The following is a 144,179-nucleotide window of genomic DNA, read 5'->3' on the forward strand; positions in this document are numbered from 1 at the left end:
ACACAGTGATAGTTGTATATCATATTATATCACTTCAAACAGAGGTGATCCAGTAACGCTGCACTAATGAATTAGACTAACTATTCACTTTAGCTAAAGTTATTAAGTTAGCTAAAGAGTTGGGATGCTGTGTAAGACATAAATAAAGCTCAAATACAAAGGTTTGGACAGCGTTTTGCATGTTTCCCTACTGTAGGGGTCTCTGCAAGCATACAGGGCTCTGACAGGGTACAAGATGACAACTTTGGAATTCTACTAGAAACAGTCGATCATATTTGTTTGTCAAAGCTGAATCCAGGGCAAACTAGGCTAAATTAGCGTTTTTAGCTAGCAGCTACAATAAGCATAAAGGTTACTGTACGGCTATCATTTGTTAACATGACGCTTGTTCTTATACATGTAATACATTTATTACCAACCTGAGAGTTTATCCGCTGGTCATTCGACGTGACGAATGACTTCTGAAGTCTTAATTCAGCTCAAGACGCTGTAGATTCCGTCAGTAACGCTATCAGTCTGTAGTTCTATTAATCTGCGCTTGAACCGGAACCGGATGTAAGTCCCAAAAAACTGAATTTTGGAACTGAAATTGAATTGTAGAACTGAAACTGAATGGTGAGAAGTGAATCTGAAATTATTCGAGAGCTGAATTTTTAAAGGATAAAATGCAGTTTCAAAGCAAATCAATTCATTTTCAAACCATAAATTCAATTTCAAATTAGACTAATTCAAATTCAGTTTTCAAAAGCTTTCATTCAAGTTAGAATTCAGATTCAATCCGAGTAATTCAAATTCAAATTTAACATATTGAAATTCAGTTTCTGATGGCACAGATTTCTGCCCATACTAAAGCTGCTGTTGCCCACTGTTTGCCGTTATTTCCTCCTCTCTCTAGCTCTTTCTCTCCCCTGTGTGTGTGTGTGTGTGTGTGTGAGAGAGAGAGAGAGAGAGGGAGAGAGAGAGAGAGAGAGAGAGAGAAGCTGTGCTCTCCAGGCGCCTCCTCCTCCTTCTCCAAACATGGCGCCGGCCCGCAGCTGTGCTGCCTCCCCGTCAGACGACGCAGAGAGGGAGAGAAAGAGAGGAAGAAGCGGGTAGAAACTCTCCCCAAACTTTAGGAAAAAAACCTTCATTTAAAACCAAGACTGCGTCGTGCTTTTTAAAGTACATCGGAGACTTTACGCGCCGCTTTTGGAGACGTTTACGCGTCAGGCTGTGCGCGTAACGGAGAGCCCACCTGTCCGACGAAGGTAGATTTCACTCCGTTTCTCGTAGGATGTGAATCTTCCTGATTTTTTTGAAATAACGGAGCAGAGCGAGCAGGCAGCCGGGGGACTCGGGGTCAGAGCTGGCTCTGGTTAAAACATGTGCAGCCCTGTGATCAACAGCAACACAGAGGCTGTAGAGGAGTGAGTCTTTCCAGGGGACGGGGACAAAACGCAAAACAACTTTTCCACTCTTCCACACTCAGAGGATGGATGGAGAACATTCTGCGCTGTCAGGAGTTGAGAGGGAGAGAGAGAGGCTTCCACCAATTTACAACAGCTCCCCTCCTGCTGTAAGAAACCCGCCTTTTGTCTTCATTTATTCCACAATAGAGCGATCCCCGTCATCCCTTTCTGTTTGTTGTACAGAAAACATGTTTCACGTGCTACTGGTTGCTCTGGTGATAATCAGGCATATTTAAAAAGTTATAAAAATAATAAGCAATGTTTGAAAATTACAGGTAGAAATGTTAGAAATCATTATCCCGTTTGAAAAAGACAATATATGAATTCAGGTTAAGGTTTTTCATGCATGTGCTTTAAAAAGACAAATCAATGACAGATTTTTAGGAAGAATTCATCTTTGCAACTGGTGCAGGTTAAGGAACAGCAGCTGGTGCTGTGTGTCCATACTGTTACATTCAGAACTGATTGTTTGAGTTTTACTGTGTAATAATAGATATCAGGCGTTTTTCTGCATTTATCATTGTGCATTTATTGTACAGGCAGCTTTGCATTCACACAGAATTTTGTAAGAAATAATAATAAAAAACGTTATGCAACACAAACCACCATAATTAGAGCATAGGATTTTACTGCAGGTCATCACTGCATGAGTCTCTCAGCATGCATCTTTTTTAATACAGATTCACGTTCCACTTGATCTAAAATCATTTTGTAATAAGACAAAAATCTTCTACTTCAGGAATCAGGTACATGGATTTGAACCTGTGTAAAGTCACCTAAACTTACTGAACAGAGAGAAAGGTGACATTTAACTAAAAAAAAGAAAGACTGCACTTTTGTTGCTTTTTGGAAAAAGTGATGCCCCTGCCTTACATAATGACGCCTGACTCCAGCTCTCCAGCAGTGATGTAATCATTCGAACACAGAGCAGCGAGCCGGGCGCTCGCCTCGCCTGTTGGGCTTTTCACCGGCGTTGTTTTCGGTTTGGTTCTCTGTGTCACTTTGGAGCAGACTGGCGGGCTCGCTGGCTGCTCGGTTGATGTCATCTACATTGTGTCAGGGAGCAGGAATGTGCAGATCAGAAGGTTTGGGGCTAATAAACAGTCTGTCACTGCTGAGACCCGCTCTGTCTGGAAATGCCATAAAGTGGCCGCATGCGCTTTTTCTCTCCGGGGCTTTGGCCGGACTGATTCTGATTCTTCTTCGGAAGTTTTCTGGCTGCTCAGGCTCAGTGCGAGCTGAAAAGATTCAGGCTTCAAGTTTGGAGAAAGAGCTCCTGGAGACAGTGGCTGCCATTGTTTTACCGACCAGTAAAAATAGACCAATTGAAGGCAGCTGGTGCTCCCTGTTTGTTTTACCTGATCTAGAATTCTTGTTTCTGAGAGTTGCCCGAGGATGAGAAAACATGTTATTATCTGGAAGACTTTTTCCAGACCTCCAAGAGTTTGATGAGCTGATGGTCTGGTTACTTAAGATTAAGTCAAATAAAACTTGACTCAGAAGATTCATGGCAAACATTTTTTTGGTTTCAAGTTTTGATTGTTGGGTTCTGCTGTTTTTCTCTGCTGTTCTAAATAGAAAGTATTTAAATTGTGGGTTATTGCATATAAAATCAGCCAAATCTGAAATAAAGCTGGTTTAAAGGTTTTAATTCCTTGACTAAATAGAAACTCGACCTTTACATGTGGCAAGTGTTAGGATATGACTGTGTCATAAAATAATTTTGACACAGAAGAAATCACACACAGCAGATGAGCCTTGTGTTAATTGTTATATTGAGATTGAAATAAAAATAGAGTCTAGCACTGTGAACTCACAGGTGGACGCTCCTGTTCTCCCGTGTAGGTTTGTCCTGGAGCTGGCTTAGTTCTCGGCTCAGGGAATTCTTAAACGCGTTGCTTCCAGGTTTAAAAAAAATCTTTGATAGACTTCTGTTTATATGGTTCCACTCCACCACAAACTTTCACAGTAGCATCTCAGTATCCCAGCATGTAGCCACATGGGTATATTTTAGCATTTTCATCATCCATGCTGGACAGTCCCCCTTTGTCTTAGTTTGACAGTTCAGTCGCCGGTAAGCAGCTAGCCCTGGCACTTTACACTTTCATGTTTTCCCTGTTGATCATTGCCATGGCAACATGTTTCAAGTACCTGCTGATTAGCCTATTGAGAAAAGCCTTGAAGCATAAATTAAGTGGCACAAGCTGAGCGCGATTTGATTTGGAGATTACTTTCTGAGAATGTCTTTGACAGACCTTGTTCTGTAATTGGCTCGCGTTCATCTAATCCATCCATGATAATCCATAACCAGTGAATTTAGTTTAAATGAATTATGTGCAGATTTGAAGATGAGATCCGCAGTTTCTCTGCAGGAGAAAATAACTCCAAATATCTGAATGTTTATCAGACAGAAATGCTTTTTTGTACAGATTGCCTGGGTGACATTCGTGTTTATCCACAGCAAACAGCCAGCGTGCTAACTGAATCTTAGCTGACAGCTCGCTAGAAATTGAAAGACAAGCAGTGCTTCAGTGAGTGTGTCTGTGTTTGTGTTCATCTCAGCTTCAGACTAAACTCAGAACTCCACAGAAACTCTTGGTCTTCCCCTAGTTTCCCTTTATTCCCCTGTCCAGGGTGACATCAGGGCTTTCCTTTGACTTTGAACACTACATGCCGGCTCTGAGATGAGCTTCTGATTACTGTGAAGTGCGTCTTAAAGAAAGAGCTCAACTTCATTTGCTTTACCACTGTGGACAGCACGTCCTCAGTATAAGCAGGACTGATCGTCAGAGCATGTGACACTGGTGCAACCTGCAGTGTTTTCACCTCACTTTTTGGTATAATCTCAGCTTGCTTCACATCCCCAGCAAGGTGGTACTAAATAATGAGGCTCCCGGGAGCTGTGCACAATTACTAAACCAAAAAAAGAGCCAGCTCAGTTGGCACTGGGCTACTCTGTCAGTGGTTTGGGGATTTTTTCTTCAGCCCCAGATATTGGCGCTTGGTGAAAAATACTAACGGGACTAATGCTTGCTTTATTTTGCCATGACCGGTCTCCAAACCGATGCCAGACTTGTGGTGATGATACTGATGATGATGCACCAGAATGAGCTCACTGATTCTGTGAGCCATCTCAGATAAATGTTGGCCGTATTGCTGCTCATTGGAGCTGATTTCAGCCTAAATCAACCCAAACCAGCTGACTTGAACACAAGTTTAAATCTGGGATCCAGAGTCAGACTCACATCTGGTCCTCTGCTTCCAAAACTCAGCCAGATCTGGTATCATTAAGCCGTACTTACTCAAACTTGATGAGGAATAATGTCTGTGTATTTGGAAACCATTTTTAACAGACTGTTGAGTCTTTCTGTTCAGGAAGCAGACTGTACATCAGCTGCAGGTCAATCTGCTGGAGGAGATCGTGAACTGAAGCATCTATAGCTGGTGTAAAGACAGTGCTTCATGTTTATATGCAGTACAGCAGATCTGATTAGAGATGAGCAGCTGACAGAGGAGAGGCTGAGCAGAGTGTGTGAGAGACAGTCAGATGCTGAGCTCTTCATGGCGTGGTTTCTCTCTGGATGACAGCATTTCCTCTCAGACTAAATGACTGAGCAGAGCCGGACACGACGGAAATCACAAAACTGCTGCTAAAGCCGTTTAATTATTGTCAGATGTGAAGCGGGATCTAGTTATCGAGAAAACTTGAGGAGGAATCATTTGTTGACAGCCTCATTTCCTTGATCGAGTTGTTTATGCTGCACGCTTTCCCGGACATCACCTGTCAATCAGCTGGCGCGGGCGGGTCTGTGGCGATGATGAAAGAGTGAGTGATGTGGCTTCACTGGAAGAGGACTGTAATTATACACACATCACTTCTAAGGGAGTGATGCAGGAAAGCAGCTCTGCATGAAGAGAACGAAGAAGTTTACAGCGGCGCTTCGGTCTCTGTGAGGTCTTCAACACCGTGGCAGCATGTTGATATTTAGCATCTTAGTTTGGCCTTTTAGTGCACTAATTAGCACCATTTATAAAGTACAGCAAACTGATGTCAGTGTCATTAATTTCATGAACATTTATCAACAAAAATGTTCGTAATGGAAACCAGCTGAGCTGATAAATGATAATAAATCCAAGTAAAAAATGTATAAAATATCTCAACAGTGTCGTTGTTCTACAGGTCACAGTTATGGGATGGTAATCCCATAACTGTTCCAAATCAAACATGTTAGTTCAGACATCAACGTCAAGCTCAGCCACAATCCCAGCTCCTGAGATTTACTGGGATTGTGGCTGATCTTGACAGTGCCAACCCACATCAGCTGATGGCTCAGCTGATACCGTTCTACATATCACAAACTGCATGTCGGCTGTGTTACTTAAGCTGCTTTAGCCTGCCCACAGTTCTTGCCCATCTGCCGGCTGCTTTGCAGCCCACCTCCACCCTTAGCTTACTTAAGATCGTTTTTGATTTTGGGCACAAAAGCAGTGATGAGCAGTCAGGCTTGCAGCATTATATCTGTTTCCACTGTGGCCACAACATTTTTCTCTCGAGTGCTCTTTTTGGCTCACCCCTGTTTTATTGGGGTTTGCTGCTAATTAAAGGGGAAAATAGGTCTAAATGAACCTTGCAAACGATTTAAGGAAATGCATATCAGTATCTGTTTTTAAAAACTTTTAAAACCAGATTGTCCTCTCAAGATAGATAAGATAGAGTCCTTACAATATTCTAGAGAGAACCCAACAATAAGAAGATCCCTTGGAGACGACGGGGAGGAAGAACTTCCTTTTAAGAGGAAGAAATCTCCAGGAGAGATCTGCTGTGATTATTTGGATGTTAAATACTGGTTTTGTTGTCAAATAGCTGTATGAGTCTGAATGTAAGTTTGCAAAAAAATGCAAAATAAAAACACTCAATACTGAGGAAACATGTATATCCTGACTTTTGTGGAAATGCCTTCAACAGCTGTAATTAAAACACCAAATGCCGGGTTCACAAAGTCTCAAGAAGAAAAGCCAATGTCTTGATGCATTCTCAATCATCCAGGAAAGTAAATCTCCAAAAGTCGATTCTGTTCATCTGGACGTAGTGTTTTTGTGGGAGAAACCAGCTGGTTTCAGTCATTATGCAAATGTACTGTTTATAAGATTGGGGAAACCTGCAGTCAGCTGAGACTTTACCATCGACATGCTAAAATCTCAAGAGGAGCGGATCCGACAGAGACTGACAATGCTTTTAGATGAGAATACTCTTAAAAAGGTGTTTGACTTTACTGAGAAGGCTCGTCTAGCACAGCACAAGAAGTCTAAGACCAGACAACAAAGGAAGTTTGACTTACTTGTTGTACGTCAGAAACCACCGCAAACTACGGAGAGTGTCCTCAGTGACCAGTAGAGAGAAGGATGCGACACCGAGGATGTGGACAAGTGGGTGTTCTTCCAAACAGAGAAAAACATCCTTGCTAAAGGGCTGAATTTTGCTGTCACACCGAGACAAATCCCTCTAGTGGAGCTGATCACAGCCACAGAAACAGCGATTCGTAACAACAATATTGCAGAAGTGGAAGCAGAGCAACTACGGACGAAAGTTTCGGCCTGTCTCAGCAATGCAAAGCCCCCAGCATCCAACATCACCATGGAGGAGAGGAAGGCACTCACATCACTTAGTGAAGACAACAACATTATCATCCTTCCGGCAGACAAGGGTAGGTGCACAGTATTGCTAAACCAGAAAGACTGTCATGAGAAAATTTTGTCACTACTCAGTGATGAAAATACTTATGAGCCCCTAAATTTCCCAGGAAACCCAGGAAGTGGTTACAGGAAGAGGGTGATAGACTGTCTGAAGCAGTTAGAACAAGACAAGGCTATCGACCGGACCTCATACCACAGGCTATACCCAGGGGAGTCTACACCAAGTCTGTATGGTTTACCGAAAATACATAAACAGGGTGCACCTTTAAGACCGAATGTCTGCATGATCAACTCGGTCACCTATAACATCTCCAAGTTTCTGGCTTCGATCCTCAACCCGCTGGTGGGCAGCTCTGAACACCACATCCAGAACACCCTGGATTTTGTTGAGAAGGTGAGAGATATCATTATAGAAGCAGATGAAACCATGGTCTCGTACGACGTTACATCTCTCTTCACTTGCATCCCAGTCACGGAAGCGTTGGAGGTAGTTCGTAAGAGTTTAGAGGATGACACCAACCTCAGCAACAGGACCACTCTCAGCATCGACCAAGTGTGTTTGCTTTTGGAACTGTGTCTTCATTCCACCTACTTCACATACAAGGGTCAGTTCTACAGGCAGAAACATGGGTGTGCCATGGGCTCCCCAGTTTCACCCATCGTGGCCAATTTGCACATGGAAGAAGTGAAAAAGAGGGATGTGGCGGGGCTTGGCCTGCGGTGCCATGCAGGGAAGGCGGACGCACCTGCACGGCATCCACAATCACGCCCCACCGACTTAAATATTGTACTGGGTCCTGTGGTTGGGGTTGTTGTGGTTGTTACGTTGAGCTAGCAGCGGGAGAGCTGCAGCTCTGTGTGTATTGTGGACAGCAACCCTCAAAGTATTAATAAAAATGATCAAAATGCCCCTGGGTCTGCTGTGTATGTTTACAAGGGCTTTGCTATCCTACCCTGGAACACCACCAAGTCATTGGTTCAGATATGTGGATGACACCTGGGTGAAAATCAAATCTCAGGAGGTACTACATTTCACGGACCACATTAACTCGGTGGACCAACACATCAAATTCACCAGGGAGGATATGAAAAGTGGCAGGTTAGCCTTCTTAGACTGTGAGATTTCCATCAGTAATGGGGGACATCTAAAAGCTGACGTGTACCGTAAACCTACGCATACGGATCAGTATCTAAGGTTTGACTCTCATCATCCACTGGAGCACAAACTGGGTGTCATCAGGACGCTACAACACAAAGCGAACACCATCCCCACTGACACAGCGGCCAGGGAGGCAGAAGAACAGCACATCAAGAAGGCCCTGAGTAAATGTGGTTATCCCAGCTGGACTTTTGTCAAAGCTGGAAAGGCGCCAAAAGAAAGCTCCAGCCGATCCAGGAGAGAAGGACAACCGCTGCCCAGGCGAAAACCTGTAGTGATCCCATATGTGTCAGGAGTATCGGAGCAGTTGAGACGCATTTTTTCTAAACACCGGGTCTCTGTGGCTTTTAAACCCCAAAACACGCTACGCCAAAAACTGGTCCACCCCAAGGATCGGGTCCCCCGACACAAACAGAGTAACATAGTGTACGCTGTTAAGTGCCAGGAGGATTGCCAGGATTTATACATCGGGGAAACCAAACAACCTCTAGCGAAGCGGATGGCACAACACAGAAGAGCTACCTCATCAGGCCAGGACTCTGCAGTCTATTTACATCTACAGGTCAGTGGACACTCTTTCAACGATGAGGCTGTACACATCCTGGACAGGGAAGAACGCTGGTTTGAGCGCGGAGTCAAGGAGGCCATTTATGTGAAAAGGGAAAGACCATCTCTGAATCGAGGAGGGGGCCTAAGGGTACATCTGTCACCATCTTACAATGCTGTGATTGCAGCCATTCCCCAACTCTCTGTGAATGGGACTCATGGCCATTGATCAGTGTTCTTTGATCAGTGGGTTTTGGTCAGTGATTGTTGATCAATGGTCATGGGAATTTGCATAATTAAGATTAAGGAACTGACCTCACAGCCCATTGTTCCTTCAGTGGGCTGGTTTCAGTCATTATGCAAATGTACTGTTTATAAGGTTTGGGGAAACCTGCAGTCAGCTGAGACTGAAGAAGTCATTTGGATGAGTGACGAAACGTTTCTCCCACAAAATGCTATGTCCAGATGAACAGAATCAACTTTTGGAGAAGAAAAGCCAACAAGTTAGAAAGCTGTCCATTAAACGCTTTCTGCTGAATTTCTCAACCTGCGGCGATTTAACAAACTCAGTTGGAGCAACTGCTTTACTGCCTGCACTGAGTGAAATTTAAATTCACTTTAATTTGAAGTAATGAGAATCTTCTTCGACATGTAATGTGATTTATTGAATGATTTCAGTGTCTGCTTTTGTATTCCTGCATTAATTCTGGGTTTTCAAAAACTGTTTGATCTGATTTGAATGAAAAACCTGTTGCATCTCATTAACACTGTGGAACGTCTGTGCTGAGAGATGAGATGAAAGGGCACGTGTGTGTGTGTGTGTGTGTGTGTGTGTGTTAGTGTATCTGTTGTACTAATTGTCCTCTATGTGACATGTCACACATAAGACTGCACATAAACAAATGAGCCACAACATTAAAAGCAATGCTGGGTGAATTACCTTGTTACAATGCAATCTCAATGAAGAAGACCTCCTAACTTTGAGCCTGTTCAAATAGTAAGTAAGTAAGTAAACTTTATTTATTAAGCGCTTTTCGCAGATAGACAATCACAAAGCGCTGTACATAAATATTAAAATAAACAATAAAATCGATAGACAATGTACACAATATAAAAGATCAAATGTAAATAATGTAAAAATATAAAATATGAAGAGATCAACAAAAGGCTTGTTTAAACAGAAAAGTTTTTAACTGTTTTTTAAAACAATCCACAGAGTCAAGCAAACAAATGGACTAGTTATAAAAATTTCAACCACTATCCAGTTGTGATGAAAGGGGAAACTATCCATAGAGACCATAGAGCATTTTTCTGTGTGTGTAAGACTGTAAACGTGTGTATTTCTACTGTAAAGTTGGGTATTTTGTACGTTGGGGTCTATTTGGACTGACTTTGGAAGCAGCCTCAAGTGGACGTTAGAGGAACTGCAGCTACTGGCACTCCCACTTTGGCTTCGTTTTTCAGCCTGGAGGTTTCTGCATGAACAAAAGCAAAACCCAATGCATTAAAGGCCTCACCCACAGCCCACAGGACTGAAAGCTGCCTCAGTAGCACAAGAGAGACATACACAAAATGAGACAGGTGGTTTTAATAATGTGGCTGATCGTCTATGCCATCATCATAATCCTTTTTTTTGAAAATGTAGCATGTAACTGACTGTTTTTCTGTTCTTTATAGTGCTTTAGAGAAAATAAGACAATAACATGGAAAAACAACTGTGTGTGTGTGTGTGTGTGTGTGTGTGTGTGTGGGCTGTCATCAGGGCTAAAATTCTGTTCACAACATCCCTCAAGGTCTCATTTCTTTTGAAACTGATTCATTTTGAATGGATGATTAACTGTCTTCCCGTTCCATCCCCTGAACACAACACTGCTGGTGCTGCTGTGTGTGTGTGTGTGTGTGTGTGTGTGTGTGTGTGTGTGTGTGTGTGTCCATTGAGAGAGAGCGTGGTGTGTTTGCGGCTGTCATGAGCGGCTGCTGTGCATCTGTTGAACTCCCCACCTCCTCTTCCTTCCACCTCTCAAGCCTCCTCTACGATCTGTTCTCTCCATCTGTTCTTTCATTTCCATTTCTTCACTGACTTCCTGTCTCATATCCTCCTTCATTTTCCCCCACTTTCTCCCATCTTTTCTGCATTACTTCACTTTCCCTCATTTATCCTTCTTTCCTGCTCTCTCTTTTCAACGTGCTTTCTCGTCCCTCTTCTCATCTTGTTACAGCATTCTTCTGATTGCACTTGTGGTTCGCAGACACCCAAAACTCATGAAATACCAAAGGATTAGAAGTGTGATTCATCACAGAGAAGACTGAGTGAATATTAAGTTCATTCATTCGGTTCAGGTCATGTTGTCATTGTCTGTTCATGCAGCTGAAAACCTGATTTCATTTAGAGGTTCTGACTCTAGAGAAAAGAAAGAGCTAGAACACCACTAAGTGGTGGTTCCTTGGTGTTATGGGTGAAATCTAGGCTTAAAATGTTCGCAATCGAGTTGAAGTCCTAACCTGGATCGTCTAGAAGAGAGAGAAAAAAGGAGAGAAGACGGAGGTTGTGTCTGGTTTCAAAAGCCTCTTTAGTTCTGTTTTAGTTTGTATGTGATTGGATCTCGGAAAATAAACAGAGCTGGTTTTCCATAAAGGTTTGGAGTAAAAGGTTTGTGTGTGTAGCTGAAGTCATGTCCGGTAGTCTCTCACTAAAGCTGGCATCTCAACTTTGATTCTCCACGTTTCTCTCACAGTAGACTGGTGACGTTGATGATGGAGTTACAGACTGAAGCGTTTGAGACTTGAGGACTTTGCAGTGGTTCAAAACAGATAAAACAAAGGAGGAGATAACTGGTCTGTTGTGTGTACATGCAAAAAAAAACCTCTCTCCACTCGTCTTCATGATCATGTTTTTGTGTGGTAGGGTTTTGGGAGAGGAGCGAAGCAGCCTTTTCCATCTCTGGGCACCTTCATCTCCACGCTCAGCCAGAGGAGGGACATGGCTGGACGTGGACTGGCTGGTGGCATCATGGGCAACTTGACCTGTAACCCCGGACTCAGACACGGTGAGTTCAGATAGGACTTATTATTATTTCAGCAAACAGAGTAGTTTTGCCTTTTTTCTGTCTTTCTTTGCACATCGGAAAAAGAAATTTAATCAAATTTCCCAAAATGCTGTGTCTGTCGTCCATTCTGTGTTCGTGCATTTAGTCCAAGACCAGATTAGAGCTTTGGCTTTCAGGAAATGACACCGGACTCGAGCTAGCATTCATAAAACATTATGAGTAAAAATAAAACATAATTTAAAAAACAGTTAAAAAAAACTCCATCCATCCATCTTCTTCCTCTTATCAGGGTCGGGTCGCGTGGCAGCAGCCTAAACAGAGAAGCCCAGACCTGCCTTATCATGGTAGAGAGGTTTGTGTGTCGCAGGGATCCCAGGGGCTTTGTTGTCTGGGGGCTTTTGCCACCTGGTAGGGTCTCCCATGGCAAATTGGTCCTGGGTGAGGGACCAGACAAAGAGCGAATCAGAAGACCCCTATGAGTAGAACACCAAGGGAACAGTTCACCCTGCCCGGGATAGGGTTACCGGGGCCCCGCCCTGGAGCCAGGCCCGGGAAGGGTGCCGAGCGCAAGCGTCTGGTGGCTGGGCCATAGTCCATAGGGCCCGGCCGGGCACAGCCCAAAAAGGGGACATGGGCCCATCAGCAGCCAGGAGCGAATTAAAAACTGTTTTGACAAAATCTGCCTGCTGAAAGAACCTAACTGGAGAAACACTGCTCTGTAAACCCAAATGCTAAAAGGATTTTAATAGAATTATTTGGAGTTACTTGTTGCATTCTCCCTTTTTTACATTGATTTTTTTTTTTTTACATTATTTTAAGCCAGACTTAAAAAAAACATGTAATGTGCATCTATGTTACTGCACTAATGCTGAAGCGTACCAGTGTTTGCTGCATTAGACTGTTGAGCTGTCATTGGGAAAAAGGCTGCGTACTTCCCAGACAGGACGTCAGTCCATCACACAGACACACAACCATTCACACTGCACCACTGACCCACTGACACTGTGAAAACTGATTCATATTAATGAAAAATATTTGAACTGACATAATAAGAACTTTACCATAGACATCATACAGAGATCAGGAGATATGAAACTCAAACCCAAACAATGAAGACGGTGTGATGTTGTGAAACTGTGTGTATGCACAGTATAATGCTGCTGCTGCTACAAATGGAATAAAGCTTTTAAAACCTGAGGTGCCAAACCTCTGAAGTATTGGCACTGAAATGAAAGGTTTGGCTTTCTGCTGGCATATTTAGATAGGATTAAGTTTTGAGACTTGCTTCCAGAAGCACTTTAAATATTTGATTACGTGCAATATGCACTACTTTACTACAAAAAACATTGAAACTCTTCAAGCTTTTGATGTTTAGGTTCTTCACCATAAAAGCAATTGTGAGGCTTCTCTGTGGTTTTAAATGTGTAGATGGAAACACTTTGCCTTTAGCATCTTTAGTCAAATTGAAATCGTGCCTTTTTCACTTCTACTTGTGCAACAAGCTTTGCTCCGACTTCCTGTCGTCTGAATCGGTACTGCTTCATTCCAAAGCAGTAAAGCTGCTCAGTGTTTTGTAATATTGTTCGCTGCCTCTTTGTTCTCTTGGAAGCACCGATCCCCATCCTCATCTGCGATGTAATGATGTGTTACTTCCTCTGTTTACAGTGTGCTTGATGTATGCACTCACACTCTGTTTATGCTGCCTGCAAATGATGACATCGCTACTCTGAAATGAAAAGCTTTGAAAAGGAAGAAGAAGAGAAAAAGCTGTTTGCGGCTGTGGATTTTAACATCCCGCAGTGTGAGAAGATCAGACGCCTTCACTAATAACGAGACAGTTGCAGACATTTTTAAGGGGTGATTCAGATCTCAGCTGACTCACAGTTGAAGCTCAAGTCACTTAGACTCAAGAGCTGGAAGCAAGTAATAATTACAAATGGTTTGTTCTCCTGCACGTGAAGCGTTTTTGGACAAGTGGCATAAAAATGTGTTTAGATAAGCTTTTTAGTTTCTCTTATTAAATTAGGACTGCAGTTATCAGATTGCGAGCTTTTATGCACTGCTTTAATTATTTATTCATCGTGAGTGTTTTGACGGTACAGGGGATGCTGCTTCCTGTTAAAGGCGAGGTTGTTTCTAAGTGCCGCGTGAGAACAGAGACCCGGCGGAGCACCCACCAGCCCGCTTTGTCACCACGGCTACTGATGCCAGAATAATTATACAAACCTCCGCCCCAAATGAAAACCATATGAAAGTGAAAACCATCAAGACACACACATGAGATATTGTTGCATTCCTCGGGCCCGTTACAGTCGGCCGGCCTGCTGGATAATCACCACAATTTGCTACTTCATCTGTAACGTGTTACGGGTTTTAGTAGAGAATCGTCAAAATAAAAGTGGAGTTTGGTCTCAGAAGGAACACTGTTGCACAGCAGCATGAAATGACTCAATGCAGTAAATATATAAAATGGCTAAATTGGTTGTACGAAGTGCAGAAGTCTTGAACCACCACTATTTTCTTGGTATGTACTTCCGGTGAGCTTTCTCGTCATTTTTTAAAGTGGTCTTGAGTAGCAGTTCTCGAGGCTTCTGCAGGTCTTTCAAAGTCCTTCTTTGGTCCTTCTTTGGCTTTTGCACACATTTTCAGTCCCGGCGTGGTACGTGATCATTTTCAGAGAAGTGTCTGTTGAACCAATTAGATATAAAATGGTAGCTAACTAAAGGGATGAACCAGTGTTGTGTCTACACTTAACAGACAATATAGCAAAAAAAACAAAAAAACACACAAATTTTAAATGGTAAATGGCCTGTATTTATATAGCGCTTTACTAGTCCCTTAGGACCCCAAAGCACTTTACATATCCAGTCATCCACCCATTCACACATTGGTGATGGCAAGCTACATTGTAGCCACAGCCACCCTGGGGCGCACTGACAGAGGCGAGGCTGCCGAACACTGGCGCCACCGGGCCTTCTGACCACCACCAGTAGGCAACGGGTGAAGTGTCTTGCCCAAGGACACAACGACCGAGACTGTCCAAGCCGGGGCTCGAACCGGCAACCTTCCGATTACAAGGCAAACTCCCAACTCTTGAACCACGATCGCCCCGGAACTGTTTTACTTGTAGCCTCTGGCAAAAATACATCATGTGTTCCTATTTCTTTTGCTGAAAATATGAAAAATGTCAAAGATATCACAGTGTGACTGAAACAACATTTTTGCACCAATGCGGTGATTTCCAAAGAACTTTAGCTGCCATGTCTCAGAATCCTTAAAAAGGTTGTGGAAACTATATACACGGAAGACCAATGAAGAAGTATACATATCCACTGGTGTTTGACTGCAGTAGTTTTTAGCGCTTGACTTCATTTTTTCAGCCCCAAAGGTTGCCACTTGATTTATGACCAAGTTAAACAGAATAAACAAAATGCATAATTATAATGAACAGTAGTCATGTAGCCATGTGCTCACATATAGAGCAGGTAACTAGCAATCATATTTTGCTGTGATGTGACTGAATAAGAAACTATCACTGTGCAACTTACCCCACAAACCAGGCTACATGTGCACACATCATCTCCAGTCTGATGCTTGCTATGTTCAGAAACCTCTACAGTGACGAAAGCAGGATTTAATGGAAAGCACTTGAAAACACTTTGGGAAGATCTCTCTCACCCATCATCAAGTGACATCAAAGTAAACTCTGGAGAAAGAAAGAGAAGGAGGAAAAAGATGAATGTGACTCTTATGATCAAAAGGTGTCATGACAACGGATGCTTGTTGTTGTCAGCCCTGCGCTCGGTGATATACGAGCTGACAAAGCAGTGATAATTAGGATGGTGTGAAGGAGGAAGGTGAGATTAAAGAATATTATCTTCTCCTTATTGCAGCTTTGTTTCCTCTTTGATTATGAATTTCTGTCTGATTTCATTAATGGACAGAGTTTCATGGTTCAGAATGTCTTGTTTTGTGTGCAATCAGATACACAAAGAGCAGCACAAGATGTTTGGACTCATGGAGAAAAGTAAAAGGTAAACCAGGTACTAAATCTTCAGCCAATACCGCACCAAACTGGGAGCCTGCTGACACAAGTGCACCATGCCCACTGAGCTCAGAGCTACTGGGTCTCCCCCTGAAGTCATTTGCTTGAATATATTAATTTACGAACTGCTTGTTGGAGACTTACCACAACATTAGCATCTAAAATAGCTTCCACATTACAGTGTGACTTAATAGCCATCTAGTGAATTGCCACCTTGTCGTGGTTGAGGGGTTTGTGCACCTGGGTGATCCCAGGAGATATGTTGTCAGGGAACTCAGTCCCTCGTAGGGGCTCCCAAGACAAACTGACCCCGGGTGAGGGGCTTGAAATTTCTATTTAAAATCTACTCCTACACATTTTTTTTCACTATTGGATTAATTACTTTTTCTAAAACAATGATTTCGTCATTGTAGCATCTTTCCTCATCCTCGGGACAAAATGCAGACATTTAGCTGTTCTGTTGGTGGATGAGAGGAGTTTTTCTGTGATATAACACCTGCCCATTTCTGTTCTTGTGTCCCTTTTATCTTCTGCTTGCACAATCCTTCCACTTCTGCAGAATGAGCATCCACAATGCACCTGGACACGGCTGCGCCTGCCTATTGTTAGTGTTGGGATTGAGGCTAATTATAAAGAGAATGGATGGATGGTCATCAGTGTGGGAGGATAGATGAATGCATGTGTGTTATGCAGTGCAGCCTGGCCTCTGTGATTGCACACTGATTGGGGTTAATAGCTGTTGTTGATTCATTTCTCTGTTTGTGGACCTCTTTTACTCCCAGCACATATTCCCTACACCTACATGTTCCGAGAAACATTCAAAACAGGTCCAGTGTCTGTTTTGCAGTTGTTGTTTTTATTCTCATTTTCACTCCATGTATCAGTTTAAACTCTGTCGAGCTGCAGATCTACAGCTGTGAGTAATTAGCAGTTTGATGTTTTTATTGAATCCACCCACCGACCCATCTTTACCCATCCATCCATCCATCCATCCATCCATCCATCCATCCATCCATCATCCATCCATCCATCCATCCATCATCCATTCATCCATCCATCCATCCATCCATCATCCATCCATCCATCTTTATCCATCCATCCATGCACATTTGTTTTCTTATCCAATTCAGGGCTGGAGTCTGTCCCAGCTGGCACTGGGTGAGAGGCAGGGCGCACCCTGAACAGGTTGGCAGTCTATTGCAGGGCTAATATTTTAATTAAAGACCAAATTTATTTGACAGATGACTTATTGATTTTATCTGTAAACAGATAAGTACATATGATCAGGCACAATCTGTTAGCAAGGGACCACATTCAGTTTGAATCTCAGAAGAAGAGAAGAGAGATGTTTTGTAAAAAAAAAGGAGGTCAAAAGGCAAGGCAGAATCCCCGAGAGTCTACATGCTGCTGGTGATGGAGCCAAGCAAGCAAATGGTTGATAGCAATTTTTGGATGAGGCACCGTTGAAAACCTTTGGATGAGGAGGAGGGTTGCACGACAGCCTTAAAGGCCAAATTCCAGAACACAATGAAGTCTGATTAGTTGGAGGACATGGACATGGGTTTTTATTGGAGGTGAATTCGGATGTAAAGTCTTGAATGAGGTTAATCTGACAGTGTGGAAAATCAGGTGGAAATGAAGGAAAGACAGCAGCAAGAATAATACAAATCACAAAAAGGAAGATATAACTTTTATTGAATCTACACAAAAGCTTCATTCTTAGTTCTACTTGTTAATTCATGAGAGTGCTGATAAACATATTAAACCAAAACAGAGATTGCATTGCATAATTAATAATAATCTGCACACAAAACGAGATGTCTTGAACCAGATATCTGCTTTACATTATGAACATTTAACGAGCAGACTTGATATTTTATTATGACTGTGATTAGGTCTTTGTGAGCGCTGCTATAGCTGAGAAAGCTTTCATTGTGTAGCTCACTAGGCTGGGAAGATGAGAGGATGTGGCTTCCTGTAAAATTCTACTTTGGCATCCAGATTGCTTTTAAAACTTCTTTTTCTTTAAAGAACTCCTTAAGTCATGTTTTCTGTGCAGAAGGTCAGTGTTACTGAGAGCGTGCTATAGTTGAACTGGTTCCTCTTCTTTATTTTCCTCTCCTGCAGGGAGAGAGCTGCCTCCGATATGCAGCGATGTTCGTCAAAAGCAGCGGCTCTCCATCGACACTCTTCCTCCAGAGGTCAAAGCTCCTTTCCCCTCTGACCCCATCATCCCCCTGCGCACCAAGACTACCAAGGAGTTTCAGTAAGTGTCAGTTCGCTGGAGCTTTAAACACACTTTAAGCATACAGGAAACATCCTTAAATCAAAGGTAAAGAGGTCGGTTTCCATGAAGTCTTTTGTGTGTTTTGGCTGCTAGGGAGGACATGGAGCGTGCCCTCCAATCAGGAGACTGGAGGGAGGTCCGGGGGTTTTACCTGACAACCTTTGACTCGTTCATAGAAATCAACGCTGCCTTCAAGGTATATCACACACAGAATCTGGTTCTCAGCGAATGGCCTGTTGTGAGAAAACACTTTTAAATGCTGATAAAATTTCACAGAACTGTTTTACGATGTGGTGCGATGGGAAAGCAGTTTTCACTAACTCTCTCCGTGTGTTACTCTCCCTTCGTTTTCCCCATCACTCCTTTCCCAGAGAGAGGCGAATGGATTGTTTAACACTATAGAGGACTCAGGAGTCAACACCAAGTTTGTCAACGCTGTTTACGACGCACTGCTCAACACAGTGAGACCACACCCTCAGACACGCTTACATAAGCTCAGAAATGAGGAGAAAATACTCTGAAATTCTTCTGTTGGCTGTTTGCAATCACGATAGTTTTCCTTTAATCACCTTTGAATGTAAAATATTTGACATTTGATGGGGCCTCATCACCCAACACCTTGTGTGCAACTGCTGGAGCAAATCCCAGCAGTTGATCAACTGCTGGGGTCAACTGAAGGCTTTTCTGGGAGCTTTTAGGAACTGACTATAGGGAATGACAATACTCCAGCATAGAAGTGAACTAGCTTTTAGCATCACTCTGAAGCAGGATGTTTCTAATTTAAACAGTATTGCACAGATTAAAAAGGCAGTCGTAGAGATGTTTTGGATATGTGCATTAAAAGATATATCCTGGTCAAAACTGACTCCAGGGTTCCTCGCAGTAGTACTGGAGTCGTCCCCACCTGGTGAGCGTTTTCTGAATTTAAAAGTAGAACAAGCGACCTTCCTGTTGTGGTAAAGGTTAGATAAATTTGCCGTTCAGTGTTTTTATTTCTCTTTGTAAGCCTCTGACATTCATGAATTTGCACACTGAGCTTGTTTCGGTTGTGTTTTTAGCCTCAGGACATCCAGAAGTCAGTGCTGAAAGGGATCATTAACAGCCTGCTGAGGGAGTGGAAAGGGTGAGACGAGCTCTCTGACAAATGCATCTTTGTGTACACTATTATCATGTTCCACTTATGAAGTTTACTATACATGCTTTTATGAAAGGAAATTATTAACATTTCATTGGTATTTTTCCCATTCTACTCACTGATGTTGGAATTCTTGTTCATTTATATTAAATTGTAGTAAAATGTATATGATTAGTGCAGCTCAGCTTAAAGTAATGCCTTGTACCTCTTTGCTGGTGCAGTTATTTGTTATATTGTGGGACTATTTGTTGAGAGTGTCTCACTGTGTTCTGGGTTTTGTCTGTTCTTTTTTCAGGCCTCGGACAAAAGATGATCTGCGAGCTTACTTCATTCTCGTTCAGGTACGATTGTGGGGAGTACCCAGAAGGCCCCTTACAGTGAACTAATCTTCGTCCCAAATCAGTGAGAAATCAAATAAATGAGAACATATAGTACGTCAGATACAGCATGAAAGGAGGAGCTAGAGTGTAGGTGGGTTGCAAAGTGGCTGACAGACTAAAACAGTGCGCCCTGTTGGCAACTTCACGCTTGAACATGCATCATGTCTTGATGCATGTTCAATCATCCAGGTAAGTAGATCCCAAAAGTTGATTCTGTTAATTTGGACGTAGAGTTTTCAGCGGGAGAAACATTTCATCACTCATCCAATTGACTTCTTCACTATCTGCTACATCCAAATCAACAGAATCTGCTTTTTGGGATTGTCTGCAAACACTTGCTAAGTAACCACTGAGTGACTATGAAACTGCGACAGTAAAAGGAGGTTGTTCAAATTACCTCAAAGACCTTCAAAGTAAAAGTTGTCCCTTTCCGCTGAAACCAAGATGTTTCAAAAGGCTTAACTTTTACTTTGACGGTGAATGGTCTCCGTTTCTGGTTTGTTCAGTCTCACGAGTGTTTGCAGACAAGTCGGGGTGTTCCATATAAGCTGTTGGTGCCTTCTAGCTACCGAAACAACAAGGTTTTCGGTGCAGCACTGTTTACCTCTGCCACCAGTTTTACGTAACAACAGTCAGCAAACAACCTCTCACCAAACAGTTAACGTTTACATCACTGGGACTTGAGAACATTGGTTAAATTTGGTAGTTTTTGCCCATATTTATCCTTATTTAACAAAGACATTTTTATCAAAATGTTTTGTTTTCTTTTTGAAATTTCCCTTTGCTATTCTTCTTAATCTTCCCTCTTGTTTTCATTCCAGTCTTCTGTCTTTTGCTCTTTTTGGGTAACTTTCTTTGATGCTATTTTTCATCTCAGTCTGTCTTTCGTTCTCCGTCCAGTCTGATTCCCATATATGGTTTTGGGGATCAGACTCAGATAAAGACAGCAGTCTACAGTAGTCCCACTGTGGTTCCACCCTCCATCACACACACACAGAGCCGAGCCAAACTTCTGATTTTGCCCCATTTGACTTTGAGGACTTGCCTCGTCTTTCAGCTCTCATCAGAACATAACCACGCACACACAAACACACAGACTGGGACTGGATGAGGTCATTTTGCAGTTGAGGACTGTTGGTTTCCTGCCTGATGATGACTCTCCTTCCTTTATGGGCTCTGGTTGCTACAAATTCATTTCTTTTTCCCTTCATCTGTGCATTATAACCGTTCTCAGACTGAATTGAGCTTTTGGGGATTATCTCACTCATTTTGTCATTTGTTATTACTTTTATTGCATCCAAACTTATGCGCGTGCGGTCAAAGTGAAAGTGGGTCACACTTGAGGAAAAAAGTAAAGTAATAACAAGCATTTAAATCCTACTTCAGTCAGCCTTTAGCCCTGCAGTTAGTTGAACGAATGACAGATTTTTATGGAATTGCTGTAAACCAGCCTTCTCTGGATCTTATAAATATGAACCGTATGTTGACCATGAAGCATTTTCAATGGAAAACTCAAACATTATGTTCAACCTGAACCATAATTTTGTTTCATTTCAACTTGTTTTTGTTTTCATAGTTCTGCCCATTATTTCTTTATGTTATAATGTTGTACTCTCCAAGTTAATTAATAAGAGCTGAGGACATGAGGCTGTAATGAAGTCCACCGGGGCAGTTAACTGTTGTTTTCATTCTCTCATCTAAACAAATTTGTCTAGAGGGTTGTTTAAGGGTTGTTTGGATGCTTGTGGGAGACCCAGCAGATTCCCTTTAACACATGTTCCTGTAATCCCAAATGAAAGGTTTAAGGTTGGTGAGTAAATGTTCTAAAAAGTGGAGGAAATCATTCACAAAACTATCAAAATAAGGGGTACTTTCCTCAAAAAAAGGTATTTTCTTAGTAATGCAAACTAATGAGATATTTATGGTCCCTTTATTTTATCTAAAAATGCACTCAACAGAAATAAGGAGATGAATAAGAAATAAAACAGGGAAAAAATATGTTTATGACAAGCATGCGGTAAAAGCCACTTGGTTATGGTTAGAACATGAATAAAAAATGAACTCCATCAGTCATATTTTTCCATTTCATGTTGTTCTTAAACTTATTTTATTTTATTCTATCAAGTAATAAAAGAATAAGAAACTCATGAAAACTAATGTTCCACAAACTAGACTCAGACTCTTGCTCAACATTTCATGTCTTATCCTGCTGATCTGAACAACACACTAAACAAGCAGCAGTCCACTGGAGAAGGTCTGGAGACAGAATTTGCATGTAAATGCTCATCCATAGTGTTCATAGTTAAAAAGCAGCCATCCAGTAATTGGCGTAGCTCAAGTGTGATGTTTTGCTTTTTATTTCTATTCTGTGTTTTTCATGGTTGACTGTTGTTGTCAATGAAAACAACACTGAAAAGTGTCCTCTTATGGTCTCGTCTTTGGCTTCATTATGTGATAAGTTTCTCTTTCTGTTAGAGTATAAAAGGTAGAAGTAGCCTTTAACTCTAAGATTCAGAAAGAAGGCTTATATGGGGCATGCTCATCGGCTAATCCATTGTGATCGACAGTTTGTGAACCAATGAGAATGCAGTTTAACAGTCACATCCGCCTCTGATGACTAAAATCCTCATGTTGATGCTTCACAATGGAGCTTTTGAAACCAGCGGGTGAAATTATTAACAAATGTACTGTTTTATTCCATATAGCTCAAAATGAGTAAATGAGCCCATAAAGGCATCAAAAAACTGTTTACTCAGATTAACCAGGACAGCTTTCACCAGACGAGCATGCTTTAATCAGTCAACTCAATTTAACCCTTTCACGCATAGTGGTCACTACAGTGGACAGCTATTCAAAGGTTGTGTTCTTGTATTTGTGTTGATGGTATACTTGCACATAAACCACTACATTGGACACTGATGTGTCACTCCATACCCTGCACCCAGTCAAAACATATGTTGTCCACCTAAGTGGACATGTAAAAAAACTCTTTGAAAAGTACATGTTTAAAAAAGTGAAGTTCAAAAATGGTTAGCATGGTTAACTACTACAAGTAAAATGAGCAGGTAGTTCATTACCTTAGCATGTTCCCAGCATAAATAACAGTTATTTGTAGTATATATTGACTCACATACTATTTAATACAAGACAGTACATGCCCTTATAAATGTTTAAGCAGAGGATAACTTGAATTGTGTACTTTACCATGGTTGCCATGTGTGTTCACATGCATTCAGGCACTAAGTTGCTGCTCTATCAATTTGTCCTGTTAAGGTCTCTGTTGGTAGCATCATGCAATACATTTGACATTTGTGTTACGATTTCCGTCTCAGTTCACATGTTGAATTCCGGCTTTTTAACTATGTGTTTCTGCTGTGTGTGTGTGTGTGTGTGTGTGTGTGGGTGTGTGTAGAACCCACAGTACTCAAGCACCAGCACCTATGTGATCTATGCTCACCTGCTCAGGCAGATCGCAGCTTTGTCTGAGGCTGACCATCACTTCCTGGTTCACTGGTTTAAAAAGTAAGTCCAAAACTCTGTGTGTGTGCATGTGTGTGTGAGTGTGCGCGTGCGTGGGTGTGTGCGTGCATGTGTATGCGTGCGTGCGTGTGTGTGTGTGTGTGTTAACCAGTTTGATATTGGTTCGCAGCCAGTAACAAATGGACCTCACCGCAGTTTAAGTAAACAATAAAAATGTCAGGTATCATATTGTGATTTAGGTCCTTTTACAGCATCTATAAAGCTACAGAATATTTTCTTTGTCTTTACATTTGAATTGCTTTGTCTTTCACTGATTTTTGTCATCCACACTGGATCTAAGGAGAGAGGATGTTGTATGTTAAAGAGATCGTACAGCCTCCTGTGGAAAATGTGGGATCTGAAGCTTTAAATAACTCGTGGATGTGTGGGCGGATTGGCTCTTGTCATCTTGTTTCTGCAGCAGGGTTAGCAGGTGATAAATTGTGAGATGAGAACATAAATTAGGCAACTACTCTGCTTAGTCTCACTTTCTTAATGCATATCACATACACAGTTTTGAGGTTTTATGAATCTCTGCTGTCGTTTGGTGCAAACCCTAAAATTTGACAAAATACAGCACTCGCATTCTTTTTACATCCAGCTTGGTTTTTGTCTTCTGCTTTGCTTTTCCCACTCTAATCAGCCCACACAGTGCGACCTGCGTGCCAACACTTTCCCGTCTGGAATAAAAAGTTCAAACGTGTATTTGTGATTAACTGTCAAGTATAATAGAATTGTTCTACTTAAAAGAGTATGCTTAACTACTTGACATCCACCAGGTCACCAATAATTTGTCCACGGCTTGAGTTTTGTTTTGGCAAAATGTTTCTGGCAAATCTTTCAAATAAAGAGTCATACATCAGCTGTTGCATCTTTTTTCTATGTGAGTGTTCCAAATGGGCAAAAATTATATTTAAAAAAGGGGTCAACATAAGCCAGACCCTATCCCTAACCATAGGTGGGCTGCTAGTGACTGGCTGAATGTTAAATAGTTAAAAAAAAACAAAACCTCATGGTGAGTTACAACATTGTGTGCTGCTGTTGTTACTGTACACATATTATCTGCTTTTGCTTGAATATGGAAAAACATCCTAGAAAAGTTTTCTCAGGTCATCTTTCATTATATATTGTTTTGCTAAGAACACGTTTGGTGAATCTGTCATGCATATGGTGATGGTGGTGGTGGTGGGGGTGTGTTTGTGAATTTTTGCATGCACAAATAAATATATTTTTAATCAAATGGTCTATACGAGCAAGTTTGGATGATATGGAAATCTCATTTCAGCTTTTTGTGGATGCTAACAAGGACATATTTGTTTTAATGTTTGAGAATCTGCTTGCAAAAACCCAACAAGCTGTGATCCAAAATTTTATGCAGAATGACAGTAAAAAAAGTCTTAGATCCAGTCTTTATGGTGCAAGAACCCTGGACGTGAAAGCAAAGACTGGAAGCTTGTTTGGGAGTTTTAGTATGAAAGAAATTTTTCACAATGTCAACACAGTAATCAACAGTAAGAGATTAATATTTATGGGGCTTATGAAATATTAAACTTCTCTCCGATAGAAAAAAAAAAACATGTTGGTTAATCTATAAATTTCCTTTATCTTATTTAATTACATTGTTACTCACTGTCCAAATATAAACTTTGTCCAGCTAGAAGACTTTAAACATCACACACAGACTGAAAGTACAAATGTAAACCAGCTTCTGTTCGTCTCCCTCTCGGCTTGAATGAGGAACATTTGAATTCATGCTGTTTGTGGTAATGATTTACTAGCAAGCTGCTTCAAATTAGAAGTTCTGTTTAGTTCTGCTCAGATCCAAAAACCAAACTTTTCCAAAGCTGCTATTATTTTTCCTCCTTGAAGTGTAAGCATCTATTTTTGTGCACATGTATATTTCAGGGTGCAATTTGACTCTGCCAAGCCACCAGTATTAACTCCATGTATCTGTGTGTGTGTGTGTGTGTCAGACTGTCTGCAAGGCGTTTCAGACAACTGGTAGAGCGCCTCCTGCAGTTCATCTCCACTCGCCTGTTTCCAGCAGAACCAGATGAACTTCCTCCTCTGTCCAAGTGCGCCTGGTGGATTCCCTCCGCAACCAAAGTGCTCAGCCTCTTCAGTGAGTCTCTTACATCCACAAACTAATAACATCTTGATGTCTGCTGCAGATGATTTCCATCACATTTGACTATTATTATTTTTTCCCTGTCCTCAGATGCAGCCAACAGTGTCTCCTCCGCTCCAATCATGTCCTTCACTGACTTTTACAACATTACTCTTGAACACATAGATTTTATGGAAGATTATAGGACCTGGCAGAACTATGGCAACTCAAATAGGTCAGTTATTTTTTCTGTATACATTAAACTTTATGAATTTTCCATCAGGTTTAATCCTGCTAAATCCTGTTCCAGATATGCTTTCATCATTAGTAAACCTAAAACACATATCTTGCAATTAGGTTTGTTTTCTTTCAGCCAATACTGGACAAATTACCTGTCAAGAAATTTAGCTGGACATGATTTTCAATTTAATCACAAAATTTATTGTTCACTTAGACCATTCTTTAGAGCACCAAAGGCGACAGGATACATTTTACTTCCAGGATGTCATTTGAGTCGTTTTACAATTTAAAAATAATCAACTTTTAGATGGACATGACCTTTTTGGTTAAAAGATTTACTTAAAAAAAAAAAAAACATTATATAGAAAGGGTATGATAGAGGGCTTGTCCTGGTGAAAATCCCGGACGAGCCCCCAAACATTTTCTTAGTCCATAAATTTATGATGTAGTGGAACTAATGGCATATAAGATGGCACCATATTGCTGTAATTCTATGAATGTTAAATGATATAAATATAATTATAAAACACGAACAGGAGTTCGAACGAGATTCAGGCTTCTTAACTAACTTCTTAACTAACAAACTTTTAAAACTGAATCCAAAAAGTACAACTGCTTTTATCTTCTAACTCAAGTAATGGCCTGTATTTGTATAGCGCTTTACTTAGTCCCTAAGGACCCCAAAGAGCTTTAAACTACATTCAGTCATTCACACACTGGTGATGGCAAGCTACATTGGACACACACAACGACCAAGACTGTTGGACCTGAGGCTCAAACCAGCAACCTTCCGATTACAAGACAAGCTGCCAACTCTTGAGCCATGATCGCTTTGTTATTTGTTAAATAACAAAGAAATTGAAGGACCAAGGCTTACTGTAGTCGACACCAAAGCCAGCCATTCTGACCACATCTGGCTTTAAATGCATGCATAGGCTAATAAGGCAAAACTGAAGTAATATTAGGTACCAGAACACTTTGAATATTTCTTTCTTTATTTGTTGTTATGGGTTGAGATATGTTGTATTACCATATAGATTTGTAGGAATAATTTCTTGCTAGCATAGATGCATTTCTGTTCAAATCAAGCATTTTTACCACAATTTTACATCCTTTCAAGCAGCATAATAAACTAATGAAACTTTGGCATTAAATTTACACCACTGCATATAATGAAATAGCTGACATCTCTCATTTTGGTGGGGCGTACCTCTTCGGTGACAAACGGGCGCAAACAAGACCCTGTTGTAATTTTGTATGAACTAGGCATTTCTTTTCTTTCTTGTAGATCACTGAACATGGTAGTCAGCATGTGGGTAGTTGATTTGTTGCTATGTAACAAGTTTATGTTTGATTGCAGTAGCTGGTTATGCTAGAGCTGCTCATTTCTCATGGATACACAACTTTTCCACAAAGATATGTTCCTGAAAATACCAAAAAGGTAACATATTCTACTTTAACTTGTGATTCAAATCCAGTCATAACCCTGGGTTACTCTATATAAGAGACTAAATCAATGTAATCTGGATTCAGATTGGTTGACCAATAATACAAAACCTAAATGACTCTGATTCACTTCACTTTTATAATTCAAATCTTCATCGGTTTAGTTTTGTGTAAACTAAACAGTCAACAGATTTCAGCAATAAATATAAAGCATAAAATGCTGTACTACTTTGTAGTGTAGTAAAGTATAGTACAGTATAGTAGTAATGATGGGATGATGAAATAGTCAGTGATGACTGATTTTTGTCAAAAAAAAAGTTTTTAGACTTGCCTGCAAGTTACTACTAGAATTGTCCCTCCATGTTACAGTACATTACTCTGAGTAAGTGCTACCCATGACCGAAAGTCATCTAACATCCCTTTGAAGATTCCTGGAAGTGAAATTGAGTATCTCCTTATAAGCAGAATGAAGTAACGCTTCCACAGCTGCAGTTTATCCAGAACTATGGAAAGACTTGCAGAAGCCATGAAGTTCGTTTCACGCTGTGTCACGGCTCGTTAACGTCTCACAAAGAAAATGGATCTGGAGTTTACAGTTGAAATGATCGGCTCTTACAGCCTCTGGCTGGTGTGGTGGGGGATTTGTGGAGCTCATGTGGCTTGGAGGGTGTAGACTTCAGAGCCTGCTCATTAGGGTAAAGTATAGAATTTTGAAAACACTTGAAAGCTGGTCAGGAATGCAGTTACAGAAAGACATATTTATGAAACTGCTGATAGAAAAACAGAGTAAGACACTCTGCCTGAGAATTATTAACGATTCTTAATTTTTTCCTCTTTTTCAGGTTTTCTTTCTGTCAGTTTCCCTTCATCCTCTCAACGGTGGTAAAGAAAGCCATCATCCAGAAAGACTCGGAGCAACAGATGATCAGTCAGGCCAGGGTGAGTCGCACATTAACAAAGCCTGATTCCAGCCTTAAAGTATCGTAATAAAGAAACACAGAGAAGGCAGATTTGCTGAAGCTGTATATGAGCAACAAATGCTTGTCTGTTGAATTTAGAGTTCTGTGTTTTTGCTTCACAGCAAAGTCTGGTCAGTAAAGTTTCTCGCAGGCAGAGAGTGGACATGAACCTTCTGTTTCTCAACATTAAAGTACGACGAGCACAGCTTCTCAGCGACTCACTGGATGAGGTTAGTACATTCACAAATTTCAGTTTTTGATGTATAATCATTTTACAAGATGTTTAAACATTTTTTAAACTGTTTAAAGTGAAATATGCAAGTTAAAGCATGCAGTGTAGACCGGTGTCATCGGGGCGTTTATTAATTAGAAATAATGTGAATGTTGTCGGATCTTTAATGCATGAAAAACTGCCATGATGATTATTTATTTTTAAAAAAATTATAAAAAAAATCTCCTGCACCTGTTTTTTGCTGTCCATGTTATCAGTTTACCTGGTTAGTACCTGCTCAGACATGATTGGTTATTAAAATTAAGACAAACCAGGAACATTCATGTCCGTAAAAACTCCTTTGTCTACCATCTTTACACATATTTATATGCAGATATCTGAAGTGACTGCATACCTTGAGCTATAACAGACTGTGAATTTATGTTTAGTGTGTTTTAAATGTCCTAATGCAATTTTGGTTTATACCAGAACGCCAATCAGAAAAATATGTTCTTTAGAAATACACAAGCCCAGATTGGTGCAGGTTCAGTGTCATTTAATGAAAAATGAGATGTGTTAATGTGCCTTCTCCACTGAAGTACTGAGCAAAGATCGTGAAAAAAGAGGGAACTGAGAAGAATCTCATGGGTGTAAACTGGGTTTTTAGGACATCTGAGAGTGTGATAACAACCAAAAATATTTCTTAAAATGTTGTTTTAAGCAAGGGGGGAAGAATTGGAAACTTGTGATGTGGGAATGCTGGGAATATCGGCCAGTGAATATACAGACCCTGCCATGAGGATCAGCAAGTATGCCTTTAATGTTTTGCAGTCATGTGTCACCCTCAACCTCCGTCAAACCGAAATGTAACCGTAAATCTGAGATAAACACTAAAATCCAAGTCTAAATTATGTGAAATGTTATTTTCTTCCTGCAGTGAGGTTCAGACCAAATGTCTTTCATTTTGGTCTTTAATTGCTGGTCTGTCCCTGTGAAGATATTCAGTCTGCAGACACTGAGAAATACATGATCACAGCATTTTCATACTTTCATTTGAAGAAACCATTTTGCAAATTAAGTAACAGTGTTTATGGGAAATTATAGCAGAGGATGCCATTTTTTTCCAATGTCCCAAGGTTTTTTTTTATCCAGAAAATATTTCCACATCTACTTATTTTGTACTGCTTCTGTCTGGGGCAGCAGTCTAAGCAGACCAGTCCTCTTTCTCGTTGACCTGTGCCTAAAGCTCTTGTGGCATTCTCAAGCCAGAAGAGAACCATAATCTCTCCATCATATCTGCACTGGAATCTTTCCCATGTTGGCGTGACTGGAACACCTCCACAGGAGGCGTCCAGAGGCACCTGGTCAGCCGATCTGACTTGTTGTGGAGGAGCAGCAGTTCTACTCTCAGCGCCTCCTGAACAACTGAGCTCCTCACCTAGTCTGGAAGGCAGAGCTGAAAGTGCCTCAGCAGGCTCTTGTTTGCAGTTTTCATAATTCCTTTCATAACTCCTTCCCTCATCATGACCATAGATGTGGGTAGGAGTGTAGATGGACCAGTAAATCAGCCGCTTTGGACATATCTCTCTTTACCAGAACAAATAGCATCCGCATCCCAGCAGACACCACAACCACTGGTCTGTCAATTTCCTGCTTCATTCTTAACCCACTCATCAACAAGATCTCTACATTCTTGGGCTCTTTCCCAACCTGGAGACGGTACTGCTCTTACCATCTGTGTTCAAAAAGAATTGCTAACAAAGGGCAGCATTTGCTGACTTATTGTTAGCAATGCAAAACTTTCACTGGTGCTGTACAGGAGCCAAATAACCCATAATAATGGACCTGATACCCCAGATTTCTTAAGCATCTCCAACAGGGCACCATAAGAGCAATCGCACAGCAGTTCCACAAAGCATATGCAGAGCGGTTTGACAAACTCTCAATCGGTAGAGTAGACTCTCACCAACAGAACCCTGGCTGATATCACAACACAATATTGCCAAGGTGTGTCACCCAGGATAACCCCACATCAGACGCTTCAGGTGCTGCAACTCTTACCCATCCAAGGGGTACAAAGGTTTCTGCAACAAGTGTTTCTGCAATGCAAACTGAAACGAAATGTGTTTGTTTGGTTTCATCTTGTATTCCCTTTTTGTCGCCGATAGCTGACGAGGAAGCGATGCGATCTGAAGAAGAAGCTGCGGGTGACTTTTGTCGGGGAGGCGGGGCTGGACATGGGCGGCCTGACGAAGGAGTGGTTCCTGCTACTCGTCCGACAAATCTTTCACACAGACTACGGTGAGTCAGGGCTTCAGATTGGAGGTCATTCACACTGAAATATGAGCTGCTGAGCTGTGAGTGTCCACAATCCAGCCTTCATCATAAAAATGGAAAAGCTTTTCTTTGAATAGGTCTCGAGGGAGCAGCTGAGAATAACAGATAAGGTTGAGAATCTGGAAGGTAAATCCTGTTTGATACAAAGTCAGTGGAAAGTGAAGCTGTATTTTATTATTGAAGTGAAGCGGAAAGAAAATCACATTTTTATTGGATAAAACGGAAAGTACATTTTTATTAGACGGAGGCCTCGGTGGACGTGCTTTGTGAGTTTTCGGGTCAGTGAAACTGCAGCGGGAATAAGTGTCAGATGGCTGAGAAAAGTGGCCCGTGTTGGTTTTGGCAACTATATAATTAACTGTCATTTCAGTCTGGAAGAGTTCTTATTATGATGGTCTTCTTCTCTTGTTTCTCTTTTCCTTTTTTTCTGTTCTGGCTGCCTGACTGTAATTATCTCCGTTTGCCATTGTTGTCACTGTGCCTATCTCTTTCTCAGTGTTGGTCTCTCAGTCTTTTAAACTCCTTTACCTCTATTTACACGATTTATTACAAATCTAAAGCCAGACACGGCTAAGTCACTCCTTCACATAACAGTTGCATTAGGCTCTACAACGACCGGTAAACTTATCACACGTAAAGTTGCTCGTGTTTGATGTGACGTTTGCTCGATGTGACAGCTTTAGAATAAAGACACCATTATTATTTAGATGGTTCAATGTAAGCCTTGCTTTTTATGTGTGTCCCAAGTTTTGACTGGCTCTGTGTGCAGCCCAGTTTTGTCTCTCAGCTAGAACTTGTTTTTTTCCCAGTAGCTATTGGCAACTTTTCCCCAGTAGCAAGAATGCTGGACAATGGAACAGCTGGAGAAACTGTGGAAACTTTACTTTTCTTTCAGTAAAAGAAAGAACTCGCCACAAAAAAGGCAATAAAACTGAAAATACAGTCAAATGAGAAGGAAAGGCCTCAGGCAGGAGAGAGATCCTGGACATAAGAGGGTTTACTGCATTATTATTTCTAAATATGAGTATTTCTCCAATACTCTTCTTTTAAACACCCAAGAACCTCCCATCATTTGGAACACAGTAGCTCTGTAATGCAAAAAAAGTGCTTGACTGATGTTGCAGGTGTCACTTTCACCTTATAGTTCAACACTGATTCTGGAGAAAGATGAGCACTTCTGAGGCCTATAATGCCCGTTAAAGCTGGTTTAAGTAGTTCAGTTTGTAAAATTGCGGCAGATTCAAGATGTCAGGGCCGAGCCAAGTCTCTATAAAAGCGTAGACATAATTGGGTCTTCTGCCTGGCTGGTCGGAGGATACAGAGGGGAGTCTGGTCTGACTTTCTGCTGTGCTGCTGTGATTATTGTATTTGTGTCATAAGTTATAGTCGTTAACTGTCAGCGTAGACTTCTTCACACTTAATATCTTTAGTGTCTTTCACGGTCAAGGTAGAGTCAGCGACCGCAACAAACAACCTCCTCGAGGCCACTTCTTCCCCATCGTTCCACATGTTTAGCATCTACCTTCACATTCTTCTAAATTGGTCATTCATTGGTCCTCCTTTTATACTTATAAAAGGGCCATTAGTCTCTGTCTCTCTTCCACAGCATGTCCTTTATCCTGTCTTCCTTCTCTCTCCTCAACCAATCACAGCAGATGGCCCCGCCCCTCCCTGAGCCTGGTTCTGCTGGAGGTTTCTTCCTGTTAAAAGGGAGTTTTTCCTTCCCACTGTCGCCAAAGTGCTTGCTCATAGGCGGTCATATTTTCAGATTGTTGGGTTTTTTTCTCTGTTTGTATTATTGTAGGGTCTACCTTACAATATAAAGCGCCTTGAGGTGACTGTTTATGTGATTTAGCGCTGTATAAATAAAATTGCATTGAAATAAAATTGAATTGAATTGAATAGAGTTTATTTCTCAGTGGTATTGTTGGGTTTTGACCTGCTGTTGTGTTTTGGCCCTAAATACATAAAACTGGATTGAGTTGAACTTGCTGGCTGCTCTGCCTTTCCTTTACAAGGGTCTGTGTTTGACAGTCACTAACAGCTGAAGGAACCTGTAGTTTCTTGGCAAGTTTTCGCACATTAACCTAAGATTACGTGGTCCTTTGGTGGAAACGCAGCTAAAGACTCTCACTTCCATGCCCGCTGGTAATGTGGATAAATAAATCCTAAATAAAGGGCTCAAATATTTCCCTTTGGAAAGAATTCAATAGTTTCCTAAAACAGCTGGAAAGTCTAGTTTTAAGCAAACATGAAACAAAGTTGAGGAAACGGGGTTATATCAGCCTTTAAATATATACACAGTGCTTCATAGCACCATACTTTCATTGTTGGCTTTGCTCTTTTGGGGAGACAGTAAAAAATCCTTTAATGTGAAGTCTCGATTTAACACACTTATCACAAACAGTTATTTTATTCACCGCTTTCCAGCTGAGCTATGCTGATTTGCACATTTCACAAATGGTGGCGAGTTGGTGGTTGACAGAAATGATTTAGATCTCAAGCCAAACTGCATTTCTGTGAACTGTGAGGAAAACATTTCTCAAGCCTTTCTTCCTCCATTTTTCAATTCAACAAGTGTGTTTCCATCACTGCCGCTCCAACATTTCCCCTAACCGCAAAACGATACTCACATCGCGTCTGGGCAAAAAAAACTTTTTACAATATTGCTATAGCATTTTCTCCAAGTTTCAGCCACGTCCGTTCAGCCTTTGTAGTTCAGTATGTTGGAATTTGCATAAAATACACTCGAGTGGAAACCAAGCGAGCGTCTGCCCGTGCATCTGCGTTTTCTGCTCTCTGCGTCTCCGCTCTGGTTTAAGTTGTTCTTTCCATCGTCGTTCCATCTTTCCGCCGTCGTCTGTGTTTGTCGGTGCCAGGGGGAAGTCGGCCCAAAGCAACACACTCAATGAAAGCTGTGTTCCCCTCATTAGCAGCACGGGGAAATCCCCACCTCTGCACATGATACACACACACACACACTCCCAGCTGCACACAGACAGGTGTACGCACATACACACACACACAGGCTCTTTTATACATGAGGTGGTTTCGGTTTCTTGTGTTCAGAGATGTGAGTGGTCCAGATGTGAGTCTCCACTCTGAACAGACTGCTGCTGTTTCTTTCAGTCACAGCTGGAAGAGTTTCAGCAGCACTCGAGTCTCAACAACTTGTGTGTTACCCTTTTTTTAAATGTATTTATTTATTTTAATTAAATATTTAATATGCTTAGGGTGTCAACAAGGTGGTGCTGTTGCAGAGAAAGGCAAGGCAAGTTTATTTATATAGCACAATTCAACAGCAAGGTGATTCAAAGTGCTTTACAGAGACATTAAAAAACAAAAACAAATAAAACCATGATTTAAAATGAAAAAAAGGAACAGTAGATAAAATCAGTAGTTAAAATGTAAGTTTTGAAATTTAAGCTTAAAAGTAAAACAGTGCGGATTTGGTGCTTTATTCAAATGCAGCTGAGAACAGGTGAGTCTTCAACCTGTACGGGGCCTCGGTCTCCTGGTGACATTGTGATATATATCTGTGTGGCATCTGCATAGCTGTGATAGTTTATTTTGTTGTTCTTTATAATCTGTGCCAGTGGAAGTATGTAAATGTTAAACAGAAGGGGTCCCAAGATGGAACCTTGGGGAACTCCATATGTGATACTTGTCTGCTCAGATGTGAAGTTACCTATTGATACAAAGTATTTTCTGTTTTCTAAGTATGTTTTGAACCAGTTTAGTACAGTTCCTGAAAGACCTGCCCAGTTCTCCAGTCGTTTGAGTAATATGTTGTGGTCAACTGTATCAAATGCTGCACTGAGATCCAGTAAAACTAAGACTGACATTTTTCCACTGTCTGTGTTCAGACATATGTCATTAAATACTTTGGTCAGAGCGGTTTCAGTGCTGTGGTTCTGTCTAAAACCTGACTGGAAGGCATCATAGCAGTTATTCTGTGTTAAGAAGTAATTGAGCTGTTGAGAAACTGCTTTTTCAATGATCTTACTTAAAAACGGGAGATTTGAGATCGGCCTGTAGTTGTTCATTTGTGTCTTGTCAAGATTGTCCTTTTTCAGTAGAGGTTTAATTACAGCAGTTTTTAGTGGTTCTGGGAAAACACCTGACATTAAAGAAAAGTTGACGATCTGTAACAGGTCTGACTCCAAAGTCTTTGAGAAACTCTAATCAGAAAAGAGGTGATGTGACTGACATCCAGCAGATCAGCAGTAAAACAACAAAGCTTTTCAGGTGGAGGCTAAAGAAGCATGTGCTATGTACACACCTACACATTACACCTGCAGAAGCTGCTTGACCACACAGAGCCATGCCATGAAGCTCCCAGTACACAGTTTTTATTCTGATGTTAATGCCGGAGGAGGTTTAGACAGGTTCAGGGACGAGTCAGCAGAGCATTGGCGACCTTTAACATCATGCACACTTTGCAATAATATTGCTTACAGCTGATTGTGGAAGATCTAAGAGGAAACTGGAGGGGAGCTTGCTAAAAACGTCTCTTGTGCCCCTGGGGGGGATTCTCCATGAGTTATTTAAGGCTTTTGATGCCATTGGACCGTCCTGGTTGACACACCTCTAAATATTGAATGGAAGTTGGGGACAGTGTCCTTTCCTTGTTGAACTGCAGAGGCGGTCACCCTTTGTGAGAAGGGGGATCAGAGGGTGTGCACCACCTGCAAGGGAATTGTGGTTCTCAAATTCCAAGTGTGCATTTAAAAATTCCATATGAGGGGTAGATGCGAACCAGCCTCTAACTCTGATATAGCTCAGTGATCTCAGTGATGAACCAGGCACTCTTTCAGCATCGCGTTGCAACATGCAGGGCAGTCCAGTCGATTGTAATAAAACAGCCTTAACATCTGAAATACTTTCCCAAACCTCGCTGACATGTTTGGTTTCTATCTCCGCTTGTATTCAGAGTAATAGCAGTGCCGGATGCTTTTGATTTCAATGCAGTCTTACCGCTACTTTCAAATTCAACTCAACCTAAATCCCTTTTTTCCCCAAGTTTGGACACTTGATCAAAAGTCCTGAGTTGAAAACTTTATGTGGACACTTTTTAATTTAACAGGGACTCGCTGTTTCCTGGAAAAGTCCAACTACATGCACCACATGTCTTTTTATTGCTGTCTCTTATTTGTTTCTTCTGTCTTTTCTTCTTCAGACCCTCTGTTTGTTGTAAAAATGATCTTTCCTCTTTTTTTTGCCTCCATCACTTCCTGTATAATTTTTTCTACCAATCAAATGTATCAAATTAGATAAAAGAGATATGTTCAATCTAAATGGAGTACTTTCATTTTTTAGGGATGTTTACCTACATGAAGGACTCGCGCTGCCATTGGTTCAGCAGTTGGAAGTGTGACAACTACTCTGAGTTCCAGTTGGTCGGGACTGTATCCTTTATGAAGAACAACAACAAACATCAGGGTATGTGCAAACTTTAAAAGTTGTTTAAGCACTTTATAAATGAGCTCTTTGGAGGTCCTAATGAGCCTAACGAGCTTGCCAACCTTATCCAGTTCAAGTTAAAGGAAGGAGAATAATATTTGTTTTTTTGTTTTTTTGAATGAACTTGCATCGGAGCAGTTTGTTTAGCACCTGACGGACCTCCCACATTAGCGTTTCAATGCATTATTTTCGTAGCTGCAGAACAGTTTCACAGCATCTGTTATAGCTGCTTTTCTGCTCTAGACAAAACTGCTGAGTGTTTCAGGGAGGGTCAGACTTTAAATGCATGTAATGTGCAGATGGGCACAAATAACCACACACAGGAGCTTTCCTCGTCCACTCCCCTCTGACGTAACGAACACTCCTCCGTTTTAAACCGCAGAGGAGAAAAAGATACTATAATGTGTGTGTTTAGGCCGTGGGTCTGCACATGTAACAAATACTCCTCGCTCTTTGGAGGCTTTTTCAGTGCAGCACATAAAATTGAATCGACGCGGTCAGAATCATTTTTCCAAAACAAGACGACCTCAGCAAAGAGCTTCATAACAAATACAAATAGAATCCTGACTCACAGTTTTACAGCAGGTTTGTGTGCTCGATGTTTTTAAATAATAAATGCTTCACTGCTTTTAGCATGTTTTTATCACAGACTGTAAACCAAAAATGGACACAGCCTAATACACAAATGCCTTAAACCTGCATTCTTTTCATTGGGCGGCAGAGGGCAGCGCCTTACGTTGCAAAAGGAAGTCTGATTGTTTGCATGTTTATGAGAAAGTGACTGTAGTGCTCCTCTCAGTAGGTTTGAGTCATATTTGTTGTTAGTGTGAGTACATGAGCAGCCCAGTTATAATAATGGCCAGCAGGGGGTGATTCCTTTGCCTTCCAGTTGTAAATCTTTGACCTCAGTAAACACTTCCCTCTTGAGTTTATGGTTCAGCTGCTAGTTTGAAGTCTTATTGATACAACTTATTTTGTAACCGATAATAAAGCATGGTATGCTTTATTGTCCAAGACTGCAGTGTGCAGGATGCTCAGCTTTGGGCTTCAGGACTAGACATCACTACTTCTGTCTTTTATATACAGTCTGTGCCATTTAATCAATGCAAACGTTCAGTCAACCAGTGAAGCTCATCACTTATCCTTCTGCTTCAGCCTGAAACGCACCAAAGATCAGCTGTTTTGTTCCTGCTGTGTCAGGGTTCTCAAAGTGTGGCTCACAGGCCATAGGCGGCCTTTGGTAGCTTTTATGTAAGTGCAATAAGTACAGACGCACTACAAGCTTTTCATTCATCCACAGTTAACATCATACAGGTCAATCTGAAACAAGATTAACTTAACATTTGTCTTCAGTTTCAGCTCAGGAAATTTAACAGCAAGCTGTTAAAACAACATAAAGTAAACCAACCCAAAAATGACAATTCTGAACATAAACCACGATCGTCTGAGCAGACGCATTACAAACACTATCGAAAGGTTTTATGTTTCCTGCATTAATCACACACTGGCTCCTTAAACTGGCACCCAGTCCTCAAAGATTCTGGTCCAGTTTCTTTTCCCTTTTATCTGCTCTGGAGAGTTTTGTAGTAGAGTTACTACAAAATGTACTTCTTTGTCTCCTACAAATTTGTTCATGCATCAACTCAACCACTCGCTGAGTTTTCAGGCACATAATTGCTGTCTGGGTTTAACTCGCAAGCATCATAGTTTCCATTCACTGTGAGTAAGTACGCAGAAGTCACAGGAAGGTGGACGGGTGGATGGTGGGAGCAGAGTCCAGGGACTGCAAGTCCCCTCTGTGGTTACGTTTTAACAACAGAAGCACTTTAGTTAAGGTCAGGGAAGGATTGCAGTCTGGGTTAAATACAGTAAATACAACACGCCATTTATTCCTGTATTAAACTCAACTACAATGAATAAATAAATAATGTGAATACAGTATTATATACAGTAAATTCATCTGGATGCTGTTTTGCAGCACTGGGTGTTAGTGTGTTAACGTGAACTTTAAAAATTAAATACATTTTTTACTACATTGTATCCGAAAGCTTTCTAACTAAAGATGCCTCAGCTGCACCTTCTCGCCCTCTTTCAGGCTGTTGGAGCTAACTGCACCGTGTGTAGCTTGAAAGTTGCCACATGCAGGAAAAGGAAATGATAGTCAGGTGGTCAGAAATGTAAAATGCCTGTTCTCCAGTCTGAGGGCTGAGATTAGCTTCAATTTTTCACTCAATTTAAAATATTTTCAGTTTATGTGGACATTCCTTCATTTTGACTCGGCCCCATCTAAAACAGACCTGCATATTTTTGCATTGTTTCACTCACTTTTTACACATTCATGCACAGCACAGCCTCCCTGTGGCCCGTGTTATTATTATCATTCTTCTCTCCTTTAAATGAACGTTTATGTAAAAATCTAATACAACGGTTAATGGTTTCAATGGTTGCTGTTTATTAAACGTACTTCCAGAGCTGTGTGTGTGTGTGTGTGTGTGTGTTCATAGAGTTCATGTGTGTGTAATATGTGGCCAGAAAGTGATTCAGCACTTCGGGCTCAGTTACTAGCCAGCTGGGAACTGTCAAAAGGTTACATAACCTAATAGCTGCTGTTCCTCGCCAGGTTAGTGTGTGTGTGTGTGTGTGTGTGTGTGTGTGTGTGAACATAAATCTGTTTATTGAGTTGCACACTGGGGATCCAGCGTTCAACATTAAGTTCCCATAAACGTAAATTTTTGGGATGAGTCAGGTTTCAGTTACAGCGGCGGTTAAGGTTAGAGTACGTCTTCAGTAAATGGGGGAAACATAAATGTGCAGTTGTCGAATCAGTGAGCGAGCAAAAGAAGAAAGAAGTGGAAATCTGTGTACTTACACATGTGTGTTTGCTGCTGGGTGTTTTTTGCATGTTCCACATGTGTGTCTGTGCTGGGAGCTAATTTATCTGTCTCCCTGGTTCTTGTGTAGTCGCCATGGCAGCACTGTATCACTATGGATATGGGGCAGAGGGTAGGGACAGAATGTATAACAGAGACAAAGACTAAACAGAGGGAGATAAGTGAAAAGGAAAGTGGTGCAGTGGGGGATGTAAAATGAAATGATAGAATATAAACAGATGTAAACAAAGTGGAATAAACATTGATGAGAAAGAGAGATGAAGTGGGACACACGGAAAGACGAAACCCAATTTATCAGCCAGAACACGAGGCCAAAATAAAGTCCAGCTGCAATGTTTCCAGCGCTCTGTGTGTAAAATCATCAGCTGTTGAGTTACATGTGCTTTTATATATACTATATATACTTGTTTTATTTAAAAATCTTTTGTGTGTATTAGCAATCACAAAGACTAATAGAACTGCAGTTTTACTTCACATCCCTAATTTATCAGTGCTCAGATCATTATTTCACTTATGTTGTGTTTAGTCTTTGTTTCTGGCCACACAGACAGTGAAAACCACGTCGCAGAGGTGCTAAGCACTTCTGTAGCGAGTAACGACCGTCAGCCACTTACTTAGCCCCCATATTTGGGGTTATTGTTCACACATTAATAACAGCAGTGCTCCTGAACGGTGCGCTGTATGGGGCACAGTGTGTCACAAACAGAGAGAGGGAGAGAGATGATGAAAATAAAAATAAGAGCTGAAAATGACATTTTTCACCCTGTCGCATGGTGCAGACCAACGAGCACACCCTTACAGTCTTTGGGGGTTCCTGAGAGCCTGGAACGGGGATCCCCTGAGGACGGCTTCCTGTTTGGGTTGAATAACAAACATGAGAAGAGCTATTAATCTGATGTTTGGCAGAGATTATTTAGGCCTGAATTTGGTGAAAAAAAGACCCATATGTGGTAACTAATCATGCAGGCCACAGGTTCTAACCTTTGGGAGGCAGCTCCCAGTTTGGATTCAGGAGACAGATGGGAAAGTCACGTGACTCTGTAGTTTAATGCTTATTTGTTTTTTTGTTTTGTTTCGTGTTTTTAGCTTTGTATTGTCAGTACGGCATGTTTTTGGTGAAATTATTATTTTTAATGACCAAAAAAGAGAATAATTAATAACTGGAGGAAAATCATATCTACTTTGCAATCAGCCTTTCATGGCTTTGCAGCTTAAAACCATAAGAATGTCATTATTCTACCTTTGGTACCATGTTGTAATAATTACAAAATAATTGCTCTAAAAATCAGAAACGTCTGCAAGAAGAAATTAAGTAAAAATAACACAAAAAAACATTTTCAGTTTAATTTGGACTGGAGACCAGCTGCAGATTAGGCATTCCAGTGAAAGAGTTCAAATATGTATTTTTTATGATGTTTTTTCCTTGTTTGTTTGTTTCTCTCTTTTTTTTGGTTTGGAATTCATAACCAGGAGGATTTGTGATCTGGCAGTTATGTGCATATGTGGTTTGCGTAGATATGGATAACATCAGAGCAGAGATGTAGGCAAGCGGGAGAGGCCAAACTGAACCGTTTGTGTGAACGAATTAAAACAGCATTTTCTAACCCTGGCTTTGGCGTGCAAAATGTCTTTTGTTCAGCCCTAATATTGCTGCCATCATCACACCCCGTAAACTTTTCTAAAGAGATTGTTTGCAGACTGAGAGTCTTTGTGTAAGGAGACCAGCATGCGAAGGGGGCGGCTCCACGAGGCGGCCTCTGTGTCAGCTGGTGTGTGCTAATTTAATTGAAGCTCCAAAGTTTTGTGTTAGTCGTCACGTACTCTGATCTGTGTTTTGTAATGAAGTTACCACAGAGCAGCAGCGATGCTGCACAGTGCTCCGAGTAATCCTCGTCAAGGTCGTGACGAGCTGTGACATAAAAAACCTGTTCGTTTATTCAGCGCATCCCATGTGACAAGCAAATCGGTAGCAGAATTAATTTGCAGATTTTACACGTGACTTTGTGCCTCGTTCTGCTGCGGCGGCAATGAGAAAACTGCAACTTTAAGGACCAGAGAAGCAAAAAGAAGGAAGGGGAGAGAGAGAGGGACGGGGAGGGGTCTTGAAACGGAGTGAGCATGAGTGAGGAGAGGTGGATAAAGAGATAAAAGACAGAGGGAGACAGCTTTATTCATGCCTGTCCCATAAAGTGTAGATTTATGAACCAGGGCTGCTAAATGCTTTAAGGTGCCAAGTGTGTGTGTGTGTGTGTGTGTGTGTGTGTGTGACTTCTTAATGGCCTCCTAAATGGTTGCGCTAATGGTGCAGTTTATGTTTGTTTTCATGTTGGGGCCTCTGTGTGTGTGTGTGTGTGTGTGTGTGTGTGTGTGTGTGTGTGTGTGTGTGTGTGCGCAGAGAGGGAGTTTTTTATTTGCATACATGTGTGTCACCTACCTGTAATCAGTGTCTTCACATCACAGACGCACACACTCTCAGCCTACACGCACAATTACACCACATCTGGTCGCCACATGTGGCAGCTGCGAGCAGTTTGAGTGTGTTAGGCCGCCGCCCTTCACATAGAAAATGAAGAAAAAAATTGTATGACCATGTGACATTCATAACGTGAACTCTCCATCACCTTCACACACACTCACACACACACACAGAGGTTGACATCGTATCGTTTGCTCTGCAGGAAACAGAAATAAATTTGTTCTTTTGTTAATTAGATTAATTGTGATATTAGATATTGTAAATGTGCGTTACACTGCATAAATGAAAGTGTGCGTCTGAGAGCTTCGTGCTCGGCACAGATTACACGCTGTCGCCTCCATCTGTGCTGCAGTGTTAGCTAGCTGCATGCTTCTCTCATTTGGCAGATCAGGGTTTTATGATTAAAAGTGAATTGTTTGTCACTGAAATATAACTTAATATTGGTGCTGGCCCAGAGGGCAGTTCCTCCAACAGAGAAGTGCTCTCGTTTGGTTTGGGAATATAAATTCGAACCTTCTGCACGTTTCCCTCCAGGTTCAGAACTCCAAAAGTTGTTTCCTGTTATATGAAAGGCTCGTGTAACCATTAGCATATTTGCAGTAATATGATGAGAGCTCACAGGTAAACAATGAAGGGCCACAGTTGGCTTGGTTTTCCCTGACCTACATTTCCCTTCTGCTAAAATTTAGATGACTGTTCATAAGTTCAATTTGTTGGTTTTATTTTTTTTTTTACAGTAATTTCACAGTTTTGCCCACATTCAACACTAAACTACGCATTTTAACTTGTTTTTATTTTCGGGTGAAGTGGACAGGATGTTTAATAAGAGTGGAAATATCAATCAGCCAATCTATTAATTAAGTGACATTTGTAGAGCAGAAAAATTTGGTCATACAAAACAAATATGCAATAATAGACAACTTAAAGTTAATAATAAAGATGAAAATAAACTTAAAACAAAAAAGACCCATAATTATTCTGAGTCTCCCCCCGAGTGAGAGAAGCTTATTTTTACTTTGCGTTACATTATTGTGTTGTTTCCTCCTTAACCTCATGTCTGATCAGCTGATGGGCTTAGCTGTTTACAACAGCATCGCGCTGGACATCCACTTCCCTCTCTACTGTTACAGGTGGGTGTGTTTCCATTCCTTTTACCTCGACAGTGTTTTTTCTTCTGCAGAATCTAAAGTGTAACGCTGCTGTCAGCGATGCATCACCTCACAGCTGCAAAAGCTTCCTCTGCACGAGTAGCAGCTAATCGTAGAGATGCTGTAGAAACTTTTGCTCATGTTTCAGACGCAACAATCCAACATTTAGAGGGAATAATATGAAGTAACCTTTAATAATTGTTATTCTTCTGTTCTTACAGGAAGCTTCTCACACCACCCACAGTACCATGTGACCAAAATGCCCTCGTTGGCATGGCAAATGCCACCCTGGACGACCTGCAGCAGATCATGCCGGTAGGTTTTCATTTACACCTCTTCTGGTCTCTAGTTAGAGACTCAAATTAGCTTAATTACGAAAAGACTGACTTTATGTTCTCATCGGTCAGTTTTATTGTGCTTGATGGGACCTGTCCTGTGTTTGGACAGGATCATCTTTCTCTTTCTTTTCATGCTTTGGAAAAGAAGGTAAATGCTCAGCACATATGGGCTGTGCCAACGGTACTTTTTGTAAAACACACAGTGGCACAGAGTTGTGTTTTAAGCTGGGAATGCTGGTTGGGTTGCACTACACTAACACGTTTAGGTTTTTCTTCTCTTAAAATCACATGTAGGACCTGTTAAATTATGCTGGAAAACTAAACTCTTGTAAAGTAAAACCATTTTCACGCTTACATTTCTCTTGCCCGCCACTAGAGGGCGCCAGAGTTAAACTTATTAACTGTCTGGCTCGCCTTTCACCCTCTTCTTTCCCATAATCCTTCTCTTTGAGGAGTCTAAATTTAACTCCATGCATTGTTGTGAGATTGGGGTCAAGTGATTTAAGTGCCCTGCGTTCCTCTGACCGAGCTTTATGTGTTCTCCTACTCACATTCCCTCGTGTAATTTTCACAAAGTGCTGGATTGTCTTTTCATGCAGTGTGCCAGCCCACAGCTGTGCATGCTCATTTTTCAGAGATTTTCAACATTTTTTTCCCTGTGTTTTGTTTGATTTGTTAAAATTCACATGTAACTGTTGATGTAACAAATAGTTGGAAACTTTAGTTTCAGTTGCCGAGTGCTTTATGTGAAACTAATCCAGCCACTTTCACTCCCCCAGTTTCTCTCACACCTAGTTAGTAAATTACTCTTTGGCTTACACACACTTTTATATAAAGTCTATCACACACACAGCTTTTGGATTTGATAGTAAAGCATATCGAGGGTCTGTGGCTTCATCCGTGTGCTGTCGGAGGCGGTTTCCTGGTTTCTTTGTAAACAGTTCACAACGCACAACGTGGCAACTAAATCACAAAAGATACGAAACATACAAAATATTACAGCCACCAAGTGGTCGGTGGTTAATTTAGTGGTTGATTTAGTTTAGTTTCCAATAGCTAATGTGTTAGTTAATGGAGCTGTACTTGTTGCTTTTTTGCGGATGTAGACATGCAAAGTTGCAGATGTTCCTCTGTTTAGTTTGTTTGATTAAGTTGCAGTAGCCACCATTAGTTGCACGAGTCGCCAGAGTTACTGATATGTTAAGATACAGAAGTTGCTGTAGTTTTGTGTACACTAATTGTAGTTGCCAGCACTATTCTCGCAGGTATTGCTGCAATTTCAATAGTTTGCTTAGTTGCAGTAGTTTATGGTGGTTGGGTTAGTTGCAGAATTTGCCGTGCTCGGTTGAAAGCTCTGCTGTAGATAACGGTTCATTTGCAAATGTTGCCACAGTAGCTGCACGTGTACTTGTATTTGCATAGGCTGAGTTGATTCAGTTGCAATAGTCACCATGTCAGATGCAGTTCCCTGTAGTTGGATTGCTTGCGGTTGTTGCCACAACAGTTCCAGGTGTTGCTGGAGTTTGAAGGGGTGTCATGTTTAGTTGCAGGTGTTGCTGTGGTTTGCTTATATTGCTGCACTTTTTAATGGTTGAGTTCATTGCAGAAATTGCCCTGTTAGCCACCAGAGTTGCTGTAGTTGTTGTTTTAGTTGCAGTTTACGTGCAGTTTAGCTAATAAAGATGTTTGTCATTCGTTCATTCATTCATACGTGAAGACATTCAGAAAGATCGTGAAACATCTCCTGACAGTCAGTCCGAGTTATCTGATACACGAGCTGCTTCACATCCAACACCTTCGTCCTCATGAAGGTCAAAACTCTCCTTTGTAGTACACACACACACACACGCACACACACACAGACACACACACACACACACACACACACACACAGGGGTGCTATAACTGTCCCTGTAGTTGTGTAACAGCAGGAAATCAGATATAGTTTGAGGCCTAGAGTTGATGGAGGAACCATAACTCTGGAAACTCTCCAGGAACAGACTTTATCCAAACACCAGTGGGATTCACTGTGTTTGCCTCAGAGGGCCTTAAAACTGTAAAATCAATCGTAAGTCAGAAGGACGATGACGTAACGACACAAAACACAAATAAATGTACTGATTAGTTGCTTCCGTGCCATCTCGGGTCTTCTTTGTCCCCACATTACTGATTTCAGGTATCAGCGTCAGAGTCATTATTCGCAGCTCAGTGGAGCTTTGATTTATTGCTTCTGGGGTATGTCGATGTTTTGAGGTGGGGCATAGCCAGGCTAAACTCATTAGAGCTCTGACCTCAGGCGAACTGTGTGAGACATTTGTCATCTTCGTGTTCTGTCAGAAGAGGGTGTGTTAAAAACGCCGTTTCATTCCTAACCTGCAGTCACAGAGTTTCCCTCCAATCCATCAATACCAAACAAAAGCTGTGACTTACAGAAATGAGAAATGCTGCAACTCATTCATGTGTTTCCTGATTCTGACCTCTCGACCTCTCGTGTCCGTCTGCAGGAGCTGGCTCACGGTTTGGGAGAGCTGCTAAGCTATGAGGGAAATGTGGAAGAGGACTTCTACCTCACCTTCCAGGTAAAACTCTTCTTTTAAACCAGCTTGTGTAGGATTTGCTGAGCAGAGTCAACAGCGCCCTCTGTGGGCACCAGTCATAACTACAGGGTTCTGCTACATTAGGCTAGCAATTTGGACATGAAAACAACAGTAAACAGACAAACTGCTTTTACAGCTTTTATAATGAACTGCCTCATCAGCTCAGTTTACAGAATAACCTGTGGAGAAGCAGATGCTTTCTCTTTCCATCAACATGTCTAGCTAGAGGCTAATCCTCGGTGGAAATGGGCTTACTTGGCTCATAATTAAAAGCTATCATTCTGTCAGAATTTATTTTTTCCTCTGAATAATTGTGGTTAACCAGAGAGCAGTTCCTACTCCAAGCATCCTTTGTTTGGTCTCTCACCGGAGTCTCAGCCTGCTAAGAAAAAAGGCAGCAAGTTTAGCGTCTGGGTCCGGCAAATTGTTTGGCAAATAAATTTCACTCAACAAAGAAAACCAGTTGCAGCCAACGATCATCCGAGTTGTTGTTCGGACAATGAAAATGAGCTAACATGGCTGACCTTTAGCTTAGTTAGCTACTTCGTTAACTTCCTGCTGCACAGCATTGTATTCAGTTTGCTTTCAGCACTCATAACGGTTCAACCCAAGTTATAAAAAGCCAATCTTGGGCTTTGAAAAAAAAGGGGAGTGGTAATGAAAGTGATGTGATTTGCCCTCGTTAAAGCCGTTAAAGTTACTTGCTGTTGTGTTACAGCCCTGAAGCCCAGATAGGAGACTTACTTTACCTCAGAGATTTGTGATATTGAATAGCTTCTGCTCTGCACATGTTTCCACTCCTGCAAAAGGTGTGAAAATGCAGAAATGCCACTTGTATAAAATCTGACAAAGACCTTCCTTTGTTGTCCTCTTGGTTTGAGTTCAGCTGTTAACTGTAATTGAATAAAGGTGTAACTGATTACCTGACTGCAGGATTTTATTGATTCCGGTTGTAAATGATGTGAAAGAGACCTCACTACATGGAAAATTTCCAAGCAGCTATTGTTAGAACTGTTATATGCACACAGTCACACACCACAGACATCAAGATTAAAGTGTATGAAGGTGGCGACAGACAGCTGTGACTGCTCTGGTAATTTTAGAGCAGTGGGTGACCTGGATCGGTTCCACCGATGACGTCCAGCCAGGAAGTCAAATGTCAAACACAAACTACGAATGAACACTAACAACATCAGAGTAACAGAAATTAAAAAATGTAGTGCTTTCTTGGTACAGATGTGTCTGAAACTGTGTAATAGTTTGGAAACCTGGTTTTCAGAGTTCAGTCAGATTATTGATCTTTTTAAAGCATCAGCCTGTGATGACAAACACCAACACAGAAGTGCTAAATAGCCACCAGAGGTTGGCTCTAACGGGGTCATTCCCCCATATGCTCGCTGGTTAAAATCCCCCAGTCTCAGAGGTTAAATGAACACGTGTCCATACAAAAGAAAACATTTATTTTTACGATATATTTGCCTCATGGCAACAATGTCGCTGTTTTCTGTGCATACTCATGTTGTAGATGTCAAAAAAGATTTCCCAGCAACCAAGTAAGTGTGTGTGTGTGTTTCTGTGTGTGTGTGTCTGACACTGACAGCCATTCTGTGTGGAACCTCGTGAAGCAGCTGCTGGTGGATGTGAAACAGAGGTGGATATCACATTTCTAACATTTGACTTTGGAGCAGAGCAGCATCCTGGTGCTCTGTTAAAATGTGTTAAACTTCTCTCCATGCTCCTGACACACACACACACACTAAACCTTCACTGACCCTTGACCTACTTGGGTTCCTCAGACCTGACTCTGTGGTCCACTCTTCCTCACTGTCACAAGGAATGACCCCGACTGACCAATCACATTCTTTCCTCCCCTCAAAGTTCCATTTCCTGTAAGTTAGTAGTTGAATATTTATATATCCTAAAGTTCGCAGGTTCTCCTTTGGGGGCCCAGTCCCTGCTCCCAGTCACCCGATTGAAGTGATCAGCTGGGTGTGAAATGCTGAAACTGCCTCAGGACAAGACGATCAGCTGAATGAATGAATGAAGTGTGTTGGAGGCGAGAGAAAGAAAAGTGCTGTGTAATGTTGCCCCGAGGCAATGAACCCCAATACTCTTTTATTAAATAAAGAGTCAAATTTATTATTTCAATTCAGACATTGAATGCAAAGTTCAGGTAAAACATGTGTATGAATTGTCCACCCCGACTTCAAAGGTCAAATTATCTTCTACTGCTCATTTTCTTGGGCATCTCTTTAGCTTGAGTTCATTAACTAAATTCAATAAAATAATTTAATTTACTTCAGCAGGATTGATGTATTTCCTGCAAATAACCCTTTATTCTAAATTCAAATGAAAAATAACCTCAGAACCCTCTTCCTGTTTATGTTATCACCTGCTGACTAACAGGATGCTCACAACTTACTGCATCACTCATGACAAAGCAGGTCTTTCATTTTCCTGGAATATGCACAAAAATAGTATATTTGGTTGACAGTTTCCACACTGACTTAAATATCAGATTACTGCAACCAGATTACAGAGAGGTTGCAGTGCAAGTTTAAAAGCCTGTGGAAACAATTTAAGATGAGCTCTTCCTGCTGAACTTTGCATTTTGTAGCATCTTGCATCTTTAGCGAACAGTCTGGTTGTATCAGGCTGCTTCGTGCTACCTGTCGGGGTTAAAAGTGAAGCTGGAGCATGTGTGGGAAGAAAGAGTCTGCAAACAGCAGAGTGGAGGTGTTATTTTAACCCAGTGTGTCAGCTCCCTGTGAGCTACAGGCTGGTCACAGTCGCACCTCTGTGTGGTACACATGAACTCACTGACTTACAGTTTGCTGGATCAGTGTCGTTAGCTCTGAGTCGCTGTGTCCTATTTTTGTATGTTTCTACTTCAATGTATTCCTTTCACTGCATTTATGCCCCTCTGTAAGCAGTGCTACAGGCTACACTGAAATTATAAATTCCCTACAGTAACCATAGCTGTAAACCCAAAATGAAAGTGTATTTTTAAGCTTGGGGTTTTCCTGGCTCTGAACGAGCCTTTCTGGGATGATGAGGCACACAAGCACAATTATTACACATACCGTAAAGGCAGTGAGTGTGTTACCTTATTAGCTTCCTGTCTTTTCATTTGGCTTTTGGCTTTTCTTAAAATCTCTCTGGGGGAACCAAAACATAAAAAAACTCATCCACCCATCAAAAGCATCAACAGGTGAAGTAACAGCACATCACAGTGGTTATTTCATTTCAAAAGCAGCTGTCACAGTCGATGTGTTGGAACCAGGAAAAATGTCCATCATCAGTGTCTGAACAACTCTGACAATCTCACTGTGAATGTGTCAGAGCGTCTACGAGGCGACAGGTGTTGTAGGTCTTACTGTTACACACTGAGCTCGAGGATTATTTGTGCCCGAGGATCTTTATCGGACCTGAGAGCTGCTGCAGCCACAACAATGGACATGTGAGTGTGAGTGTGAGAGTGGAGCGATGAATGAAGGGTACCTCACGTTTTCTTATCATGTGGACAGTCAGGTGCTGAGAAACCTTGAGCCCTGGCTATTTTGACATGCACATAAACATTGCTGCTGATCACGTACACCGGTTTGTGGCTGCGTTATTCCCCGATGGCAGGATAATGTGCCCGGGTACACTCTGCACATTGTTCAGGAGTGATGTGGAGAACATGACTAAAAGGTGAACATGTTCACGCAGTGTCCAGATCCCACAGAGCTCTATCCGACTGAGCATCTGTCGGATATTCTGGAAAAACAAGTTGTGGGTGAAGGTGCACCCTGGTCTGAAAAAGCAGGTAAAAATGAGACCTTTAATATTCTGAAACTTGTTTTATCAGCCACTGATCACACATGGTGATGTGACCCTGAAGGCTTACTCAAAATGTACTTTTCTAAGTTGTCTCCAGTTAATAATCAGAACCAAATCAAACATCCCGGGTACCAGCACTTATTTCATATCCTCTACAGCACAGCCATTAACATGGTATTAACAAGCAAAGCCATTAACAAGTTTTCCTGTTGAAGACACTGTATGATATATCCCATGATAGAAATTAAATAGATTTGCTAACAGGTTTTAACAGAGGCTTTTTAACAAGTTATGAGGGTTCAAAAAAGGGCCAATCTACCCACTGCCGTGTACTCTGAGGACATTGGCTTCATTAAATATGTTGATGTAATTGGACAAAAATCATCTGATTCTGGATCAGATGGGAACTTTTCTTCGATTTGATGATGTTTGTATTGAGCGATCCATGATGAAACCATAACATGGAGACAACGAGTTGTTTGTGTGCCGTTTGTTGACGCAGCTCGCTGACTTCCTGGATTCTTGTCCTCGCAGATTACCAGGAAATTCATTGTTAATCTTTGGTTAAGTGAAAGTAGCCACTATCTGAAAAATAAAGTAAGAGAGCCAGATCGGTGAGCACGCCATGACTATGTGGTTGTTTCTTTTTGGCAGCCTTGGCCGCTGATTTGAAGATAAGCAGAAACACATTCATGACCTAAACACTATAGAATCAACTTGATTTCAGTGCTGGAGCTTTCTTCACTGATGGCCTACAACAGTTTGTGCACCATCGCGTATGTGATGTTGATTTTTGTGTGTTTCAGGTGTTCCAGGAGGAGATGGGCATGGTCAAATCCTACAACCTTAAGCCTGGAGGAGACAAAATTCCCGTCACCAAGCAGAACAGGAAGGGTGAGTCCACACTTACAGTCACCGTTGCCAGTAACTCACCTCCAAGTCAACAAATATTCTCACTGGCATGTTATACCTGTATGAACCTGCATCCTTAACTGCAGTGCAGTACTAGTACCTTTAATTGAGGATGAACTGTACTGCAAAACTGTGCTGCATATGGATGCTCACCTTCTGAAGTATAAAACAGAAAATCAGACAGCCAAACACTGAAGGGCACAGTCATAATAAATAGTATTAAGTAGTAGTAGTAAATTTGAGACGGAGTCTAGGGTTTAGAGTTCAGTATCTTCATAAGTTAAAGTACAACTTGGCAGTTTGACCCTAGGTGACAAATTCATAGTAAACAGTACACAGCGTAGCCTTTGAACTCTGGAAGTAACAAAAGGGTGGTGGTTGCACTCCTGACCTGACGCCCTGAACTTAAACTGGTTCCTTGAGATCACAGATACATCCACGCAGCGATCAAAACAGGACATTTAGAGTGATCCAAATAGACTGCTGAAAGCAATCCAGAGGTGCACAAGAAGATGACCTTGAGAGGAGATATGGTTTTTACCTTTTATGTGCAGAGTCACTGCACTTGATCTGACCTTTTACACAGCTACAAACTAAAGCACTCGTAGGGATCCTAGGAATATCTTCAGGACACCTCTAGTACACATTTCTGCTGCTACAGCTACTGGACACATTTCCAAGCTGTTGTTACAAAGTGCTTTACAAAGCACAAAACATGCAGATTTAATTTGCAATATCAAATCAAATAATACAGTTCAACACATAAGCTACAAAATCATTTAAGGTGAGGTGTATTAGAGCAAAAAGGCAAATCATTATAATCACATGAGGTCAATAACGGCTCTCTAATAAAACTTTGTTGATGACGTTCATCAGGTATCTTTAGTTCATTACCTGACAGCAAAGTCACCTTTAGGTGCCTCTCTGGACCTTTGCCTGAAGAGCTCAGGCTGTCCTGTCAGCTGAGTTGGAGTCATTTTAGAGAATTTTAATTGAGACAAATGAAAAGGCTTTTGGAAACATCAAGACATGAGATGATGGCAGTGTTACACAGTTAAGATACAAAATTTATTATCAGACTGTATTTCTTAGATCACAAAAACATGGCGTTTGCTCCAAACTTTTGAACCAATAACTATTGGTTCAAAAGTGGGCCAGAACAGGGAAGGAGGCAACACTCCTCTCCTGTTCTTTCACTTATTTTAACAGTGTGTTTTGTGACTGTGCTCTTCTCTATGGCTGATGGACCAACAACACAAGCAAGAGGGACTCACATTGCCCAAAGCTTCCATCTCGCAGCAGATGCTCTCTGCAGGTAGACGGGCTGTCTTCAGTTCCCTACGGTCTTCATGATCTCCCAGAAAACTGCAGTGGCAAACCACGTGGGAACCATTAGTGTTGGCAGCAAATTCAGTAGATGCTGAGACCATCATCGGATAAGCATGCAGCATAAGAAGCTGGATGTAAAGTCAGCAGATCGGTTCGGCGTTCGCTGAATAGCTGGAAAGATATTTCAGCGTTGGGCTGATGGATTCATATAACACTCTGCAGTCTCTGAACTTCATTTAATGCAGTGCACTTAGTGACGAAATTGTTCCAGCGTGAAATCAGCTCTGTGATCCAACATCCTCATGTATGCTGATCATTCTGGGCTCATTAATGTAAAGAGAGCTACTGTCCTGCAGTCTTTAACAGTGTCTCGAGTGTGTAATCCTGAGGAGCACCTTTATTGCTCCTTCTGTGCTCTTTAACTTCATGCGAGCGGGGAAACCTGGCTCAGGTAAAAAGCCTCTTTGTTCCTCCTGGGGGGATAAAGTCCAGCTGAGCACATCAACTCTGCTTCTCTTATTAAACTTGATTTTCCATCCAGTGGCTCTTGTTGGGGTCCAGGCCCACTCGTTACCAGCATCCCTCTCACTGTGTTTGCTGAACGGAGGAGCCAAGACTGAAGGGCAAATGTTTGTAATGGAAATCAAACTGTTTTTTCTCTTTCCACAGAATATGTCCAGCTCTATGTCGACTTCCTGCTGAATAAATCCATTTATAAACAGTTTGCTGCGTTCTACCACGGCTTCCACAGTGTGTGCGCATCGGACGCACTCATGGTGAGTCTGCAGTTGTGGGTTTGTTTTCTTTCTAAAGCATGCTACAAAATGTGTTATTTGAAGACCAATATGCTTTATCCTTTTCTTAAGCATTTCTTAACATAGACTCTTATGCAAAGACACCCATCCATTCCCTTCCACCTGATTATGACACCTTTAAAATATTTCCCTGTCACATTTTAAAGATTCAAATTAAACTTGAGGGAGATAGAACAGGCCAAACTGTGCACTCCATCCACTGAAGGGCTTCTCAAAATACCAGTTCTGTTTGTTTCGAGATAAACTGAGTATAAATTTGCTGGAGAAACAATTCAAATAGTGCAAGTCATGTAAGATTTATCGCTTCCTGAGCAGCAACCGTGAAGGAAAGAAAACCCTCATGTGTTGAAATTGTTTTTGTGTTAGTAGGACGTTTTAGATTATGGAGTCAAACCCACAGTCTTTCTTACAGTTAGAGATAAAGCTGCCCAGTTTGAACCCCGTTTATCAGCCGAGTCTGAATCTGGGTCAGACAAACGATGAGTCAATCAAACTGTAAAGAGTAAAGTGGCAGCAGGTCTCAGGCTTGCTGATAATAACTCGCTCCACTTATATCAGTTTGGAAAAAAACAGCATGCGTACCATGTCCGTGTGCTTTTCCAGGAACGTCTCTATGATGGTTGTGATCATTTATGATTAGTTTAATGATATATACATTTTAATTTACAGTCACTGTCAGTGATGGGAATAATGGTGTTACAAGTAACGTCGTTACTAACGGCGTTACTTTTTTCAGTAACGAGTAATCTAACTAATTACTATTCCTATCGTTACAACGCCGTTACCGTTACTAAGAAGAAAACACGGTCAGTGGACAGAAATGATTTTTTTGGAGTGGCACAAATAATTTGTGTGGCATCTTATTGAAGAACAGCTGATTGTTGTAAATAGTTTGAAATGGTTATTAAAAAAGGGTAAAAGGTAAATGGCTGCAAATAACTTGTGCATATGATTTTAAAATTGACAATTTATATTTGCATTTAAAGTTATGAAATATGATTCATTAAACATGTTTGTGGTTGTTACAGTAAAAATATCACTTTTTCTACTCGGATTTTATGTTTTTTGTCTGATTTTAGATCAGTTGTGTTAATACAGTATGTCAACATGAAAACATGACTGTAAATTCAGACACGTGAGGTTGTGCTGAAAACAATGATGCCGAACAAGACAAAGTAAACAGTTTTTAAAGGTAAAATGTGGAGGAAACATCAAAAGTAGTCAAAAATAGCCAATTATACCCTGGACCCCAGAGGGTTAAACTTTTTTTTAAAAGTAACGCAATAGTTACTTTTCAAGTAATGAATTACTTTTAGAATCCTGTAACTCAGTTATTAACTCAGTTACTAACTCAGTTACTAACACTGGTCACTGTAAGGCTGGATTAAACTTGCTTGTGATTGTAGATGCAGACGACTGCAGACACGATGGCTGAGCAGGATTTTTGTTTTGGGTTTTTTTGGAGTAGCTTTTGCATTACAACAAATCGGAGTGCACAATGAGGAAATTTACATCACTGGGAATCTACACACACTGATGTGGACACACTGGCCTAACTCATCTTTGCTTACTGCACTTCTTCTGCACCTAATTTTACAAGTACACCAAAAGTCTAGAGCTCTTCGTGTCTTCTTTAGACTTAAAATAAAACATTAACAAGTCATCCAAACTATTCCTAGACTCAGCAGTCTAATCAGAGATACCCAGACCTCCAGATGAGCCAGCGCTTCCAGCTCTTCTGGGGCTGAGACACACAAACTGTCCAGTGTCCTTGGCCTGCCTCTTGAGTGGACATGCCTACACCATCATGTCTTTCTCTTTGGATGTGAAGGACTAGCAGCCGAATGACTGAGCTTGTCACCTTATCTCTAATGCTTATTTTATGCTATCGTGGCCGTGTCGGTTTGCGTAGGTGTTTCCAAGTGAAGACGGATTTTCAGCCTATGCAAACATCCTGTTATGGAGTCATCCAAAAACACAACAGCACGTAGTTTGACTGCGCTTAGGTCAAATTCTGATTGGGTCAAAAGTGGCCAGAGCGGGGACGGGGGCAGCACTCCTCTCCTGGTCCAGAGTTCACCTGGAATAGGGTCAAGAGATGAAGATTAAAGATGAAAAATAAAGCATGAAAATCACAGACAGTGGCTGAAAGGGCCGTCCACAGCTCTCTGTCCACCAACACAGCAGAGAAGCATGTTCACTCTGTAAAGCTGAACCCAGACACTCTTTTGGAGAGAGCTTATTTCCATTGATGGTGTCTGTCATCCTGTTCTTTTGGCCACTATTTACAGGACCACGTGTCGTCACCATAACAGACTGTATGATGACAGACTGCACCCATAATCCACCTGTCAGTCTTTCACTACACACGCCTATTCTGTCATAAATAAGACCCAGAGATACTCCTTCACTCCAGCTGAGTTGTGTAGGGGCATTAAGAAACCAAACTTGGTTTTCTTTGAGGTTATTATGCAGAATATATCACTGTACATGTGCCTCGTCACTTGGACTCAATCGTTCTCCGAGTAGAATAAAGGGAGAAAATTAGTTTTGACGTTGTCTCGTTAGTAACTTTGAGAATGTCCGAACATCAGAACGTCTCTCTTTGGACCACAGCGTTGGATAAGCTGATCGACATCCATCCTGATCAATGCAAATTGCTCACATTAAGAAATAAAGTAAATACAATTTGTTCAGCATCTGTTATTTTCCCGGCATGATGAATTTTATTTTATTTCTTTAAGCTGTTGTTATCAACACGATTATCCTGACAAAGTAAAAATAAAAGCCTCGCCGTCTTTCTGAGCTGACTTCCTAAAAGGCAGCTAGTGATGTTTTGATGTGTGGTGCTGACGTGAGTTTGACCTACTTCTGTTTTCTGAGTAATACATTTTTTTTCAGTTTTTCTGACATGACTCTAACTCTTCCGTTTACTGTCGCTTCTTGAGTCACGTCCGCACCCGCTGACGTTTCAAGATGTGATGAGACAGGCCTACAGTATTTTTGATGGGGGCGTGTTTGACTTTGTGGGTTTCACACTTTGTGTCTGTGTGCTGAGTATTGATGGAGTTTCTAGCAGCTAAGAGAAACAGGGTCAGATGTGTCAAGATCAATTTGTTTTCCTTCATTCTTTGTAGTTCGCTGTTTCAGTCTTTGTCCTGCACAGATGGGTCAGAATGAGGCTGCGTGCTCATAACCTGCTCTCACTTTGCAGGCAGTTCATTTTTCATTTATAGAAAATAAAGTGAAAGTTTCACTGGATTCCTGTGAAGTTGACTGTTTGACACATCGGATGCTATCAGCTGCTGAGCTCTGACGAGGCTTCCTGTTTCTCCTCCTCGTTTACCGAGCAGCGGAAGCGATTCTGTGTCTAGCTGGTGTTATGTTTTAGTGGAAATTTAGAAGAAGCTGGTATGTAGCAAGGCTGATATTGCAGCAGCTGCTGAGCTTCCGTATAATGACATCAGCTCTGTGGGTTAAAACATTTAGACTTCCAAGCTTAAAATGTCAAATTCTGCTTATTAAATGGCAATCTGTTTTTAATTATAGAGATTTGGTGAAATTATGTTTTTTTTTTAATTCAGCAAAAGCAGTGAATGCATTTACAGTTATGCAGCTCGGTGTTGCTGTAGTTTTCATACATTTTAGGAGGTAATTTCTATTCGCTGCATTGCAAACTTTTTTATGTTACATATCAGGCTGCAGCCAACCACAGAAAATGTGGCTGACTATTCAGTACTGCCACCACAATATCAGATTTTACTTAAAGATTACTGTGGCTGATGAAAAGGTGCCATAAGAATATTGAAACTTCTATCAGTTATATTCATCTATAACTTTATTGCGTTTTTTCTTTTCATAGAAAATGTATTAAACTCATTAAAATAAGATAAGAAATACTTGATTTATCCAAAAAAGTTATTGTGTGATATCAGCCAGTTGCATACAAAAATGTGATGCGGTCAATCAATCAAAATAACGAGCTTCAATAAACATATATTAAAAAACGTGTTCAGCTGCATGTCCATAAAGTGATGCAGCAATCAGTGCATCCATTAATTATCCACCACCGTTCCTCACAGCTGCAGGCTTACAAAGCCTCTGTGTCAACTGATGCAGGAATCCAGCCCGTGTGTTGATTCAAACTGCAGCAGCAACGACAAATTCCCTTCAGTGAGTAATATGGATTAATTCCAGCAGCAGGTAATTCAACATTCAGGCCACAGAGGTGTTCCTTTGTTCTCACTGGCCTGCGATTACACCACTTTTTAGTCAGAACTAGTCACTACTAATCCCTCCAGTTTTCTTCTTAACAGCAGATTAATACACGTCACACGGTAGTCCGGGAAGTGTGAACGGGTTATTGCAACACTGTATGAAACACATCAAACTCCATTCACTGTGGTCCAATCAGCTCGTCCATTTTATTGCCCGAAAAGCCAACGATCGCTGGAACAACTCCAGCACCGAGACGCCATCGTTCCCTCCATAACTCGTTATTAGAGATAGAAAAACTAGTAGATCTGTAGGATTAGATACAGAAATGTATCCATTTCACTGCCACATCAGCATGAAACTGCACTTTATCACTACTTTTAAATATCAGTAAGTGGGTCAACTCTGGGTCAACACACCTGAATCAAATGATTAGTTCATCCCCAGGCCTCTGGAGAACTTCCGGACATGTTGAGGAGGTGATTTAGCCATTTAAATCAGCTGTGTTGGATCAAGGACACATCTAAAACCTGCAGGACACCGGCCCTCGAGGCCTGGAGTTCCCTACCCCTGGTTTAGCACCACCTTAAACCCTATAATCCTACCAGAGCACTGAGGTCCAGGAGCCAGCTGCTCCTGGAGGTTCCAAGATCCAGGTGAGCCTTTTCAGTGGTGGCTCCTAATCTTTGGAACAACTTTAGAGCCGCTTGGTCTCTCGGTCATTTTAAAACACTTAAAACCTTTTTTGCTTGCGTGCTCTCAGGTTCAGTTGAGCAGAATATCCTGGATTTTTATGTAATCACGGTTTTATTTACTTGGTTTTTTTTGTCTTTAGTTTATATTTATTGGTAATTTAGTGACCGTTTCCATTCAGTACATATTTTGTGTAACCTGTACAGCACTGAAGAAACCGAGTTCGACATAAGCTCAGACTGCATTAAGTGCAGTAATAAGAACAGCTGAACAGTGTGCTCCAGCCCACATTCATATGATTTCCAGAAATAAGACTGCATCTATTGATTTAATTAAATAAGACTGAAATTCATGCAGTCTTATTCTATTAGGAAATAAAACAGATAGACCTCGTGATCAAAAAATTCCAGTCTTTCTCTAGCTGTGTCTGGAGGAGCCTGCATGAAACTAGAATTAGACCGAACACGTTCACACTTGTAGCCTAAAGTTGGCCGAATCATTGCACCTCAGACACGTCAGAATACAGTTTGAAGATAATGCGACATGTTGGTTATTGACCTAATGTGACTTCTTGTCCAACATCATGAACAGAATAACCTTCTGGTCAGTTATGTCTGTGAAGGTTCTCAGTCATCCAGGTCATCGTAGTCAAAGGAGTTTGCAAAGAAAAGCGTCTGGACTTCTTTGAGTTGCTTGAAGACGTTTCACCCACGTTTCACAATGAGCTCACCCGGAACCCTGGCTGATTAGGTCCCACACCCGCTTTCACACCTTGGCGCATGTGATTAGAGGATCACCAGGGGGTCCTTTGTCCCTCCTTGGGGGGAAACTCCCACTGGGTTTAAATCTGGGACTCTCGGCCATTTGACCTTAGAACTGAAGAAGCTTCTCGGATGAGAGGTGAAACGTCTTCAAGCAACTTAAAGAAGTCCAGACGCTTTTCTTTGCAAACTCCTTCTGGTCAGTTAGTTTGTATTGTTCAGCCAACACCAACTGTAAGTAACTTTAAGCCTGAACACAAATCAAAATGGATATTTTACAAATCAAAATCCCCTTTATGGAATTGTTATAAAGGAGGAAACTACCCACCAACCAGACAGCTGCAGATTACAGCCCCACACATGTGTGAATAATTGGTGTTGTGTTGAACATTAATGTGGGAAAACAATCACAGCAGCTGAGGTTTTTTTCTGAATTGTATATCATTTGTGTTTTATCCTCTGGTGTTTGCAGTTGCTGCGGCCTGAGGAGGTGGAGATGTTGGTGTGCGGGAGTCCAGAGCTCGACATGAGCGCCCTGCAGAAAGCTGCTCAGTACGAAGGATACAGCAAGACCGACGCCACCGTACGGTACGACCCCAGCACTTCCTGTTTACTAACATTAGCTAACTGCTGTGCAGGAAGTCCACACATACCTCACACTCTGTGCTTGGACAGTGAACCTCTGTACATTTTCTGTTTTTAGGCTGACCCCACTGTAAGTTTTCCATGCACAAATTGCATAATGTGATGAGGTCAGGACACTCGTTAAAATGTTACTGTTGCTCGGCTCCTTTGACTTTTATTGTCGCTCCAGACCATAAAGTGGAATTATGGCCCTTTTTTGTCTCTCCTCAGCTCTGATTGTTTGTTGAAATAAGGTGGAAGTAACGTGTGCAGGTTGCAAATGTTTGCTTTGGATTCATTTTCTTGCAGGGTGTAATTCTCACTTGTTTTTTTCTCTCTCTCTCTCTCTTACACACACACACTCTCACACACACACACACACACACACACACACACACACACACACACACAGGCCTTTTGTTTTTGACGGCGAGGGAGGAAAATGCCGACACATGTGAGCCGCAGATATTGTAACTCAGCGTGTTGCTGACAAGCAGCTGCAGGCCTGTTATACAACTTCAGTGCTGTCTGCCTGCTGTGATGCCAACAGTTTCAAAATTTCTTATTAGTGTTTGTCTGATTAAAGTTTCATTTTGCGCATTGTTTTTTCAGCTAATATTTGTGTCTCGACCACACAAATAAAGATTGCAACAATCATATAAATGATGCCACACTATCGAACTGACCTTTAAAAGGTAGCAAAGCGAGAAAAGTTGAAGGCTGCAAGCAAGTAACTCTGGATGGGAGCAATGCCAGATGTAGACTACTTCAGGGTCGGGGGGGGGACAGGTTGCCACCCTGGACAGGTTGCCAGTTTGTCGCTGGGCTCTCAGTGATCATGATATTCATTTTTTCCTTTTTATTTTATTGATTTTTCTCTCTCTGTAGTTACTGCTTGAATAACAGCGAGCGTCCAAATGTTTCTTTTCTCGTTTTAACCCTTAGAGAATCCACTTCCCCTTTCTGAGTCTCTGTAATTGATTTGTTCATTTTATTATATGATCTTCATGCTGTTGCAGATGTTTCTGGGACGTGGTGTTGGCCTTCCCTCTGGAACTGCAAAAGAAGCTCCTCCACTTTGCCACAGGGAGCGACCGCGTTCCAGTCGGAGGAATGGCCGACCTCAACTTCAAAATCGCCAAGATTGATGTCCCGACCGACTGGTAGGTTTTTAAAAAACTGCCATATTAAGACAAGGACTCGGGCTGCACTCTGTCAGCTCTGAAACATAATGCACACGGACCAGAGCAGTCCTCAGAGCTGCTTGCCTGCAACTGTGTGAGGTCTGCACACTTGACTGCAGGTGCCTCTGGGAACAAACACAGACAGTTTGAACAGTTTACATAATCAGTCTTTAAGAATGCCTCGAGTGTCTTGCACAGACAAAATAGTTTCATTTCTATCCTCATTTTTCGGGTTAGATTTTCGGAAGCGTTCGAGTCGCTCGGCTGAAACTCCCTCGGCTGATTCGCTGGAGGTTTCGGTTTGTGGAGCTGTTTACATAAGACTCACTGTTGAACTTTAACAAACTCTGGATCTGGGTCAGGAATGAGCAAGCTGGCCCACTGCTGCTTACACACACACACACACACACACACACACACACACACACACACACACACACCTTTAAACTCTCACTAAACACACTCTAAACTGTTTCCTTAATTGTTTCCTTTTCTTCGTTCCTTTTGTTGAAGCACTGGGAGCTGATAGATAAATAAAGCTGAGCTGTGTGGGAAAATGCTAACAGCTCTGTATATATTGGGCTGTATAATATTAATTATGGAGGCATTTAATGATCAACTTTGGGATTAATGATTTGGGCAAGTGGGTTTTTCTGGCTCACTCGCAGAAGTGATTGTCACACTTTGTAGTTGTTAATTAGAGACTTTGTCGTCTGGAATTATTGCGTTTAACTTCCCTTTGTCAAGTTTTTTTGTCAGAAAAGTATCATGTGAAGAATGCATGAGCAGTGCTGCTGTGCAGAGGAGCTCTGGCTTGTGCTGATCACTCGGTGCAGCAGCTGCAGCCTCAGTGAGGCTTCAGTGGTCAGTGTTAACATCTCTGACTTTTTGTCTTGATGCAATCATTTTAAAGTGATGCAACCTCAATCAAAGGAGTGATGAAAGAGTGATTTCACTGGCACCTCTTTATGTTTCACTGCATAACTTTGTTTTTCTTTTCTCTGTGTTTCGCTTTTCTCTCTGCAGGCTGCCGATCTCTCACACCTGTTTCAATCAGATCTGTTTGCCTCCGTATCGAACCAGGAAGGAGCTCAAACAGAAACTGACCATTGCCATCTCCAATGCTGAGGGCTTTGGCCTTGAGTGACTAATCTGCACACACAAACTCCCACATATACACACAGACTGTTAGCAGTGCCATCTGACACATTTTCCGCAACGCATCTGAGATCAGAGAGGAAATAAGTCTCTCGTTGTGAGTGAACACGTTGAGCAACTTTCTTATGAAAATGGATTCATCGATGCTTCAAATCTGCGGTGCACGAGACGGAAGCTTTGCCAGGAAAACAGCTGCAGAGAAACTCCAGAAATCCTCTAGTTTGTGTGTGGACTCAACAACACCAACAACACAAACTCTTTAAGCACTTTAGATTACTGCATGCTTACCCACCACAGAATACAGTGAAGGAGGCGTCTGTTCAAACCTAAATTCATCACAACAGTCCCAAACATTCAGCCAGATTCATAAAGAACAAACTTTAGACAGTGAGAGAACAAAGAGTCCTGGGTGATGATGGCTAATGTCAACACCACAGAGTCAGTCTGGGATTACACGAAGGGCCGAGATGCTTGGAACAGCTGACCTGCCGAGTGGCTGGATAAATGGACGCAGAAAGAACTGGTTATGTTTTAAATACAGATACTGATCTCTGTGACAATAAGAACAGCTTTTATTTACAGAGCAGCAGAATGAAAATTCAAACAAAAGGCAGGGCAAAAGAAAGTGCAGAAGAAACTGTCCTGCAGAAAATCACAAAGCGCAATAAATACAGGTGAACATAACAGAAAAAATACACTAGTAAAGAAATGACACAGAAACTACTGACAAAAACAATAATGATGATAAAAGGCCAATAAAAAAACAGGATGAAATGGGCAAAGTCACATAAAAGCAAGTCGCTGGAGCATTCAAGGTGGTTCTAAAGCTCAGGGGTCCTAATGGCTAATGTTTGGTCACCTTTAGGTTTGACCCAGAAGATGTAAGGCTGTGTGTGCTGGAGCCCCTGAAAGGGATGGTGTGGTTAAACTAGTCCCATGTTTCTGCCAGCAGGCTCCACATTAGCTAAAGCCACATGAGCAAAAACACTGGTTCGCCCTTTGGTAGCTAGGATAGGCTCCAGCCACATACACCCCCCGGGATCCTGAATTGGATCAGCAGAAGAGAATGGATGGATGGATGTGCCATCACAGATGGTCTCAAACTGCAGTTAAGGTGTTGAGGTTTCAGGGATGGGTATACCTGTGCAGGGCAGTGGAAAGGGGTGCTGGGAGCTTGGTATATTTGCCAAGGGGAAAGCTGTAACTAGAGGATAAGATGGAGTAATCTTATCCATCCTTATGCCTTAGGACAGGCAATGACAGCTGTAGATCTATAAGTACAATCATTTTGCATTGTTTCAGAACTTTTACACAATCCTGTAGATACCATACAAAACGAAATAGAACTATCTTGAAAAGTTATGATTTATACAGAATTTCAGATATTTGTAGGTCCGTGCCACTGAAACCCGGTTATATTTGTTCCCTTAAACCTTATATAACTAAAAAGTAAATGTCTCTTAAAGGTTGCTGCTTTCTTCGGGTAAATATTCAAATCGAGTAATTTTTAACCAATGACCCACTGTTTGCCCACCACTGAACATTTACTTTGGAGAGGCTCTGGCCTAACGGGAAGTTCACTGAGGATTTGTTTGGCAGTGTCACACTCCTGAGTATTCATCGTTTAAACATTTTCATTTAAATCAGTTAAAAGTAGAAAGTGGAGGCGAATGTTTCAGACAGAAACACCTCCGGAGGGGAGATTGGTGTCAGTCCTGACTTCTGTCACTTCTTTTTTGATGAAGGCATTTGAAACATGTTGCATGTGGTTTTGTTTGGTTTGCACTGTCAGGACTGAAAGCTTTGCTGGATGAAGAGTGCTACCGTGAGATGTACGTCGATCGTCTTGTGAACAGTGTTTTGCTTGTTTTTTTGACATTGCCGCCTGTTTTATGGAACAAAGGCTGCAGCAGTTCTTTGAAATGTTTTGATATGATGACGCAGTTAAAGCTGAGCTGTTGATTAATATTTGTTTTCTTTTTTAATTTTGGTTTTACTTTTTTGGTTTTCATGAATGACGGCTGCCCTCGGGCTGAGAGCCGGCCTGTAGCCGAGGGCTGACAGATTTTATCACAATATCATCGTTGTGCCCGAGAGAAACAACTCGAGTTAAGCACCTCTGTCTGGCATGCACTGCTCGCTACTTTCCTTATTGGACTTATCTCGGACACTTATTTAAATTGATTAAAAAAATCATTTCTTACCACCAGCATCATAAACGTTTCAAAAAGTTGGAACTTTACGACTCGCTATTGTTGTTTCCACATCCAACAGAAATTGGAATTAGGTTTATCGTTGGGTTAAGAATTGGCATCCAGTGGGTTAAACTTGGGGGTAAGAGGCCTGGGAAAGCATTGAGTTCAATGAAACTGCATGCCCCTCCACCCACGCACAGAGTGGAGCAGTGGCTGTCAGGGAAAGCAGGAACAGAGAGACACTCTGAGCCAAAATATGAGATCCATCATCAAACAGAATCAAACGCAGCACTGCAGTCGGGTCCTGAGAAACGCAGAGTAACTGTTGATAAGATTAGTACGAATCTTTAGGTCTACACCAAAACCTAGATTTGTGTTAACCCAACATTTGCAGTATCTTGCTGACAGACACACAGATTCACTGAAAAAACTCCACCTTAGTGAAGAACTGGTTATTAGGCGATTCTTTGTTAAAGCTTTCTGTTTTATACAAGTTCTCAGGATTTCAGGGTTCATTCTGCAGTCGAGATGAGATTATTTTGAGGCTTTCAGAGCAGGAATGGGACACTGCTTTACTCACTGTGTTCACATGCCCTTGAGTAATCAGGTATTTCAGAGAAAATGTTTAGTTTAACTTTATCAGTAGTGGAAAGTGACCCATTTAGAGCTCCGGAGGCCGTTCAGAGCAGTGAGGATTGATTTATGTTTAAAATTTACAGCACACGAGATTCTTTGAAGACTTTTTGATCTTCCTAGAAAGAAAATAATGCAATTTTTTTTCCCCGCATAATCAAATAGAGCCATCATCATTTCCATCACGAGTGCAGTGCTGCTGTTTTTCCCCAAAGTGGTGTTTACAGTGTAACAATGACTCTGCAGTTGTTGCATTGTAGCTTCAGTTCAAGGGAGCAAAGTTACTTTGTAAGGCCTTAAAATTCGTTCACTGCAGAGTTCAGTCAGTCGGGTATAAAGCCGGTTGGCATCCAGACTCCCTGCTTCTTTAACTTTGTCGAACTTTTTTGGCTTCGAAGCCGCTCTCTCCTCTCTCTACAGCTGGGCGGCGGTAATTCCAAACCCCTAGCGCTCTCTTATGCAATGTTACCATGGCAAAATGTCTGAAATCCTAAAGAGACACTGAAGTAACCAAGCAACAGCCGAGCAAGCCGTATGGATGCGCCATCCAAACATCAACCTAATCTGGGTCACTCTTTCACACTCAGCTATAGGGTCTGAGAAAGCCCCTGACGCAACAATGGGTCCTTTCTGTCATCTAACGACCAGCAGCAGCAGCAGCCAGGAGAGGCAGCCCGTCTCCAAGCATCTGTTGGAGAAGGCCTCCGTGGCACATTCGCATCACATCAGCCGCTTTGCTAAATACAAAAAAAGACACATTTTACATGAACTGGGAGGAACGTGGATGTCGGGGGTAATGTGATGTCACTCAAGTGTCTTCTTGAAATGTTGATTTGACCCGGGTCTGTTTTATGTGAATAGGACCAAACTGTGTCAGGTTATGCAGTGGAGATGGCAGTGCAGAGACCTTGTTGAAAATCAGTTTGAAAATAGTTCAAACCGATTCAAAGATTTGTTGCGGTGTAATAATTTTGTTTTGTTGGGTTTTATCATGGGTTGACTTTGCATGACTCATATTTGAAACCTATTATGCTTTTCTGCTGCCCAAATCTTATGTAACACGCTGTGTTTGCTCCAGTATTTACAGTAAAAGCCGATGAGGGCTCGTCCCTATCCAGAAAAACTGGCCTCCTGTTTTGTTTTGTTTTTTTCATCCGGTTTTATTTTAATTGATGCACATCCTGGTGTTCAAGCTGGGAGCTGCACAGACCACCACAGCCTCCTGCAGCTTCTCGCTGGGCAGCTGGATTAGTTTAGCTTAGGTTTTGTGGCTGCACCCGAGGAGCTGCAGATCAAGACTCACCTTGAGGCGAGCGCAAATAGCTCTACTTCAAATTTGAACAAGGATACCAGCAAACCTGACTCATCAGCGGCGGTGGTGAAGCATTCAGTTTGGCTAAAGCTTCAGTCTGAAACTCTCAGATATGCGTCAGGTCCACCAGGGTTTAAATCAAACAACTGAAGTGCAGATTTTCAGTTTAGTTCAAGAGTTTTTAACAAAAAAATGCATCAAAGTTTGGAGCCCATGGACATCACCAAATGATGCATGTCCTCTCTTCAGACCACTGGCAGACGTGCTTATGAAATAACGTTACCTCCTGTTGTGTTCGACAGCTTCAGGTCATCATCTTTCAGGCCTTTTCATGTACAGTTTGTTGATTTGGCCGCTCCTGAAGTTTCTGCTTTATGTCTGATATGTTAATTTTGTTTCTTCATCTTAATCATGGTCTCCCTCACCATCGTCAGCATCTCTTTGGAGCTCTTACTGAGTGTTCAAGCAGTTACTTTTGAGCCTCTGAAAATGAATAGATTTAAAATCTCCTTTTCAAGAGTGACCTGGCCAAGAAGGACAGCAGTATGATCATGACAAGTACATACACACCAATCAAAGAGTAAAAACTAAAATACAGAAACGACCAAGTTCATAAGCGTCAGTATCAATCAAAAATTAATATCTTGGTAAAACTACTTGGTTTACAGACTTAAAATGACAAATAAATGATGTAATTGTCCAAAAACATATGAACCAATCTATAACTGTGACTAAGATGAAGCCTCGAAGCTTTAATTCCTTTCAGAGTCCTACAGCGTGATGGTGAACAAGCAGCTGTTTATGCACTGCGTCACCTCCACACCCTAAATACACCAGCACGCCTTCTCTCTCCTTATCTTTAGACACCACTTCGCACTAACATTGCTTTTTTCTCATGCATATTTTTTCCTGCCCTTTTTATTTTGTTGTGCCTCTCCGCTGTGGTGAGGCGGCCCACATTGATGCCGGGAACAAGAGATCTTATCGTTTGCTAAACAAACAGAAATATGTAGGCCATGGCCAGCACGGCTTTGTTACTAAATAACCAAACAACAGTCCACCATTATACTTTTTAATAGGACTGCCGTCTGGCTGAGTCTGCAATTTTCTCCCTATTCATGTTCAAAAATAATCACACAAATTTGCCAAGTGTCTCGACAATGACCTTAAGTTAGTCCTTTGTTTTTTTATGTTAGCGCTGCTTCCTGTGTGGATCGGCAGAGCAACCTTGAGGATTCCTTCTTTCAAATCTAGTTCATCTTTTTATTGATCTGTTATCATCATAACTCCACACAACTCCAAGACAGCAGTGGAGGAGTGGCTGTGGCGGTGCAGTCATTGGTGGATTGTTATTGACACAAACCCGTTTTTTCAAAGTCAGTCTTCGCTTCTCTGTTTTTGTTTCGGAATTTTCTGTGCGGATTATCCCGGCTGGTTTGTCCCAGTTTAGGCTCCGCCGGCGGTCAAGGTGCTGATGGGAAACCGCTGACACTGCAAGGTTAATTGGTAGCTCACTCACAATGTAGCGCTCGAAGCTTCTGGCTAGCACTCTGCCTACTTTCCTTAGTTTGTTCCCTGTGCCATTAGCAGAGCAACATGGAATAGCATTGATTCATTAAACGGTTACCAAACGAGCTTCAAGCCAAAGTTCAAAGTGGAGCACTTTGCAGAATATTAGGTGTCCAGACTTTAAATGATACCTGTGTCAGACGGTAACTGGGTCACATTATAAATTCCTGCTGTGTCCTGGTTAATCATCAGGGCACACACTCCTTTGGGTCGGGCTACTTTCATGCTGATGTCGTGTGGCTCTCTCCCAGTAAAAACGTACATTCAGAAACTGTAATACGACAGATTTGTTTGTGATGATGTGATTTAGCTTAGATCTGAAATGAGACATTTCTTACTGACAATAATTACCTCTTCACACTGATACAGGACATTAAATTAAAAACTAGAGATGGACCGATCCGATATTACGTATCGGTATCCATTAAATATCAAAAAAGCACCTCACAAAACTTGCGACACGGCCTAACTCGGCTCATAACCGTAGCACGTCGGAGCAGTGTGCTCATGTGATAGAGCGGCTGTGTGTATTTGTAGCCTCGCTAGCAAACCAGCATTTCATCTCCGAGGAAGTTATCCCAGAGAGAAGTAAAGCAAGTGTGTAAGTTCATCTCTGAATGTTTGTAAAGCGTACCTACGTTAAGCTTAACAACCGATATATGGAGCGACTGCCTCTCTCTCTCCCTCTCCTGCCGCTACTTCAATCATGAAACTGATCAATGATCAGCTGATCGGCTTTTCTGTCACGAGTCTGTCTCTCTTCTTTGTTTTTGGCCCACTTTGCACCAGAAAGAGGAAACCAGCGGCTGAACAACAGCAGCACGTTTAAGCTTGATAAGCTGTTGTTAGAATGTATTTAATATTACTTTCTACACCAGGATCCTTTTCTACGCAGCTGACGGCTGGTAACTGTGCAGGGGCGGATCTAGCAAAGTGTAGCCAGGGGGCCGATAGGGCATGAACAGGGAAAAGGGGGCACAAAGACATACTTTTCTTTCTTATTCTCATTTAAAATGTCTAGCTTTTAATAAATAATTATCTGAATCTTACACCCAAAGTTTTAATCTGATGTAAAATGTATAGAAGTCCATTACTGTATATAGTAACTGTTAAGTCTAATATACCCTAGTAAGCTATACTACTTTTTCCTTTGGGAAGATACCATCTGTGCAGTCTGCAATTCTGTAGAAGAAAGATGTTGAATCTATTTAATTATTCTTGAAAAATAATTTATTTCTGTGCATTTTTTTTCACACTGCATCAAATTAAAGTTGATTACGTTGATTAAGCATCATGAGGTGGAGGGTGGGGGGTGGTTCCCTTTTTTTTTTTGCTGGGAGTTTGCAACCCTATTAGTTAGGTTGCTTAATATTTCTGCTAAGTACTCTTTAAAATACCAGAATAGGAAGGATGGAGTAGGTTTAAGTTTATTAGATTGATCAGTGTTGCTGAACTATGAAATATTTTGGGCGCAGTGTATTTTTTACACACAGGTATAACAGAATAGCTTTAGTGTTGTTGTTTATTTAAACTTGAGGATGAACTTATACAAAATGCAGCAAGATATTAAAAAAACTGTTTTATTGATTAAAAAACACACTATATCGGATTCATATCGGTATCGGCAGATATCCAAATTTATGATATCGGTATCGGTATCGGACATAAAAAAGTGGTATCGTGCCATCTCTATTAAAAACTTGAGTGAGGCGTGACGTCAAGCTGCCAAATGTGTTGCAAAAGGCCGAAAAGAAAGAAAACTAAAACAAAAGGGGATAATCGCTTTGCAATGGAGCACCATGACTATAGATTTTTTCATTTTGTTGCGAGTGAAGCCGTCACTGAAATGGAGCCACAATCCAATTTTCACTGCAAGTTAAAGGAGAGCCTCCTAATTTGAACTCCATATTTTATTCTCAGGCTCTGCTGAAGTAGCTTTACATGAATCTCAGGTAAAAATAATCCTTATTATTTCATACTCGGTTCCCTCAGTTCATCGTCTGTGTGAAACAAGCGGTTTTAGTTCGTCCTCCTTTAGGAAAACTTCATCCGAATCTGCTCCACATAAAGAAAGATCCACTCTCACTGAGGTCACACAGAGTGAAGAGCAGAAAAAGGACACAGAGTAGCTTTACTTTACACTGACTTCATTCTTGAAGACTTTAGCCACGTGTGACATGAAGACTAGAAAAGGAGACATACGGCATAAAATAAGAGCATCAGTCGCTCCAACTGGGAAAAATATCTTTCTAAAAATTTAATTTCATCCATATTTTGTCATTTTGTGTTTAATATCAATTAAATCATAAAGTAGATATGCAAATTTATACAAAGTGAAATACATAAAGGTCATTTAAACCAGACTTGATAAACACCCATGTTTCACGCATACACAGTCCCGATCAAAAGCTGACAAATGGCAAAAAAAATCATATTTTGCATGGTTGGATCTAAACAATGTTCCAAGTCGAGCTTCAACATGCAAAAAGAAGAAATGGGAGTGAGACAAAACATTTTTTTGAAAACAACGCTTAAACTGAAACAGGCAAAAACTTTGGATCAGCTGTAAAACAGCCTGTTTCACTCTCTCTTTAAATGAGTATCCATGTCTAAAGTCCTTTTACAACTTAGACAACATGAATAGACATGAGTCCTTAAAACAAGTCCCAGATAGCAAGGAAACATTGAAACAGTGTTGAGTCAATATCAGGCGACGTCATTGAAGCAACGTTGAAGTGTGACGTTGACCCAACATCACTCTTGCACCCATTTTTAACATTGAAACAACGTCAGGTTTTGATGTTGAATCAATGTTGAAACCTGACATTGATTCGACGTTATATTTTCTAACACTGTTGACATTGAAACAATGTCAGATTCTGATATTGAAACACTGTTGAGCTATGGTATTGATTTTCCACCTCTTTCGCACAGTTGCTTTTTATTGAAAACAAAAAACAAAAAAGGTCAATAGACATGTATCATTTGCAAAATACTTTATTAAAAGACAAAGTTTCCTATTTACATTTCTATGTTTCATGTCACTTTTTATTATTTACTCCGGGATGGGGATGGATGATGTGCGTCCTGCGCGCCACCCGTACGATCTGGAGCATATCTGAGCCATTTCTGGACTGCTTGAGCAAAGACCAACTCAGACAGAGTTCGCCCCTACCTGCTGCGCCAGGCCATCTAGGACAAAAATAGACACACACACAAAAAAAACAAAGACAAAAAAAAGGGAATTAGAGCACATGAATAAGCTCTTGTTAATTGTCTTCAGCAGGGAGAAAGTATGTAAACTCCTAGGCTGATAAACATGAAAGTCACCAGGCGGAAATCAGTAAACTGCCGCATTTGATTCCCAAAGAGCTATAAGCTGAAAATGTGATATGTCTTAGCATGGTGTGCCGTGTATCCTTTAAAAAAAAAAAAAAAAGAAAACATGGGGTCCTCGGGCTGTACAAAGTGTACAACCCGAGGACAAAACAAGCTGAAGACCAAAGACTCCATCTCCAGATTAACCGGACATGAAAGTCTTGTTATTAAGAAAGACAAAGTAATATAGCAAAAAACAGACATAGGAAATGTGAAACGCACCCAGCACATCAATTGATCCCTTTATTGTTCACTTTAACCTCATAAAACTACAATAAATGTTAAAACTTACCAAATATGCATCTGCACAGCGCTGTCTCTTTAAATGCCCTTTTTTGCTTTGTCTGGTCCTTGGTTTTTTTTCCCCTGCCCAGTTGAGTACAGAGGCCAGCTCCTTTGTAATGGCATAAACCATTACACGGCGGACTCGCACCTCCAGTGTGGTCCAGCAGCACCAATCAACGCAAAGCGTCTCACCTATAGACACATTTTATGAGATGGAATTAGCATGTCTCATGTCTTAAATGTGTATGCAAGTGCTTGTGTGTTTACTTCATGTAATTGATGATAGAAACATGTCATTTAGTTTTCCCTAAAGCCTGATTTTCAAGTCATACAAAGAATAAACCAAAGTATTGGCAGTACAATGTATTTCTATTCCCTTGTGTTTACTAGTTTTTGCCTGTCACATATATTTGTTATACCATGTAAACTGTGAAATTCCAAGATTTTCAAACTTGCCTTGTAATAGTGGCCTCACAGAGTCTCTGGAATCTACAGAAAAAAAAAATCACAACAAGATGACATTCAGGAGTATAAATTGGGGTTTGTTTTTTTTTTTTAGATAAGAGTACAATGACATTGTGATGCAGCTTTAAAACTTTTTTTAAAAGCATACCATCTATAAGGAAGACATCAGACTGCATGCTGGCGAGATCGCAAAGCTGTGTCGGTTTGTGCCGGAGTAGCGAAAGGTGCCGGAAGCTGGGTGTGGCATTATGATGGTTGCTATCAGTGGGCTGGGGGGCAGACTGGAGTGATGAGGGCTGTTTAGAAAAAGATAATTTTTTAAGTATTTAAGAATACAGACAACTTGTCAAAAAAAGTTTCCGTGTGTCAGACAGATATGTACACAGACACTAGACAGTATTATATTACCTGGTATTTTCACTCGAGGGGCCTGGGGAAACCGTTTTTTTGTAGGCTGCTCATCCTCTGAGTCCGTATATGTGTACAGGGGATTTGGTCTAAAGAAAAGAAATTAAAAACGGTCTTAAGTAATTGCAAATATGCTTTTGGCATATTGTTTCCTAAAGTTAGTTTGATTTCTAACAACACACACAGGAAACAGAGACGTGCAAGAAGGTACAGTATACAATGAATTTTTGAAGTGCACAAGTGTACACGGCTTTGCATTTTTAAAAAGTTTACAAACTTCCACTTTTTGGACTATATTATGTGGTGATATTGCAGTATGCAAGCACCACAGATATGTATAAAAGACAAGATCATAAATTCTTAACAATCAAAGATATGTTTGTGAATAAAAGGGTTTTACTTGTGCTTTCTTTTAAGACTGGTCTGGGTTTCTTCTTCGGACTGAAGGTCAGACGTATCACAGCGTTCACGTGGATATCTCTGAAGACTGCGTTCTGCTTCGTGAAATGTGCCTGGAAATACAAACACAATGTACGGCCAGACATAAATTACGTGTGGACAAAAGGTGCAAACGCATAGAAAAATCAGCGTTTTCAAAAATACGCTGGTACGTGTGGACGTAGCCTTATTCATTATTCAAGGCACAAACGGAAAGTCATGTACGCGTGCAACGTAAAGTTAGGTGACCGTGCAACGTACAGTCACGTGGGCATTCAAACTGAGTCTAAAGTTTTCGTGTGCGAATTGAAACGAGTGCTCTCCAATCATCAAAAGTAACAAAGTCATTGAACACGTTTATACAGTTAACTTTACGTTTATCAATCATATATCACAGATTTAGAATTTTTTGTAGTACTAAGCAACTACAGAGCGAAAGTCTGGGTCAAGCGCCGAGGCCACGGCAAGAACAAAGGAAAACTCGAAGCGTTAAAGCTAGCTTTGTAAGGGAATATAACGAAGAAATTATGAAACGAAAATGTTTTCTTTGTTGATATACTTTGTTCGCAGTGCAGTTTATTTGTTGCCGGATTGTAAGAAGTAGACACAATTTCGGGCTCGTAAATAACAGTAAAAAACTTGTTAATGTACAACATTAACGAGTTTTTTTTACTGTTATTCAAATGCAAACATGGAAATAACGAGTAGGAAAAAAAAATCATTCATTCTTACCTTATACTAATCGTGGTGCAGGCCAGTGCAGTGCATGAACTGATGCCTTCTCTGGTCAATTCCGCTGAGAGTAAATCAAATGTCCCGCTCTGCTGTAGAAGACAATGAATACCTGGGGGGATGTACCAATGTGAGAGGGGTGCTGCGGAATAGTCCAAGTGATCGCTGCTTTAATTTCCCGGTCAACTATACATAAATTGCACGTAGACATGATTTTTTTAAAGCTGGTGAACTAGACCAAGTCATTGATAACAAATGAACAATAAATCTACTTTCTCTGGTACTTTATACCCGATCAGTTGCAGTGCAATTTAATGCTCAACTACAAATCGATGGTTTTTGATGGTGACCGGAGCCGAATGATCGTCAACTATAAATAGACGTTTTCTCGACGTTGTTGTTGTCACCTGGTCGACTACAAATAGATCAAATATCAATGACAAAAAAACAACGGTGAATCAACATCGTTACAACGTCTCTATAGTAAGACCGTCGGTTTACCACAGTATTTCAATGTTGTTACAACATTGGCATTTCAACCCCGACCATATACGACGGTTCGGATGAAAAATCAACATAGATTCAATGTCGTCTTGCTATCTGGGGTTTTATCTCCTAAGCTGAGATGTGCACACTTGAATGTCCAGTTTAGGAGTAACCCCTCTCTTATCTTTGGCTGTTTTGGGGCAGAAAACCCATCGAGTCTGACTGAGCCTGGAGGAGCACAGTCCTCGATACGAAGCGTAGCTGCCGGCAGACACGGCAGATCAGCTTGATATCAGCTCATTTCAGTTTAACTTGGCTACAAACAGAACTTGAGCTCTGGCAGGTGGACAGCTTTTCACCCACTAAACGCTGACACTTTGTTCAGCACAGAGTGAGTATAAAAAAGGAAAACAACCTTTGCATCATCCAAACAGGGGAAGGGTAAAACTGCGCACCTCGGCGAGCTTAAAAGACACTGACCTGTTTATCGTCTCTGCTCGGCCACTGACCTTTTTCATTCAGTGTCAACTCCTCGCCAAAGTTAAACATGGCAGGAAAGCAAGAAATACTAAAGCTGTGTCTTTTATGTAGAGATTCTGCTGTGGAGGACCAAAACTGCCAAAAATATTCACAGAAATAAAAGAAATTTATTTTGAAAACATGTCATTCACATAAAGAAGCAGATCCACATGACATATTTAGGAAAGGAGAAACATTTAGGATTTTTTGGAAACACATTAAGGGGGAGAGGGTTGGTAAATAACTGGTGATTAATAAGTTAAAAAATATAATGTAAAATTAAATAAAAAAATACAGAGACTGATGGAACGGTAAGCACATGGACAGGTGAGTTAAAGAAGTAATAACTCCTGCAAGATTTAAATGAATTGACAAAATACCTGTTTGTTATTGATTTTAGAACATATTTATTTATTCACTAACATTTGCATTTTATATCAGTTTTGGTTTTCTGTATATTGTCCCCTCTCTTATCACCAGAGGAACTTTGACTCCGATGATCAGCATCCATTCTTGTCCAGATTTCTTTGGTTTCCGTCCGTATTCTGATGTTTTAACAGTTAAACGGTGTAGAAGAATTTTCTGATCTCTTGTTTCTGTGAGGTCATTCACAGTGAAGTCTTTTTTAAAAATGCAACGATGGAGCATCTGCAGACTTGCAGACGCTGTTTTCTATTATTAGAAGAAAAACCTTGCATAGATCGCATTCCAGCTCCTTCTTTAGACTGAAGATAACAGAGGTGAGTTTGCCTTATTAGGATCGACGTGTAGAATGAGAGTTTGGAGACCTTCAGTGGATGCACATGACGCCAACCGTTCATATAATGTTTAGTTTAAGTCTTGCATCACATTTTGCACATTGGGATTGTTGACAGTTCAGTTACATCCAGATTAGTTCATTCATGGCAGCCGGCTGCTGTGATTGAATGACTATCACTGAAATGAATCTGGTTAGCGATTGCTCAGCTCAGTCAAGTGTTACCAAATAAAAAGCTTTTATTGTCCAGAAAGGCAGAATATATGGAAAAGATTCACAGCAACAGCCTGTGGATCTTTGGATTTCTACAGATTTTTATGATCAGGGTTTATTGTTAAAGCATCTGATGAATGGGGCCAGTTATATATTTAGTATTTCATCATTCTTGGCTCTGAAAATCCTTCTAATTGCTGTTATTTAATTATAATTATGCATTGATTTTCTTCGAGTTCTCCCTGCAGGTTTTCTTAACGAGCTGCAGGTGAGCTGCTTCATTAGCTGTGCTTGTGAATGAGTCATTTCTGGCAGCAGCTTCCAGCCACTTGCTTTAAATGTCAGCCTGAAATATCTGCAGGTTGGTTATTTCATTTATTTTTATCACGTGGGCGATATAATATCAAAGAATTGGCTTAGTTCACCTGTGAGATTGTGCGTGGAGCCTTGTGATTTGATTTCTCCTGTTGGAGTTAAGAAAACATGGAAGGATCCAGGGCCCGTATCCTTAAAGAATCTTTGTGCAAAAAGTGGCTCCTAGCGGCCAAATTCTAAGAAAATTCTCAGAGTCATGACGTTTTCTTAAAATTTCCCCTAAAAGTGACACGATAATCCCAGTTAATATAAAAGCTATTCCTCAAGATTCCTAGCGCTTAAAAGGGCTCCTAAGGCGAGATCTGCTAAGAGCAGGGAAGAGGACTTTTAGTGGCTTAAGAGTTCCTCTAAGCAGCTGCACAAAATGGCCAACAGAAGAGGCAGGAGAGATATCTTTATGTTCGTTCACCAACTGGGCCAACAACAAACCTTGCTCCTCAGTCCAGTTCAGCTTGCGAGTCCTTTTTTTCTCCATTTTCTGTGTTTGTAGGATATTTGTTAACAAGCCTTTATAAATAGACCAGCCAGCAATCACAGACAGTGATAAAAGCTGAGCCGTGTTACCCTCGTTAAGACCAAACTGGACTTGTAACGTTGTGATTTCTACTTCATTAGGGACAGCCCCTTGAGATAGGCCATGTTGTTTTCAATGGGGTCCATATGGGAGTGAAAGTACAAAATATGCCAGCTAGGATACTGATATGAGCAAATAAAACACGAATCATTATTTGAACAGGGTGTAATGAGTTTAAGTTTTCACATATTTTAGATTCTAGTGTTAGGCTATAACCCCTACAGCTTACTATTCATTTTCCAGATATTTTCTTGAATGTGAAATATTATTTACAATTACAGTCAGCATAAGATTAGAGTGTATAATTATGTTTATTGATTTGAGGGTACATCCTTTGCTCATTCTCACCAAAAGCTCATTTCCATCAAACTTGTAGGATCAACCAATCACGGCTTTTGAAATGATGACTCATACCTAGCAACGGGGTCAACCACACCTCCTCACTAAGATAGGATTTTCCATCCATTCCTTGCTCAGAGTTCACTGAAAATGTTCTGGAATCACTTCTAAGCTAAAACTCCTGGCAAGGAATTTTTAGGTTAAGTTAGGAGCTCTCTGAGAGGATTCTCAGAATCTTTAGGGATACGGGCCCTGGTTTTTTTTTGGTTGGGTAAAAGTTCTTCATTTTGCTTTGTGTAGGTAGAGCCCAAGTGCCATTCATTAATTGGTAGAAAGGTGCAAAAGTCTGATTTAAAGAAAACATTTGTAGAAAACAATTGTCGGGGCTTTCTCTTTGCAGGACTGGATATAAAATGTAAATCAGGTGCAGCCATCACTCCCAGTCAACACACTGAAATCTGCTCAAAGTCACTCAGGTTTATGTGCAAAGAGCCAATTAAAACCACAGAGAGATTCCAAACTTAAACTCTCTACAAATGAAACCCAAGGTGCTTCTTAAATATATTAAGACACCTAAAAAAAATAATTCCATATTCATACCCACGGAGTAAACTTGTTCCTTTTAGAAGGGTACAAAGACCGGCAGCAGTGGAAAGTCCCCGAAACAAGGACAGTGACACTAAAGAAATCAATCCACTGCAGCACAGAGACCAGATGACCTACAACCTGTCAGAAAGTTTAGCACAACCACTCTGACATAAAAACATCGACTAACACAAGTCTATTAGAACCACGCGACAGCGCCGAGTGGGCCCCGTTTTCACGGGCGTCATCATTCTAACATTTTGGATGTTTTGGAAGTTTCCATCACTTGGACATAAAATTTTCTCTGTTTGAAGCGACATGACTCTTCTCACGTTGTCCCAACATTCATTTGCAAAATAATCCAGAAAGTTCAGGGGTCGTTAACATTGGCAGAGATGACATAATTATATAACCTGTTTTTTCATCGTGGTTTATTTTTCCATCTGGAGTGCAGCACTGCGTTTTTTTTAATTCATCTATTTTATTTTCTATAAGAAACATCCAATGGAATAAAGACTGTATTTTAAAGCTTTAAACAAAAAGCTTTTAGGCAATGTTGGCATTACATAATGACTGTCAACTAGCCAGGATCAATATTAGCATTGATTTGTTATCCCTGATTAGAGTTTCAACACACTGGCATACTGCAAACACAAAACGATGCAATATTAGGGCCGACTGGAGTAAGGTCTCCAAACATGATGCAATAAAACTGTTTGTAAATGTTTGCTGACTGATCCTGAAATTAGATGTGAAAAGTCAAATCTAAACTTTCAATATGTTTCGTGTGCTGAGTTCTCAGAGCCTCCTGTTATTGTGTGAAACATACCTGAGTCCTTGCCAAGTGAAACAAACCATAAATTCATTTCCAGTCCAGTCTGACTCAGGTGTGAAGCCCAGACAGGCCAGGTAGACTGGCAATATCTGACTTTCCCGTCCATAGTGATGATTCACTTCCACCTTTATTGTCAAACAATATCTCAGAGTACAGTCACAGTGGGTCAGAGCTGAGATTTACTTTGAAGGCTGATGTGCATTAGTTTTTTTATTGTGTATTTAGTTACATGTTTCGTTTATAGGATGCACAAAATCATTCTAATTATGTAAATAACTTTCAAAGGAAGCTAAGATATGCCATGGTCGTCTTATTGTCTTTCCTTTTCTCTAAACCAATAAATAAATAGTCAACAAGGTGAGTAATGCTACATCATACACATGCGACAGTCTCAGTAGTTTATTAAAAGCACCAGTTTAGTAACAACATCAGTGCCGAGATACTTTATACTTTTCCACATCGAATAACTCGTAATTAATTATCAATGAGAGATGTTTCCACATGAAAATGTTACCAACCAAATGGAAGCAAAGGAAGGGCTGAAATCAAAGACGAGTAGAACTGGAATGGAAACTAAATAGTCTGGATTAAAGGTAAAGATCAAAATGTGCAAAGGTTTGTTTTTGTTTTATAATAATAATAATAATAATAATAATAATACATTTTATTTATAGGTGCCTTAAAGACTCTCAAGGTCACCTTACAACAGTACAAAAAATAAATAATGAAAAAAAGTGAGATAAATGAAAAATACAACAAACAAGCATGAAAGTATAAAAGCAAGTATAACAGCTAAAGAAGGTAAAAATGCAAGACCAAAATAAAACCTGGGCATCATGAGTCCAGTAAATACTGATTTCCAATAAATTTGCAAAGGCACTGGGAAAAACTACTGAATCACCTGTTTGGGTTTATAGCAGGTATTAGTTTAAACGGGGTAACAGTGGAGTCGCCCGAGTGCAGGACGTTCGAGTACCTCAGGGGCTCGTGGGTAAAGGAAGGACGATTGGTGTGCAATCTGCTGAAGCTGTCAGTGTGCACTGACTGGTAACATGTGAGGGCGGGGGCAACATCATATTTTATGATCACTGTGTGCGAGCTGTAACATGTCATGGGGAGAAGGTGGCCCGCAGAGTTATACATAGATCTCCATTCTAACACAGCCTGGCAACAAGAAAGGAGACAAAGGAGGCGGCAGACTTGGTCAGCTGATTGAAGCTGATCAAAAAACAAAACAGCAACTGGTTACAGTGGGCTTTTTTAATGGGCTATCAATCCGTTTTCTGCCACTTATCCTCTTCCAGCACTTTCGGGGAGAAACCTTTTCCAGTGTATCCTGGGTGGAAGATTCCCAAAACACCCCAGCTGAGGAGCAACCCAGTCAGCACCAGAACCTAGTCAGCTAAAACTACCTGGTTCCTTTCAGTGAGGAGGATCAATGGCTCTACTCTGAGCCCCTCCATAATAACTGAGACTACTTGTTAAATCATACATTTGAATTTTACTGTTTACACCGTAGTGTTGTAGCTCTAAGCTAGCTAGCTAGCTAACTTGCACCGGTGTCACAGCAGCAGAGGGCGTGGTCGCCTTCAGGCTGAAAAATTGTTTGTTGCTCTCATTTCACTACTCGCACATGACGACGTGCATTTTGTGACTGCTGTTCCTCCTCTGACTATGTGAACACATCTGTGCACGCAGTGAGCCTTGTGTTCACCTTGAACGACTCAAGGTGAACACAGGTTAGTGGAGGTGTGGCTGAGCTACAGTTGGTGCCATTGTGATCACATTCCCAGGATGATGGCAATGGGTGGAGTGAGCGATGTTGTCCTGCACATATGAACCCTCCCAAAGGTATTTGGATTCACTGCGACACAGAGTACCCTGTACATGCTGTGATCTCTCCTTCAGGTTACTTAAAGTATGAAACTCCTGCAGTAGCACCAACACAGGCTCTTTACTGCTCACTCAAGGAGTTTCTGAACATGAGACCACAACTATTTTTAAAGTTTCCCATTCTTGTCTAAAACTGAAAGAACACAACGGCACAGAAAGTCAGTAAAATGCAGAAAGCTGTGTGTGTGGTAGGAAGCCTTCTTCTTACCAGGGGGCACATTTACCACCAACACACGCTCTGCTGATCCTTTCGCTGTGAAGTTGCTGTAAATTTCCTTCCTGCAGGCAGCTGTCCTCAGCTAACCCTGGAAACCTTCAGCCTCAGATGTGTGTGTACATGTGTGTCAAAGAGAACAGACTGCTCGTTTGGGCCTGCAGGGAATAAAACTGCACATTATGAACTGCACTGTTTGTGTGACGGAAATCCAAACAATGGTATTCATTTATTTCCTTATATGGGAAAAATTGCAAATGGAAAAAACATCATTTTGCTTTGATAGAACAAAACATTTCTAATGTTTTAAAGTTTTTTGCACCTTTTGAAGAAGCTTAAATTAAAAAAAATGAAACACTGAAGCAGTTAGTGTCATTTTGAACTTTATGTAGAAACTCTACAACTTAGACGGGAAACCTTGTAATAAACTGTGTTAAATCTATAAAAGTGTACCTGTTTATTCATTTCTTGTTCAGATTACTGCATCGTGAGTTTTCGGTGTCCAGGAAAAAGCAGGAACATTTTCGTTTTTAAACCCACTTTTCTCCTCCTCACAATAAAGTTTGTCTCTGAAACTACGCCCAGAGCTCCACAAGCTCCTGTTGTTTCTGCTCCAGATGTGAATACACGGCCCGCGTTGTGCATCGAGGGCTCTGCCCAGCCGTGGTTTGGAGGGCTTTCAGGGTCTGACTCGACAGATTCACAGACTTCAACAATGTGGTTCAGTGCAGCATAAACAAGTCCTGGCACAGAGCGAGCGCTGTTACACAAGCAGCTCTCTGGCTTCGTCACTTCTTCCTCATCACACTGAGGGGAGAGTACTGCAGAAACCGTTTTCATCTCCAGACTGTTTAGGTTGGACAGTGAGTCTCGTCAATTAATTAAGTGGTTTCCAATAGACAACAAAAAAGTCCCAGAGATTCAAACATTGGGTTTAACATTGTTTAATAACACCTGTATCAGGTTTGGGTGCTGTCACATCCAGAGATCAGCACTGAGTGCTTGTTAGGGCTTGTGTGGCACAGTTAAAGTCCTTCATGTGTTCATGTGGAGCTACAGTTTTTGTTTTTCCAACAGCACGCTTGGGTTGCTCCTGGCCAGCAGTGAGCGTTTCCCTTCATGATCCTCACCCAGTTCATTTAGGACCTAGACAGGTGGGCAGTCCACACCTCCAGCTGACTAGTCCTAAACAGAAGCCTCCGGTTCACCACCACCAAACGTTCATTTGTCTAATTATTTTTCCCCCACTAGGTGACACAGCTGCTGATGAACAAACTGAACAAAAGACATGAAGCTGGAGACACCAGTACCCATGGTGACCATGGATGGATGGGCCAGAGCAGGCGACGCTGAAGGACATTTTAAATTGATGGTTACGGGTAAACTAACCCGAGTCACGTCTCCAGACGTGCATCCATGCATGCACGTACAGAACAAACTACCGAAACCACTTCAACCCACAGAGCAAACATGCAAACCCTGCACAGAGTGGCTCCGATTCACCACGAGACTGGAACCCACAACCTTCTTACTGTGCTCCAGTGCCAGTTCATGTCAGGTTACATATCAGAGTAACTGAAACGAATCTCTTCACCATGTCTGTCAACAGATGTTGGAGCATTTTCAGTTACCTAATAAATAACATGTCTTGCTGTGGGGTTCAGTGTCCCAGCAGTCTTCTGCAAAATGAGTACGTTACACATTCTTATCCCGTGAAGTCGGACACTGTTCAGTGCTGCTGGTGTCTCGGTGATACGATGAGTTTATATAATTAAGTGCAGGAAAACAGACAAAACTATAGAGGGGGGAGAAAATGAATGGATGGCACAGAGTAAACCACAGGTTTATCAGCCACGTCCTGTTTTTGGTTTTAACCCCCTGATATTTACCGTTTTGTGGCACTTCTTGTGTGGTTTCTCTGTGGGTAGCACCAACATTGCTTGGCTGGGTTGAGCTAAAATGAGGTTACAATGTGATTGGGTTATTGGAGTTATTGGTAATTTTAGCATCACTCTTAGTGTCCGTCACCATATTCCTTTCACTCCCAACACTCAAGTAACGATTTACTGATATGACGCATGCAGTGTCTTTAAAAAGCCGCATTACAACCTGAGACAGCCTGTCAGGTAGCATCAAAGCTAGCTCAGAATTCATGCTATAATTGGCAACAGTGCTCAAGTTTTTGGCCTTGCTCTGATTTAAGACCTGCTAACTCTCTTGTTTCTTTCTCATCACCGTAACAAATGCAGCCCCTCAAAGAGGTAAGGTGTCATCATTTCATGGCAATATTACAAACAACCCCGACCCCCCGCCCACGAGAAATTATCAGTATCTTAGTATCTGATGCAAGAGGGGAGCTATCTTACTCACCCCTCTTGTAAACAATATCTATGCCAAATATCCGGCAGTGAGCATAACTCGGACTGCAGACTCTGAGGGCAGGGGTGGAATGAATGAAGGTAGACAGGCTTTTAAAAGGCAGAGGTCATGGCAGTGTGTCAGCTAGCCTCTGCTGACCGGGGGGTCTTTTATATTACAGACAAGTTTGAATCATTTGATCACTTTTGAGGATAAAATTTTAATATTTTAGAGTTTTCTTCTAGTTAACCTCACCATCACTAATGTGTGAAGATTCAAAACCAGTGTAGTTGTTTATTAATGTACACAACTTAATCAAGTCCAACCACTGACCATAAATAAGTGGACTAACTCGTCTGACTCGCTGTAGTGGCGCTATTGAGTTTGGCTCACTGACTTAAATATAATGTAAAAACATCTAACTTTGCATCGTACTTCAATAAAACAAGCACAGAAAAGTGAAATTAATAAAGTAATGATCTCTCTTGGCATCATGTTTACATCCATCATGAGGAGAAGTTCTACACCCAAACCCCCCAAAATCTGATAACCACTCTCTTATATTCATGCTACCAATGCTCATGGCTAGGAGGAGGTGGAAGCTCAACTAAAGCATGACCACTTAAAGTGCAGGCTTCAGTTACTGTGTTCTGATCAGGCCAGAGCCAAAAATCATGACACCGACGGTCGGTCAGTCAGCTCAGATCAAACAAACATGCTGTTCCTCCACAAAGACATCGTGTTCCTCCATGATATGCTGCTACTGTTTATTCTTATGCTTCAGGGCAGATGACCTCTAATAAGAGAATGTGTTGATTAAACTCGAGCAGACGTTGGGACTGCGCTTTTCTGTTTGCATGTTTGTGAAGAAAAGAGCTGCAGAGATGAAACTGCACGACCTCTTTAACCTTTCTAAGGTAAGGTGAGAGTTCTCTCAGAGGCTCGGGAAATACAGTCAGGTGGGGTATTTTCAATATTCAGACGTGTTTAGAAATTTGTGGCACTGCTTGAGACGCAGAGGAAATGGCAGAAATGAAGAAGTGAAAATGTTTTTGTTTCAGTTTTTCTCCGTCTCATTTGCAGCTCTGGGGAATCGAGAAGGAACTGATTTTTTTGAGCAATCTGAGTCAGGGAGGATTTTCTTCTTTCTTCAGCTTCATCTGACCTGCTGCACACATCGGAGGTGGAGACGCATGCCACAGCATTTTAAAGTTGCATTATTTCCCTTCACCCCACCTTCTATTGTCACTTCAGAGAAATAAAATATTGCACATTTCCTCCTCCTCCTCTTTTGTAACTGTTGCCGAGTGTTTCTTCAAGGCAGTGCCTTGAAATGCTGAAAAAGAAATGCTGATGTCTAATTTTTAAAAAAGTAAACTAAACTAAATCCTTCTTTTGCCTCCATCTGTGAATCAGGCTGCAGCTTTAAGGTCAGTGTGTCAAATGAATGCAGGACAAACGGACGTCCATCATTCCTGAGAATGATGGACGTCAGGGAGAATTTACGGGCGTCTTGACCTGCTGACCTCAACCTTCATCAAGACAAAATAACCTGCCCCACACACACACACACACACACACACACACACACACACACACACACACACACACACACACACACACACGCCTCTCTCTACTATAATAACCATGCTCTTTTCTAATTAAGCTCATCAGCAGCAATGGTTGGTGATGTGGTTTATATTCAGGTGTGAGAGAATCGCTCGTCCTCCTCCACGCGTGACATGAAAATGGCAAAGAACTGCATAACAAAATATTAAAATTTGTCAATATCACTCAAAATCTTACATACAGAATTACATTTTATATCGAAGTATACAAAACAGATCAAAAATCAGAGACAACAAGCAGGTCCGCTGGTTTTTTCGCACGTGACGTATTCGTCAGGTCGTTTCAAATAAACACGAGTTTTTCTGCCGCCTGCAGAACTAAAACAAATCAAGGGTCAAGAATTACACAGTAATATTCTTGGTTTTCTGCTGCATGCTGAAATGTTCAGGTTTGTTTGGTTATTACTGCTGGTGTGCCTTCGTTAGAAACCAGTATAAAGTTATTCATTCCTCTGTTTCCACGATTGTTATCCTTACTCATGGACAAAAAAACCAGTATACAGTATCTCCATCTGCAGTGTAATAACTGGCTTTTCACTTTTCACATCATTATTTGAAACCTGCAGATTCACTTTTGCAGGCTTGTAGCCAAAAAACCCCACAAACTCTGCTTTAGGGAGTGTTGCCGTTTCCGATGACACAATAAATCTTTATGCTGACACAAGGTTTACGGTAACTGTGTTGACATGATCAGCTTGTAAACTTTTATAAATCAAACACAAATCACCAAATGCAAGATGGAATTAACCCTGCGGTGTTTTTTTATGCTTTATTATTTTCTCTCTGTTTTCCCTCCAACAAAACTGCCCAAAGACTCGATTGGTAAGTAGTTCAATGTAGGTAACTAACCTTTCAGCTGATTTTACTGTTGGCTGTGATGCAAGGTTCACCTCAGGTTAACGGATCAGAGAGAAAAATAAAAGTATTTATGCAACACGCAAAAGTTGTTGTGCATTTAAGGTCACGGCCTCCAGGTCTGTTTCATTCTGCAAGACCTCCCTTGGTATATTTCCGCGCTTTGTTTGCATCTGGCATTGTACCAATGCAAAGACTGTGCAATCATAAAATACACAGACACACACACACTGGTTTATATGCACTTTTGATACTATGTAACACCTGCTCTGCCATTACAACATTCAGACTTGTGAAATTTTGGTTTATTATCACAGGGACATGACATGAACTACAAACCCTGGCACCGACACAACAATACTATCCAACACCAGAGCAGCAGTCTTCACAAAACTCACGGTGCCGCTCTCTGCCATCTAAAGCTGGTTGGTTTCATACTGAAAACAAACTGTTTTACATTAAAGGTATTCATATCACTTTGAAATCTGTGAGCTGCAGATTTGTAGCATCACTGTTGTACCAGATACTGTGTCCACTGTTCAACGAACTAATGCACAATCTGGCAAAATGCAAAAACGAAAAATACTAAACAGTTTGTGGTTCTCTGAATTTGGTTCAATCGTGCTTGAAACTTGGTATATTTGGAAGATCAACTGTTCCATTTAAGTCTTGTTCTCCAGAATAGATCTTTTTTTATTCTTGGACACTGCTAGGGTAGCTTTGCATGATTCAGTTCAAAGTAATCCTTAATGCTGGATCGTGCTGCAGCCCAAATTTTCTTTGTATCAGGTCACAGCTCAAGGCTGTACACTTTCATCATGCATCCCAAGTTTCTGACCCAGTCGGTTGTTTGAGTTTAAACTGATTTCTACAATAAACCTTCCTGATATTTCCTCACATAGAGACACCTTTTCTTGCCCACCTGACAATAATAGCCAACCTAAATCCATTAAAGTGGTTCTACCTGACACCTTCCCATGGCAGATACCACTGTTTTAGATAATTACAGGTCAATTTTCAAAGTGCCATTTATTTCCAAAATCCTTGGGATTTACTAATGATATTGTAATGCACTTGGACAAAGGTGAGAATACTTGTCTGTTGTCTTTGATACCAGTCATGCCATTCTTAGTAAGAAATGGGCTGGCATCATTGGCACTGCTCTCAACTGGTTTTCATCATCTGACAGATATTTTAAAACTCATATTACCAACCCATGTATGCTCTCATACGCACTCGTCATGTGGAGACCCCTCAGGCTCAATCCAATCCAGGTCTGCTTTGTCTTCATATATATGGCCCTTGGTCATGTACTTAATTGTTTTATGGAATCTCCATTGGAAACGCTCACCAATGTTATGCAGATGATACACAGTAGGGCTGCAACGATTAGTCAACTAGTCACGATTACGTCGACTATTAAAATCGTTGACAACTAATTTAATAGTCGACGCGTCGTTTGAAGCTTTGTAAGATCCTGAAAGACGCAGGAATAAGTAGTAGGAGTGTAATAACGTACTGAAACAGAAGATGGCAGCACTGCATGTCCAGGGATGCCAGCTGCTGTTAAACCCCGAAGAAGAAGAAGCTGTGTCCGGTTTCATAGCTGTGTCCAAATTTAGCGGCCACATCCTTCGGAGGCCGCATTTGTAGGCCAATTACGTTACAGCGACGCAACGAAGCCTGTGCAAATTCGAAGACTCCCCCAAATGCTGCCGAAAAATGCGTCCTTCATTTCCCCAGATTTGAAGGATGTCGGGTGTATCCTCGTGGCCCAACCTATCCCAGGATTCATAGCGCAGCCCAGCCAATTCCAGTTTTCAACAATGGCGGCAGCTACGTAGTTTTAATATTGCTCTTATTAATCTTTCTGGGTCACAAAATAAACTTTTAAGATATTTTCAGGTGAGAATGTAGCTGTGTAAACTTCAAATATCTGCTCGGTTTATCAAGACATCTGTAACACAGTAAGGGGAATTGTTGAAAAGAATATATCAATGGCCAATAGGTTCGACTATAGGAGCACAGGGGTGTGTTTAAATGAGACACAGAGACAAGAATGTAACTCAAAAGAACCAGCCAACTTTAGTGAAATAAACCATAAGGTTGACAAGCACAGATTAAAGACACTTTACAGTGGTAGAAAGGAAACTTACAAAAATTAAAAGAAAAGTAAAACACATAAACTACTAAGCAATGACTTGGCCAAGTGTTACTTTTGGTTTTCAATGTTTGGGTTTCAATGTTCGGGTGCACCCTAGTAATCTGACTCCTTAACTCTTATAGAAACAGATTACACAAATCCAATGTACATTCAAATGAAAATCTCACACTCTTTTCACATGTGGAGAATGTTCTACACAACAGCTCATTATTCAAAGTCCCAAATAAAAAATGTCCAAGGGGTAAAGTCCAAAAAATTCCCAGGGTGTGAAAGAAAATAGGGGTGAGAGAATGTCAGTCAGTGGTCTTATGTATAACCAGCTGTGTGTGAAAGTGTGAGTGATACAGTGCTACCACACCGCAAGGTGCAGCAGATCATCAAGTGGAAAAGAAGCGAATCTCAGCCTCTCTAAGTCCAGGTGGGAAGGCTCGCCATCTATTTCACCGGAGGAATCCACCTCAGGAACAATTCAGCATACAAAAAAACCCCTGACCTGTCAACAGACAGGGTCAGAAGAGCAATTCAAATATTAATTATGCTGTTCTAGCTATAATTCACAACTTAGAATTTTGTTGACATCATGTTCGACATCAATTTGCAATTAAAATACTCAAATTTGCAGAAATAAAACATCTCTTTTACACAAACTATGCATTACACCAAGTAAAGTCAGTGCACATGTGACAACTATTAATCAAACAATTCAGATAAATTCAGTTTCTCAACGATAAAATGTGAAACAGACGTGAACCGAGACATACAACATGTGCTCACCGATCTCAGTGCATCACGGCCGAAGACAATGGTATGGTGTCTCTCGGTCGGAAAATGCGGGGCTCTAAATAACGTAACAGGACATGTTGTTTTTTTCTCTTTCATAACAGTAATACCACGTGAAGGAAAATAAACATAAGTTGCGCTTCAAGTGTTACCTTACTTCTGGAAGCAGATTAAGATGAACTTTCAGGCAGTTGATAGCAACCAGAGCTAACAAAGGCTAACAGTTTAGCTCCACGCGGTACTTTCTAAAGTCGCCAGAAAACTGCAGCATTCGCCTGTTTACTCACTGTGGCTACTTTTAACATGAAAGGTAGCTGATAACCAGCGAACTTATGTGCTGCACAGTTGGTTGCAACTTATATCTAATACTTTTTCCAGCTCAAAAGCTTCAGTCTCTCTTTTCTCCTGCCAGCACGCGACTACCTCCACACATAGCAGCGAACACAGAGCAGGTGGGTGGGACATACAGCGGCAGGATGCTTTCCCATTGGCCAAAGCATACTGGGACCTGTGCATTTCGATTGGTTGGGAAGGCTGTCCATCTCTCCTGATATCTATCAGTCCTTAAAGTGGTACCCTCATTTTATGTGGGTTACACATCACATATTTTCAAAAGCGCTCCGACATTTCCGGAGATGTCTGTTACGCACCAGCTCGATAGCTAGCCGGGGTTCAAGGCTCACTAGAGCCGGCGAGAACAGCGAACTCCCGGCAAATCGTTTTCAAACCCCCCGCGGTCTTTCGTTACTCAGGTTAAACATAAAATATAAGTCACTCAGATAACTTAAAAATGTTATTGTTTGGCTTTTTTCAGTGTTTTATTTGTTCCTCAGTAAATTGGTTTGGCTGAGATTAAAGTTATAGTTTTTACACAGCGGAATAAATGTTAAATAGAGAACTGATTAAACAGAAGCGTGAAATGGTCGAGAGTTTACTCCAGTGTCCTGTTATATTTTAGATAGACAGAACAGACGGCCGAGTTTATTAAACTCCACCAAGACAATCTGCAAATTTCATTAAAGGTTCAATAAACTGTCATCTTGTCTTTATTTTTAGTTAGCACCTTAAACACTTAAAGCTGTAAGCTAATAATAGTTATATAAGAGCAGATGCTGCCGGTGCAATAAGCTTTACGTTTTACATCGAATGGATGCATGATCTGATTAGTCGACTAATCGCAAAAATAATCGGTGACTAGTCGACTATCAAAATCATCGTTTGTGGCAGCCCTAATATACAGCTGTACTTACTTATATTCAACAGCCTCTCCTGCCTCAGTGAATGCTTCTCTGCAATTAATAATTCAATGTATTAAAAATGTTCTCGATCTCACTCCTGGCAAAACCGACAGTTTCTCTAAGGAGGCCAGTCAGTACCATCCCTGCTCACTGAGCCTGAGAGCTCCAGTCATTTTGAAAAGTGCTATAAAAGTAAAGTAATGTCTTACATTGCTGACCTAGAACAAACTGGAACAGATCACATCTCTTGTTTGATGAGTGGGGGGGTTCATTCTGGTCTCGTGTCCTTAGACTGCTGCCTGTGGAAACGTTTTTCCATTATTAAGAATGAAAGTTTAAAACACTTCAGCACCGCCTTCACTTTTCAGACCCGAAAGCTGCTCCATCTTTTTTTTACTGTATATGGTCATTTTTACATTCATAGTCATGACATTTTAGCCCCTCCCCCCTTTAAGCCCCTCCTCCCTCAGCTGACTCAATTTGCACAGCAGATGTGAGCTTTTTTAGCCTGACATGTGCCAAGAGTAGAAACACTGTCTGAAATGAAGCCTTTGGAGCAGTGTGACGCCTGCACAGCAGTGTTGCTTGTACAGACACTCACATCAATATTTGAAACTGCTGATGTTTAAAATGAACATCTACGACTTGAACGACAGGAAGATGGTCACGTCTGGTTTCTAAAGTTTGTACTGGAAACCAAAGCTCATGAAAAATAGCCTCCTGATAGGATAGTCGTGCTGATCCTTCCTCCTTGGTGCTGCTTTTCCCTTTTCAAACTTTAGATCACTTATAATATTATTAATCACTGCTTCACTTCAAATTATGCCATCTGATGCATTAAGAGGCCAAAAACACAGCTTTCTGCTGTGGAGCCAGCAGACTGTGTGTTTACCTGAGCGTCCACGCGGTAACATGTTGGTAACATTACTTTTCAGCTGATGATCAGAGCTTTCATATGTAGGAGGGCGAAATAACGTTCATATCGCTGGAATGAATGGAATGAGTTTGTTGTGATGGGAAGAGATTTACTCATCGTTTGTGACTCAGTCCTCGAAGCAAAGGGGCGTGTGTGTGTGTGTGTGTGTGTGTGTGAAGCCTTTTAAGGCTATTGATGTTCTTGTCATTACTCTGAGCTTCACTGAGACATATCACTGTTGCTGGGTTTGCTGTATAAAAATAAATCGTTAGCCGATTAAAGTCGAGACTTTCCTCTTGGTAGAGAGAAAATGGATGATTCTGCTTCTGCCCATCCTCTGGGATACACACCATTTCATCAGCAGGTGTGTGTGAGGTGAGTAAACAGGAGTCACTCACATGACCAGCGTTCAGCACCTGGGGAACGTGTGAGCCTGGCTGTGTTGTTGTGTAACCATAGACAGACTGAACGTCTTTCGCGCAGGCTGAGTCTTGTCCCTCCAAGCAGACGGTAATCGGTTTAGCAGTGATTACATTTTGATGCCATATGTCGTCTGGATTTCTGGCAGAAAAAAAATTTCAGAGATTAATTTGCAAGAAAATCACATTACAAAAAGTAAGTGGATCGTTACCAGATTAAACATGAAGCCTGATGTGGTGTGACTGAGGTCTTGGTTTTTCCTGATCATCCAGTCCTGCACTTTTGTTTCTCAATCCCAATAACAGCACCAACAATCAAACATTTTAACAAAGTAATCTACAATCATGACATCTACGTTCTTAAACCAGGAATTTATTCCCCATAATCTTGTAGCTGTGGTTGAATTGTCAGTATTATTACTTTAATTTGTCTGGTTGATTAATTTGATCCACAATTATTCTACTTAATGAGAAAGTTTTTCAAGCCAAAAATCCATCATGTCAAATAAATTGTGTTCTAATGTGCAATAATCTTTTCTGGCATCGTTGTATTTTTACTCAGTTGTATATAGCATTTGTATTCTATTTTTATCTTATTGTATATTTTATTCTATTTTATTCTACTGTATATAGTATTTATTCTTATTTTATTTTATTCTAATTTTTGCTTCATAACTTTTGCACTGTCCACTTCCTGCTGTGACAAAACAAATTTCCCACATGTGGGACTAAAAAAAGTTAGCTTATCTTAGCTTATCTTATCTTAGCTTAGCTCGAGCTCAAAGCTAAGGCTACATCCGCACCTACACGCAGCTTCTTCGTTTGGGCCTTTCGTCCACACGGAAACGGCGTTTTGAATCACTGAAAACTGAGATTTTTAAAAACTCAGTTTTTGTGTCTACGTGTGGACGAGGAAAACAGAGGTTTATTCGCCCAACGTCAAAGCTGTGCGCCACGTTATTGTTTACATGAGATGAATTTCTACAATGATAGAGACAAAATACTGCTGCTGTTAATCTATCTGCAGTTTTCACACACAGTTACTGTCCCTGTATTTAGACAGACTGCTTCTATGCACCATCTTGTTTACTCTTTCCCTCGTCGGCTTCTAGACTTCTTATTGGCCAACATTTCTACATGGTTAGGATTATTTCGCCACCTGTTTCGTTTCACTTTGTTTTTTGCGTTTAAACGTGGACGAGATATTTTTCAAAATTGCACGTGTGGACGGGATTTTTAAAAAGAATTAAAACTGAAAATCTGTTTATAAGAATACGCGTGGACGTAACCTCCACACAGGCTGAGTCAGAGCTAAAATCAACACTGCCAGTCTTCTTTACTGCTAAACGAAGCACTGCGGTCCATGTACAACTTACAAGCTGCTCTGTTTGTTCATTTATATATATTTACATATTGCACTAGTGTACATAGTTTTGACTTTCATATATTAACATAAAGTGTCCATAATTCTTTAAAGGTGAGAGAAATTCTCCTGTATGTCCTGTACGTGCAGCTGTAGCTGATGACAGAATGCAAAGTGAAGTGTTTTGGGGGTTTCTTGTCTTTTTTCTCTCCTGTAAATTGTTTTCACCCACACTGACCATCCTACAGAAATGTAGGATTTACTTACCCGTGGAAAAAAGTAGGATTCATATTACGTTTTGTTATGGAGCTCCACATTTATCCACAGAAATGTATCAGTGGATAAATGTGACGCCTCCAGGCTCAGTAGACCTGGACTGACTTCTGCAGGTTGGTAATGCAGCACAGTGTCGCAGCCTCGTCAGAGCTCTGCTGTCAGCGGCCCAGGCTAAACTGGTCCTGTCAGTTGAGTGTGTGATGCTGTCTTTGATTAGAACTCATTAATCATTGGTCGGTGTGGTAACAGGATCATTACTGACAGGGTTTGGTCCTGTTTGGCACTCTACACCCGGGCGCTCGCTGTGTGAGAAAACTGCCTGCAGACAACAATGGCATTTTTATCATCGCTGCCAATCGACATGCTTCAGCAGTCGTGACGAGGCCTGATGCGGGCCTGACGCAGTCGTGGGTGGTGAAGACTGGACCGAAACAACTGGTTTGAAAATGTGCTTTTAACAGTGTGCAGCTTGTTCATGCTGAACATTTGCACTGGTAAAACTAAATAAATACCCTTTCACATTTGCAGCTTGTCTCATCACGTTTGACTTACATGGCCTGATTGTGGATCTTGGCCTGCCATTTATCTCTCCCTGCAGTTACCTTCATGAGTTCCAGCTCTTGTGGTTTTGCCTGTTTTGATGTGAGCAGGTTGGAACATCGTTAAGTGAAGTGCATGCACCAAAACTGCACACTTAATTTTTCCAAAACACTGTTTGCTATCACGTGAAGTCGGTACAAACTCAGCTGCCTCCACAAGTTCATAATTGTGCAACATTAAAGGACCATTTTAACCCTCACATACTGTTCTCATTCTGCACCACAGATCTATGTAGAATCCATACATATGCTCTCTGACATTAAAATCTATCCATTCATTTATTAATAATACAGAAAGCAGGGAGAGGGGGTTTTAGGTTCTATGTTTTATAGAGAAAAGGAATATTCAATACATTTTATCTAACAAAAAAACCCCATATCAGGCATAATGATTCAGTGATGTTGTGGTCAGAGAAATCAGGAAGGAAACAGGAAGCACGGTTGAGGAGGAGACATGGAATATAGGAAGCAGGCTGCAAAATCAGCCTGTCCTTGGATGGGGGCAGCCACTCTGCATGTTCCAAAGCTGGACTGAAGGAAAGGGAATCTTGTGGCTCTCGCGGCTTTTGTGGCTCGTGGCAGCCGCTCAAAGCTCACAGAGCACTCGCATCTTTATTTTTATCACTGCAGCTTCCTCTCATGCTGGCAGACTGTATGAGAGGAAGCTGCAAGGCAGCAGCAGATGCAGGTCCTGAGGGAGGTGGAGGAAAACAAGCACGAGGATTCATGGGCTGGAAGGAAAACTCATTTGAACAGCCAAGAGGAACATCATCCACAAACATTTATAAATATAAAACACAATTTATATAGTACTGTGCAAACATCTTGAGTCACCCCCTCATCTCTTCATAGTTTGCTTCCAAGGAGCCAAAAGCTGAGATGTCACAGCTGCACACAAGAGACAACTTGGCAAGGAACAAGCTTTAAACTGTACCTTTGTTACCAGCAGCCAGTCTCAGGAAAACATTTGTTCCCATTTCTTTAGTTGAATCCATGAAAAAGAGCCATAATAAGGCAGTTTAAGTTGAAATAGGATTTTTTCACCAACAAGATGATCTCCAAGAGTTATTAGTCAAAAGCTTTGCATCTCTGAGCACAGTGTGCAGTGTGTTCTGCACAAAAGAAGTCAGACAGGCCTAAAAAACTGTCTACAGTAGATGAACACTATCTGAAAATCATGTTCTTAAGAGACAAGCAAAGACTGACAGATGCATCTGGCCCTTCAGTCGATCCATATTCACTGACGCTTCATCAAAAATGGTGTCAGCTGGTTGTCAAGAAGCCAATCCTGCTCCTCACATACAATTCTTAAATAATCAGGCCCCATCTTATCTTAATGACCTTGTAGTACCATATCACCCTATTAGAGCACTTCGCTCTCGCTCTGCAGGCTTACTTGTTGTTCCTAGAGTATTTAAAAGTAGAATGGGAGGCAGAGCCTTCAGTTTTCAGGCCCCTCTTCTGTGGAACCAGCTTCCAGTTTGGATTCAGGAGACAGACACTATCTCTACTTTCAAGATTAGGCTTCAAACTTTCCTTTTTGCTAAAGCATATAGTTAGGGCTGGACCAGGTGACCCTGAATCCTCCCTTAGTTATGCTGCAATAGACGTCGGCTGCTGGGGGATTCCCATGATGCACTGGGTGTTTCTTCTTCACTCACTATGTGCTAATAGACCTCTCCGCACTGAATCATATCTGTTATTAATCTCTGTCTCTCTTCCACAGCATGTCTTTATCCTGTCTTCCTTCTCTCTCCCCAACCAATCGTGGCAGATGGCCCCGCCCCTCCCTGAGCCTGGTTCTGCCGGAGGTTTCTTCCTGTTAAAAGGGAGTTTTTCCTTCCCACTGTCGCCAAAGTGCTTGCTCATAGGGGGTCGTGTGATTGTTGGGTTTTTCTCTGTATATATTATTGTAGGGTCGACCTTACATGTAAAGCACCTTGAGGTGACTGTTGTGATTTGGTGCTGTATAAATAAAACTGAATTGAAATCAAAATGAATTCTTAAGGAAGCAAAAGGCTTTTGGTTCAAATCAACAGTTTTGACGAGACGTCTATGACTGAAATAAAAAAATAAAACAATGTTTTTATGAATAAAATGCACTGTTATTGTACAGACTCCGTGGCATCTCAAACACAGGCTCAGCGAGTACTCGGCATTAACAGCAGGGTGTACGATCACAGCACAACACTTTATCTGTCCCACCCCCTCTTTAAATAGTTTTCATCATTTTTTCTGTCTTTTCCAGTCATCTTTCACCCGTCTAACGCTCTTCGTCACCAACTCGTCCCCTCTCACCTCCTTTATCTTCACCTGCTCTGCAGTGCCACGACAGTTTTTGACCTTTATCTCAAATAGTCCTCGTCACGTGCTCAGTTTCCATCTCACGTCCACCTGTTTGAGTTCTTTGAAAGTGTGTCAGATTTATCACCTGTTGACAGCAACAACAGTCTGCACTGTGTGCACATGAATCTTTTATATCCGCGAGTTGCTGTCTCTTTTTACACGAAAGGCTGAACGTACGTGAAAGCACGTGCTGCTTTATACATTTTATGTACAGATCAAATGTTTGGACATTAAAAAAAACATTTTTATGACGTGTGGAGCTCAAGGAAATCTTCCTGAAACTGTTGAAAAGTTACAGCAAAAGCCAAAAAGAATACTTCAGATCTTCATGTCAATAAAAATATATTTAAGCATCAAACTGATTGAAAAGGATTTGGTTTCAGTTCCCCTGTCATTGAGTTTCCTTCATGCTCTGTGTCCTCTTACACTGTGTCCTGGACTCATGTGTCAGCACAGTGTTGTGTGACTTTCAGCACCGTTTAATCAACTCAGCTTCAGTCTGCACCTGCTGTAGGATAGAAAGCTCGAGCCATCACAATGAGCTGAATGTCCTCTCTAATAAGCTCACTGTTCGAAATGTACTTACAGTTATATTAAGCAATATTCATGGTCAGCTGGTTACAGTATGTTCAGAAAGTTAAAACGTTTGTAACAAAGTGCTTAAATATATTTTACCTCAGTCGTGCTTCAATGCTCGTGAATAAAGCCAAAGAAATCACAGACCTAATCTTCTGCAGAGTGAAGAGGTGAAGGCCCTGTGATGCTAATGAACATGGACAGAGGCCGGCAGCATCGTTAGAGCGTTAACTGGTCGCAGCGCTACACGCCGCATGTACGAGCCTCAGCACCCTCATTAGTGCAAATCATTTGACTACAAAATGATGGAGGATCTCCCTCTCCTTTGGCACTTCACCTTTGACCTCTGATTTGTTTTTCATGCTTATATTGTGTGTGGACATGAAGGAGGTTCAGACACTTGGTGTGTGTGTGCACAGATAGGAGGTTTGCTTGTTGGCTGAATAAAGAGCGGCGACTGATTTGGTTGCACTTGTGCCATTAACTGTCTCTTATAAGAAGACATGTCATGTGCATTTCTGTTCTTGTCATCTTAAACTTTATTTCTTTCATGCTAAGCGTTTGATGCTCTCCCTCAGTTCATATCCTGTCTCAAAGAAGCTGTTTAGCCCCGCCCACTTTGAGCCCAGCCTCTTTTTAGCCAACTTTCCTCTGACTGGCCCCTCATCGTGGTTAGAACAGCAGGTGGGAGGGGCTTATCAACTCTCTGGCTCCAAAAAACTAACTGTCATGTTTAATGTTTGATTTCAGAACCCAAATCCAGATTCATGAGACTGAATGTAAGAGAAAGAAAAACCTTTATTGAGTCCAAAAGCAGGTAAAAACATACAGAAAAGGGACATTAGATTAAATAATGTGGGGTACTTTTATCAAAATGCAAGATATTAAATTCCAAGACTTTGTGAAGTTTAAAACAGCGCAAATAATATATAAAGTAAGAAATAAAATGCTTCCAAAAGAAATATGTAAATTGTTTATAGGAAGAGAAGGTGGGTATAACTTAAGAGGGAAATGGAATTTAAAAATATAAAGTGTCAGAACAACTTTAAAAAGTATGTCTATAGAGTGAAATTATGTAACAGAAGAAATTGACGACATAAAGCAGTTTAAAATAAAATATAAAAATAAAATATAAAAAACAAATTTTAACCAAATATAAGAATGATGAAAACCCAGGACAATAATGTTGTTGGTAATAGTGTTTTAAGTTTAGTTTGTTTCATAATTTGTGAATCTGCAAATGTAACCATTCTGTCTTTATCTGCATGAAAGTAACTGTACTCTGGTGGGGCATGTTTATTTTTTGTTTTATTTTTTGTTTTGCTTTACTTTTGCTTCATATGTTGTTTGTTTAATTTAAGACTAAAAGAAAATTAAATGAAGGGGGTAGGGACTAATAAGTGTATACTGCTGCCTACTCCTTTTCAAACAAAAGAATGGAATGATATTTTGTAATGATTGTGAATGTACATGTTTGAAATAAAAATGAACTGAACTGAAAACAAAATATCAGGAAAAGTACAGAAATGGACCAACAGCTTAGGTGTCTCCTGTGTTTGATAATAACTAGCAAAGTAAAACAGGAAATGAATAACAAAAACAGGGAACGCTGGCGTTAAAGTAAACATCACAGGAGGAAGATGTGGAAGGAAACAGAGATGAAGTGTTCAGAATGCAAATTTCAAAACCACTGGATGATGACACAGTGCCTATGGCCATCTTTTATATACAGTGTTTGTGTCTGGGTTTCCACGTCTGAAGGGAGGAGCAAAAAGATCCAGTTAAAAATTAATGCAAATTTAAATTGAAATCCTCTTAAAATTCTAGTTAAATAGAAGTATTATCTCAGCTCACCTTTAACGCTGACAGTAACGTGAGCATGTGTCTGCACTGATGACGTATTGTGGAGAAACTGAGTGCTCACATTGTGGATATGCAAAGTTATTCTGGTGTTGAGTGGTTTGATGAGGCCTTTGGAGAACGCCGCTCTCATGGCCGCCTCTCTGGGCCGTTCGAACTCACGTGGACTCTTTTCAGACTCTGAATCTCGGACAGCAGACACAACAAGACCCCATTAAAATCTCCTCTCATGCACAAACAACAGTGCTGCACATGCACTTGCTGCCCACACACCATTACTAATGGATGCCTGTTTTTATCCATTGTCTGTGATCTACAGTTTGCAGCGTCAGTTCATCAGAGCAAGCTGCAAAATATGATCCCTTTGAGTCTGCTAAATGCAATAAATGCCCTAATGTGGTCCTTTTATGCTCATATATCTGTGAAGGTTCTCATTTATGCTCATACTTTTATAAATCCCTAGTGTTTGAGGGTAACATAATAGTTTTTGCTTGTGCCAAACTATTTTAGGGCTAGCAACACAAAAAACCCATAAACCCCTGCTACACATGCTGCTCTGAGTCTGTATATAAAACGAAGGTCGAGCTGAGGTCGCAGCTCTCAAAGGCTCTTTATTGCTGCGTCACAAACTCTCACTGTCAGCTCCCCGCCTCTCCTTACATTTCCTTTCCAAGACCTCGACTCTCTCTGCTCCTCCTATCACTCTCCGCTCTCTCATTACCTCCCTCTCCTCTCGAGCCGATCACGCTCTCACAGCGTGGATCTGGCGTGGCGGGGCATCGCTTTACAGCCGCACACTTCTGCAGCAGAAGCCTTTTTTTCCTTTACAGCCATCACTCTCCAGGAATAGCTGCTCTTCATTCCTATTTGAGACTCGGCTTAGGAGACAGTGCATTATGATAAAAATGGTTCCACCATGGTGACACGTGAACATGTGCAAGATGTGCAAAATGTTCAGATGCAGCAAAAACCGCTGGTGTCATTTACATTTTATTAGATCCAGGGAGTGTTAGCCGACTGACCGTGTGGATGCAATGCATTGACAGGACAAAGTCAGTGAAGACGCATCAAGTTAGTTTCACAGTGCAGAGAAACATCGAACATCCACAGCTGAGCAAATCTGAGTTAATTTACAATTACTGCTCTTACACACAGACTGTATATAAAAAATGGATGTAGCCATGTTGATGTCACCCATTGGTTTCGCATATTAAAGCATCAGCATTTTACTGTTTGAGCCACAGCCATGATGGTTTTTAGAGCCAAAAGTGACCATATTTGGATGAAAGTGTGCCTGCTTCAAAAGTTTTTTGAAAAAATTTCATAAAAAGCGTTGACAACAACAAAAACAGTTTAATCCAGAAACACGCTTAGCCGATCCGATCAGCTGTTCATAGCAGTTCCTACGCTGGAATAAAGGTCAGCGCGGACCATCGCATGTCCACCAAACCGGAAGTGACATTATTTTTGTGGTAAACTTAGTTTTTTCAATAGTTCAAAGGTTTCCTGGTATTCTTGAAATTCATGCTTGACTTTATGCCTTTCTGTATCTTTTTCAATGTTGGAAATTATTTATTTTGATGATATGATATTTATTTTCATTTTTCCTGCAGTTTATAAAAAATTCTGTATCTCAAAACTTAATTTATGAAGACACTCGAAATACATTTCCTGTGGTCGGAAACTATTTTGTGTAACTTTTTTGCATTTACAGTTTTGAGGGATCAACCTCTGAAATTTCTGTAAGTAGTGTGTAAAAAAAAAAAAAACCCAAAAAAATTATTTTCATTTTTTTTGTAGTTTATTGCTCTTTTTCGCAATTTATGTAGTTGTGCAATTTACTATGGACTTAATGCAGACATATTATTATAATTCGGGATGTAATGGTTGTATTGATGTATAGCAACTTGAAACCCTGGCATTAGTCACTATGTGTTTTAGTCCGTATTGGTGTCCTTGTCACCAGAGTTTGTACTCTATGGACAGAATGCGTGTCTTGGTATAAGCAGACACTTGTAAACTAAACGCTGTTTAGGTTTAAAATATCAATATAATTGGGCTGCAATTATAAATTATGCATTTTATTAGTGAAAACAATGACTTATAGTTTATATGCAGCAAACATGGGTGAAATAAATCCCTGCAGACGTCTCAAAGCTGGAAACCGTTTGTGTGTTTTTCAGTTTATCGCCAGTGTAGATGTGAGTGCAGCTGCTGATGTTGCTCAGCTGTCGCTGCGTTTATGTCGACACCCTGACCGTGACTAATGATTCGATCAGCCGGGCTCTTTGTCAGTCAAATCTGATAAGGAGCGACTCGGAAAGAAAGCTTATTGGAAATATAATCAGAGATTTACTGTAAGGGGAGTCTGATAATCAGTTTACTTTGGCCAGCTGAACAGACTATAAAGCCCACCTGTGTATCTTCCACCTCCGATAAAGTGCTTATCCTCAAATCAGAATTATGAGAAGTGAATGTGTGACCAGATTTCTGTGCAGATTAGTGAAAGAACAGCTTCTCAGATTTGTAGATGTGAGCTCTCTGCTCAGATCTGTTTCAGGCGACAGGAGATGGTTCACGTTTTCTCTCAGACGCGAGTCTTCTACAGGAGCTGATTGTCCTTTAACATGGGTGCTTCAACCTCTGAAATTCACTAGCTGGGACCACATCCGATGGGCAATGAGGGATGAGCGAGTATGAACTGGTGCTGCGGTTTGGGGAAGGCCTCGAAGGGGACTGGCGACGGCTCCCGGGCCGGGCAGATCTCCATGTACTAACGAGAAGTGAATGAAGGAAAGGAGGGAAAAATGGGAAAGAGAGGGAAAATGGGGGAGAAGGGTGGGGGCATGAAAATGAGAACAGCCTGAGGCTGGAGGGGGCATGAAGGAGGAGTGGTCCCCCTCCTGAAATTCAGATGATATCTCAACAAAATGAACCCCACTCATCAATAATTCACAGATGACATTTCTATGTGTGAAATGTGTTGCCTCCACAGCTCCACCCACTTTGTATCAATGGTTGGTTATCTTCTGGTGCTTTCTTTAAAAAATCAATGATCTCTTCTGTTCCACGACCTTACGGCGCCGCGTGACTCTGATTCCACAAAAGAAGCTACGAGCAAGAACCAGGAAAAAATGAACAACGAGAAGAACTCTGAGAGCACAACCCTCCATCAAGGCAGTGTTGAGTTTCAAGGGAATACTAATCAATTTTTAATGAGTCATTTTGTTTTCTTTCTTCTTTTTAAAGGTACTTTAAGGAGTTTGTGGTGAAGTTAAAAAAAAAAAAACTGCAGATGTGAAATATAAAAAAAGAGGTCAGAGATCAAATGTTTGAGAATTTGAAGCATAGTTTTTAAAAATAAAAACATTTTTATTCGACCTTGAAGAGTTTCAGAGCAGGACCAGAGAGCAGACACGTGGCTGGAATAAAGTGGATTCTCAAGCAGGCTGAAAAAGATAAAAAGCAAACTGTGAACTTTGGATTCATTCTTTTGCTTTTAGTTTTTTTACTTTAACAAATAAATTAAACTGTAATTATCTCTATCTGAAGCTGTCTTCATGCTAGCATGGTGCTTTCTGCTGTTGTCACATCACACGAACATTCGCGCTAACATTTCTCTGAGCCACGACGCCGGATGGCTGTCCAAAACAATTACAAACACACCCTTGAAAAACACTTCTGGACTCGGTCACGTGTTTCCTCATTTAAAAAAAAAAAAAAAAGGTCCTATGTTTGTTTGTTTGTTTGTTTTTTTAATGGCTCCAGAATCTACTTCCTGTTAGCAGAAGCAAAACCATCCGAACAGTCTCGAGTCTGTCAGTCTGATTGACATGGTGAGATAATGTAGCAGAGAAATGCCTCACACACACACACACACACACACACACACACACACACACACACACACACACACACACACACACACACACACTGGCATTAATAAAGAAAGAATGAGCACAATGCTTACACACACTTTCCAAAGCAAGTCAAGCCCAGGATGTGTTATTGTTACTAATAACAGTCATGTTTGATGTGTGTGTGCTCTAAACAGCCCCGGGCAGCAGAGTTAATGGTTTCCATGTATTATTTATTTATTATTCATCAAAGTTTCTCCTTTTTTGTTTGTGAGTGGTAAACTGGGACCTTTCCCCAGTCTGTCTCACTTTCTGTATAAATATCTCTCCTTTGCTGTGTCGTAGTTACCGCATCATCATTTTGTTTGCTTTTCATGTGCAAATGATCACTTAAAGGAAAATAAATGACAGACAGATGCAGCGTCACCCACTGGACTCCGCACAGAAATATCTGCTAATGAATGCTAAGTATAGAGATATTATTACACACATGTTACATAATTACACACTAATTAATATGTTTATTCATTCCTTTTTCCTATTAAATAAACTCAGACTTTCAGACTTGGACATTTGAAACTTTAATCTTTAGGCCTGCATGTTGAAGCTTGAGTAGAAATCAGGTCGTGCATGTTTCAGGAGATCAGGGTCGTAGCAGTGAATAACAGCTTTATGGATGTTGAAATATGATGTATGGCTACTTTGCATGAGTGAGTGCTACACAGATTTTTTTACATATGCCACACTCACACATATTTATCAGAGAAATCTGATCTTCGTCTGGAGTTTATGAAACTGTGAATGTTTGAAACTGAGACAGAATCATCTCTCGGTCGAACACACACGATGACGTAAAAACTGCGACGACACAAACACGCCGCGACACTTCTGTCTGCAGTCAAACACACTTGTGTTTATGACTGGAGTGTTTATGGTCAAACAGAGCTGCAGCACTGAGCTGCAGAGGAATCCTCTCCATGAGATCAATGCAGAGGTGAGAAGTGCCATATTGATTTTAACAGATAGTGACTGCAGTCAAATGATCCACTGTTTGCACGGCGCCATCACCTGAGAGGAAGCTCGTCAAACACTAACGGGCCGCGAACTTCATGCCGACGCAGACCTCTGACCCCGCAGAGATGCAACACGGCACGTGTCACAGAGTTCATCTCTGGCTGCTTGTTGCACGGCAGCACGTGCTGAGGCAAAGGGGAAGCGAGCCCATAACTGTACCTGCAATTCAGTTTGGTCATGTGATACATTTCAGGCAATCAAAAAAGTTGCCGAAGAGCCAAAAATCTGCAAAAAAACGGAGTTAGCATCAGTGGATAGGTGTTTGTGGCATTTTGCACTGTTAGAAATAATAATAACAATGTTTATATCTCCACTTCTGAACGGGTGTAAGCTTCTATTACTTTTCTTCCCTAACTGCTCGTGTCACAGAAAGACACATAAACTAAATGGCAGCAAGTGACACCAAAGATCAATACGTCATGGCTGTTAGTGTGCTAACGTTGAGGTACAAACCCATGGGTTACACTGTGACGGCTGCGCCCATATTTCATATACAGGCTGTGTTTTCACAGAAACATTGTTTCTGACTCAACAGTAATGTTACTCTTATCTATTCTGACCAGAAGCTTCTCAATAAATGAGTAACAGCTCGGAAACTTCCTCATTTCTGCATGGACTCACTGTTACTCTCCTCTGTGTGTATTTTACAGTGCTGTAGGGTGTGACCACTAAACAGTGACTGTAGAAAATATGTGAGGAGGAAAAAAGATCAATGAAAATGGACAAATATCATTTTGTCAGCATTCAAATCGTCGCAGAACTTGTAGTTTTCGTATGAAGACTGGCTAAAAGGCTGACCTACATTTGTGCCAAACATGCACCTTCACGGGAGCATCGGAAAGAGCTGCAAACACAATACTGGCATAACATCACCTTTAACCCTTTGCACCCAGGCCATTGTTTGATATTTCCATCTGAAAAAACAGACGAAATTTACTCAGCTGGAAAACTGCGGCTGAAGGGTTAAAAAATAATCCTTCTTGTTTTTCCAGTGAGAACAAAAATGGAAAAATAAGACTCTTATAGGAATGAGACAGCAACGCAGGTGTTACTGAAGCTGCAGGGCGGCAGAGGTCAAAGTTGACTGGGCAAGAAAACAAAACAGTGAAGTTTGGTGCACAAACACCGTGTAAGGGTGACGAGTGAATGTTGTTGTTGCTGATGACAAAATAAATCCAGTTTATGTCCAAATAAGAACTAAGAAAGTTCACTTTGTCAGATATAACACAAACAGCTTACAGACTTTTAGATATCTGACCACAGCACACAATAATCCCTGTGGTGAGTGTAATCATGTCTGCTGGTTTGAGCCTGCTCACAGCCAGCAGCTGTACTTGGTCCTCAGAGCTCAGCCAGACTCCTGCCTGTGTGATGCAGCCATGCAGTCTATGCACTCACTGATTCTGCTCCACCACAGTGTCTACATATTCTCATCTCTGGCTCCTGAGATGGGCAGTAACGCGTAACTGTAATCCGATTACTTTTTTCAAGTAATGTAATGTAAAGGATTAGTAATGCAAAAGAAGTAATTTGATTACTATCTTATATTACTGACCATGCAGCGTTTAAAGCGTGGATGTAATCACATTACTTTAAGTTTTAGTTCGTAAAAAGTGACACAAACATCAGCGTCCGCTGTTCACTCTGTGTGGGGAGAAAACTTCTAACTACAGCGAAAAATTGAACTTCAAATGTGAGAAAGCATCGAGCACGCTGCCACGGGAATGTGACGTTCACACACTGACATGACCGCTGTGGGCAAACCTCCACCCGCCCCACTCCTGCTAAACAGCTGACAATAGATTTAAGAGCTGCTGAGTCTTTGGTTTTATTTATTTTCTGCTGTGTTTTACTTGCACCTATTTGAAAGAGTGTAAACACAAAACATGATTTTATTTTATATCCTGGAATATGCAGAAAATTGTGTAGTGGGTTAGAGGGAGGGGCCACTGGCCCAAAGGGATTATGGGACTACTTACCTGATGTTACCATTGTTCTATGTGGCAGCGCTTTACGGTTGCTGCGGTTACTGTGTGTTAAATTGCTGCTGCTAGTGTGTACGTACTGCAGCTGTATGTGTTGTGCATTTAATGTGGTTAGAGGATCACCATGATTCAGACTGCCCGTGCACCACCTCTCACTGCTGTTGTAGGTGAAGAGGTGTTCCTAATAAAAGGCCTCTGTAGCTTTGCATTACGGCTAAGGCAAGTATAGCAGGTCAAAGTATGTTTGTGTCCTTCTTCTCTGAGCTCGCCACAATAGGTTTAAATGTTAAACAAATTTCTTCGAGTCAAAGACTGTTGCATATAATTAAATTTTTGCCTGATGCAATGTGCATTAAGTTTAAAGATTAAAACTAATAAAACAATTTTAAAAAAGAGACGTTTCCATTTGATTCATTTTTATATGATGGATTATGCAGAAAAAGTAGAATTGGGCTGAAAGCTCTATGGCTTTATTACGTATTCAGGTTGTGTATCATGTTTTTTAAAAGTAACTAGTGATCGTGGCTCAAGAGTTGGCCGTTCGTCTTGTAATCGGAAGGTTGCCGGTTCGAGCCCCGGCTCCGACAGTCTCGGTCATTGTGTCCTTGGTCAAGACACTTCACCCGTTGCCTACTGGTGGTGGTCAGAGGGCCCGGTGGCGCCAGTGTCCGGCAGCCTCGCCTCTGTCAGTGCGCCCCAGGGCGGCTGTGGCTACAATGTAGCTTGCCATCACCAGTGTGTGAATGTGTGTGTGAATGGGTGGATGACTGGAAGTGTAAAGTGCTTTGGGGTCTTTAGCGACTAAGTAAAGCGCTACACAGATACAGACCATTTAAGTAATAAAGTAACTAATTATTTTTGAAAATAAGTAATCAGTAAAGTAACGGGATTACTTTTTGGAGAAGTAAACAGTAATTAGTTACTAATGACTTTTTTCAAGTAACTTGACCAACACTGTCTGGCTCCAAAAGGAAGAAGAAAAAAACATGATAGCAGCCAGAGTACGAGCCTGACTTTGCAAACAGGGACACGAGACCACACGAATGAAATCATCAGTAGAATCCAGTAAAAATGACCACTGTACACTCGTGCAAATGTATTTATGCCATGTCTGTGTTGGACTTGATTTGAATATGAATGTGCAATGGAAAAAAACTGGATGCGTTGTGGAGGAGCTTCCAGCTGTGGGATGTGTTCCTGTGTGCAGGAGCAGCGTGCCTCAATATCCCCCAGGCAGCGTCTCTGTTTATCCCACTTATTACAGCGATGCTGATGTCAGGACTTTGGAGCAGCGAGTTTCATAAACCATTACACACTTTTTTAAAAAGTGCATTATGTAACTGAACTTTTATAAAGAAGCTCGTTGAGCCACAGCAACAATCTTCCACCCTGCTTTCATCTGGTAAACTCAAAGGTCTGTATCGGGTTCATACGGGAGGTTGACACAGATTTCATTAACATCTGTTTGCCATAAATTCATAACTGTGTACACACAATCGCAAAAGCAAACTAAAGTTATTACTGTTAAGCAAAGAAGTCTTGCTTCTTCTGGAGCTTGTAAAAGCCAGGAGCAATAATATCTGCCTACAAACCAAACACAGAGGTCTTTTATCATGTGTGATCCTCGAGTGTGAGCCAGCAAAGTTCTGAAACTCCCAGCACAGTTACAAATCTGCAGCACGGAGCCACACTCAGCGCTGCAGAGCTACTCTGGTAGCAAAAACAACACTTTCTACCAGAATTTGGTGACTGTTCAAGACCACAAACCTCGTGTAGCCAAGTTGATCTGTGATAAGATTCAATTTGCATGACTTGAAAGCAACAAATTTCAAACCGGAGGCGTTTCCCTAAATCTGAAAGCCGCTCGCGGTCGCCATTAAGGTCGACTTAAAGGAAAGCCTGTGACCCTCATACCCAGAACACCATGACTGCTCCGGCAGGTTCTGTGACGAAGCCAGGAGGAAACAAGAAGGTCTTTGTTGCCGTTTTTCTGTTTTTGGACAACACAGCCAAACCTGCACACAGACCCCACTGTGTTTGTGAGATCCTGGGTGTGGTACAGTGGTGACTTTGCTTTGTGTCACGGTGCAGCTGAAGGATTTTAAAGATGTTCTAATCATTGTTTAAGTGTTTGCTGTGCTCTGATGGTGAAGACTACAGCGGAGGCCGTGCTCAGAGAATGTGAAAATGAAAAAAGGTACCATGGTGTAAATCAGGGATGTCGAACTCCAGGCCTCGAGGGCCGGTGTCCTGAAGGTTTTAGATATCACCCTGTTTCAGTACACCTGAATCACATGATTAGTTTATTACCAGGCCTCTGGAAAACTTCAAGAAACCAAGGAAAACTGACTGTTGGTTCAGCACGTTGTTAGCATGATCGTGGCCCACTCCTTGTGGAATTTAGCTGGTGTGACGAGGTTTTCCTCAGGAAATGTGGCTCAGACAGAGTCACTGGTTTTCCAGTTTTCCTGATTGCAGCACCAACACACAGGAATCAAACAGGACATTTGTTAGACTGTTTTTCTTTCTACCTGCCTGCCATGCAAATAACTGAAGAACATTATGTTATGATTACAGTAAGGCGTTAGCAGTATTGCTTAAAACGAGCTTCCCTAATACAGATTTCAGCAGAGTGGGACTTTCCTCTGTCAGCGCCTCCAAACTCTTTACTGTCCGTCATACAGAGATTATATGATGAGCGTCTGTGGCCAAAAATACTCTCAGATGTATTTTTTTAGGCTACTGCTACTTTTAAAATATCCACATCCTGCATATATGTCTAAACAAACAGTGTAAATACAGTACATGTATATCTGAGGTGAAATTAGGTTGCAAAGACACACATGCATGTGTGTATCTTCACACATTAGTGCGTTTGTGTTGTTCTTGTTTGTTGATCTTTGCTGCACATTTTCAACAGTGACTCTATTGTTTCTGATTTTGTTCCCTCTGCAGTTTTACACAAAGCTTTGGATTCTCGTGTAAACACACTTCTCTTGCAGTCATCACTGACACCTATAACACGTCGTGTGTTGTATTTTTATTCCACTGTGTGTATTTCTGACTTCCTCATTTTTTATCGTCATGTCTCTCGAGTGTAACATGAGTCACGACTCGCTGTGCTAATCTTAGCATTTCCTGTATGTGTATTTGTGACTTATATGATGCCTTGTGTGTGAACCTGACTCTTCATGTTGAGACAACCTCGCTGCTGCCTTCATGATCAGAGGCAGAGCTTCAGCTACATCGAGCAGCTCTCTCTGGTTAACCACTGTGACGCTCACAGAGAAAACCTTAGGCCTTAAAATCACCTATAAACCTCCTACATGCATCTCTGCCTGTGGATAAATCCATGTTTTTGTGTTTCAATATAAGCATTTAGAAAGTAAAACATCTTAAATGAGCAGTTTTTCTGTGGGAATTTTGCATTGAAAGACTAACAGGAAACTAGCAAAGCAAAGCTGACAAGCGTCACCACAATGTTTCATAAATGCATTTCATTAATACATTTCATAAACACACAGCAAACTGCAGACTGCATATTTTTTAAGAAGAACTAGGTTTGTTTTTAGAACGCTGGACGTTTGTATTTCTGAAGCAACAACAAGAGGAGTGAAAGGAAAGATGACACGACACAGTGACCTGAATATTTATACACAGCAGTGGGCTCTGTGTGCTGGGTATGTGCTGACTTTAACTCGAGGCACACCTGCAATATTTTTACTAAAACCTCTAAAACTTAAGACAGTTGTTTGTTTGTTTTTAGGTTGTTTTGGTCACATCCAAGATTTCTCTTCCTTTTGCTGTAGTTATTGAAAATGTCTTGTTTTTTTATATTTTTGTTCTTTAAAAGCACACGAGCTTTACTTTCAGTGTGAACTTCAGCAGCATCCCTTCTGAAGTAACATTTGTTGGTTTTGGTGTCTTTACAGTAACAAACTGACTCGTTTGCTTCTTTTGGTTCAAACAAAAAGGCTAACACTTCACAGTAAGAGAGAAAGTCATCAGGCAGTGGGACAGTTTGCAGTCAAGGGCAAACTGAGAAATGAGGAAGGGGTTTCTGTGTCAAGTGCAGGAGTTCAAGTATGCTGGAGTTGTTGCTGTGTGGGGGAGGGTAGAGCAGGAGGCTGACAAAGGAATTGGTGCAGTGATTTGGATACTATATCAACTGGTAAGAAAGAACTGAGGTTAAGACAAACCTGTTGGTTTACAGGTCAATCTACATTTCTGTGCTTGTCTGTGGCCATCAGCTGTGTGACCACAGGTTGTGGAAACAATGAGATCATGGAAAAAATATTTCAAAAGCAAAGGAAAAGGCTTAAAATGAGCTGTATGTGAGGCAGGACAAGAGGGAGATTCAGTTTTAAGCAAGAGTGGAGAACGGCAGTCTGATTTAGGAGATAGGAGAAGAGAGAGAGATTGAGCTGGAAAGGATGTGCAGCAGGTTAGGATGATTAAGGATAGAGATGGAAATGTGCTAACGAGTGAAAAGAGCTTGTAGAGAAGATGGGAGGAGCTCCTAAATGAAGAAAATGAGAGAGAGAGAGCATGAAAGACAATTAGCCAATTGGGAAGTGCAGAGGATTAATGAGGAGGAAGTGAGTGCAGCTGTGAAGTATGGCGATGTCAAAGCTTTAGTGACTCCAAAGGGACCAAGTGGGTGAGCCATACCATGCTGATATGAGAAAGAGTTTCTTCATGATGAAGGTGGGGATGGACAGTCTGGTCAGACAGGAGTCTCTGTGGACTATGACGTTGCTAACATTGAGATCTGTGGTGAGAGTAGGGAACAGGTGGAAGGTGATGTCTGAAGGGTGTCTATGTGTGAGGAGGTGGAGGGTCATTCATCCTACACAACAAAATAAATCGGCTGAGGTGGTTCGAGCATCTGACCAGGATGCCTCCTGGGTCTTTCAGGGGCATCAAAATGGGAGGAGACTCCATAACACAGTGGAGAGATTATTTCCACCGGCTAGCTTGGGAACACCTCGTGGCACCTCCAGAAGAACTTGATCTCAGAGGAGACAGGAGATGTGAGCATCTGTGCTTCGATGGCTCCTCCTGTAACCTGGGCCAGATAAGCAGATAGAGGAATAATGAATTAGGAATGTTCTGATAGTTATTGAGTCAAACATTGGTTTCCTTACAATTCCTGATCCAGGACTTTATAGTAGATAAGGATCCAGTTGGAAGATACAGTAGTGAATCCTTATGTAGTGATAAGTTTAAACTGAACTTTTCATTTTGTTCCTGAGTTGCTCCTGATTAACTGGTAGCTTTGTACCAGCCTGTCATTCAATGAAGAACTAAATGTTCCTGTAAAACTAGATGGTTTCTTCTATAAACGCAGCTCTGCTGCTAAAGTTTTACAGCTTTTAAAATCAGTGTTTGGAAGATAATCACAGAGCAGCAGGCGTGATTAATATTCACACCAGCAGCGTCACAGTGAAATAAAAGTAGTAGAAATGCCTCCATCCTTTTATTGTGCACTCATGAACAAAGCTGTGTACGTGATGTCTCCACTTGTATTCATATGTACACTGATACATGTGGAAGTCGTGCACGTGCAGGCCAAACAGGAGGAGGAGATAATGACGCAGTTTTCAAATGCAGTGAAGCGCATGTAATACCTCACACCTGGGCTCGCCCTCTGTATACATTTTCCTCGTGCTACCCTCCTCCTATCCCCCAACGATGAACACGATCAGTAAAAACTAATCAAACACACGCCGATCCAAACAAACCTAATACCGTGCGTTCCCACTGGCTGCTTATCTTTCAGGTCACGTGCTGAACTGTGGGGATGTTCTATCTCGTGACCTTTAAACTTAGCATATGCTAACTATTTACAGACAGTCAGAAAATACATTCAAATACACACAGGAATGCTTATATGCACACACAAACTTGTATATCTCACTGTACAGTACCAATGTTAACTTCTAATTGAGCACAACTACACACCCACATCACCACCCACCTGGTCACCCAGTTTTTTCTGTTTGTTTTGTTTCTGGTGGAGGAGGAGCAGCGTGTGCCTCCTGTTTTTGTTCTCCATTTTCATGTCAGCCTGCACGTTTCATCTCTGCTGAGGCTTGTCTCCTCTCCTCGCACAACAGTAATTATAGATAACTATATATTTCTTTGCTTCTTATTCTGTATCAGCTTGTTCATTCGTCTGTTTGTAGGAGAGCTGTTGTAATTCTAAAGGCATTGTGCAGTCTGATTTAGCATTCCTTTGTAGCACACTGGGCTGGTTTCAGGTAGCCTGATGATCAAAGTGAACGCACTCTGTGTAGCCAAAAAAGACGTTAACTGAGTAAATGCTTTGATAATATGCAAGTTATCAAAAATGAAGCCAGTTCAGAAATACTGAGCTCTTCAGTTCCTCTAATGCTTACTTGGAAAAGAATGAAGAACTGAAAAGACTCCATGTGTGTAACCAACTGGTATTTCTTTGGTTGGTTTAAGTTACTAGTTAGACATTTAAATGTCTAGTGGTACACGAGACACTCTAAGTCACTTACAACACCCATGTACATGGTACGTGAGAGCTTTGGGGATACGTTGGGGAATCAGTGAAGCTGGATGTGAATAAGGTTAACATGTCAGCAGACGTGGGGAGGGTGATGAGTCTGGCTGCAGAGCTCCTCTGTATAATTTGGAGCCAATTTAGGAATTTCGGGAGACCAGAGAGATAATGGTGTTACAGTTATCCAAATGAGAGGTGACCAGGGCATTAACCAGCAGAAAGAAAAGTGTGCAGTCTAGAAATGTTAGATGGGTGAAAGTAGCCTGAACAGGTGACTCCACTATGGGACACTGTGGGTGTCTGTAAGTGTGGACCTGTTGACCATCTGCAGAGAAAAAACTAGGGTGAATTTCTGAAAGTGATTCCTTTGAGCTAACGAGGTAACAAGGTTAACTTTACTTTTACTGGCTTTGGGTTTGTCATGTTGTGATGTGATGATGATAGCCTGTAAGCAGGAGGTGTTCGGGGGGGTGGGGGGTAAAGTTGGGTGTCGTCTGCATAGAAATGAACCGAGAGGAAGGAGATGAGGACTGTCTGTTTTTACATGCTTTATACCCTTATTTGGCTGTTCTGAAGGCTTTTTCTCCCCCCTCTCCCGTGAAACACAAACACCTGGAGTCTCTACACCTCAGACTGGCCACTTCTGTCCTTGATTAGCATTTGTTGCATTTATATAGAGCTTTTCTAGTTTTATTGACCACTTAGGGTGCATTTAAACCAGGAGCTACATTAACCTTGTTCCAAAGATATTCAGATGTTTATCCTGTCCACCTAAACACTTTGCATAAGATGCTCCCACAGCAGTTTAGAATCTGGGATTAGCTTAATATGCATGTCTTTGGACTGTTGGAGGATGCCAATACAGACACAGAGAGAGCTAGCAGAGTCCACATCTGGGTGCCCCAGTTTACCAGGAGACTCCACAGCTTTTGGTGTGAGCTAGTTGGTCAAATGTCTTTAATTTATAATGAGAACAATCAGACGAGGTGGAAACCGAACGGTGAAAGGACTGATTTCATCTCTTTACATCTGAGAGGTTTGGATTTGTTTTTGTGGCCTTACTGTCATCACAGGGGAGGTTCCCGTCATGTCCATTGCATCACTTCTGTCCACTCCTGGATGTGGCATGGACTCTGTTCATATTTGACCAGCACTGGACTCTGAGCTGCACGTGAGCTCGGCCACACATTTCTTAGCTGCTAGTGAAACTATATGATAATGTAAACAAAGTGATTTTGTAACAAGAGCATTAAGTTTTAATAAACACAAAGTTACGCAGTGGCATTAACAAAATTAACAAAATCAAAATTTTAGTAAAAGAATGGAGAATTCAAAGGAATGAATCTGTGTAACCAACTAGTATTTCTTATCTTTAGCAACTTTAATGTCCAATGTTTAAAGATTTAAATGTCTAGTTAACTAGACGACACATCACTCTCTAAAGGAAGGAGACAGAAACTAAAACTACTTGTTTCATGTAGATGATGTCAGGTATAAGCCACAAAAGGATTATTATCAGCTATGAACTGTCTCTCGTCTGGGAGAACCTAAAAACCAAAAGCTGGAAATGAGCATCATAGGAACAATAGTTTCTGCGCTTTCACCAGGTGGACGATGAGGCCTCAGACATAATACAGTAATGCGGATTGGCCCGAGTCCCCCTCTTTAGTCCTCATTCTCCCTTCCCCTGTAGCACTATTGAATAATCACTGTCCTTGAAAAGCTTTGCACCTGGTTGAACGAGGCATTCGTGTTGTTTATAACCCAAGGCTTACACCAGTTTCAGTGAACAGTAAAGTTGTCTTCAGCACAAAAACCCTGCAGGCGGGGTGGATAGAAGCCAATTTGTATGTGTTTTTTACATTTGCATATAAAAGGTCCAGAGCCTTGTCTCCCCTCCTTGCGCCATTAGCAACCATTCAAATGTTATCAGGAGCAGAGAAAGACAAAGGGAAGGAATGGCTGAAACCTCCAGATAGGCCTATGAATGTGTCTGGCTGTTTTCTAACCTTGCAATAATAAAACACGTTACATCCCACGCTGCTTCTGCACTGGCAGAGAGTACATTCTCGTGAAACAGAGTCGTCTCATACTAAGTGTTTAGTAGCCCTGTCGCATATTTGCTCCAAGCCGGTCCTCCCGCAAGTGTGGGAGGACCAAAACTGGAGCTCGTTGAGTGGCCACTTGATGCTGTCACTAAAAGTGAATCATTCCCCACTGACTTCCATGTTAAAATGCCCAACTTTACAGCAGGAAAAACATGTTTACAGCCTGACACAAAAACACTTTGGTATCCCTTCATCAAACCGGTAAAGGGGTGATGGTGATGGTGATGTAACACCACCTGGATACTGGAGTCAGAGATGTGGCTGCTCTGACAGACACAGGCTGACTGACAACCAGACTCTTTGACTGTTTGTTCAATTTTAAATGGAAATATCTGACAAACAAAATGATTTGCTGTGAGGTTACTAACAGACCATGGAAGCGGTTTGTGCTACAGTTTTAATGAATGAAACTTGGGTATATGTTTCCTGGCAAACATCTGTGTTACACCCATACAGCCTATCATTGTAAATCCAAATCTCAGATATGGTCACCTTTGACACTAAAAGCCAACCTGGTACAAAGGTTTTCTTGCCAAAAAAGCCCTGATCCATCGTTGCATGGACTCCACTAGACCCTAAAGATGTGCTGTAGATCTTTGAAGTCCTGTAAGCTGAGTGGTGGGGCCTCCGTGGATCGGACTTGTTTGTCCAGCACATCCTACAGATGCTCGATTGGACCGAGATTTAAGTCAACATCTTAAATTTGTTGCTGTGCTCCTCAAACCATTCCTAAACCAATATTCTGTGCCAGGGTGCATTATTCTGCTGAAAGAGGCCAGGTAACACCGTCACACTGCCTCTGATGGCTCTAGTGCATTCTGGTGCCAGGTGTTCTCGAGGTAAGCAACACACACGCACCTGGCCATCAGCGTAAAAGTGATTCATCCGACCGGGCCACCTTCTTCCATCGCTCCGTGGTCCAGTTCTGATTCTTTCATGCCCATTGTTGGTGCTTTCGGTAGTGGAGAGGGGCCAGCATGAGCACCCTGACTGATCTGGTGCTATGCTGCTCCATACACAACAAACTGTGATGCTCCGTGAACTCTGATACATTTCTATAAGTACCAGCATGACCTTTTTTGGCAATTTGAGCTCCAGTAGCTCGTCTGTTGGATCGGTCCACACAGGTTAGCCTTCGCTCCACACATGCATCAGTGAGCCCTGTCGCTGGGTCACCACTGTTCCTTCCTTGACCACTGCAGACTGGGAACACCCCACAAGAGCTGCAGTTCTGGAGATGCTCTGACCCATGCTGTGAGGAACCTTGGAGTCATTTTTGACCAGGACATGTCCTTCAACGCACATATTAAACAAATATTTAAGACTGCTTTCTTCTATTTGTGCAACATCTCTAATTAGAAATATCCTGTCTCAGAGTGACGCTGAAAAACTAGTTCATGCATTTATTACTTCCAGGCTGGACTACTGTAATTCATTATTATCAGGATGTCCTAAAAACTCGCTGAAAAGCCTTCAGTTAATCCAAAATGCTGCAGCAAGAGTCCTGACAGGGACTAGAAAGAGAGAGCAGATTTCTCCTGTTTTGGCTTCCCTTCATTGGCTTCCTGTTAAATCCAGAATTGAATTCAAAATCCTGCTCCTCACATACAAGGTCTTAAATAATCAGGCCCCATCTTATCTTAATGACCTTGTAGTACCATATCACCCTATTAGAGCACTTCGCTCTCACACTGCAGGCCTACTTGTTGTTCCTAGAGTATTTAAAAGTAGAATGGGAGGCAGAGCCTTCAGTTTTCAGGCCCCTCTTCTGTGGAACCAGCTTCCAGTTTGGATTCGGGAGACAGACACTATCTCTACTTTCAAGATTAGGCTTCAAACTTTCCTTTGTGCTAAAGCATATAGTTAGGGCTGGACCAGGTGACCCTGAATCCTCCCTTAGTTATGCTGCAATAGACGTAGGCTGCCGGGGATTCCCATGATGCATTGAGTTTTTCCTTTCCAGTCACCTTTCTCACTCACTATATGTGTTAATAGACCTCTCTGCATCGAATCATATCTGTTATTAATCTCTCTCTCTCTTCCACAGCATGTCTTTATCCTGTCTTCCTTCTCTCACCCCAACCAATCACAGCAGATGGCCCCGCCCCTCCCTGAGCCTGGTTCTGCCGGAGGTTTCTTCCTGTTAAAAGGGAGTTTTTCCTTCCCACTGTCGCCAAAGTGCTTGCTCATAGGGGGTCATATGATTGTTGGGTTTTTCTCTGTATGTATTATTGTACGATCTACTGTACAATATAAAGCGCCTTGAGGCGACTTTTGTTGTGATTTGGTGCTGTATAAATAAAATTGAATTGAACCCAATCAGCTGACCGTCACAGTTTGACCATCATCAAACTACCTCAAGTCCTTATGCGTGCCCATTTTTCTGCACCAAACTCCTCAACCTTGAGGCCAAAATGTTCACTTGCCCCCCTGATATATCCCACCCACTGACAGGCGTGTTATTGACATCACCCATCAGTGGTCTAATGTTATGTCTGATTGGTGCACAAGATGTATTTTGGGCACAAGCCCAGGGGTCCACATCACTGGAGGTTATACAAATATGAGGACTTTTATTTTAAACTTCAGGTATTGATGTTTTTCCTCATCAAAATAAACACATTTGTTTGTTTTTGGATCATAACAGACTGATGATAATATTTGGTGAGAAAGTAGTATCATGTTTTGAAAGAAGGCAGGAGGACAGACACTGAGGACCTCCGGAGAGCAGAGGAGGACAACAGGAGAAAGAGGAAGGAGACAACACCTTGCCAGTTGAAGGCTACTTCCCTTAGTTATATCATTGTTTGGCAAAAAATGCATAAAAAAATCTATAGGTGCTTCATTTTCCCCTTTACATCAAATTCTGTCTGACATGTTCTGATGTCTACTTTGCATTTTCTGGGAGGTAAGTCACTACCTGATCACAACTCTTTCCTGCACCTGAATACATGGTTGATTTTTGTCCAGTCAGAACATCGCTCACAATGAAACCTATGATGCAAAGCTGTAGTGAGTAATCAGTTAGTGCCGAAGGGTAATAAACGTGTTATAGAGAGGTTATGCAGCCATTTGGTTTATAAGCTGGACTTACTGTTTGGGCTCTGCTGTAACTGTGTGTCAAAATTTATCACAGAAGTTAGAAATGATGGAGAAAGACTCATAATAAAGTGCAGATGCGGTGTTCATAAAAATTCTTTCATTTTCATTTGCTCGCTTGAATTTACCACTTCTGTCGAGACAGAGTGCAGAGGAATGTAAACAGGAAAACCAAATGAAGAAAAGGAAATGAGAGTAGGCTGTGCAATAAAAGGGAACACAGTGACAACGAGCGTAGGAACCTACACATGTACACAAACGGAATGAAAAGCTGATGGGCAGAAAGAGTTTTTGTGATGATCCTTCAGGAAATTACAGGTTTAAAAGGAATGTGGATCCACGTGCCAGCAGGTGGAGGAGAGCTGGAGCCCAAAGCCAGGTTGACTTCACGATCAAAGCGTCTTCTCAAGCTGATACTGGATCAGCTTTTCAGTTTTTATGCCGTAAACCCCACAGTGAGAAATGTAGGAGCAGCAGTGAAGGTCAAAGTGAAATCTGCACAGATCACCCAGCTCAAAGAAAACGAAAGCTCCACACAGTACATGTGCATGCAGAGTGGGCTTGAGTTCACACGTCCACTCAGTTTGTTTCAGATTGTTTCATTACTAACAGAAAGGATTTAAAGAAATCTGATAAACTACGTCTTGTAAAGAGTTTTTCACACTTCACAAAGCTGCATTTTTTCCTAAATTTAGAACAAAATGTAAAGCATTTGGCCTTGAACACTTCAGAAACATGTTGTATAACCAGAAACTCACTCCGGATAGGATCACCTTGGCCTCCAGTAACAGTCTGAGGAACGCTTGGATACTTTTTGAGGAGGATATGCTAAAATAAGTTGTACAACTGGATAACAATAATTTGATGAGCTGAATCTGCTCTGAGTTACTGCTTTTACCAACACAGTCATGGGATAAAAACATCACTGCCTTCATCCACGGTGTGTCACGGTACTGTATCGTGCTTTGAGTAGAGAGTTTTCTTATGTAAAAGCTACACATGAAAGCTAAAGATGCACCCCAAGAGTTAAAGCGTGATAAAGAGAGAGAATATTCCGGCTTCATCCTGATCCAGCCTGAGGACTTTCCTTTGTGCATGCCAGCCGGTCACCATTCTTCCTGCTGAATATGAATCCAGCACGAGCAGCCGCACGGACAAGTGAAAGGAGGGAAGCGAAATAAAGACCAAATTCCTGCAGGCAGCTGAGGCGTGTTCTGTTTGTAGTCACTCCGAATGTACAAGAAACTCATCTGAAGTCAGTGAAGCGAGTCACACGTCCTGAACGCAGTTGATCAAATTAAGGAAGCTGTTATTTGAAACTGAAACTTGCATGTATGATATAATGCATGGACGAATGCATTATGTAGATCAGTGAGGATTGACTGGTCATTGTGATTAAGCCGGCTTTAGCTAAACTGCATCTATGGGAAGATTTTTAGTGTATACAGGGGACATGATACCAGTGACTAAAAGCCTTCAGGCTCTTCAGACCTGTGTTAAATCCATCTGATGTGACAGAGATGGATTTTTAAAGTAAAACTATAGAAGAAAATCTGTAACTCAGCATGACTATTTACAATGTTGCATATAATAAAGTCTTGCCGTACTTTCCCTTCTTGTTTTGATTGAATAAAAGCCCCGCCCACTCCCGGTATAGGCACACGTAAATTATTCATCTCAAACGTTTGTAAACACACGCTTATTTTCGCTGCTGTGTTTACAAACATCAGTTATGTAATTGGAAGAATAGAGTATTAAACTATTAATAATATTTATGAGATATTTAAAACCAGCCCATTAATCATTTTGACGAGCTGAGGGTTTGAATTCCTGTGGTGCATGCCGCTCACAAGCAGACTATATTTTATACTTGTTTGCATGTAAACCTTGTTTTTAGGAGTCTTCAGTGTAATTGCATGAAAGACTGACTGTAAACGAAACCACAGAGAAGCTACTGGGGTTATGTTTGTTCCCGAACACACGTCAAAGATACCAGCGTTTATTTCAAAGACAGGTCTGGACTCGTAACATTTTAGCACAAATATAGAAATTTATTTCAAAAAGGAAATACATAACGACGTGGTGCGCGTCGGCGACACACGCCTTCAAGTGATACACAGAATGCCGGGCACACAGCTTTCTTCAGTGAAGAAAAAACATAAGCTGTTTCAAAACAGAAAATTCTTGATTCCAGCCACACATACTGTACACTCATCTTCAAGAATTGCACTTCTGAAAGCAAACATTCGCTCTTACATCATTTCTTTCTTGACATACCAGAACCACAGACGTTTCCAAACTTCTTCCCAGTTAGAAGCAACCACTCACATGCAGCGACTTTTCTTGAGACACAATAGCAGCTCAGTTCCATAATCATATCACCACTCAAACATTTTAGCAGACAAGTATGTGCAATTTACATGGAGGGAAAGAAAGGGCGGCATGACTTAAATATTACAGTTTAGGCCATTTTTAATGTCCAAACGTTTAGTGTGCATTTTTCATTAGCAATGAATCAACTGTGTTTTCTGTAGTAGAGAAGCATCATTGCGCCATGCACTCCCCATATTTCCCCCTTCAATATGAAGGACTTGATCAGCTCCATTTACAGATATCACATTATTAGGGAGATCTCAATCAGTGCTTATGTTACCCAATCCATCAGGCCCTCAAAAGGGGGCTCCCCATTTCTCTTGGATTGTACAAATAATTTGTATTTTAGTGGGCAGGCACAATGAGAAGGCACATGAATATTTTACAACAGGAAACCCGAAATATTCGTCATTCTCCACTCATATTTCATCAATCATTCATCATCGTCCTCAATCGTTACAGCAAAAACCAGGTCAGTTGAGAACATTACAGCTTCAGTTTAGTCTCTGGCTGCGAGTCAACCCACAGCTGGACTCGTACTGAATGCCCTGTCACCGTCTGTTTGTCTTATTGCGCTTTATTGCCAGTTCAGCAAACATGCTGCAGGTTTCACCAATAAGGCACTGTGTTATCGATCTGACCCCAGCTCTGCCAGCCGGGAAACAGTCCGCTGGACATGCGTGGGCTGCCAAACTGATCGAACTCGAGCTCCACTAACTTGACCCCCTCGTTTTTCTGCTCTGGGGACTTTTTCTGCTCAGCAGAACCGAGGGAGGGCCGAGTGTGCAGGTCCTCTCCGTTCCAGCCGATGTGCTTGAGCACATAATTCTTGCCATCATTATTGTCCCAGAAGGTCTGGCCCTGGGTCTTGAAGCAGATGCAGAACTCGACCCGATTATGCGGCGGGATGAAGGAGGGCAGCTCCAGGACGAATGCGAAGGTGTCGTTGTCCTGGGAGCTGTACACGTTGTTCATGAAGGTGCAGTCGATGTCGGTGAAGCTGACCCACGAGTCGTAGGTGACGCGCACCTGCACTGTCTTCTCAAACCCGATGTTCCTGACCTTAATGGTGCCGGTGAGCGAGCGCTCCTGCAGGGAGCAGCTCTCCAAGCAGACCGAATTCTGGATCAGGCGGTTCCGGAAGTCCAGGTAGTCGGCGGAGGGCTGCTTGAAGTCTAATGCCAGGCTGCGAACCGAGCTGATCTTTAGATCCATTGTGGCCGTTTCAAGGTCTGTCATGTCGAACTGCAGCTCGTCTGTGATTGCGTCCAGGTGCTTGCTTTGATATGGCTCGTCATCGAATTTGGAGAAGACGTGGATGGCGGTGAGCGACATGCCCTTTGTGTCTGCAAACACCACTCGCTTCTTGCCGGCCTTGCTGTTGTCCCAGCCCACGCAGTTACTGTCATCTTTCTGCTGGTTGCTGAGGCAGGGTCGCAGAGGTTTGTAGAGCTGCTGTTTGCGGTTATGGGTGCTGGACCGGTTTACCCGGTTCTTGGCCCTCTGCAGGTCCTCATAGTGGCTGAGGAAGCCTCGAAGAGGAGGCGGAGAATGGCTGATGTAGAACCGCATAGCCACATCCATCGGCATTACTGGGCCGGGCATCGCTGATGGACTGAAAGATCTGAGCACACTGACGGAGGGAAAAGGGGGAAAGAGAGGTGATGAGGGAGAGGATAAAAGTTCAGAAATTTAGAGAAAGTTTCAGGGAGATGAAAAGAGAAAGACAGGCGACATTAGAATGATGGCTAATCCAAACAAATATCGCTTAACTTATCAGCTTTCAGCTCTAGTTTGATAAAACTCGTTAGCATGTCACCAAAAATGGTTGTAAAATCCACCCAGTTTCAAAATAGCTTTACTTTATGCACAGTGAAAAAAGCGACGCATCTATTTAATCCTCACAAGGATGGCGTGACCTACTTTTGCAAAACCTAGATTCTTTTATGTTTTCCTCGTTGTTTGTCAGTTAGGCTTACCTTGTAGCACTCATGGAATAAAAATAGAAGGCTCCAAGGAAAAAAGTGTTTTTAAAAGTTCTCAGTTTGACTTTTGAAGTTTGCAGAGCAGCTTTTCCTAAGAGTGCATGCTGCAGTCACTCCCCCTTTTCTTCCTACTGTCTCGCTCTCTTCCTGCCTTTCAGTGCCTGTGCTGCTCTGCACTCAGGGATTTCAACTGCCACATAGAGATAATTAGCATATTCAGTCATATGGTTCCTGAAACAACCAATGGGAAGTAAGTGGAAATCTAAGCCAGCCAATCAGCTTGAGTTTGACCTGGCTGTCAGCCAGCTGATAGGGGTGTGTGGCCCTGCGTGGGCCTCATGGTTGAGATGCCTCTGCCTGTTGCCTCAGCTGCTATATGAGAAACATGACGGACCCCTGCTGGTGTTAGAGATGATTACTCACTGCGGAGTGCAGCATATCCCCCGTGGCTCCTCCTTATCGTGACTGGGATTCCCTTTACCCGCCACAGCAGGGTTATTCATGTAAGAGCGAATGCACCGAGAGGAATCTTGAAACTGATATCTGGCTTGTTTAATCCAACACAGGGATCCTTTGTAATATATTTTTATATAATACAGAATACAAACAAATTGGAAAGGTGCTGTTGCAAGGCACCGTCTCACAGTGTTTGGTACTTTTGACCCAGAATTTCAATCGGAGAGCACAATGTCAAAGCCTGAAACAGACTGTGTATAAAAGATGGACAAATCTGTAGTGCTGTTTCCAAGTGGTTCTGAAGTTCGTTGTTTTTTAAGGGTAGCTTAATGTCAGCTAACAGAAAAGCTGTATTCAAAGACTGTGTGGGTACATTGCACAGGCACAATAATTAGTGCAAGGTAAGAACTTCACACATCAAACCTGAGGCACCAACAGTTGCAAGGTCGATTTTAGTGACTTGAATTAGTCAAGGTGAGGCCTGCAAGTGGGTGATTTTTGGCTCGGGGCTTTTTGCCTGAGGCAAAGGCAAAGAGAGAAAAGAAAAGACTGACAACAAACAATATAAGATTAAAATCACAGCACTGTGACGCGTGTGGTTATTGTGATGTCCGTAAGCTGATTGTGTCGACACAAGTCTGGTAAGCCTTGTTTGGGCGTAAACTCTATTTGTGTCATCAGTAACAGGAATATTGCCCAAAACAGCATTTGTGACATCTCTGAGAGCTTTTACATGTTGCTGTTTTAGACTATTGTTTTGGGTCACCCAGACTGACCTCCCCTGCCGAAAGCCCGAGAGACCAGCCGAGTTTTTTGTAACGGTCTCTATAAATGGGTGGTTGCAGCTTGGGAATAACTACAGATAATAACATTGTTTTTCTTATCACAGGTTTAGAAGTGTGAAAGTGAATTTGAAAGATGCCAGTGTTTGTTAGTTCATGCCGTGCAGCACCGTAGCTTCGACTCTTCACCTAAACCTAACCATTGTCATTTGATTTAGACATGAGGAACCAAAGTTTTAAAAAGTGTAGCCATGAAATGTGGATAGAGCAGAATCATGTTTATACTGTAGCTTTCAGTGTAATCGTACTGACAGAGAAGTGTTGAGAAAGGCTCACAAAAAGTATCTCTGGTTCCTCGTACTCACAGTTGTTGCTGTTTTCACTTTCAGACATTTAGACTGAGATGCTATTTTTAAAGTTTTATCGATTTTTCAGCCGTGGGTTAAACATTACCATCTGAAAGGTTTGATTAGACCCATCAAGAAGGATTTTTTTATCAAACACAGAAATAGCTAAACCCCAGCTAATGGCTTTATTCACGTTTTGGTTTTTTTTTGTTATCATTTGAGAGGAAGGTGAAAATTTGTAAACTCTGCTTGTTCCCGAGGCCACAGCAAACCAAAATTAGGGGAAAAAAAACTATTTGAACATGCTCCGTCCACCTCAGTTCTCCAGATTCTTCCGAACGAGCCTAAAATTAAAGATCTGACTGACTTCTTGCCTTCATCCACCTGTAACTACACCTGCTACAGTGTGAGAGAAGACACAGTTTCCAGTTAGAGCGATGCATGTCATCCTGTGTTCTTCAGGTCAGAGGGCAGGATTCCTCCTGAGGCTGTGGGGTCTCCCCCCTTTACACCGCCTGTGTACGTCTGAGTCTCCTGCAGAGAGACTTTAGACTCAAAGTGACATCCACGCCACTTTCACATGGGCCTACAGACAACAGACACTACTTATCACAGCCTTATCTGTCTAAAGGTCAATATTAACACGGCCTCGGGATTGCATCAGAAAATAGATTTCTTTATATAGAAACATCCAAATAAATGTGACAGATGGAAAAACCCAAATAAAGTGCTATAAAGAAGGCAGTGAAAACAGTTCAAATAGCAGGTTTGCATAAGAGGTTAAATAAAGTTTTTATTATGGTTTATTTATAAAGTTTCCTGAAAGTGTGAAGAGCACATCTGACTTTTTTTTATATCCACATCAACCAAAGAAAATTTTATTCATATTTTCACTCAAAAGAAAAGAGAGAAACAAATGTGCTTCATTCTTTGGGCGTGCTCCGTTTGTGGTATCGATGCAGCACATAATGTTTTGACTCTAATGATCATGCAGTGATCATGCCTGAGCTGGAGCTCTGGGTCCTGCACTGTGGAGACAGTTCAATATGCTCAAGGTTTCTGTCCGTTATCTGTTATTACCATAACATGATATTAGAAAAGACTGAAGAAGTCAAATATACAAAATAGACTAAAGGTAACTCAGCTGCTGCTCAGTTACCTTTAGTATCAGTTATCTTTAGTCAGGTGGCAGATCAAAAGTTTAGGACCACATGCCTTTAAAAGGCCAAATCTGCGCAAACATGTGGATTCATTGTCATTTTTATTTTTTACTTTTTATTTTTGAATAAAAATTAAAAAAATTAATTTTTACATTTTTACATTTTTTAGAATGTAACCTTGATGGTCCTGATGGTTTCCAGTGTTACTGGCATGACAAGCAGAGCAGATCCCAGCCGAGATGTTTTCTATGCCCCACAGACGAGGCAGCGCCATAATGGCCTGGGGTGCTTTTTCCTTCAGTGGAACAATGGAGCTTCAGGAGGTGCAGGGGTGTCAAACAGCTGCTGGCTATGTCCAGATGTTGCAGAGAGCATCCCTCATGACTGGGGGCCGTCGTCTGTGTGGTAACAACTGGGTTTTTCAACAGGACAACGCTAAAGTACACAATGCCGGCAGGACAAGGGACTTCTTCCAGGAGAATAACATCACTCTTTTGGATCATCCTGCGTGTTCCCCGGATCTAAATCCAGTTGAGAACCTTTGGGGATGGATGGCAAGGGAAGATTACAAACACGGACAACAGATCCAGACAGGAGACGCCCTTCGTGCGGCCGTCTGCACCACTTGAAGAAATGTTGGATCAGCTGTAAAACAGCCTGTTTCAGTTTAAGCGTTGTTTTCAATAAATTTCATGCTCAAAAAATGTTTTGTCTCACTCCCATTTCTTCTTGTTGCTTGTTGAAGCTCTACTTGGAACCTTGTTAAGATCCAACCATACAAAATATGATTTTTTGCCATTTTTCAAGCAGTTTTAAATTTTGATCAGGACTGTATAAAAACAGAATTCAAACACTGGCTTAGTTTATGTAAATTAATAAGCAACATTTTAATAAATTTTATCTAAGGTCAGCAAGTACACATAGCTGCTCTATTTTAGCATGCTTATAGAACAATAAAATAGTTTACTGCCAGCAGGGAAAAATCAAATCAAGGAGTAAAGTTGTATCTAAGAATCTATATTTATTACTAATCAGGGATACACAGAGACACTATTAAACCCTCATGTCATGTGTATTCAGCAGTCTGAGGGATCTTCCTGGTACGGCAATGCTGCTTTAATTAGAACTGATTGGTGATTTCTACTCTCTAAAATTACCTGCTCCAGAGCAAGTTAGGTTCACAGTCTTGAAGTAAACCACTGAAAAGCCAAAGTTAACCCCGAAGTTGAGATGAAATCCTCATTTGAAGCTCAGGCCTCTGGGATATAATAGAAAATAAGGATTAAATTAATAATATTACAGCGAGCCTGCAGCTGTACAAGCTCAAATTTAGGTTCAATCACATTATGAAAGAGGCGGATGGGGTCAACTGTATTACCACTTTCCTTCAGGTGAGTATTTTGTGGTCACAGCTGCTTAAACACAAGAAACTGCTACAAAGTTTCACAGGTAGCAGTGTGGTGATCGTTGACCGGTGCAGAGCGCATTCAAATCACGGTTCAGAAGCGGCTGGTTGTGGCTTCCAGCGTGAGCAAGAGATGGAAATGATTCTGGCAGGAGGAATGAGGGGCGTTACAAACACACAGCTGATTATGGCTGCTGCAACATTTCACCAACACTGGACTCGGCCTGCGTTCCTGACACATGACTCCGATGATACCACACTACTGCTCAACACTCTGGTCTCATTTTGATCTTCATCTGTTAATTAATGTTGATTACCCAAGTCATTTAACATTAAAGATATGTTGTTTAATATGAATTCAACCTAAGTGTGCGAAGCTGAATTTGTAGCAAATGCCCCTCCTATGTTCCAATAGTACAGGGAGTGCAGAATTATTAGGCAAGTTGTATTTTTGAGGAATAATTTTATTATTGAACAACAACCATTTTCTCAATGAACCCAAAAAACTCATTAATATCAAAGCTGAATGTTTTTGGAAGTAGTTTTTAGTTTGTTTGTAGTTTTAGCTATTTTAGGGGGATATCTGTGTGTGCAGGTGACTATTACTGTGCATAATTATTAGGCAACTTAACAAAAAACAAATATATACCCATTTCAATGATTTATTTTTACCAGTGAAACCAATATAACATCTCCACATTCACAAATATACATTTCTGACATTCAAAAACAAAACAAAAACAAATCAGCGACCAATATAGCCACCTTTCTTTGCAAGGACACTCAAAAGCCTGCCATCCATGGATTCTGTCAGTGTTTTGATCTGTTCACCATCAACATTGCGTGCAGCAGCAACCACAGCCTCCCAGACACTGTTCAGAGAGGTGTACTGTTTTCCCTCCTTGTAAATCTCACATTTGATGATGGACCACAGGTTCTCAATGGGGTTCAGATCAGGTGAACAAGGAGGCCATGTCATTAGTTTTTCTTCTTTTATACCCTTTCTTGCCAGCCACGCTGTGGAGTACTTGGACGCGTGTGATGGAGCATTGTCCTGCATGAAAATCATGTTTTTCTTGAAGGATGCAGACTTCTTCCTGTACCACTGCTTGAAGAAGGTGTCTTCCAGAAACTGGCAGTAGGACTGGGAGTTGAGCTTGACTCCATCCTCAACCCGAAAAGGCCCCACAAGCTCATCTTTGATGATACCAGCCCAAACCAGTACTCCACCTCCACCTTGCTGGCGTCTGAGTCGGACTGGAGCTCTCTGCCCTTTACCAATCCAGCCACGGGCCCATCCATCTGGCCCCATCAAGACTCACTCTCATTTCATCGGTCCATAAAACCTTAGAAAAATCAGTCTTGAGATATTTCTTGGCCCAGTCTTGACGTTTCAGCTTGTGTGTCTTGTTCAGTGGTGGTCGTCTTTCAGCCTTTCTTACCTTGGCCATGTCTCTGAGTATTGCACACCTTGTGCTTTTGGGCACTCCAGTGATGTTGCAGCTCTGAAATATGGCCAAACTGGTGGCAAGTGGCATCTTGGCAGCTGCACGCTTGACTTTTCTCAGTTCATGGGCAGTTATTTTGCGCCTTGGTTTTTCCACACGCTTCTTGCGACCCTGTTGACTATTTTGAATGAAACGCTTGATTGTTCGATGATCACGCTTCAGAAGCTTTGCAATTTTAAGACTGCTGCATCCCTCTGCAAGATATCTCACTATTTTTGACTTTTCTGAGCCTGTCAAGTCCTTCTTTTGACCCATTTTGCCAAAGGAAAGGAAGTTGTCTAATAATTATGCACACCTGATATAGGGTGTTGATGTCATTAGACCACACCCCTTCTCATTACAGAGATGCACATCATCTAATATGCTTAATTGGTAGTAGGCTTTCGAGCCTATACAGCTTGGAGTAAGACAACATGCATGAAGAGGATGATGTGGACAAAATACTCATTTGCCTAATAATTCTGCACTCCCTGTATGTGTTATCCAGTGTAAAGATAATCATGTTAAAAGGCTAAATGATCATGAGAAAAAACTTCTTCCCCAAAACACTGACAAAGCTGTCACATAATTGTTGTGTTGACAAATTTGGCTCCTTGAGTTGTTTGCAGTTATAGTCTGAAGAAAAAAAATGAAGGCTATTAATTGTGGGAAGTTAAATGGTATTTATGTAACACTTCTACTACGAGCACATATTTTCCTATGCTCACTTTTAAACACAAAAAATGCAACTCAGGGTTCACGGTTCTTGTCCAAGAATACTTTGACATGTTTTGCAAAGGCCTTTGCAAGCCGCTCTGCAACCCTCCTCCAGTTCTGAGTCAGTCAGTGTCACGGTGCCTGGGCTCTTTGTGCACAAAGGTACGTATGGCCCACAGCGGTCAACTGGGTGGAACTTTGACTGTGGCATTAAACAAGTACTCCTCACTGGCACGCTATTCTTTGTGAATCTGTGGACAGTTGATTTCATGTTCAGCACTTTAATTCCAGTCATTCTGTTGGAGTTGTATTGGTAACTCACTGAAGCGTCATTTAGTATTCATAACCAGCCACTTTACAGTACATTGGGTGGAAGGGTTGGGTGAGCTGAATCAGACTGAACTAAATCGAGCTGTCAGAACTGAGTGGACTCACCGTGATACTGAGAGTTGAAACAGAAACTAAAAGAAACTTTGGTCTGCGTCTGGACTTCTTTAAGTTTCTTGAAAACATTTCACCTCTCATCCGAGAAGCTTGTTCAGTTCAAAGAGCAATTTGGGCGCGGGGACAACCCTCTTGGGGACATTCCCATAGGGCAATAAATGACTTCAGTCAATACTACGAGTCACGTTTGCTTGTTTCCTTGTTTTCTTTTCTCTGCTACTGACAGTAAATTTTCTCCCTTAGGAAGAAAAGGAGAAATCTCAGTAGAATTTCAAAATGTCAATATTACATCAGATCTGAAGATAACAGGAAGATTGAGACACTTTCCCAACCACAGAGTGAGAGAGAGCAGCAAACAGGAGAGAGCTTATGACACGCTTGGCTCCGGTGTGATTTCCGGGCTGCCAGCTGGCGCTGTTAGTCTTCACGTAAGGCACGCAGACAAAAAAGGGATCAGGAGAGGCTATCAGGCATACTTAATAGCCAGCAGTCATCACATGATGCAGACTTCTCTTAAGATGCTGACAGGTTTTGAGGTTATGTATGACTCTGTTTAAGAGGCTTAGATACAGCATACCTGCATGAGAGCCAGAATAAAAATAGTCCTGGTTTATTTCATTTTGAGACTCAAATTCAGTCACATGGTCAAGTGTAAATGGAGTCAGGGTTTTTTTCCCTATTACTTAACCGTAACATCTTCTTCAGTTTGTTTCGAATTAGAAATGCAACCTAAACTGTATAAATTGGGGTTTTATTGCTGCCGCGGAGAAATAAATCAACAAATGTGAGGCAGACCTGCCCAGAACTGCAGGTCTGCTAACTGGCATTCAATGCTGCTCCAAAAGCAGGTTATTCCTCGAAGAGTCCAATGTTAGAATCATAAAGAGGATAAGTTTCCATGTTGGTAGGCCTGTGTAACTGGGGCTTTAACATTCATCATTTTCCCAGCGACTGCCATCAACATCATTTTCCCTCACAGCCGGTGGTTGCCAGACAGTCATTATTAATCCAAGTTCTCGGCCTGTGTGACTGGTGCCTTATTCACTTGACCCTGCATCCTCAACATCATCGTCACACGTCCAAAGTGGCAAGCTAATGTCATGTGATGTGTAGTCACATGTCTAAAGAAAACCCTCATTACTCAGTCGAACAGATCTCAGAAACTGGGAAAGAAAAGTAACTTGTGATTGATTAGATGGATGGATGGAATATACAGGGTGGGCCATTTATATGGATACACCGTAATAACATGTGAATGGTTGGTGATATTAAAGTCCTGTTTGTGGCACATTAGTATATGTGAGGGGGCAAACTCCTCAAGATGGGTGGTGACCATGGTGGCCATTTAGAAGTCGGCCATCTTGGATACAACTTTTGTTTTTTCAATAGGAAGAGGGCTATGTGACACATCAAACTTATTGGTAATGTCACAAGAAAAACAATGGTGTGTTTGGTTTCAATGTAACTTTATTCTTTCATGAGTTGTTTACAAGTTTCTCTTTGTTCACAGCCATTGACATGTCGAAGAGGTTAACACGTGAGGAGCGGATCGAAATTGTGTTGATATCTGGTGAACGCAGTAACTGGGGCATTGCAGCAGATTTCAATGCAAGACACCCTACGAGACCACCCATCTCCCATGCTACAGTTAGCAAACTGCTTGCTAAGTTTCGTGAAACTGGTTCAGTGTTGGATTTGCCAAAATGTGGATGCAAGAAAACTGTCACTAATGAAGAAACGTCAGTGGCTGTCCTAGCTTCACTCAGCAAGAGCCCACAGCGTAGCACTCGCCGCATGTCACTGGAGAGTGGCATTAGTCGAACATCCCTTCGGCGGATATTAGCTACTCACAAATGGCACCCTTACAAACTCCAGCTACTGCAGCATCTCAACGAGGATGACCCAGATCGGCGCACAGAATTTGCAGAATGGGCAAAACAAAAATTGGAACAGGACCCTCAGTTCACGCAGAAGATTTTGTTCAGTGATGAGGCAAACTTTTATGTGAATGGTGAAGTTAACAAACAAAACCACCGCTATTGGTCTGACACTAACCCACACTGGATGGATCCCTCCAAGACTGTTGGAACAACAAAAGTGATGGTTTGGTGTGGTATATGGGGTACAACGATAGTGGGTCCATTCTTCATCAATGGAAACCTCAAGGCCACTGGATATTTGAAATTGCTACATAATGATGTGTTTCCCTCTTTATGCACTGAAGCTGGCACGTTCCCTTGAGTTTTTCCAGCAAGATGGTGCACCACCACATTATGGGTGCCAGGTCCGAGCATTCCTAGATGAACAGTTTCCTGGAAAGTGGATTGGTCGTCGTGGGCCAATTGAATGGCCCCTAAGGTCTCCCGATCTGACCCCCTTAGACTTTTATCTTTGGGGTCATCTGAAGGCAATTGTCTATGGTGTGAAGATACGAGATGTGCAGCACCTGAAACTACGGATGCTGCATGCCTGTGCTGGCATTTCTCCTGCGGTGTTGCTATCAGTGTGTGAAGAGTGGGAGAAGAGGGTTGCATTGACAATACAACACAATGGGCAGCACATTGAACACATTTTATAAGTGGTCAGAAACTTGTAAATAACTCATGACAGAATAAAGTTACGTTGAAACCAAGCACACCATTGTTTTTCTTGTGACATTACCAATAAGTTTGATGTGTCACATGGCCCTCTTCCTATTGAAAAAACAAAAGTTGTATCCAAGATGGCCGACTTCTAAATGGCCACCATGGTCACCACCCATCTTGAGGAGTTTGCCCCCTCACATATGCTAATGTGCCACAAACAGGACTTTAATATCACCAACCATTCACATGTTATTACGGTGTATCCATATAAATGGCCCACCCTGTAGTTTTAAGCGACCATGTTAGCATGTTAGCAGTGATCATGTTAAACACTGTGTCCTGGATGGTTTTTAAGCTAAGCTTCTATAAGGATCCCAAAAGTTGATTCTGTTGATCTGGACGTTGTGTTTTCAGTGGGAGAAATGTTTCATCACTAAAACCTTTCGGGTCAACTTTTTGGGATCTACTTACCCAGATGATAGAGCTTTCTATAAGGATGTGTCATCAGAATGGTACATCCCAACCCTTCAGGTTGAAATAAACTACAAGAATAGAGTGTTTTGGAGTGCTGTACCAATGGCGTTATCCTCATCGTAGGCGGTGATGCCGAGGTCAGAGGGTTAAACCATTAGACCATAGAGTGTATTAGCAGTATTTAGAGACATTCTGGGGATCCCTTGCATCATTACTAGTCTTTTACTAATACAGACTTAATTTTCGCTTTTATTTTTAACTCTGCCAACGCTACCATCACCCTAGCCCTCCTTGAAGCTTCAGTATACAGTGGCTTGCAAAAGTATTCGGCCCCCTTGAACTTTTCCACATTTTGTCACATTACAGCCACAAACATGAATCAATTTTATTGGAATTCCAGGTGAAAGACCAACACAAAGTGGTGTACACGTGAGAAGTGGAACGGAAATCATACATGATTCCAAACATTTTTTACAAATAAATAACTGCAAAGTGGGGTGTGCATAATTATTCAGCCCCCTGAGTCAATACTTTGTAGAACCACCTTTTGCTGCAATTCCAGCTGCCAGTCTTTTAGGGTATGTCTCTACCAGCTTTGCACATCTACAGACTGAAATCCTTGCCCATTCTTCTTTGCAAAACAGCTCCAGCTCAGTCAGATTAGATGGACAGCATTTGTGAACAGCAGTTTTCAGTTCTTGCCACAGATTCTCGATTGGATTTAGATCTGGACTTTGACTGGGCCATTCTAACACATGGATATGTTTTGTTTTAAACCATTCCATTGTTGCCCTGGCTTTATGTTTAGGGTGGTTGTCCTGCTGGAAGGTGAACCTCCGCCCCAGTCTCAAGTCTTTTGCAGACTCCAAGAGGTTTTCTTCCAAGATTGCCCTGTATTTGGCTCCATCCATCTTCCCATCAACTCTGACCAGCTTCCCTGTCCCTGCTGAAGAGAAGCACCCCCAGAGCATGATGCTGCCACCACCATATTTGACAGTGGGGATGGTGTGTTCAGAGTGATGTGCAGTGTTAGTTTTCCGCCACACATAGCGTTTTGCATTTTGGTCTCATCTGACCAGAGCACCTTCTTCCACATGTTTGCTGTGTCCCCCACATGGCTTGTGGCAAACTGCAAACGGGACTTCTTATGGTTTTCTGTTAACAATGGCTTTCTTCTTGCCACTCTTCCATAAAGGCCAACTTTGTGCAGTGCACGACTAATAGTTGTCCTATGGACAGATTCCCCCACCTGAGCTGTAGATCTCTGCAGCTCGTCCAGAGTCACCATGGGCCTCTTGGCTGCATTTCTGATCAGCGCTCTCCTTGTTCGGCCTGTGAGTTTAGGTGGACGGCCTTGTCTTGGTAGGTTTACAGTTGTGCCATACTCCTTCCATTTCTGAATGATGGCTTGAACAGTGCTCCGTGGGATGTTCAAGGCTTGGGAAATCTTTTTGTAGCCTAAGCCTGCTTTAAATTTCTCAATAACTTTATCCCTGACCTGTCTGGTGTGTTCTTTGGACTTCATGGTGTTGTTGCTCCCAATATTCTCTTAGACAACCTCTGAGGCCGTCACAGGGCAGTTGTGGAGCTGTTTTGCAAAGAAGAATGGGCAAGAATTTCAGTCTGTAGATGTGCAAAGCTGGTAGAGACATACCCTAAAAGACTGGCAGTTGTAACTGCAGCAAAAGGTGGTTCTACAAAGTATTGACTCAGGGGGCTGAATAATTACGCACACCCCATTTTGCAGTTATTTATTTGTAAAAAATGTTTGGAATCATGTATGAGTTTTGTTCCACTTCTCACGTGTACACCACTTTGTATTGGTCTTTCACCTGGAATTCCAATAAAATTGATTCATGTTTGTGGCTGTAATGTGACAAAATGTGGAAAAGTTCAAGGGGGCCGAATACTTTTGCAAGCCACTGTATGTATTGTTATCAGTAATGGAGCAGCAGTCCTTACACAGCAAGAGCTTTCCTTTTAAACCGTTGCTTCTCAATTCTGTACATTTAATCGTTAATAAAGATTCTTATAAACAAACCCAAAATCAGACCTGCTCACGCTCTGAAACAACACTTACCATAAAGTCTTTGGATCAATCCAGCCAATGTGTTTTTTATACAATATAGATATAAAAATGCAAATCACTGTTTTTGTTTTCGTTTTATTTTTACACACGTATTCAGGCCCGGTTGCTGGGTCAGGTCGCTGGTCCTCTGATCTGGATTTTGGTTGTCACCGGATGCCTTGTTGGCTGCAGTCTGGTATTTGCTTGAGCGGGGTGTGTCAGCTCAGAATTCAGTAACAAAGTTCATGGAGTGATATAATCAGGCCAGGCTGCGCCGAGGGGCTCCATCCCCAGATAATATGGCAATTAAAAACAATTAGTTTGACTTTCCCGGCATGATTGCTGAACTTTTCAAAGTGTTTTGCAAATGACTTAATTCCTGTGGAAACAGTTCAGGGAATACTTAGTTTTCCATCCATTGCATTTTAGTTTAGTTAGTTTGTTTTGGTTTACCCTGCAGTGAAAATAGACCTGGTTTCTATGCAGTGGCGAGACTTTAGATAAACTAGACCTGAAATGGGACGGCCAATTTTGCTCATAGTGTTGCCAGTTGGCTGCTGGAGAAACCTTGATGCTCTTGAACAATGCAGTGTGACGCCACTCGACAATGACAGAAATAGAAGCACGCATTAGTGCTAAGACCTGCTGAGACAGTGCAGGCACATCAAACGGTCCACTCGATCCCAAATGGAGCGAATGTCTTTGACGGCTTTAGATGACAGAGATATTACAGGAGGACACGGGATCTGACATTTTAATTCCACTTTATAAACAACATGAATCCCATTATTACTCAACACCTGAGCCACTGAGCAAATTCATCAGCATCAGCACAGTTGCTTGGGGATTAGCCAAATGCATGTGTGAGCACCTGTACGAGCGTGCACCGAGGAGAACTCAAACTAGGCAAACGCCAAACAACTGCAGTGGCCACAGGGGCAGCAGGCTCATTACTCTGCAGGAACATCAAGCATTTTCAAGCACTCAAGTGGCAGAGTTTAAAAAATCCAAGAAAAGCTTTTAATTTTTAAATATTTGGAGAGAAATGGAACTAAAGGGCCATGTGTTGGTTTAAGTGAAACTGGTGAATACATCACTCAGAGGTAAATAATTAATGCTCAAAGGAAATTTAAAACCATTACTTTTATTGTTGGATGCCAACAGACACATTAAATGTAAATAAATATTTAATAGCAGCAGAGAAGCAAACACTCAAAGGCTGGACGAATTAAGTATTCAGTATAAACCTGATTTACAGGATTGCTGCTCAAAATAAGGTTTAACAGCTGCCTGACAGTTTGTAGAGCCTTTTGAAAGCTCTGTTATCACTTCTTAAATGTGAGCTGACCTTTAACTTGCAATTATAAACAGCAATAACACTGATGTGTACCAAAAGAGTTCACTACAAGCTACTTGAATTCATCATTTCTTTCATTTGTTCCCCTGAGAGTGGGTGTCCTGCAGAAATCACACCATGAGGTGGAAAAGGATAATATCTTTGTTCATGTAAAGCATGATAATGTAAAGTATAACAATATTCTTTGGTAACATGAGACAAAAATTGAACTTTAAATCATTAAATTGTATTCAACTGGAAAACTAAACTAAATACCAAAATAATGTGAGTGTGGCGTGACACTCAGATCACCTTGTATGACTTTAAGGTCTGATTAGTCGTATTTTTGACCGTACAGCTCATCTTACAAGGGCAACTGCCAGTCTGTTCTCACCTTGCTTCACTGCAGGCAAACAGAGGTCCAGGCAGCAACATACTCACATTTCCTGTGAGACCTGCACTGTTGCCATGAGTGAGAGATATTTGAAAATGCTTGGCAAGTGTCAGAGAGTCAAAGCCAACAACTCCAGCCAAGTGTAACTGGTTAGAAGACCCTGACCGATAAAGACGTCAGAGGCGAACATTAATAACCTACAGGTTCCCCTTAGTTCTTCTAGCTCATGACCTATTTTACAAGAAAAAAAGGCAGACATCCTCAACCTGAAGTGTGGGAGTGGCTGGGTGATGTAACACGATAAACCAACAAGAGAATGACTGAAAAACACAATAATAAAAAATGATGGTTAACCTGAGACACTGCTGCGTAATCTGAAAAGGTTTAGCTGCTTAAAACATAAGCATAAGCAGGGATTGATTGTCTGGAGACGGCTGTTGCTGCTGAGGTTCTATAATTTCACTTTTTGTGTATTCTCTCAAAATTTTCTGTACTTCTGATGGGAAAATCAGATTACATTATATAATACAGAAATTATGGAAATTCCAAAGGATTCAGCAATTGTTTCTTCCAACAGTCTGTGAATTTGGGATTGGTTGAACTTATGGAAATATGTTATATATTATAAAGAAAGATTGATTTCCTATGTAGATGTAAATATAATAGCAAATGCATTCATAGTTTCCTGCAGCTGCAGTTTTGACCCGAAGCATCAACCCTGATGAAGATAGTGAAACAAAATCCAGCAGTCTGTTGAATTTGAGTAACGCAAAACAGTAGCAAACCCCAGGGCTGGTAGATAGATCCACTATCAAAATAATGATTTTTATGAGCAAACTCTGGCAGCTATTTAGCAGCTCTGCAGGTAAATGCAGGTCACTGTCTTTGTGTTTGTCTTGGCACAAAGTCGTAGGTGTGTCTGCAGCAAACATGATGAGGTGCATGTGAGATCTTGTACACAGGTTAGTTTTTGTTATATGTTAATAAACGTTAATCTGACCTCTTTTAATACAGATTAGGGGATCGCTGTTTCAAAGCTGTTGTAATCCGAGACACTCTAAACATAGCGAGCATGTCTGCGCCTCATGACACTGATAGAGCAATGAGCCAACTTAGACCTTTACAGCGCTCGTCTCACCCCGACTTAATCCTGAGTCTGATTGCAGATGTCAGTTCCAGTCGGACCAGAATGCTTACTCAGGGAAAATCTTTAATCGCCAAGGTTTGACCCACTTTTCAGGTTGTTGAACATTAAAGAAGCTGTACTTTAAACAATATTAACCGACTGAGGTGGACTGTAGACTCTGTTTAACTTTTAAATCTCCCTTCAACAATCCAGCAACTCTCTCAAACATTAAATTATGCATTTTCTGAATCATACAATATTATAATATGTATATTTTCTTTAGCATCCTATTTAATACTAATATAAATTGGAGAGTATAGTTTATTCTTCAATAATTCCAAGCTGACAAAGACTGAAATATAATTTATGACCCTTTAAAAAAGAAGAAAAGAAACAAGAAAATACACTTTTCTTGATTTCTTCTATTCTGCTCATTTCAAACACTACATTTTTATTTCTCGTCTTGTACTGGAGGTGCTTTGCATGATTGATGGTTGAAAATAATCCATAGTTACCTTATACCAGGGCTTGAACCAACCAGAGCATGTTCTTTCTAAAACAAAAAATTTTAGCTCATTTTTTTCAAGACTTCCATCACTTTAGCCCGTCTTTCCTCTCATTGGCTGCCCCTCATAGACAAAAGATTTGAGCAGAATGTAGAGAAAAGCTCAGTAAGATAGGCTGCAGGGAAAAGACCAAGGTTCAGTTCAATTCAATTTTATTTATACAGCACCAAATCACAACAAGAGTCGCCTAAAGGCGCTTTATATTGTAAGGTAGACCCTACAATAATACAGTAAGAGAAAAACCCAACAATCAATCCTTTTTCACAGGAAGAAAGAAACCTCTGAAAGAACCAGGCTCAGGGAGGGGCGGGGCCATCTGCTGCATCCGGTTGGGGTGAGAGAAGGAAGACAGGATAAAGACATGCTGTGGAAGAGAGACAGAGATTAATAACAGATATGATTCGATGCAGAGAGGTCTATTAACACATAGGGAGTGAAGAAGAAACACCCAGTGCATCATGGGATGCAGCAGCCTAATCTTGAAAGTAGAGATAGTGTCTGTCTCCTGAATCCAAACTGGAAGCTGGTTCCACAGAAGAGGGGCCTGAAAACTGAAGGCTCTGCCTCCCATTCTACTTTTAAATACTCTAGGAACAACAAGTAGGCCTGCAGAGCGAGAGCGAAGTGCTCTAATAGGGTGATATGGTACTACAAGGTCATTAAGATAAGATGGGGCCTGATTATTTAAGACCTTGTATGTGAGGAGCAGGATTTTGAATTCTGGATTTAACAGGAAGCCAATGAAGGGAAGCCAAAACAGGAGAAATCTGCTCTCTCTTTCTAATCCCTGTCAGGACTCTTGCTGCAGCATTTTGGATTAGCTGAAGGCTTTTCAGCGAGTTTTTAGGACATCCTGATAATAGTGAATTACAGTAGTCCAGCCTGGAAGTAATAAATGCATGAACTAGTTTTTCAGCGTCACTCTGAGACAGGATATTTCTAATTTTAGAGATGTTGCACAAATGGAAGAAAGCAGTCTTACATATTTGTTTAATATGTGCATTGAAGGACATGTCCTGGTCAAAAATGACTCCAAGGTTCCTCACAGTGTTACTGGAGGCCAAGGTAATGCCATCCAGAGTAAGAATCTGCTTAGATACCATATTTCTAAGATTTTCAGGGCCGAGTACAATAACCTCAGTTTGATCTGAATTAAGAAGCAGAAAGTTAGCGGCCATCCAGGTCTTTATGTCTTTAAGACATTCCTGCAGTTTAACTAATTGGTGTGTGTTACCTGGCTTCATGGACAGATAGAGCTGCGTGTCATCTGCATAGCAGTGAAAATTTATGCTATGTCTTCTAATGATGCTGCCTAAGGGAAGCATGTATAATGTAAACAGAATTGGTCCTAGCACTGAACCCTGTGGAACACCATAATTGACCTTAGTGTGTGAAGAGGACTCTCCATTTACATGTACAAATTGGAGTCTATTAGATAGATATGATACAAACCACTGCAGTGCAGTACCTGTAATACCTACAGCATGTTCTAATCGCTCTAATAGGATATTATGGTCAACAGTATCGAACGCTGCACTGAGGTCTAGCAGGACAAGCACAGAGATGAGTCCACTGTCAGAGGCCATAAGAAGATCATTTGTAACCTTCACTAAAGCTGTTTCTGTGCTGTGATGAGCTCTGAAACCTGACTGAAACTCTTCAAATAAGCCATTCCTCTGCAGATGATCAGTTAGCTGTTTGACAACTACTCTTTCAAGGATGTTTGATATGAAAGGAAGGTTGGAGATTGGCCTATAATTAGCTAAGACAGCTGGGTCTAGAGATGCTTTTTAAGTAAAGGTTTAACTACAGCCACCTTGAAGGCCTGTGGTACATAGCCGATTATTAGAGATAGGTTGATCATATTTAAGATCGAAGCATTAATTAATGGCAGGACTTCTTTGAGCAGTTTTGTAGGAATGGGGTCTAAAAGACACGTTGATGGTTTGGAGGAAGTAATTATTGAAGTTAACTCAGAAAGATCAATTGGAGAAAAAGAGTCTAACTTAACATCGATGGTACTGAAAGTAGCTGTAGATAATATTACATCTGTGGGATGATTATTGGTAATTTTTTCTCTAATGATAAAAATTTTATTTGTGAAGAAGTTCATGAAGTCATTACTAGTTAACGTTAAAGGGATGGTTGGCTCAGTAGAGCTCTGACTGTTTGTCAGCCTGGCTACAGTGCTGAAGAGAAACCTGGGGTTGTTCTTATTTTCTTCAATCAGTGACGAATAGTAAGATGTTCTGGCTTTGCGGAGGGCTTTCTTATAAAGCAGCAAACTATTTCTCCAGGCTAAATGATGATCCTCTAAATTTGTGACACGCCATTTCCTCTCCAGCTTATAAGCTATCTGCTTTAGGCTACGTGTTTGACAAGTAGCGTTCAGATAGCTGCTCTGCTCTATGTTGGTACAGGGCATTGAAGATGATAACAGTGGGTGGATTATATTCTTAAACTCAGTTACAGCACTTTCAGAAAGACATCTACTGTGATAAAGTCTACTCTCCACTGCTGTGTAATCAATTATTGTAAATATAAATGTTATATTTATGTTATACTTTTAACTAAGGAGCCGGGGCTTTACTAATGGCGTAGTTCGAGTCGTGGCCACGGATGGGATCATTGCAGGCAGATGCATTGATTATCCCAGGTGTGAAGCTTCAGGGGCGGAGACCCCGAATGGGTCCCGCCCCTAGACAGTGACAGCAAAATAAAAACAAACCTTTGTGAAGTCAGTCAGTGAGGACTGAGGACCGTGACACTTTGGGGTTTTGGCCCTAAAGGATCACTTGTACATAAACTGACTGAAGAGATATTGTCAAACAATTTTAAAGATCTTTCCTTTCTTACCCGTTTATCTTAGCACAAAATCAAACTTCCTTGAATCTATGACACCTGAGGCTTAAGACATTTGGTGGTGTATGAGGTCAGGTGGCTTGCTGTGGGAATTTCCTAAGCCATCAAACCTAATCTTGTCCAAAGAATCATCAAGCTGCAATCTGTCACTCCAAATAGTGAACCACCAGAAAGATTCCATCTTGGTTTGAAAAGGACTAATCAACCAGAATAACTGACAACACCTACGCAGGTATCCAGAATCACCAACCGCTTCAGCAGAATTGCCTGTGATGCATGATAGAAATTCTCACCTGTTGCTCCACTTGTCACACCTGGCTGCTGTTTTCATTATAATTTATGGATTAACTTGGAATGATGATTCCATTTCTAAATAAAAGCAACATGAGACAATTAAAACCTGGAAAAGAACCACTGACTTTTGTATGTAGCTCAGTTGCTAAAACAAGAGTTAAATGTGAGTTAGGTTTTGGAACCTTTTCTTTACTGCCAGTGCCTGAACAGGCTGTCAATAAAAACCCAGTTCCTAATCTCTCTTGGTTGCCTCCAGTAGCCTGCTTACACTTGCTCTGGATCTAACATTAGCTTAGAAATGGAGTCCACTAATCACTAATGCCACCAAACAACTGCCTGCCATCTCACCAGACTCCAACACAAACTCCACATCCAAAAAGTGACAAAGCAAGCTGGGGTTAGCTCTCTAGCTGCTATGCTGGGTATCAAGTAATTAGTTCACATTAGCAGGTGGGTTAATCATTCTCTTACACTTATCCAATTCAAGGTCATGCTGCCCTCGCCAGAAAAACGGCATTTAACAAATCTCAGCTGGCCAAACACACTGATGAGCGCAATCAAGAGGGGTATTTCATTAATACCCCATCAGCTCAGGCTTCAAGGCACGAACTGCTGGCCGGACCTTGTCCTTCAGGATTTTCTAGTGGAGAGTTCAATGAATTACATTACATTACCATCAATTATATCAAGTCGTTCTGAAGCAACAGATCAGCCCCAGGCCATCACACCACCACCACCATGTCTGATTGTTGATCCCATGTTCTTTTTATGAAATGCCGTTAGTTTTACCCCAAATCTAACGGGACTCAAACCTTCCAAAATTTCAAGTCCACGGAATATTTTGCCAGAAGTCTCGGGAGACATCCTGATGTTTCTTTCTCGTGAGATGGGCTTATGTGTTCTTCTTGGTCAGCACTGGTTTTCTCCTTGGAATTCTCCCAGGCTGCTGTCTTTGCCAGTCTCTTTCATAGTGTCGAATCATGAACTCTAACTTAGCTGAGACACGTGTGGCCTGCAGTTCTTTTGATGTTGTTGTGGGTTCTTCTGTTATCTCCTGGATGAGTCGTGGATACAGCCTTGGATTAGTTTTGTGAAGGTTCACCGCTGTTCCAGGTTTTGCCTATGTGTGGATAATAGGTCTCACTGTGGTTCACTGGAGTCCCAAAGACTTAGAAAGGCTCACAAAGCCTTTCTAAGTCTTTGGGACTCCAGTGTCAATGATTTACAGATGTCAATGACTTTATTTCTAAGTTGTTTCTTGGGACCATGTTTCTCTGGCCTGAGTGTGGCAGTGAAATTGATATCTGCCTTCCAAAAACTGTGATTAATCACAGTTAATTAATGGCGTGACAAAGAGAGCCAATTACTTTTTCCATATAATCATGTAGTTTCAGATACTGAGGTTTGTATCTGTCTTTAACCTTTCACACAGGTTAAACTATTTGAAGAAATGAGGTCAGTCCTGGCCCCACACACATGCACAAACATTATGCTTTGTCCATTTATATATAGCTCACTCTATGTTGGAAAATTTTCAAACACAAAAATATGTAGAACACAGACACACACACACACCTACACACTCTTGGATTTTGTCACCTCATGCTCAGGTGGTCCTGAAATAAATAGCCAGCTGTCTGTGGCCAGAGAGTGATCTGACTGATGTTTGGCCGATGTTGCAGCTTGTGTAAATATCATGACAGCGGTGTGAGGGACTCACAGGAGCGGTCATTACAGGCCAACACAGAAGGATAACGCAAGGTCAACAAGTCTGTCTGCTCCATGGTTGTTATAGCTAACTACAGCTAAAACATTTTAGCTTATTCTTGTCAGATACCAAACTGAAAGTATTTTGGTGCACATTTAAAATGAACCAAAATTAAATACAAACACACAGGAAGTGCTTTATCTTATTCTTTATCAAAACCAACGTAAGCATGCATTGGCTCCTATATTTAAAAGGTGAACCCACTCTGAAAATTAGCTTAAGCTAAAACAGATCTAAAGCTAAGTCACAAAGTTACACTAATAATGACTTTGAGAGTGCTGTGAATAAGAACAGAGCATGTTTATTGTTAAGTCTGAGGCATTTAGCCAGTTGAAGGTCTAAAGGTTTCTTCTTTTGCCAAACTCAAACAATAAGAGCGTTACAAATGGTCCATATTCTATTAGCGCCAATAAAATGATTAGCGTGGTTTCTCTTTCAGGTGCTGCAATAAAGTTAACGGCTATTTATCCATGAACAAGAGGGTTTATGAGGTTTAGCCGCTAAAAAAAAAAGAAGCAAAAACAAAGAAAAACAGTGAAATATATTATATGTTTGGACAGAAAATTAAATATCACTGATGTTTGGAAGGTGGTAATGATGTGCTACCTGGTGGTGGCTTTAGAGCTACATTAGCCTAGTATAAACACATTAGCACAGATTTCATTACTTCCAAACAGCTTTATTTAATCCCCCGTTGGTGTGGTTGCAGAAATAGTTAAGACTCTTCCTAAAGGTGCACGTTGCCTGCTCACCTGGTCTCACGTTTCCTCGTGGTTCCTTTCTGTTAGATCATAATTGGGTTATTTGTCCCTGCTTAAATCAAAACCCCACCCATTCACCCATTCTAGTACAGGTGACTTTACCCAGTCACCTGTACTGTGGCGTGTCCAGCGGGGTGGCCTGGGGGGGCACAGACCCCCCCCCCCCCAACCAGACTGGCCACCCCAGGTGCCACCCCGAAGCCAAAACAATAAAATCCAATGAAATATCAAATGTACGATTATGTTTTCACAGTGAAGCTCAGATATCCGAGTGTAAGTGAATGCAGCATCGGCTTCTGCGCTATGAGCATCATGTCAGCAAAGGTAGGAGAGCCAAGCAAGAAAGACAGCACCACAGAAAACAGTTTTTCGGCGAAAGATTAACAGTTTAACATAGCTGGACTGGCCTTCGAGCGTGGCGGAGCTTCCACGGCGGCTAGCAGGTGGATGAGGGAAGGGGAGGCAGGAGGAGCAGAGACCCGAGGCGGCTGCTGGTCCGAGTGTCAGGTGAACTGAACTTCAGGTAAGAAGTTATGACCTGCAGTCTATCTGGGTCAGATATAAACCAAGTTTAGGTGGAGTTTATTTTCATTGTGCTGACTTTTTACAGTCAGTTACAATAACTCGTACTGCGTACTAGCTAGCATGACGGAGTTTCTATACAGCTGGGTGGGTGCTATGATGTTACTGATGTTGAACTTTATTTTATTCATAAGGTTAGTTAGTAGAGTTTACAACGGCTCCGTAAAAAATGGAATGGTCCCTCATTCAGAGACAATATTACAGGTTTCGTATTGAGCTGAGAAGAGACGCAGTTTGTCCTGTACTTAAGCTGTAATGAAAAAGACACAAAGCTGGAGTTATTCTGTCTTTATGCTGCACAGCTGCCTCTTCTCCTCTCATTCTCTCCCCTCTCTCTCCTGTTGCTACTTCAATCATAAAACTGATCAATGATCAGCTGATCGGCTTTTCTCTCTTGTTTGTTTATCGCCCACTTTGCGCCAGAAAGAGGAAACCAGCGGATGTCGCGCTAAACAACAGCAGCACGTTTAAGCTTGATCAGCTGTTGTTAGAATTTATTTAATATTAATTTCTAGTATCAGCTGATGTTTGCTGGAGCCACAGCTGTAAAGCTGCTGGTCATGATGTCGGTTTGGATATGTGGTGAGAGGGAAACATGCAGATGAAACCAGGAGATGTCCTTACTGAATCATCAGAGCTGAACAGGTGATGGAGAAACAGGTTTACCTTTTAGGTGACATGGATGAGCTGAAGGGAAGTTATGAACTGTTTCTGAGAAATAACACCAGGATCCTTTTCTATGTAGCTGACAGCTGGTAACTGTGCAGGGGCGGGTCTAGCAAAGTGATGCCAGGGGGCCAGGTAGGGCATTAACAGGGAAAGGGGGGCACAAAGAAATACGTTTCTTACTTATTCTCATTTAAAATATCTCGCTTTTATTAAATAATTATCTGAATCTTGCAAACAAAGTTTTTATCTCACGTAAAATTTATAGAAATCATACATATACCAACAAGACAGTGTACATCGCTGTCACAACAGCGTTTGTCTTCATTCAAAGGCTTTATGGCTTTAATACCTGGTGGGCCGGTCTGTAGTCAAAATGCCCAATTTTTTGTCCCAGTCCAGCCCTGCAGGTTAATACTGGCAGTGTCACCATGCCAGCTGACTGTATTTCATCATCAGCCAGTGTTGTTCTTTATACATCAATATTACCAAAGTTTACCATAAGGCAGCATAGAAAGTATTTACTTGCTTTCAGGTTTCATTCAAATGTTAGTCTTTTCATTTGTTTCCCCACTTTTTTCCTGTTTCAAAATCAAACACCAGTTTGTGAGAAGATTATCTGCCTATTAAAAAAAGAAGATAAAGTTTTGCATTGGCTAATTTGCCAATTGTATGTTAAAAATGTTTGTATTTTAATATTCAAAAATGTTTTTGCCCAAAACATATGTGCCCTATATGTCAGTAAAAATACTATGCAAATATTGCTGTCCTTGAATGCTGAGTAAACACTGACAAAGCACTGATTGTATCTCTTGTACTTTATCAACGCAGTATCTAAAAACTTTGCACCGTAGTGGTTAAAACCTCATTCTAATAAGAGTCAAAAGCAAATTCAGTTATTAGGTTTACAGGGTTATTGAATGATGGTTAACGGTTGGTAGAATTTTTTTTAACATTATCTGCCAATTACATCTGCCACCCTTCTCCAAATCTGTGCCCCTACCTGGCCCCCCCAACAAAAATTTTCTAGACACGCCACTGTACCTGTACTAGACTCCTGTCTTCAAAAGTCCAACATGATTAAATAAATAAATCAACTGATACTCACGCTGAGCAAAATGTATTAAATAAACTTAATGTTTTATCGATTATAGCCAGAAATGAATGCAAAACGAGCCCATAAGCAGTAAAGTGTTTACAGGACCACAAGTCTTTTTGCAATCAAGGGAGACGCCCCCTAGTGAGCATTTGAAAGAATGCAGGCTTAAAGCACTTCCAATTCCAAGTGGACCTGGACTTTTGGGACTTGGAAGCTAAGTCCATGTTTTATACTTTCTGTGGTTCATTGATTTGGTGTTCAGGACATCATGAGCCTCGTGTCTGTCCCCAAAAAATGGGAGAGAGGCAAAGCAGGACAGCATGTTAAAAAACAAGTGCTTCATCTGGACATAGCAGATACTTGGATCAGAAACACAGTGAGCAGGTGAAACAAAGTGAGTTTGTCTTCCTGAGGTCTTCACCTGTAGTTGTGTGAAATTCCTCTACTGCATTTCAAATGCTGCTGCAGCTCATACGGTGTTTTGAGAAGTGGTCGGACTGGTTACAACATGAATTCACACATTACAGCTGATCACACGGGAATTTTCACAAGACTGAAGTGTGTTTGTAAGCAGAGGAAAGATCTACGGCCTTTTCACGTGTCACTACAGGCACAAAATAGAAACGTATGCCTCCAGGGGTATAAATATCTTTCACTTTGGGGCATTGGTGTCACTCAGACATTATATAACCCTCCTGCTCACAGGCCGTTCAGTTTAAGGTTTGTGTGTTTTAAAGTAAATGAGTATCCAGACTGGCTGGGCCCATTTATCACAGTGAGAATGAGACCAGAATAAGTCCTTGATCATGTCTCAACCTTTGGATGGAGAAAGAAGACTGATGTAAGAGCCCACAGATGTGTGAAACGCTCCACTTTTCACGTTTTAACCATCTGCTATCAGGAGGGCAGCCACAGTTAAACAGGACAGTCAGGAAGGAAATAAGGCAGGTGATGAAACTAGTGAATAATTAACTATACTCACTGTTTTAAGAGGGTAGATGAGCTGATATAAATGACTGCTATAAACCTAAATGTATAAAACTGAAGGAGCTGATCACCATTTCTGTTCCTATATGTGTGTGTGTATATATATGTGTGTGTGTGTGTGTGTATATTTGACTCTTTACTAGAGACCTGCCCAAAGTGTCCCCCTCCCACCCCATGACAGCCCATCATGACCTCTTTGCAGTTAAAAAAATGGATGCATGGCCAGACTGT

The 144,179-nt window shown here is 41.4% G+C and overlaps 2 protein-coding genes and 4 long non-coding RNA genes across 7 annotated transcripts; 3 read left to right on the top strand and 3 right to left on the bottom strand.

Annotated features, from left to right (window-relative positions):
- Nucleotides 1–993: 993 nt before the first annotated feature.
- Nucleotides 994–63,263, top strand: hectd2 (HECT domain containing 2). The gene is made up of 22 exons (XM_005473752.4): nucleotides 994–1,555; nucleotides 11,753–11,894; nucleotides 18,067–18,205; nucleotides 18,320–18,422; nucleotides 18,598–18,687; nucleotides 19,285–19,349; nucleotides 19,657–19,702; nucleotides 23,154–23,263; nucleotides 25,234–25,382; nucleotides 25,479–25,602; nucleotides 27,896–27,992; nucleotides 28,135–28,242; nucleotides 30,392–30,524; nucleotides 35,880–35,968; nucleotides 42,456–42,520; nucleotides 42,760–42,853; nucleotides 45,381–45,455; nucleotides 50,102–50,189; nucleotides 52,206–52,312; nucleotides 58,493–58,608; nucleotides 59,664–59,807; nucleotides 60,855–63,263. Exons 1-22 carry the CDS (start codon nucleotides 1,472–1,474, stop codon nucleotides 60,973–60,975), a joined length of 2,289 nt encoding a protein of 762 aa, XP_005473809.1. The 5' UTR covers nucleotides 994–1,471; the 3' UTR covers nucleotides 60,976–63,263.
- Nucleotides 63,264–64,547: 1,284 nt separating this feature from the next.
- Nucleotides 64,548–67,170, bottom strand: LOC112842005 (uncharacterized). The gene is made up of 2 exons (XR_003213565.1): nucleotides 67,047–67,170; nucleotides 64,548–66,966 (listed from the first exon to the last, which is right to left on the bottom strand). It is a non-coding gene; the product is annotated as an uncharacterized LOC112842005 (long non-coding RNA).
- A 5,728-nt stretch (nucleotides 67,171–72,898) lies between these two features.
- Nucleotides 72,899–81,741, top strand: LOC102076259 (uncharacterized). Of its 2 annotated transcripts, XR_269709.4 has the most exons (3): nucleotides 72,899–74,737; nucleotides 80,269–80,345; nucleotides 80,443–81,741. It is a non-coding gene; the product is annotated as an uncharacterized LOC102076259 (long non-coding RNA). The 2 variants fall into 2 exon arrangements; XR_003213376.1 differs by lacking the exon at nucleotides 80,269–80,345.
- Nucleotides 81,742–86,037: 4,296 nt separating this feature from the next.
- On the bottom strand, nucleotides 86,038–87,689 carry LOC109204764 (uncharacterized). The gene is made up of 3 exons (XR_002064256.2): nucleotides 87,129–87,689; nucleotides 86,971–87,034; nucleotides 86,038–86,689 (listed from the first exon to the last, which is right to left on the bottom strand). It is a non-coding gene; the product is annotated as an uncharacterized LOC109204764 (long non-coding RNA).
- Nucleotides 87,690–117,328: 29,639 nt separating this feature from the next.
- On the bottom strand, nucleotides 117,329–119,739 carry LOC100706687 (protein phosphatase 1 regulatory subunit 3C-B). The gene is made up of 2 exons (XM_005473753.3): nucleotides 119,577–119,739; nucleotides 117,329–119,230 (listed from the first exon to the last, which is right to left on the bottom strand). Exons 1-2 carry the CDS (start codon nucleotides 119,588–119,590, stop codon nucleotides 118,207–118,209), a joined length of 1,038 nt encoding a protein of 345 aa, XP_005473810.1. The 5' UTR covers nucleotides 119,591–119,739; the 3' UTR covers nucleotides 117,329–118,206.
- A 171-nt stretch (nucleotides 119,740–119,910) lies between these two features.
- On the top strand, nucleotides 119,911–122,862 carry LOC112841992 (uncharacterized). Its single transcript, XR_003213533.1, has 2 exons — nucleotides 119,911–120,085; nucleotides 122,497–122,862. It is a non-coding gene; the product is annotated as an uncharacterized LOC112841992 (long non-coding RNA).
- The last annotated feature ends 21,317 nt before the right edge of the window (nucleotides 122,863–144,179 follow it).

The sequence above is a fragment of the Oreochromis niloticus genome, linkage group LG13, assembly GCF_001858045.2.
Source record: "Oreochromis niloticus isolate F11D_XX linkage group LG13, O_niloticus_UMD_NMBU, whole genome shotgun sequence".
NCBI classification, from domain to species: Eukaryota; Metazoa; Chordata; class Actinopteri; order Cichliformes; family Cichlidae; genus Oreochromis; species Oreochromis niloticus.

Excerpts from the sequence above, each read along its gene's own strand:
- hectd2 (XM_005473752.4), top strand. The coding sequence starts at position 1,472 with ATGGATGGAGAACATTCTGCGCTGTCAGGAGTTGAGAGGGAGAGAGAG. Across the intron at positions 23,264-25,233 it reads CTGGTTCACTGGTTTAAAAA|ACTGTCTGCAAGGCGTTTCA; the intron begins GTAAGTCCAAAA and ends TGTGTGTGTCAG. Across the intron at positions 27,993-28,134 it reads AGATGATCAGTCAGGCCAGG|CAAAGTCTGGTCAGTAAAGT; the intron begins GTGAGTCGCACA and ends TTTGCTTCACAG.